Raw genomic sequence first — 144,179 nt, 5'->3', positions numbered from 1 at the left:
CTGATCACTGAGCTGATGGACTCACAGACAGGCTGGACCTAAAGATAGCGAGACAGGAGAGGTATGTGCATAATGTCCCCTCTGTTGCACCCTAAGCACATGCCTCTTCTGCTAAACCATAGTAACTTCCAGCCCTGGGACAGGCTGAACCTCCTGTATGACGTGCAAATTAGGGAGCAGGTGGTTGGAATGCCTCCCCCATCAGCCCCTCTTGGATCAAGCTCTGCCTGCATTAGGCGGACTTCATTCAAGGGGCCTGCAGGTCTCTGCACTCCCTTTGGCTACTTAGATAAAGCACTTTCTATTATTTACCAATATTTTGACCAGGTTTTTATATACATTTGTTCCATTATGAAATGAAAGGGGTGTTTCACCTTTAAACTAACTTAAAGCATGTTATAGAATGGCTGATTCTAATCAACTTTTCAATTGGTCTTCATTATTTATTTTCTATAGTTTTTCAATTATTTGCCTTCTTCTTCTGACTCTTTCCACCTTTCAAATGGCGGCACTGACCATATATGAAAAAATTGTGGGTCTGCTTTAGGGATGTAGCGAACCGCCGAGTATGTGTTCGCGAACGCCGTTCGCGAACACCGGCAAAAAATGCGAACAGTTCGCGAACAGTTCGCGAACTTCGAACATCCGAAAATCGTTCGATTCGAACGATCGAAGGATTTTTAATCGTTCGATCGAACGATTTTCGTTCGAATCGAACGAAAATCGTTCGATTTTAGCGATCGAATGGTCGAATGGTCGAACGATTTTGACGCGAACGCCTATTGGCGAACGTCGCGCGACGTTCGCGAACTTGCGGCGGACGCGAACAGCCGATGTTCGCGCGAACAAGTTCGCCGCAGAACAGTTCGCTACATCCCTAGTCTGCTTTATAGTAGTTTGTCATCCCCAGTAATTTCTAAATTTGCTGGCTGGACCACAAACTAGCAGGGGGGCCTGAAGGGGGAGGGGGGTTCGGCTTGAGATTGTGTGCCATGCTCCCTCTGAAGATTTTTTTGCTGGGGGGCCTGATCTGAACAAGGTACGCTACTATTCAGGGCCTCTGATATTCATATTCCAATCTGTAATTCAAATCAATACATGGTTGATAGGGTAATTTGGACCCTAGCAACCATATTGCTGAACTTGCAGACTGGAGACTTTTTTCCTGAATTGTCAGATTTTTTCTTGGGAAACCCTGAATTGTTCAGATTATCAAGATAAACCCAGTGCAAACCATAATATCTTCCAATTGGGATATTGAGATCTCCCATCAGTGTCGGACTGGGCCGGAGGGACACCGGGAAAAAACACGGTGGGCCTCTTCCCTCATGGCCGAGCCATGCTCCCCGATCAGGCACCTGGTTGAATTACCGTTCACGCAGGCGCACGCCACACCAGCATTCGTGCAGGCGCACCCGAACTGGCTTTCACTGATGCGCACAGAGAGAAGCCAGGAGGGGCCCCTGGTGACTACCTGGAGGGGCTTCATGTGGCAGTCTTGGTGGGCCTCCATTACTCCAGTCCACCCCTGTCTCCCATTAAATTATACATGACCTTGACAGGTCTGAGATTTCCAGATTCTGGCTTTTTGCAGCATCGGGGTATAATAAATCTCTAAAAATTCAAGGTTTTTTTTCCCCAAAAACTGACCAGATAAATTCATGGTTTAGTAAATAACCCCCTAAGAGTGAATTACTGCCCCAGGGGCATACACGCAAGAGCATTACGGTGCATAAAACCCTTAGTGCTTACATAGCACTTGTGCTATTCGCATTTTCTGTTCTCTGCACTTTGTACTGGATAAAAAAAATCTGACGCTTGGTGCAGAGAGTAGCTTTAGAAGCTGTCACTCCCTACCTTGTGCATGCAAATGATGTGTAAGTTAAGGACGGGCAGAGGGTGGGTGAATGGACATCTACATGCCTCCCCCCGCCCGCCTCACTTGGATCCTGTGCTGATTAATGCAGTCCCATAGCCATAGACCATGTGATTCATCAGACAGACTGGGCATGTGCAATGGCGCTTGGCACAAAATGATCAGCCATTGCTCTCTCACTGGGCTAAAGCTTGCATCTGTTACTGACACCAATTCCCTTAATTCAAAATGAGCTGAATTATATCTTCACTGTTTATATACTTTGACCAGTATTAAGAAACTAATGGACACATCATTTGAGTCAAAGCTCTTGCAGACTTTCACAAAAGGGCACGTTAGTATCCTCAAGGAGATGTTTGGGGACAGCTCGGATATTAAGTTTACCCACATTTTACATGATTTTTTGGTGGTCCCAGCTATATATAATACTGAATACATTTTCTTGATTTACACCATTTTTTTCCTGATCCCCTAAAAAATTTAATATGGGGGTTCTGCTGTATTAATATGTATTATTATATTCATTTTATATTTTGCTGTAGCAAGATGAACATTCTACATTTTATTCTTTCTTCCCATCAAACTAAGGCCTACTGGAAGGAAATACTGCACCTATGCTAAGGCAGAAATCAAAACCTAAATAACCACTATTGCCATTTTGCACCAATAACCAATAAAATATTTCCAGATTCCCCAAACAGTCGAAATGCAATTTACACAAAACCTTCACAGCAGCAACAGCGGCAGCACCATGGCAGCCAAAAAATCCAGTCCAAATCTGCACTGCAATCAAGATGTCACCTCCTGTTCTTCCACTAGGGGGAAATCTAAGTAAACGGATGACTGATGTTGCTGTTTATGTGAGCAAGAACACAGTTACATTCACAATTACAGTCATGACTTTATTAAAAATACTTATTTAAAACATTATTAAAGCTAGTATGGAATTCATAGTTTTGCAACAAACTGAAGTTGTCGAGGCCTCTCATTCATGACAAGCTAAATACTGTAATACTATAATTAAATGGGACATTAAAAAAAAAATGTTTTTTCCCTAATAAAAGAAGGTGCAACTTTCTAGTATGCAATAATTAGAAACGTTCATTGCTTTAAAGCTATTTGTAAATGTAATTTGCAGAAGTCAGCTCTCCTTCAACCAAGACTTCATTTCCCACAATGCTGTGCCTGCTTCTTCATAGGTCGGTTAGTCAGGTGGCTTCTGCTACATTGCTTTAATGGTCAGAACCAGCAGTACAGAGAATACCAAGTTACGGACAGTAACTGCTTCTAAAACCATTGAAAATGAAGGTATATTGGAATACCATAAAATTTGCAACGATGTCAGCGTACAAGCAGAAAGGGGTTAACGCTTAATTTCTTTGCATACCGAAGAAATCCACTTAACTATATTTTATTTGTGGCATCTTAACCAATATGCATCTCTCCAGGAATCAATGGCACTGCCTGAGAGCCATTATATTAAAGCAGTTGTTAATACCATGGGGACAGAAACTTAGTGTTAGTACCATTAACCTTAGTAAGGTTACATCTAGAAACTGGAACAGCAAAAGAATATAATTTATTTTGCATACGGGGTCATTTATGACTTCCTTGGCACCATTTGCACATTGGCTCCATGCCTTGCAGAATTGTGGCAGGTCTCTTTTGCATATTAGCATCCCCTCTCCTACCCCCTACACTCCAGTTTTAATTAGACCTCCCAGTTAGGAAGTGGCAGGAGACACAGGCTGCTATGAGGCCAGAGTTGGACCTGGCCAGCAGGATACTGGGGGAAAACACGGTGGTCCCAGCGTTCATAATCCCTGCCAACCCACATCTGGTCTCCTACCCAGACTGCTCCCTCTCCCCGGTCAAACCCATCACAGGGAAGAGGGAAGTATGCATTGCCATCACACAGTGGGTGGATGGGAGTGGTGCGTAGTTGGGCTCTAGGAGAAGGGCCCTTTAGTTTGCATGAAGAGCCCTGACAGTCAAACTCCCAGTAGTCCCCAGATGCACCAGTCTGACCCTGAATGGGGCCCTGTCCTTACTACCTTCCCTATGGATTTCTATCCAGTGAGAGGAGCAGAGTGCATCATTTCCAAGGGTGCACTTTCTAGCACTCGTGCAATAAGGAAAAGTAAATGGAGTCATTAGTGTTCATGCTCTGTGGAACTCCATTAATCATCACATGTATGTATAATAAAGAAATAGATACTGCCCACTATCCCTGATTAGACAATATCTATAGATGGCATATCCTTGACAATCTGAGACAAGCCTGTGGGTTGGCATCCTAAACTAAATCTCAGTAATTTAAAAGTTACATTTTCCCTTTAAGAACAGTTACAGTGTTTTATACATGGAGAACGGTATAAAGAGCAGTCCATACTTCATAGTAGCCAATTAAGTAATATATATTATAGACAGAGGTGTAACTTTAGTTGTAGAAATCCCCTCTCCCCGGCTGCTCTCCTGCCTAAAAGTGAACAGGCAGCACAAGCTGGAGAGGAGTGGGGGACGTGAGCGGGTGGGTAGCAGGGGGGTTGCTGTGCTCACAAGGCCCTTCCAAAAATGTTTTGACGGGGGGGGTGTTGGTGTGGGGTAGTTACGCTAGTGATTTTAGAAATTGTAGCAGGACAAGGCTAAGGCTTGGTTTTAAGAGACTTTTTTTTATCTATAATAATAATAATTATTATATGTATATACAAAACAATAAGGTTGTTTTCATAAATGTTATTTTGGAGACATTTATTAGTGAAATCGGTGTTGTGAAGGCTAGAAACAGCCCAAAATCCTGCCAAAAACATGCAGTATGTAACTGGGCTTCTAGATCTAAAAATAGAAGCTGTCAGTACAGAGCCTCAACCCTCCCAATTTGATTGAGACGTTTCCCATGGAATTGTATGATTCCAGTAGCTAGCAGATGTAAGGACCGATCATAATGTAATACCATTAGCTTGATTAGAATGCATTTAAAGAACAGCCCCATGCCTTTTATAATGCGGTACAACAATGTTAAAGGGCATGTAAAGGCAAAAAAATATACTTTAATTAAGAAACCTGACTGTATGCAGTGAAATTCTTCCTTCATTTACTGCTGTGGATAGGAATTGTCAGATGGTCCCTAACTGCTGAGCAGGGAAACAATCATACTTATGAACAGCAGGGGGAGCCCCCGCCTTACTTCCCAGCCATGCAGAACTCAAGCAGCTTTGTTTATGATGATCCCTAAGCAGCACAGACCACACTGAGTATGTGCACAGTCTTCATCTTGCAAAGATGTTTAACAAAGTTACAAGATGGTGACCCCCTGTAGCCAACTTTGAAAGCATAAATTATTTGTTTGATTATGCTTGTGGTGCATTAAAGAGGTTGTTCACCTTTGTAACAAAATGACAAATCTAACAGTTCACATGAATAGAACAAACTTTTCCATAGAAATAGTTAACAGAAAAAGTACAGTTCAAGAGATATTCACCCCAGAAGTGTCCCTGTACTAATCCTTCAGTTCCACACAGACCCTGTGCTGGGAGGGGGTCACTGACCCCCAAAAACACTACAGTGTTCACTTCCTCTTCCTTATATGACATCACACATTGTACTGGCAGCTAACTTAACTCCTATTGGCTATGTCTGCTATCAATCTGCCACTGCTTTCTGTGCTGGGGAATTTGAGCAGCATTCAGGTACTGAAGAGAAACTGTTACAAGTTTGTGAGAGGGAGGGGGAGTGTGGGCTTGTACTGCAGAGACTTCAACTGTGCAGATGGGGGGATCAAGGTGCTTGGGACCTGGAGTTTTACGGATAATGGATCTTTCCATAATTTGGATCTTCATACCTTAAGTGTACTAGAAAATCATGTAAACATTAAATAAACCCAATAGGCTGGTTTTGCTTCCAATAAGAATTATTTATATCTTAGTTGGGATCAAGTACAAGGTACAGGTATGGCATCTGTTATACAGAATGCTTGCGACCTGGGGTCTTTCGGATAGCATATCTTTCTGTAATTTGGATCTTAGTACTAGCAAATGGTGTAAACACTAAATAAAGCCAATAGGCTGGTTTTGCTTCCAATAAGGATTAATTATATCTTAGTTGAGATCAAGAACAATCGACTGTTTTATTATTACACAGGAAAAAGAAGTTTTTAAAAATTTTAATTTTTGGATTATAATGGCTACTATGGGAGATGACACTTGTACTTTCCAGAAATATATTATTATTTTTTGAGAGCACACAAAATGTTCAAAAAACGTACCTGCCCTCATCACTGCTCTGCCTGTCACTTAGGGCTGCCACCTCACCCTTTTAAAACCAAACACATATCAAATCCACAGCCTGCATGGCTAATTAGCAATTCATTTAGATGCATGATACATGGCTGCACAGAAATCAGTTCAGTCTGCAGCATCTAAATGAGTTGATAATTAGCCATGCAGCCTGTGGATTTCTTATGTGTTTGGTTTTAAAAGGGTGAGGTGGCAACCCTACTGTCCCTGCTAGATGTGTAAGTTACATACGTTTCTAAGCAAGTCACTGCTGGTTTTGTTGCAATTTTGTAAATAACTGACATTGTGCTTAACCTTTTAAATGCCACAGATCGTAGAATCTACGTTCTGTGGCAAAGGTACTTGAAATGCCACAGAACGTAGATTCTACGTTCTGCAGCATTTCCTGTTTCAGGAGCGGAGGAGCGGCTGTTAGAGCCGCTCGCTCCGTTCCTGCTCGATCCCCTGCCCCTAGGCAACGAGCAGAGCAGGGGATCGAGTGGCCCCTGGGGCGCGATCGCCCAGGGGCCCAAAAACAGCAGCAGGCACGTGTTACTTACGTGTCCTGCTGCTGCAGCCTGCACCGGATCGTCGATCTCCGCCCCCACAGCACACAGACAGGAACCACGAGGCAGATGTCTTCCAGGGGCTCTTCCTGATCGCCTGCAACAGTCTCCAGCGATTTTTTCAGGTTAGTGCAACAATTACACACACAAACACACCAACACACACTTATTACAGTAATACACACTTAGATTCACACTTACACACACTTACACATACATTTTTGGGGATTGGGGGGGTCACTTACACTCACTGCACTTACACACATGTGCACACGCACACACGCGCACATAACATGTAATTTACCATTTGTACACACGCACACGCACATACATGGCATTGTGGCCTTTTTTTTTTTTTCTTATCGCATCGTTTCTTTTTTTGGCTGAAAAAAATGTTTTATTGCCATTACGCATAGCGTATTCGCTAACCGTACTGTGCAATACCTTTTGTATGTTATTTCGGTGATTATATTGCAATTTTGGGTACTTTGGTGCATTTTTAGCCATTTTATTGAATTTTTAGCCATTTTATTGCATTTTCAGCTCTGCATATATTGTGTTCACTTTTTTCTAGCCGTATAACCTGTTTGGCCCATCTAAAATATTCAAACTGTGATTCTGACAGCTGATAACACTAGTCTGGAAAAAAAACATTGATTTTTGTGGTTTTATTGGATTTTTTTGCATTTCACCCTTTACTGCCTTATTTTGTTTTGCCTTGTAAATTTTATCTACTATATATCCATTTGGGGGTCTCTGTGCGCCTGGTTTTCTGGGGTCTTTGTACTGTTAGGGGGGTCTAATGTCGCATAATACACACACCAGGTGCTTATATTGCAGCAGCCAGCGCGTCAGCTGTGAAAATGTATATACACTATTGTCATTTGGGGGTCTCTGTGCGCCACATAGTTTGGTATATCTATGCATATTGGGCATCAAAGTGTTCAGTAGACCCCTGGCGTTCATATTTAGGATGTTTTATGCTGATAAGTTACGAAATGTGGGGCATATAATGGGGTAAAATTCAAGCTTTGTGACGATTTTCAGAAATTTGATAAAAACGGTTACGTTCAGCATTGATTTGCAGTCTGGCAGTTTGCAGTAGAAACACTTATTTACCCATATTGGATTCGTCAGAATGTGTACTTTCTGAAAATATATGGTTTTCTGGGGTCTCTGTAATTTTAGGGGGGTCTAATGTCGCATAATACACACACCAGGTGCTCATATTGCAGCAGCCAGCGCGTCAGCCGTGAAAATGTATATACACTATTGTCATTTGGTGGTCTCTGTGCGCCACATAGTTTGGTATATCTATGCATATTGGGCATCAAAGTGTTTAGTAGACCCCTGGCGTTCATATTTAGGATGTTTTATGCTGATAAGTTACGAAATGTGGGGCATATAATGGGGTAAAATTCAAGCTTTGTGACGATTTTCAGAAATTTGATAAAAACCGTTATGTTCAGCATTGCTTTTCAGTTTGGCAGTTTGCAGTAGAAACACTTATTTACCCATATTAGATTCGTCAGAATCTGTACTTTCTGAAAATATATGGTTTTCTGGGGTCTCTGTACTGTTAGGTGGTCTAATGTCGCATAATACACACACCGAGTGGTTATATTGCAGCAGCCAGCGCGTCAGCCGTGAAAATGTCTATACATATTGTCATTTGGGGGTCTCTGTGCGCCACATAGTTTGGTATATCTATGCATATTGGGCATCAAACTGTTTAGTAGACCCCTATGTTTATATTTAGGATGCTTTATGCTGGTAATGATACATGGACAATACGATGATGGAAAGTTGAAGCTTTGAGGCAATTTCCAGATATTTCACCAAAACCGCCAAATTTGGCAAAGCCTTGCGACTCAGTAGTTTGGAGCAGAAAGGCATGGGTACCCATTTTAGATTCCGTAGAATGTGTACTTTCCAAAAATATATGGGTTTGGGGGGTAAACATATATTTCTGTGTTTTTACCCCGCAAAAATGCAGTCAATGTGTTGATTTTTCATTAGCTGAAGTTACCCACGGGACTGTTTGTATGCGCTAACTTCATTTTGGGGCCTCTAAATGCCAGATACTTTGGTAAACTTATGAACAATGGCCACCAAAATGTTCAGAGGAACCCTGGCAATCATATTTAGGGTGCTTTTTCTTAGTACGTAATGACACATGGGTGATATGGTGCTGGGAAGTTGAAGCTTTGAGGCAATTTTCAGATATTTCACCAAAACCGGCAACTTTGGGAAAGCCTTGCGACTCGGTAGTTTGGAGCAATAAGGCATGGGTACCCATTTTAGATTCTGTAGAATGTGTACTTTCCAAAAATGTATGGGTTTGGGGGGTAAACATATATTTCTGTGTTTTTACCCCACAAAAATGCAGTCAATGTGTTGATCTTTCATTAGCTGAAGTTACCCACAGGACTATTTGTATGCGCTAACTTCATTTTGGGGCCTCTAAATGCCAGATACTTTGGTAAACCTATGAACAATGGCCACCAAACTGTTCGGAGGAACCCTGGCAATCATATTTAGGGTGCTTTTTCTTGGTGCATAACGATACATGGGTGATATGGTGCTGGGAAGTTGAAGCTTTGAGGCAATTTTCATATATTTCACCAAAACCGACAAATGTGGGAAAGCCTTGCGACTCAGTAGTTTGGAGCAGAAAGGCATGGGTACCCATTTTAGATTCTGTAGAATGTGTACTTTCCAAAAATGTATGGGTTTGGGGGGTAAACATATATTTCTGTGTTTTTACCCCACAAAAATGCAGTCAATGTGTTGATTTTTCATTAGCTGAAGTTACCCACGGACTGTTTGTATGCGCTAACTTCATTTTGGGGCCTCTAAATGCCAGATACTTTGGTAAACTTATGAACAATGGCCACCAAAATGTTCAGAGGAACCCTGGCAATCATATTTAGGGTGCTTTTTCTTAGTACGTAATGACACATGGGTGATATGGTGCTGGGAAGTTGAAGCTTTGAGGCAATTTTCAGATATTTCACCAAAACCGACAACTTTGGGAAAGCCTTGCGACTCAGTAGTTTGGAGCAGAAAGGCATGGGTACCCATTTTAGATTCAGTAGAATGTGTACTTTCCAAAAATATATGGGTTTGGGGGGTAAACATATATTTCTGTGTTTTTACCCCACAAAAATGCAGTCAATGTGTTGATTTTTCATTAGATGAAGTTACCCACGGGACTGTTTGTATGCGCTAACTTCATTTTGGGGCCTCTAAATGCCAGATACTTTGGTAAACTTATGAACAATGGCCATCAAAATGTTCAGAGGAACCCTGGCAATCATATTTAGGGTGCTTTTTCTTAGTACGTAATGACACATGGGTGATATGGTGCTGGGAAGTTGAAGCTTTGAGGCAATTTTCAGATATTTCACCAAAACCGACAACTTTGGGAAAGCCTTGCGACTCAGTAGTTTGGAGCAGAAAGGCATGGGTACCCATTTTAGATTCAGTAGAATGTGTACTTTCCAAAAATATATGGGTTTGGGGGGTAAACATATATTTCTGTGTTTTTACCCCACAAAATGCAGTCAATGTGTTGATTTTTCATTAGATGAAGTTACCCACAGGACTATTTGTATACGCTAACTTCATTTTGAGGCCTCTAAATGCCAGATACTTTGGTAAACCTATGAACAATGGCCACCAAATTGTTTGGAGGAACCCTGGCAATCATATTTAGGGTGCTTTTTCTTGGTGCGTAACGATACATGGGTGATATGGTGCTGGGAAGTTGAAGCTTTGAGGCAATTTTCAGATATTTCACCAAAACCGACAATTTTGGGAAAGCCTTGCGACTCAGTAGTTTGGAGCAGAAAGGCATGGGTACCCATTTTAGATTCGGTAGAATGTGTACTTTCCAAAAATATATGGGTTTTGGGGGGTAAACATATATTTCTGTGTTTTTACCCCACAAAAATGCAGTCAATGTGTTGATCTTTCATTAGCTGAAGTTACCCACGGGACTGTTTGTATGCGCTAACTTCATTTTGGGGCCTCTAAATGCCAGATACTTTGGTAAACTTATGAACAATGACCACCAAAATGTTCAGAGGAACCCTGGCAATCATATTTAGGGTGCTTTTTATTAGTACGTAATGATACATGGGCGATATGGTGCTGGGAAGTTGAAGGTTTGAGGCAATTTTCAGATATTTCACCAAAACCGACAATTTTGGGAAAGCCTTGCGACTCAGTAGTTTGGAGCAGAAAGGCATGGGTACCCATTTTAGATTCAGTAGAATGTGTACTTTCCAAAAATATATGGGTTTGGGGGGTAAACATATATTTCTGTGTTTTTACCCCACAAAAAATGCAGTCAATGTGTTGATTTCTCAGTAGCTGAAGTAAAGTCCTGATCAATTTGGATGTGCTAACTTCATATTGGTGTCTCTAAATGCCAGATACTTTGGTAAACCTATGCATAATGGGTATCAAACTGTTCAGTGGACCCCTGGCAATCATATTTCAGGTGCTTTTTCTTGGTACCTAATATAGTTTGGGATATGCGGAGCAGCAAAATAAAACCTTTGAAATGATTTTTCAGAATTTTGAATTTTTTTTTGAAAAACCGCTATTTTCAGACAAGCTTTTATGTTTGGTAGTTGGGAGTAGAGAGACATAGTTACCCATTTTGTAATCGGCAGAATGTGTACTTTTCAAAAATGTATGGTTTTCTGGGGTAAACCTACGGTTTCAGGATTTTTTGCCTTGGAATCTAAAGCATGCCGTTTTCTGCCTTAGTGCTTTCAAAATTCGGTAATATACTGCCGGGAGTTTTTGCTGTACAGAAATCCTAAATCTCCCTAAAACTATACATATCTGGTATTGGCACGTTCGAGAGACATAAGGCTTTCCAAATCAGTTGGATTTTCATCCCTAAAATGAAATATTTTTCTGGTATAAATTGATATACGATGAAAAATGGTAATTTTTCATTTTTTTTTGGTATTTAGCACTATAAATTTTTTTGCACAGGTGGAAATACATGAAAACTCCGGCAGATTTAGAAAGCTCAGTTTCTACCGAAAAAAACAATGTATAGTTTTCCTAGGTAAACTATAGGTTTCCCCTCAGAAAATGCCCCTAAAGTGAGAGAGCACAAAATGTTTCAAAAACGGCTGGCATTTCGCGTAACCAAAATGTGAAATTCTGCTGGCACTTAAAGGGTTAATGCCAAAGGTTTGCCAAACAATGTTGCTCCTTCCTTTTCTGCAGTATTTGTCTGCATGGCTGTGTGATTGTTTGTTGCAAGGCAGGTTTGTTTATATGCTGCGTCTGTTAACCTCTGCCATTACAATTGAGTAATCAACCAATGACCATTCAAATTATGTGACTGGTAACAGATCACAAGCACCCAATAAATTACTAGGAGGAGGGCAGTATCAACATCCAATAGGAAACAAGTAAGGGCAAAGCCTGGGCATGATGATGTCATCATATAGGAAGTTCTTGGTGTGTCAGGTTCAAAATAGGCCACTCCCATCACTTCAGAAAACTGGTCAGAGAGACAGGAGAAGGGCTGAGTTAATAGGTATAGAAATTAGCTTTTACAATGGCATTTTTACTTTTTGTTATGGAAAATGGTTTTTCTAACACATTGAGAGCATTGTTAGTGGTTTCATAAGATTTGTACATTGAAGGTGAACAACCCCTTTAAGTTCATGTTTATATTTAGTATACAAAATACAGCATTTTTAGCCTTATTCTATTTTAGACTTTACATGCCTTTTAAGGGCAATAAAAATCAATAAAATTTTGGCCTAGGGGCTCATTCACAAATCCAGTGCTGGCTGCACTGGTGGCTGTAGGGTTGGGTGTAGGCATTTTCCTCTAATTCCAGACACATCCCTATACTTCCCTCCTCATTTCTTGCCTAATAAAAGAAAACATAATTCTAACAACTTTCCATTATGAATTCATTACAAATTTCCAGTGTTTTTTAAAGTTATTTGTAAAAACAATTACTATAGAAAGCAGTATTTGCTTAACTCCCAGTTGTTACTTTTTAAACAATGTTGCAAAAGTCTTGGTTCCCCAACAAAGACAGGTCTGTTAATCAGCTGCCTTGTCTTACATTGAGCCATCAGGACATAGAATGGAAAGGGACAGACAAACACTGGCTTTCAATGGCAATACATATACAAATAACTTTTGTTAGAAAATGTGTAATGAATGTATACTGCAAAGTTACTGTGTCTATTGACGCAAATAGACGTAATTTTTTTGACGCATTTTTTTTAGCAGCTTTGCAAATTTTTCGGCAAAGCGAAATGGGATAGATTCGCTCATTACTAACTGCAGACTATAGCCTCTTATCTGATCTGGACTCTGATCTAGACCTTAGACTTTGATACCAAAAACCTAGCCCTGTGCATTTAACAGTGATCCATTCTCCCTTTAAAGGAACAGTAACACCAAAATATTAAAGTGGTTTAAAGTAATAAAAATATCGTACTGTTGCCCTGCACTGGCAATGCGTTTGCTTCAGAAACACTACTATAGTTCATATAAACAATCTGCTATGTAGCAATGGTGGAAATTGTAAAAAGGCTATATGGCACAGGTTAACTAATGGATAACAGATAACACCATTATGTTCTACAGAGCTTATCTGCTGTGTAACCTGAGCCTTTTATCATTTGAATGGCTGCCCCCATTGCTACACAGCAGCTTATTTATATAAACAATAGTAGTGTTTCTGAAGCAAATACAGCAGTTTTACCAGTGCAGGGCAACACTGCATTATATTGTTATTACTTTAAAACACTTATTTTTTTGATGTTACTGTTCCTTTAAGATGATCACCCAGTTGCCTTTTCTGTTTCACATTCCCCTCATCCCTTGTCTGCTCCTCTTCACATACCCCAGGTTTCCCAGCTCAGCAGTGGCATGGCCAGTCAGTATATGAAACATCATTGCTACTACATATGTTTCTTTGATTCCTCCTGGTTCTTTCTACACTCGAGCATGATATGGCAGTTACACCAAAGACATATGCCTGGCCTCCTGGAGACACCAACAGTAAGAAGGGTTGAACTGAAATGGAAAGGCTGCTTTTAAGAGCAGAAAAGCGCTGTATGTAGGAAGGTGCAATCCCAGTGGGGATAGTGCTACAGTAATGCATGACAGTACATGACATATCCATGACTTGTTTAGGGTCTAGAGAGACACCATCACAATGTAATCGAACAAATGTCACATCATATTCATGTCAAAGCTGAGTTTTTGAAAAGAAATCAGGTTTATTTTTGGTTCACACAGCAGTCCCTACACACATGCCAGTGTCAGAAAAAAATCACAGTCAGTTATGCAAGGATGACAACGCACAGATTTTTTCTAACAAGTAATACCAGGGTTGGGAAGGGGAATCCCAAGCAAAAACCTCAAGGAGTATTAAAGGTGGAAAAAAGAGAGAAAGATGGAAATAAAGAATTGTGTTAATTACCCCATTACCTGTGTCATTGCTACAAAGTGTGCAAAAAAAGTGTGTTTTTTAGGTATAAATTTATAAATGCTGTAGTTGGGTTTTTTGTGCCATTTTACCACAACCACATTCATTACCAACATTGTGTCGCCATTTTGCAGTCATTATTAAAGGGGTTGTTGACCTTTGAATTAACTTTTAGGGGCAGATTTATCAAGAATCGAATTTCAAAGATAAAAATACTTCGAAATTCAACCATCTAATTAAAATACTTCGAATATCGAATTCAAAGTTTTTTCAGCGAATTTGGGTATCCTGCGGTCGAAGTAAAATCGTTCGATTAAATCCTTGGAATCGAACGATTCGAAGGATTTCAGCAATCGATCGAACGATTTTTCTGCAACTTAAAAAAACTTAGAAAACTGCTCTAGAAGGTACTGGGACAGAATTTAAATAAGGGACATGATCCCCCAATGAGAAATATATGTCTTGATAAATTCTTTTGTGTATTAGTTCTTAACTGTTTGCATTTGTCTTTAGTTTATAGGGGTTAGTGTAGCTATGGTATGGTATGTACCAAGGTTAAGAATTCACCAGTGCCTTTTGATTAGGTCCTCAAAGTTAAGTTGACTTGTAATATATTAGAAAATGGCCAAGTCTAAGCAACTTTTTAATTGGTCTTCATTATTTATTTTCTATAGTTTTTCCATTATTTATTTTTCTGTAGTTTTTCTATAGTTTTTTAATGATTTGTCTTCTTCTTCTGACTCGTTCCATTGCCTTGTTCATGAAAATATGGATCTCTACCTAAAAACGTGTTATGCATAATGAAAGAGAACGTCATATTGAGCAACTTTACTATATTGTATAGTTATTTGTAAATATAATTGCAATTTAATACGGAATTTGCTTGTCCCTGTCATTTGGTTCTACCTCTTGAAACATTATAGCAGAAGTCCGTTCTCCTCCAGGTCTGCTGATCAGCTGCATGTACTACATATCAGCAGTGTGGAGAATATAAACAGCCAGACAGACACTGCTTTTAAATTACATTTAAAAATAGATTAAAACCATTGACTTTTTTAAAAAAATGTATATTTAAAGGAGAAGGAAAGGCTAAAATTAAGTAAGCTTTATCAGAAAGCTCTATATAAATGCACCAATAAACCCTCAAGGTAATGCTGCTCTGAGTTCTCTGTCAAAAGAAACACAGCATTTCTTTCCTTCTATTGTGTATACATGGGCTTCTGTATCAGACTTCCTGTTTTCAGCATAAACCTCCAGGGCTAGGGCTTGAGCATGCTCAGTTTGCTTCTCTCCCCCCCCCACTGTAATCTAGGAGTGTGCAGGGAGAGACAGACAGGAAGTGATGTCATGCCAAGCTAATATGGCAGCCACTATCCTAAACAAACAGAGAGAGCTTCTAGAGCTGTTTACAAAGATATGGTAAAGCATTCTGCAGAAGAAATATAGTTGTGTAGTTTGTACTATTGTGGCAAATCTATTGGCAATACATTGCTTTGGTAGCTTTCCTTCTCTTTTAATGAAAAGCTACTGCTGATTTCATTAGGCAACAGTTTTCAGGTGTAGATCCTCTTTAAATGGAATTAGGAAACATCACTTGATGAGGTTATAAAAAGGCTTGAGTACATGTAGGCAGATAAGAAAGGCAGAGAAGGTTTTTTTCTCTAGTCCTCCAAACCCAGAGGAGCCCCAATATCCTAAAAATGGTAAAGGTAAATGCAAAACATTAAAAACATTGTTTAAAAAAGGTAAGACTGTGATGTCCGGCTTACATGCCACTAGTTGTTACTGTAGTTACTCTGAGCATCCACATGTACTGGGTGTTGCAGTTCAACGACAGGGCTGCAGTTATATAACCTCTGGTTGATGTGATTAAGTCCGATTGCTAAAGGGAAGAGATGAGAGAGAGAAAAAAGACCCAATTAAAAAAATGGGAAGGCTTCTGTGACTGTGGAGCACATTGTCCCAAGATGATAGTGTCCACAGGGGAAAATGGGCCTTTTGAGCTGGCGTCTGAAACAATAGATGAATGCTTTGTATTAATACTGGTATTTCCTGCCCTCAGCCTTCGTAGCAAGAGCAGAGAATGGTCGGCAGAGCATTGTAGGGTTGCAGGAGCTGTCCAACCTTTGATCCCAGCTCCACATACCAGACTGAGCTATGTTGGGTTTAGGGATTAGCTGGGATGAGCAAATTATTATTCCTCCTGGAAACTGCACTGCCACTGACATTCCTGTGTGTCGGCAGCTAAATCCATCTTTTCAGAGTTAATACAACAAGAACACAAGTCTGGAATGGAATGAGACAGGGCAGAGGAACGTAACAAGCACAGGGCCAGACAGGCCAACTTCTGCCTTCAATTTCTCAATGTGCCTTTCTAAATAAGGAGACCATCCCAAGGTCACATGAAGAAACTGATTCCCCGTCTCCTCCTTTACATGAGTGGAACATGTGATATTATCATAACCTCTTGGTCCTTGGGTAGCTTATCCTCCCTCAGCCTCTTTTCTCTATATGAATGTCTGTTATTAATGAAGACTCTTGTTCTTGGGGCCAGAGATTAGTTTCACGGTATAAGCACAGATCCCTGGGAGATTTCTTAGGAGCATTTTATGATGATAGCGTCTATGTTTCAAATACAGGTGCATTTGCCTGTGTTTTTTTATAGCTCCTCTTTTATGAAATACGCCTAAAGCTAGGATTGCTAATTAGTCATCTACATACCTGGCCTTTATATAAACTGCGTTGCCTTTGTCTCCCATTTGCTTCCCCAGCATTTAGTTTACAGTTCACATGACACAGCCAAATTCAATTACTGTACTTCGTTTTCATGGTTCTTGGCCAGTTGCTTGACCTTTATGAAGTTATCATTCAGCAAAGGCATTTTTAGGGGGCCCCTGGGCCTTGCACTCATGTCAACCAATTAAATGTAGCATTTACCAGTCGCTTTTTTTAAATTGGGGGGGCCAATTCCAAAAAAACTTTTCTTCAACTGACTCATCCCGGCTTTCAGATGGGAATCACTGACCCTGGCAGCCAAAAAGCTACAACTTTGTTATTGTTACTTTTCATTACTCATGTTTTTATTCAGGCCCTCTCCTATTCATATACCAGAAACTCAGAATATCAGTCACTACATCATCCTAAAAGTTAACTCAATTGTGAACAACCCCTTTAAACGGAAATGTGGTTGTTATAGGTTACTAGATCGGTTACAGCTATTCCACTGCCATAACCCCCAACAGTTCACTGGGTGGGGAAAGATGATGGAAGCTGGAGGTTTGTGGGTAAGGCACCCCATTCCTTAACCCTTTTACCCTCCTTTCATTACTTGTGCTTGCTTTCCAAGATCCCTAGACTGATGTTACACAACTTTTTGTTGGGGGCGCTCTGACTGCATTTAATTGCCCGTGAAGTCATTAACTACAGACAAGTGACCTGGAACCCTTTCAATCAGAAAATAAATCCTGGCCTGGCAGTTTATAAATAAATGCTAATAACGATGGGTATATACATGTTCAGGGTTAGCAATCGGAAAGGCGTAGTCCCCATAGAATGCTTCCATGCTTGACTTGTTCTTATCATTTCCCTCATTTCAGGTTATGACTTGAGGTAGACTGTGTAAAAAAAGAACAACAGTGAAAAGTAAAGACTTTAGGTCCATTCAGACTTATTTTGTGAATAATGTTGTTTTGGAAAATGAAACATAAATATAAATAGACAAGAATAAACATTTCATAAGCGCATTTTTATAAGGCACCAGCACATTATAATGTCAAACTGCTCTTCTGAGCATTTTTGCAATTTAATTTTTTTCTTTACATTCATATAATATTATCAGTTTTCTGCTACTAATATCATGAATGCGTATCAGAAGCTACTTTTGATTACCCTTGATTTTCTGTCTGAATAGCAACCAGACACACACTGACAGAACTGTGGCCAATAGTGCCAAGAGACGCTTACTGCATCATTGTCCTAAGCTTTTGGAATTCTGAACAGATGCAAATGCTGTTTTAAATGCACACTCTGGAAGCTATGCTCTGAAAATACTTGACGCAACCTGCACTGACCACAGTTAAGTCTGTTTTGATGCACAATTGAGGCACAATTGCAATGAAGCAATGTGGAGCGAGCAATTTCACTCTAATTATGAGGAAAAAAGCAGCAGAATGGCTAAAAGACACATTGATTTGTGTCCAAAATTGCACTTTACACTTTTGTTAATGAGCTCTTAGATCCCTGTTATCCAAGTTTTGCCTGAAGTATGAAAATATCATTCTAAGAAACTTTCTGCTAAAAATGTATCAGAAATTAGTGTTTTTAAAGTTAAAGTTATATATATATATATATATATATATATATATATATATATATATATATATATACTGTATATATATATATATTGCTGAAAGTCAATTTTTTTCTGCCCCTTGCTAGTGTGTTCGCTACTGCATCCTACTATTGAAACAGTATAGCAGGAGCCAGCAGGAAGAAGCCTGAAAGACATTATGGGAATTTAAAGGGGTTGTTGACCTTTAAATTAACATTTAGTATGTTATAGAATGGCTAATCCTAAGCAATTTTTTAGTTGGCCTTTATTTTTTATTTTAGTTTTTAAATAATTTGCCTTCTTCTTCTGACTCTTTCCAGCTTTCAAATAAGAGTCGTTGACCCCATCTAAAAACACACAGCCTCTGTAAGTCTAGACATTTATTGTTATTGCTTGATTACTCATGTTTCTATTCAGGTCCTCTCCTACTCCTATTCCAGTCTCTTATTCAAATCATTGCATGGTTGCTATGGTCATTTGGACCCTAGCAACATGTGAACAACCCCCTAAAGAAGTTGGTATAACGTCTGCTAGATGATTTTAAGTCACGGCCAGCAGTGCTGAAAGGGACTGACATACGCTGCTTTCAATATCAATTATGCTTACAAATAACGTTGGAAGAGTGTAATGAATGGATATTGCAAAGTTGCTTTCATTATTCAAAATGGAATTTTTGAGTTTAAATCCCCTATAACCCGAGCTGGTTCCCACATAGCATATTTAAGAGAGTAGCGTACCTTTGATGTGTTTTACATAGCCCGTGGGATTTTTTGTAGACCAAGTTATGTAGACAGCAGTGATTTCCTCAAGCATGAATCCTGCTGGAACCTGGCGAGAAAATCAAATGCTCAGCGACTTATAACATAAATGTAAAAACAAAACCATGTTCTTTTCTGGCATGAAAATAAACTCTGTACTGTTTTTCAAAAAAAAATTTAATTCCATTTATGTGTACCTTCAGTTTAAGCTTGATGTTAATGTCTCAACACTGACATCTCCACCCACATTCCCATAACTCTTAATAGCTAAATTTATGGAATCAGTACTTATTTGCTCCTTTACTAGTTCCGTCCCCCTTGGAGCTCTGACCTTAAGTCAGTGTCCTCATTAGTTCCTAAGAAGAATCCACATATATTAAATTGTTTTGCATGGACTGGCCTGAAACCTACAGGACCTGTAGGTTTGGGCCAGTACAAGCTTTTCTTAGCACGAAGCTACTCAGCTACTCTCCTGCAACCTTGCACTAAAACATTTCTACCTTATGTTCTCTGTTGGATTTTCATTTATATGTTCCCCTCAGTTATGTAAATGATAACTGCTGGGTTAGATCGCATATGGGTTAGGTCTGGGTGGGTTAGGATCAGTACAGGTCAACTAACTGTCAACCCGTCCATTACTATTAGCAAAATATTTCTCCAGGGTTGGACTAAGCTGGTGGGGCACCAAGGGAAACCTGGTGGGCCCTAGCTTGAGTCGGCCAGGTGTTAGGATGGGGGAGAGGCGTTCACAATTGGGGGCCTTAAAGGACATGTGAAGCCTACATTTTCCTACCATGTATATAAGTTGAGCACATCTCCCCCACCCAAATGGCATTATTTGTACTGCATACATCCCCTCTGTTTGCCAGCGCCATTACATTTCCCTAAAACAAATAGTAGCTTTCAACCGGGGGCCATTTTCCCTCTGACACAGTGCTGTTTGCTTTTATATCTGCAAACAGCACATATACAATGTAAAGTTCATGCAATTGAAGAATGCAGCTAACACAGGCAGAATTTACTATGATGACAAGTCCTGCTTGGATTGAACACTGTAATGGTTACTCTGAGCTCAGGAGAGTGGTTAGGGGAAAAAATAGGAGCAGACAGCTAGAGCAGAGTTTCTATGGGAACCAGCAATGGCATCTCTTTATTGGCTGTTAGACTGGAGGGTGTGTTTATTAATCTGACTTGAGAAGAACTGAACATGCTCATGAGCCAAAAGCCAAAGGAAACTCCTGAGGGAGGGGGCAGAGTGGGTTAATGGAGCAGAAGGAATCCTAAGTGATTAACAGGATGCTGCAGCCTTACTATTAAACTTTGAACAACCAGAGTGGCAGGTATTTAGATATTTCAAAGAGTGTCTTCAGTGATTAAATTTGTGCGTGGGGGGTTTAATGTCCTTTAAAGGGATACTGTCATCGGAAAAAACATTTTTTTTCTAAATGAATCAGTTAATAGTGCTGCTCCAGCAGAATTCTGCATTGCAATCCATTTCTCAAAAGAGCAAACAGATTTTTTTATATTCAATTTTGAAATCTGACATGGGGCTAGACATATTGTCAATTTCCCAGCTGCCCCAAGTCATGTGACTTGTGCTCTTCAATCACTCTTTACTGTTGGAGTGATATCACCCCCTCCCTTTCCCCCCCCCAGCAGCCTAACAACAGAACAATGGGAAGGTAACCAGATAACAGCTCCCTAACACAAGATAAAAGCTGCCTGGTAGATCTAAGAACAACACTCAATAGTAAAAACCCATGTCCCAGGCAGGCACAAGTCACATGACCAGGGGCAGCTGGGAAATTGACAACATTTTCATTTCAAAATTGAATATAAAAAAATCTGTTTGCTCTTTTGAGAAATGGATTTCAGTGCAGAATTCTGCTGGAGTAGCACTATTAACTGATGCGTTTTGAAAAAAACATGTTTTCCGATGACAGGATCCCTTTAAGGTGGCTGCCCCTGGTGGACTTCAGATGCCTCAGTGCACCACTGTATCAATCCCTGAATGACGTTAAGCGTGCACTTGCAAGTGTTTGTAGGAGAGCAAATAGACAATTTTCCCTATATCTCACCCTAACTGGCCTTTTTTTCAGGGCCCCTCCCAGCTACTGCTCCAAGCCCCTACAGTTTAGGAACCACTGGTGTACAGTTTGTGAGTCATGAGCAGCAGTTAATGGCCTAAGAGTTCAGTTATGGAGGGTAATATGACAAAAAACTTCCCTGACTCCAAACCTAATATACACAAAACCTGCTCCGATACTGCTTCTAAACCAGCTTTTATTATACATTAGAGAATAAAGTTAGAAAAAAAACATGATTATTTGATGAAATAGTATATTGTAACTGGAGCTTATAGCTAAGATTTTCTAAATATATTTTTTGTGTTAAAGCCAATTTCTTAACAATCAAATGATTCATCGTTCCTTTGGAACTTTCAGATAAAAAGAGATGAAAAATACAATAATCTAAAACTATGGGGGCTTGTAACTCAATGGGTAATAAGTGTGTAAAGACACAAAAAACACAAAAAAAGATTGTACAAGTGAATTAGATGTGGTTGTATATTTAGAGAATTATTAACATTACCTTAACATCTTTTAATATATAATCTTGGACCCCAACAAGCCTCTACAGAGCATGTTGAGCAAAATGTTATAATTATTATTCTTTATATACATAGCAACAATATAAATGCTTTTCAGAGATTGATACTATTCACATCAGTCTCTGCCCCAGTGGGGCTTACAGTCTAACTCCCCACAGGCTCCACCCACTTTACAACCCCTGAATCACACCTTTGTGTGCCTTGGGGCCCCTTCTACTATGAGTCCCCTAACTGAAGTACACTCTGTACCCCTTGACGGTGGCCCTGGGTGACACCCATAGATTTAACACAATGGCAGGATTAGAATATCATGATCTGGTGCTACTGCCATTACTATTTGGTAAATATACAATTACTTGCTAAAGAAGTTAAAATACAATATGGTTAATACACTGCAAGGGGTTTGTCTGTGGCCCCTGTGTCTGCGTGGGATTCCGCTGGGTACTACCCTTTCCTCCCACACTCCAAAAACATACAGGCAGGTTAACTGGCTCCTGATAAAACTAACCCTAGTGATTGTGATAGGGTCCTTCGGGAGATTTAGGCACATTATGGGTGGGGTTTTGGCATAATGGAGTAAGGCCAAGGATGGATCAGGGGTGAGTAGTGTGACAGAAGGGTGACAGAAACCAATTACAGAAACCAGATAAACGGGCACGGACGGTGATGCAAGGGGAAGGTTTATGATGTCAGGAACTGCCATTGATGTTTAGGGCGGGACAATAACATTGGGATGAGATCATGGTGGGTACATTAAAGTCACTTCGTCCAGACAGCCAATGTTGACCTGGACAGCCCAAATCCTGGTAGTCCAGTTCAAAAGCAGGCAGGTGGGGAACCCTTGGTGTGACCATGCTTATGCAGGGCATTTTTTATTTAATTGTAGTAGTCCCATTCTACTTGTTGGCAGGACCCAGGTGACTGATGGGATAATAATTGGAACTTATTAGTACGGAGCCCATGATTATTGAAGGAGCCCCTGGTGCCACCTAACTGGTACTGAGCACAGGATCTAGGCTTGACTTCTATTACACAACCCTTCATTGTGTATTCTTCTAAATCTCATATATTCATGAAATACAGTTCTGGTGTATATGACATATCATTCTCCATGGAGCATCGTATTTGTCTTATGCAGCCTAAATAAACTGGCCCTCCACCTGCACTCCCTAAAGTGTGAAGCGTCCCCCTAAAATCTGCAACTCGTTCATAACTGTCAGATAAAAATAGTTCCATAAATTTAATTATAAAGCATGAGGGAATAGGTTTATTTTGCTTAAGTTAGCAGAATAGACAGTGATCTGGAATCTGAAGTCTCTAACTTACGAATTCCTTATTTTTGGGGGGCAGTTTTTTTTACAAGTATTATAAATTCTGAGTTGTCTACGTGCCCAGACAACTCGCCTTAGTACTTCCATTTTAAATCCTTCGAGGGTGCTGTATAATGTGAATAGTTGGGAACAGCAATTACTTTTGAACAGGCTACGAAACAGTAATTTGGTTGCTATGGGCAACTGCGCATTTAACACCTATGTTTGTAAATAAGCCTGAATGTGTATAAAATGAGGAGTTTCATTGTGGTTTTCCAGAAAAGAATGTGGCATGATCCAGAAAATGATTCTGGGTTAATTCTAGTTTAAGAAGTAAAAAAAAAGTCTCACGTAGAAAACAGGGGGGATTATTGTGCCAAAACAAGTAGTTGTTAAAAGCGTCAACCTTTATTTCTTAGCAAAGCACATACAGTCTTGGTGGGGTCGTTAGCAGTCAGTGAAACTGCATTGTATGAAATGGTGACAGACAAGAGACATGTTCTGTACCGCCAGGTTCTGTGAAAGGCGAAACCTTTATAGAACCTTTGTTATGGTCACAAACTGATTAAACAGGCATGTCCAGCAGCCATATTTGATTGTTTATTTTTCAACACCTGTTGTAGTGGTGTGACGTTCCTTTAATTTATTGTGTTATACCATTTGCTGTAGGGTTTATTGTTTGTTTTTTATTTTCCCATTTTTTCTGCACAGATGGCTAGAATGCACTATAACTTGCAGGGAAGGAAGGACATTTCTCCCACCTGCAGAAGAACAGTTCAATGGCAAATATCTGCTGTTCTGTAAAGCTGATGATTCTCTAATCTATCACCCAAGATCTTCGTGAGGTGTAAAAATAATCTGGATGTAGCCCCAGTGGCCCAGGAGTACAGAGGTATAGTGAGAGTGAGGATATTGAGAAAGGGTGTCCGAAGTGTTAAAGGAACAGTAACACCAAAAAAGGAAAGTGTTTTAAAGTAATGAAAATATAATGTACTGTTGCCCTGCACTGGTAAAACTGATGTGTTTGCTTCAGAAACACTACTATAGTTCATATAAACAAGCTGCTGTGGAGCAATGGCGGAAATTGAAAAACGGCTATATGGCACAGGTTAAATAATGCATAACAGATAACGCCATTAAGCTGGCCATAGATGCAAAGATCTCATCGTACGAATCAAGGATTCGTACGAATTTCGGAACGTGTGTGGAGAGTCCCGACATTTTTCGTCCGGCAGAGATCCGTCGTTTGGTCGATCGGACAGGTTAGAAAATTTCTGTCGGCTGCCGATAATATCTCTGCGTGTATTGCCGATCGTACGATTTTCAGTGGGAGACTGTCACTAGCTTTGTCGGACATAACTGATTGCTATCAGGGGCAGAACATCGGCTGATCTTTTCTTTAACTACTTTATTTGGTCGGAATGGTAAGACTTTGATCTGAATGGTTAGTGGCAGGTCGGGAGATGGGAAAGTCCGATCGTACATTGATTCGTACTATCGGATCTTTGCGTCTGTGGCCAGACAGAGCTTATTTGCTATCTGCTGTGTAACCTGAGCCTTTTCTCCTTTGAATGGCTGCCCCCATTGCTACACAGCAGCTTATTTATATAAACAATAGTAGTGTTTCTGAATAACATGGTGCAATATATAACATATGTTTTCATACTTAGATCTGCATGTTCTAAGCTACAATAAAGTATATAAGTGTCTGTTTATATTGCAAACAACTAGGGGCACATTTACTAAGGGTCGAATATCGAGGGTTAATTAACCCTCGATATTCGACCATCGAAGTAAAATCCTTCGACTTAGAATATCGAAGTCGAAAGATTTACCGCAAATACTTTTCAAAGGAAAAATCGTTTGATCGAACAATTAAATCCTTCAAATCGAATGATTTTCCTTCGATCAAAAAAAGCATAGAAAGCTTATGGGGAAGGTCCCCATAGGCTAACATTGATGCTCGGTAGGTTTAAAGTGCCGAAGTAGGTAGTCGAAGTTTTTTTTAAAGAGACAGTACTTCGACTATCGAATGTTCGAATAGTCAAACGATTTTTAGTTCGTATCGTTCGATTCGAAGTCAAAGGTCGAAGTAGCCTATTCGATAGTCGAAGTACCCCAAAAAAAAACTTCTTTACTTCGAATCCTTCACTCGAGCTTAGTAAATGTGCCCCCTAGTGTCAGTTTATAATCATCTTCATTGTGTTTGGTTGACTTCATGGCCTATTTATTTTTTATGGCCATTATCTGGCTGGCCTTTCCTTGTATATCCCCCTATTTCTATGTAGTAGCAGCTGTAGCTAAAGAAAGACACATCAATTCATTTACTCAAAAAATATCTAATTGGGTTACAGATGACCCAGAGGTGTCCCCCATTGATCCCATAAGCGAGGGGGCAAATCAAACTGATAATGATACATATGGGTCACAGGGTATAGCATTTGTAATGTTCCAAATAAGTGCTTGTTCCTCCATAGTAAAGACCACTTGCAGTTTGCCCAGCATATAGAGATAGAGGTTGGACAAACCAGAAGTAAAGACTAAAAATGTTAATCTTTACTTAGCAAGATTGTATGGACTTTGTAGTTTTCCTAAGGATGTTTCCTTTTTTAGGGGATCATTCTTATGGTGGCAGGCAGCCATGGCCAATATTTTATTTGCCCCCCCTGTCGTTTTAAAACTAGTAACAAACAGGCGTCTGATAATACATACAAAATCCAGTGCACACCCAGGGTTTCCACGTGCAACCGAAAGGCTGTAGAGCAGGGTTCTCCAGCCTTTTTCTCCCGTGAGTCATATTCAAATGTAAAAAGAGTTGGGGAGCCAAACAAGCATGAGAAAAGTCATTGGGGTGCCAAATAAGGGCTATGATTGGCTATTTGGTAGGCCCTATGTGGACTGCCAGCCTACAGGAGGCTTTGTTTGGCAGTACGCATGTTTTTTGTGAAACCAAAACTTGCTTCCAAGCCAGAAATTCAAAAAGCAGCACCTGCCTGGAGGCCACTAGGAGCAACATCCAAGGACTTGGTGAACTTGAATCCAGCGTCTCCAATTAGCAACATCTTGCTCATGAGCCACTGGTTGGGGATCACTGCTGGAAAGCATAGAAATTGTATTGTCACCACTAACAGCAGCTAGTATTCTTGGTATTCTTCCTTTATAGTGTTGAATAATTCAGTTCCACCTCTGTAACTTGTTGCTGTATCATGAGTAGTCTAAAGAGCAATGGCAAAGTTTCATTTAGAAGTTATCAAAAGGCTTGCAACTCATTGACTCATTGCAGATTCCTTCTTACCGAGTTTCTGCAAAGTCAGTGTGCCCATGCCCATTGCCTGAAAACAGGATAGCGCTTGGTTAAGGGAGATGGGTGTGGGTGCAGAGCAACTCATGGCGCGATCTAAAATGGGTAGAGACCCTCTATGCCTGGCAGCTGTTGCAAAATGGTTCATGTTACTAGCCCCAAAGGAAAAAGAGACTAATGCAGAGAGACAGAATTAAGTGTGATGTGATTTTAAAGTGTGTGGAGGGAGAAATTATATTATTATTATGTATGGCAGTATAATATATGGTACCAGTAAACGGTTAAAAAGCACATCCATCAGCTGATCAGTGAGAGTTATAATGCAGGATTTCCAATGCACAACAAGGATAGGGCTGATACTTTGAAATGCTTGGCTCACTATATGTACCTTACAGTGATTCTGCCCTGTTTTTTTAGGGGCTTTATTCACATTAAAGCCTTTTGTCTGACTGTAGTCCAACTAAAGGTTATAGATGCAAGTGTTTAGGCTAACATACAGTTCTGGCTCCTATTGACTTCTACTGAATGTGGAGTTGAGGTGCAACAGCCCATACTATGCCATCGCCATTAAGCTTTAGCCAAACTGTACTATTCTGTGCTACAGACATGATATTAAGGTACCCAAGATGATCTAAAAAAATTAGTATTAGAGTACAGACATTATCCAAAGACTATCAAGAATGATATCCCAAGAATCAAGAAACATGTTTCTGCTTGGATCCGACATCTCCAATTAGCTCATTTATTATCATAATCCAGTTCTGTCGTTATCCCTGTAATCTGCTCATTTATGACAATAATCTGCACTTTTCCTCTAAGTCCCATCATCATGGGGGAAACAGAAGGTGAGATAAACAAGAGCAAAGAGCATCAATTCAAAAAATTTTGTTGACTTTTAATGTTCATCATATTAACCTGAGGGAGGTCACAGCGATGAGACTGAAACATACACACATACACACACAAACACACAAACACAACATATATGGGTATGATTAAACTTCTGTATCTTATTTGGGGGCTAAAGAATTGGGGAATTATTGGCATACAATACAATAATCATTTGTATGACATTGTTTTACTTTTACAAATCACCATTAACATAATTCCAATAAGGATTAGCTAAATCATTTATATAGTTATATGAATTTTGGAATTTTTTTTTTCTAAATTTGAGTTTTTCTGGATAAGGGTTTTTAATTTGGATATCTTAAGTGTGCTAAAATTCATTTTAGCGTTAAATAAACCCAATAGAATTGTTTTGCCACCAATGTGGATTTATGCATCTTAGTTACCAGCAAGTACAAGCTACTGTTTTATTATTACAGAGAAAAGTTTAATCATTTTAAAAATGTTGAATTATTTTCTTATAAAGAAGTCTTTGGGAAATGGCCTTCCCGTAATGTGGAGCTTTCTGCATAATAGCAATTAATATAGGAGATCCCATAATTTAGATAATACTATTATACAAATTATTTTTAAGCACCCATGCATAAATGTTTATTTAACTATATAACTCTTTAGGTGTGCACCCTCTTGGACAGGTGTGGGATAATTATTCAGAAACCAGTTAGCCAGAAAGGTCCATGTTATCACAATAGCCTTCTTCCATATACTTCATTTTAATTAAATAATTCACATTTTTAAAAAATGATTTTCTTGACTTTTTATTTGTAATAATAAAACAGTACCTTGTACTTGATCTTTACTGAGATATATGTAATCGTTACGGAAGGCAAAACAACTCTGGTGACTTTATCTAATCTTTAAACGATTTTAGTAGACTTAAGATGCATAGATCCAAATTACAGAAAGATCCTTTACCCAGAAAACCCGAGGTCCGAGCATTCTGGATGACAGGTCCCATTTTATATATATATTATAAATTATAATTTACATTTAAAAATGCCTAACTTCTGGAAGAGTGAAAATACAGATTAGTGCAGGATCATTGTCAGATGAAGAGTTGAATAGTCAAAGTAAAAAGCAAACATAAAGGTACTGGCACATAGGGGAAATCTGCTGCCCACGCTTAAATCTGCAATTGGAAACTTTAAGTGACCGGTGATTTTTTTATTATTATTATTGCCAGTGGGAAATCATTGCTGGGAGATTGGTCAACCGTGGTAGCACAGGTTTCCCTGTGTGCAAGTACCCTAAATTTAAGTTTAAGAGCAATATTGAAGGGGAGAGAAGTTGATCAGAGTGTCATGGCTCCTGTGCAATCCTTGGGCACCTGCCCAAACAGTTTTTTTCCTCACCTCAAGGCAGAAACATCCAGAAGATTGTGCCAATCACACAGCCTTATCAGTTCTCCGTCCAACAGTTTGTCATGAAAAGCTGGGCTGGAAAAGTGATAAGGAAGTGATACTGGCATCTGATGAGGGATCTTCAGCTCCGCTCGAGTTCACATACTCCAAATCTCTCAAAACCCTGAAGAGAAGAATGAAAAGTTTCAGTCCATGCGTGGGATTCTTCAGAGGTTCCAGATGTGTTAAAATGTTCCCACCACCTTTTTATCATGCAATATGAGAGTCCCCTTTAAACCGTACACCTGTACATCTCCAGTTTTGATCTAAATGTGACTCCTAACTCAACTACCTTCCAATTCATACCTCCCTAATCTGCCTGTGCCCTCCCCCTGCCGTATGTCATTGGTCCCACTTAGTCTTCACTGCCCCAGGACTTCTGCCGAATCGTTGCATTCCATTTCTCTGACGCTCATTCCCTTCCCCAAAAGCAGGGTGGAGTGACAGTTAGTCATCGTGTTCTAGAGTCCAAAGGAACCGTCTGTCCTGCACATGAAAGACCTTATATATTTCAACTGCAAATGAAGCTTTTAGCTGGATATTTGGAACACATTTTCATACACTTGCCAATAAGACCTATAAAGGCTAGTAAAATAAGCACCTGGTCTCTAGAACAACACAATTCTCTTAACACCATTATCCTGCAACATTTAATTACCAATAACAAGCCTTCAGAGGAATACTTGCACACTTATAAGAGAAATGGCCCGATTAGAGGTCACACATATGATTTACACCTCCCATGTCAGAATCCATAAATCCTGATGGATTTTTTCATTCATTCCTAAGCACAATCATTCTACCTGACACTGTTTGTATGAACCAGAAACTCAATATGGGATGTTTTAGCTTCTTTTGCTTTTGCACTTTTCCATAGCACTAGAGGCTGCCTCGAAAGATCTGGTACTTTTACAGTTGACCTCCCATTACCCAGGTCCTCTATCAATACAGTGTTCAGGGTAGTTATCTTTACCTTGGCTCGTGTTGCTCTCTTAATGTTGTCTGTCATAACCTGGGTCACTTTATGTAGTAATTCTAAGTTTCCTGTTGTCTCTGCCCATTGCAAAGTGTATTTTTCTTTATTATTTCTTTATTCTACCTTCTGTCAGCATTTTAACTTTGTAATGATCACTGACTGCAATACTCACACAGGGAACACCCATTGTTGCCATCATTCCATGTCAGATTACACAGCGGCGAATGTAAGTGGGAACAGGTGGGGAACAAATCCTGTAATAAGTTGGGTGGTGGGAACTTGGAGCCCTCAAGTATTAGAGTTGTTTTAGGAGAAAGGAGTCAAAATAAACCCTATTTTGTGGTTGCACTTGATTTTACAAGGCTGCAATATGTCCCTTTCAAGCAGCAATTCAATTAGAACAGTCAAAAACCATAATATCCTATACATTATTATTATTATTATTATTAGTACTACAGTCAAAAAACATAATAGCCTATACATTATTAGTAGTAGTAGTAGTAGTAGTAGTAGTAGTAGTAGCAGCAAGAGTGAATGAGGTTCTGGACACTACGGGCCACATTTACTAAGATCGAGTAGGATTTGAAGTAAAAAAACCTCAAATTTCGACCATCGAATAGGCTACTACAACCTTCAACTACGACTACATACTTCGCCACTTTAAACCTACCAAGCTTCAATGTTAGCCTATGGGGACCTTCCCCATAAGGGTTTTTAAGATTTTTTTGATCGAAGGAAAATCCTTTGATCAATGGATTAAAATCCTTCGAATCGTTTTCTTCGATTGTTCGGTCGAAGTATTTGCAGTAAATCCTTCGATATTCGACCCTTAGTAAATGTGCCCCTACATATTTATAGGTTTGGTTCTGATGGAAAACATATTTTAACAGCCGCAACTACATTCAATTATTATGAAAATAATATAAAAAGTTTAATTTGTCCCATGCTGAGTGGCAGATTTATTATTTTGTGCTTTGTCTTAATTTCATAAAAAAAACCCACTTTTTTCAATCACACAATGATTTTTTTCCACGATGGAATTTGGCATTGTCTGCTAGGAATTTGTATGTTCTACCAGTGTATGGGTTTCCTTTGGATATTTTAGTTTACCCCACTCGTCAGTCATACAGGCAAGGTTAATATGACTTGATCCCACAGTGTGTTTCTATTAAAGTGGCAGTAATCTATTGTACATTTCACTGGTGATAGGACAGATGTAGGGGTACATTATCTTTTACAATACACAAAATACTTTGCCACAGTATATAAAATTAGTGGAGAAGGTTTTTCTTGTGGTATCACATGTAAACTTAGGTTGTGAAGTTCTGTTTGTTTACTTTCCTTTAATTGGCAAAAGTTGATTTAGATCTTTTGTTTCTTTCCCCCCTGGTTTAGGCAAATAATCTGGCTGCTTAATAATTGAAACTATATTTTAATGATTCAAATTTTTGGGCTGCGTTTACAATTTAATATTATCTATGCATACCTACCACCTGTCCCATTTTTCACTCAGCCCGCAGTCTCGGATTGTTACTGAAATGTCCTGAGTTTCTCTTTGATCTCCTGCACTGACCAGCCAGAAAAAGATACAACGTTTCTGAAATGTAATAAAATAAGAGGCTTTTTGGCAGAAAGCCCAGAATACTCAGTGCCTGCACTTAGATACATTTGTAACTATTTAAGATAAGCTAAGATACAATTAAGATAAGCAAGTCTTCTCGGAAAATTGTGACTTTCGGCTTAAAGGGCAATTCACCTTCATTAGTGTTAACACATAAAACCTGATCCTAAATCCCCCAGAAATGTGTTTCCATAACCTGCCTAATTTTGTAACATGGATGTGGTATTTAGGTTGTGTGGCCATAAAATGAGCATGGTCAAAAATGTTGCCACGCTATGATTGTCAATAATTTTTCAATTGTGAGAATTTAGCATGAATAAGTAAATTTGCATGTTTTGATGGGGTCTACTGACGTTATTTCCCTGCCCCCTAACAAAAAAAAACCCAACCTTGGATAAATCTGCCCTGCTTAGTTCAAGTGCCATACAATCTCCCAGCAAAGGGGTATCTTTACTTGGGCTAATTCTGGTTCCAAGCCTTGTTTCTCTTCCTGGTCTGAAACTATAGTGCTCATACTGAGAGTAACCGGCAGGCTGAAAGCACCTTTCCTAAATAAGATCCCCCAGATGTGAAGCATTGCCTGAGGGAAACCATGTGGACTGGATAAAGAAGGAATGCCGTGTGAGTCCCAAATCTTCTGGCTTGAATAATGCTTTAGTGGGCAGTGTAAGGATAAAAACAGTATTTATTATAGCACAGATATAGCAGAACAGATTTATGTGACATTTTTTAACCAAGTTTGAATGAAAAGTGTTTAGAGAAAATATTGGTGCAATGAGGCAAAAAAGTATTTTGGGCTGGTATTATTGTTTGAGTTGTTCATTACACTCAGTTCAACCTGAAACTAATAGTCAGTTAAATATGTTCTAGCTGCCCACCTCATGCTCTATGTGCCTCTTCCTCTATTAGGAAGACAATGGTCATCCAGAGGGTTAGAGGGTCATTTACTAAACTCTGATAGGGCTTTTTGGGGGCAAAACTCGATTTTGTTTTTTTATTTTTTAAAAACTTAAATATTTGAGATTTATTAAAACCCGATGCAGCAAAAAGCCCGAATTCCAAAATCCACCATCTCGGAAGATCTGCTGAGGTTGTGAATAAGTAAATGGCAGAGGTCCCTATCCTATTTTGACGTTTCTGTGGTGTGCGCTGGAATTAGCCCAAAAATCACAGCATTTCAGACTTTTTGGGCCATAATCCGAAAAATGTGGGCTTTTTTGGGAAAAAGCCCAAGGAAATCGTGCGATTCAAGGAAAAAATCGCATCATTTGAGTTTTCTCTTGATTTTTTGCATGTGTTTACCCAAACCTATTAAATCGAGCTTTTTAAATAATAAATAAGGTTAAATCAGCTATTGGAATTTGGTGTGTTTTTTTATTACTCATGTCTCACGGTTAGCTTTTGTCTTTTACCACAATGTTCAACATCAGAGGCTTTTTCTTTAAGGAGGATATGTCTGCTTTACTTTTGGCTGCTGCTATGGGGAAGCCAGTATGTTGAACATAAGATATCATATCAGGTACTGATATTTTTGGGTGGTAAACTTTTAGTGGCAGATTTATCATAGTGTGAGATTAGAGCTCACTTGTGATGGGTGAATTTATTCGCCAGGCGCGAATTCGCTGCGAATTTGCGCGATTCGCGCCAGCGAATAAATTCGCAAAACGCCCGTGAAAATTCGCGGCAAAAATTCGCCGGTGTCAAAATTTTTTTTTAGAAAAACGGACGCCGGCGTCAAAAACGAGACGCCGGCACCGTTTCGCAAATTTTTCGCCGTTTCGCGAATTTCACGTGAAATTCGTGAATTTTTCGGCGAAGCGAAACAATGCAAATTCGCCCATCACTAGAGCTCACCACAGAAAAACTCACACACTTTCTATTCATTCCTATTGGATTTTTAGAAGTGTATTTATCAAATAGAAAAGTCTAACGTTAACCCATTGATTAATACTCTTCTAAAAATCCCATATGATAGGAATCAATAGTAATATTGATTATAGCATATTTTGATAAATTGTAAAAAATCTGCCACTAAATGTGGCAATTTTCTCATGTGACAACCAAGATGACTAAATTAGTGACTGATGGTTGCACCTGAGCAACACTTGTCCATTTACAACTAACTGGATGATTTATCAAAAAGTGAGATGGCATTTATTTCTCAAAAAACAAAAACCTGCAATCTCGAATAGCTGAAATCTATTAAAGAAAAAAAATGTGAAAAGTCTCCAGAAAAAACTCGGCAAGTAAACGCTGGCAAGGTTGTCAATGGGAATATTCTCTAACAATTTTATTTATTTCTTTTCCCAGTTTATTAAAACATTAGAAATGTTCAGCCTCATTAAAAGCTGGCACTTTTTTTCCGTGAATAAATGTGCAAATGGGAAACTTTTTATTAGTTTTGTCTTAAATACGCTAGGAAAAACATTGCAAGATAACTTGAAAGAGTATTAGTGAAGTTTAGTGTCTTAAATTAAATAGGGAATAAGATTTTACTGCAGGTATAGGATCCATTATCCAGAAACCCGTTTTCCAGAAAGATCAGAATTAAGCGAAGGCCTACTTCCATAGACTCCTTTTTAATTAAATAATTCAAAATTTTTCAAACGTACATTATTTTTCTTTGTAACAACAAAATAGTACATTGTACTTGATCCTAACTAAGATATCATTAATCCTTAGTGGTGGGAAAACAATGCTATTGTTTTTATTTAATGTTCAAATGATTTTTAGCAGACTTAAAGGGGTTTCAAACAACTATTTGTTATCAGATAGATCACCAGAAATACTGACTTTTTCCAATTACTTTCTATTTTCTATGTGTCACCGTTTTTCTAATATTGAAGTGTAAAATGTATTTTTCACCTTCTAAAGCAGCTCTGGGAGGGGGGTCGCCGACCATGTAAACTGTTCTAAATTGATACATTTTGTTGATACATTTGTTATCTTTGTCCCTGCTGAGTAGAATCTCTGGGTTTCATTAAAGGCAGCTGTTAGAATTGATACAATAGTTGCCAATACTCCAGAGATGCTGCTGAGAAATGTATTCACTAATGTAGCAAATTGTAACAGTTTAGAGTCTGCACCTGAATTACTGAGCTGTCAGACTGAAACACCAGAGACACGAACATTCAACTTTAAACTTAGGTTTTGTAAAAACAGTAAAGAATAAATAATGAAAAGTAATTTAAAAAAGTATTTTTTTTCTGGGGAACAATCTGAAAACAACTGAACTGAAAAAAGTGTTTGGAAGGTGAACAACCCCTTTAAGGTATGACGTTCAAAATTGCAGAAAGACCCATTATCCAAGTCCCGAGCATTCTGCATAACAGATCCCACATCTATATTAGTTTTTAGCAAAAACTCGTGCTGGTGTTGGCATTAGAGAATTGTTTAGGGAATTGAACTAGTTCTGGGTAGTAAACTAAACCTTAATATCAACTTTGTACTAGAATGAGAATAATCAGGAAGTATTGGTGCTGGGGTTCATGGGAAGTTCTGTGGCTAAATAGCATATTAGTAATGGTTTTTGCACACATTGTTTCTACAGTAACTTCACATACCCCTGATCAGTCAGCTGGAAAATAGAATCAGACAGACAAGCTCTCTTACTCCCAGGCTCACCTGAGCTATCTTTTCACTACTGAGCCTTTCATTTCACGTTCTGTCTGCATTCTAGTCCCTCTTTCACTGCTTTGTGTGATTTTCACTTATCTATTTATGTATTATATATTATATATATCTATATGTATATTATATTTCTCAGTAGAGTTAGATAGATGTATACATGATAGATGATAGGTAGATGATCGATAGATGATAGATAGATAGATAGATGGCTTCAGTACCTACATTGCCCTATTCTCAGTTACCTCCTGCTCCTGCTAGAACTGCATCTTACAGGGGAATGTAATAAAAGTCGCAAAGAGCAAAATAATTCGCACCAATAAGACTAAAAATCCACAACTCGCAATGTAATATTGTTCCTTAAACTGTTATTGCATTCGAATTTTAATTGCGCACTCATAAGAAGTGCTTGAAGGTGTCGTAATCTTCTGGAGCAAACATAACGGGGGTCATTTATAAACTTCGCGCAGGGCAGATTGGTTCGCAAAGTGAATATATTTGCCCTGCGCATGGTTATATTTATAAAGCTGAATAAGAGGGTGCATACAGAATTGCGAATTTTTTATTCACAATGCGAATATCTAAAGGGGCTTTATAAATATGTCACAATTCGCAAATTGCGAATCTTTATGCGCACACTCTGCGACTCAATTACGCCACAACTTTGGTGGCGGATAAAATATTCGCAAAACAGTTTTGCAAACTGCGAATTTAACGCTATTTTCGCGCACAACAACCTCGCACATTGGGTGCGCTCGCGCAAACTACTGTCTCATTTGCGCGCCATTTGCGAAAATTTATTCACACTGCGAATTCGCAAAAACCGGAAAGACGGGCAGAGCAGTGCAATATATTAGCGCTCAGCAAAAAACATGCGCAATACAACCATTTGCGAAAAATATGCGCTGCGCGAACTTTATAAATGACCCCCAACGACTTTTTCAGTAGGAAGTTTTATTACATTGACTGCGCATTGGCGCAAACTATAAAATTCGCAAACGGTCTTTCACTGTCGGAAGTGGTCGCTAAACAGTTTCCGGGCTCGCAAAAGCTATATTAAATTCGCACAAAGCAAAATTTGTTCGCGCAAAGGCATAACTTTTCGCATTGCGAATAGTTTTTCCGTTAGCGATTTTTATTACATTCCCCCGAAAGTCTGGTGGCACATGTAAGTGTATCACTAAAATCATGACATCACGTGATCACAATGTAACATTTATTGCTATCTTCCATGTGATGCCTACAAACTGAGGTAACAGGGCATTCTAGATGCCTCCTAAGGTTTTACTTCTGGAATGCTGAGATTAGGTCTGAAGGTCGGTAGGTATTCAACAACTGAAAGAATACAGCCGCACAACAGTGAGTTAAATGTCTAGTGGCATGCCACCTGACTATACTCTACTATACCTGCTATCCCACAGTCATACTCCCTTCCCAGAGACTATTATAGCCACTGTTAATATAGGCACAATCTTTCCCTACTATACCTGTTATTCCACAGTCACAGTCCCTTCCCAGAGACTATTATCCCACTGCTACTATAGGTACATCTCTCCCTACTATACCTGTTATCCCACAGCCACAGTCCCTTTCCAGAAACTATTATCCCACTGCTACTATAGACACCATTTCTCCCTACTATACCTGCTATCCCACAGCCATAGTCCCTTCCCAGAGACTATTATACCACTGCTACTATAAGCACCATCTCTCCCTACTATACCTGCTATCCCACAGTCACAGTCCCTTCCCAGAGACTATTATCCCCACTGATACTATAGGCACCATCTCTCCCTACTATACCTGCTATCCCACAGTCACAGTCCCTTCCCAGAAACTATTATCCCACTGTTACTATAGGCACCATCTCTTCCTACTATACCTGCTATCCCACAGCCATAGTATTTTCCCAGAGACTATTATCCCCATTGCTAAAATAGGCACCATCTCTCCCTACTATACCTGCTATCCCACAGCCCACAGTCCCTTCCCAGAGACTATTATACCAATGTTACTATAGATGCCATCTCATGCTACTATACTTGTTATGCCAAAGCTGTTATCCCCATCGCTAATGTAAGTGTAGCTGCACTACCAACACAGTCACAGCATTATTACAGTTTCCCACAGTCTTTCTTACAACTGATGTTTTGCAGGGGCCCATTATGTGCGGAGCTCATGACAGTCTTCTGAGTTTGGACTCTTATAAAGACAGGTCGTGTTCAGTACCTAAGAGCTTAGAGTTAATTTACAATCATGAGGTACAGCACTAGCCTCTTAAGTTGGTATAGAATAGTACACATAACAATGCCATACACAATGTGCTCCTGCACATCTATAGTGGCACCATTGAATCTGTCAAATGAATAAAAAGAAGTTCCAGTGTTTGAGGTTATGGCTGAAGTGCACCCAACAGTAGTCTGCTTACACCTTGTTTTGTGCATGAGGGGCAAGAGGGCCTCTGTACTGAACATTTGCCTTGAGCAGGTGGTAGATATCGAGTCAGACTTTTCTGCCAGAGTACCAGAGGATATCCCAGTGTACCTGACTTTAATGAGCTCTAGCCCTAGCTCTTCTTTGGAACTATTAAAGGAGAAGGAAAGCTACCGAAGTTTATTGCCAATAGATTAGGCACAATAGTGCAAGCTATTACACTATATTTATTCTGCAGAATGCTTTACCATACCTGAGTAATCAGCTATAGAAGCTCTCTCTGTTTGTTTAGGATAGCAGCTGCCATATTATCTTGGCGTTACATCACTTCCTGCCTGAGTCTCTCCCTGCTCACTCATAGCTCTGGGCTCAGATTACAGCAGGGAGGAGAGAAGGAGGGGGAGAGAGGAGCAAACTGAGCATGCTCAAGCCCTAGCCCTGGAGGTTTAAGCTGAAAACAAGAAATCTGATACAGAAGCCCATGTATACACAATAGAAGGAAAGAAATGCAGTGTTTCTTTTGACAGAGGACTCAGAGCAACATTACTTTGAGGGTTTAATGGTGTATTTATATAGACCTTTCTGATAAAATGTATATCATTTTAGCCTTTCCTTCTCCTTTAAAGGCCTTAGTAATTCCTAAACATTTAGGAGGACATGGTTTTAGGTGGCTAAACAGAGAGTCCTGCTGACTGAGCCTAATGTCTCAGTCATCAGGAGCCCCAAAGCCAGGTATGTACTTTGTTAAATATCCAAATGACATATTAATGCATTGTGTCATCTGTCAACCAGTGACAGTTGGAGAATAGTTGCAGGTGAGCAAGTGACAGGTAGCATATCCTTACTTTCCACAAAGTAATTGACAATTTAAGTCCTAAGCCGCTGCCTTGATGTGGGGGGAAAGGGCTTGTCATAAGTCCTAGGAAACCCCTAAAACGTAATGCTGAGTCAGGATTAAAACCCCAGATCTCTAATATGTTGTGGATGTGTGTGTTTGTAGGACATTGCTTTACTAAACATTCCTCCTGAATTTTGGAGACAGCATTCGCTAAAGCTTCTCTCTATCCCTGCCCTATCAGTAAGCTGTTGGAACTCCTTGTAGAAACTCGTCAGCACATATTCCATGTCATGACATATTTGGGCGTTCTGCTGTGCGTAGTCAGTTGCTGGTTCGCTTGTTGCTATGGAGACTGGCTGTGTCACATCTTTCTATTTTTTCTCCTTGCAGTGTTTCCATGGCAACTTATATTGACTATTCTAGAATTCTATTTTCATAATTTCCTGGTTGTTAGCGCGAAATAATTAAATATATATATATATATATATATATATATATATATATATATATATATATATATAAAATTATGTGAGTGTTGATACTTATAATTGTTCTTCATGCTGCTGGTTTTCTGTATATGTTAGTGTATTTTAATATGTCTATCTCTGTGTTTATATAGAATTAATCTATGAGTATATATTTATTTATGTATAGAAATCTACAATTATTTACCCATATTTAGGCATACATGTATAAGGTGTAGAAAAGTAGAAAAGAAAAAAGTTCAAAACTGTCAATAAACTTTAGGATAGGTTTGTGATAGTTAGATAGATAGATAGATAGATAGATACAGGGACAGACAGATGGGCCAAGAAAGATGGATAAAGACAGATGGCTTCAGTACCTACCTTGCCCTATTCTCAGTTACCTCCTGCTCCTGCTAGAACTGCATCTTATTCTGGTGGCTAGGCAATGGCTTATAAAATATTTTACATCTTTGTAGCAAAGCAATCACATCATTAAAATGTGCCTCAAGCAAAGTACTCGAGCCTTAGTACTCTTGTTGGCAATCTAGTACAACCTACTATCGTTGTAGGAGATTAACAAATCTTTCAGTCCACCATGGTCATTAGAAATTGCTGAAAACCAGTGACTTGTGATTGATGAGGCTCTCCCTTTTTCTACCCAAATGAATTTGCAGAGGTCTTCTGATCCCTACATTATCCTTCTACATAATTGTTATAGGCAAAGCTAGTGGTGGGGTTAATCTGGAATGCTTTTAGGGTTGGGTAAAATAAACCCTTTCCCATACCACCTGGCTCTTCAGTGACTATAACAGTAATAATTCTTAATTCCTGTCTCCCAACGAAGGCTGTTGAGCTGTTATTTGTCTGGGGAAATACAAAAATTAAAGTGGATAAGGGAGATGAACCTCAGGCCCCTCATCCATAAGCTTTTGGATAATGGAAGTCAAATTGTTACTGGCTCACTCAAATTTTATTCCTGTTGGTGGGGTAGGGTCAGACTGGGCTGGTGGGACACTTGGTGGGCTCCGCCGACCCAGACCTGCTCCCTGCCCGGCTGCACCCTTACCTCCTCCCCAGCCCGATCGTAGCTGCAACAAGATAAAATAAGGTACACAAGTGGGAAGGGGGGGGGGGGTGGCTGGGGGGTTTGTGGGCCCAAGAGGCAGCAGCCCTGGTGGGCCCCAGACCCCTCAGTCCAACATAGTTGTGGGGGGGTTTCCAAAGGTTACCCTTACCTTGCACAGAAAAATCCCACATTCCGTTGCAGTCATTAGACCAAAAATAAGACTAGAGAGTCTTTGCAAGTGTGTAGTTTTATTATCGCACTACATGTTTCGGACCCATCTGGTCCTTCCTCTGGTGCATGTTATACATGTATAACATGCACCAGAGGAAGGACCAGATGGGCCTGAAACATGTAGTGCGATAATAAAACTACACACTTGCAAAGACTCTCCAGACTTTCTTGTTATTTCATGTTACTGAGGTGGAGATGGCTACTCCATTGGTCTGTGGAAGAGTCTGATTTACTAAAGCTACTGGTGGATCACTGAGGAATAAATTTCCAGTTTTCAAAAATAAGACTAGTGCACCAAAACAGCATAATCCAAGTACGTTTATACCCCTACCCCAACAGCATTGTACCCACAAACACACAATGTCAATAAACACTACTCACTGTATCATATTTAAAGCAGCAACCCAGACAGCGGTGCTGTAGGTTCAGCAGACATGATTTAAACCTGGCATGTTCTGCCTCACATTCATCTCTTTATCATCCTATAGATCTCCAGAATAGAAATGTTGCCAGGAAGCATGTATGAACGTATCACTATATGGTTTATTTCAGATGGGCTCCCCATAGACTTGCTGATAACATCTGACCTCTCTATCTCTGCTTTTTAGGACTTGAAGTAACTTGGTGGGGGGATGTAAATTAGTTTCTAGAGCAAAGTCACAGACGCTGATGTTACAGTCGTATTGAAAACAAGCTTGCTTTCTGAACCATGCACTCAGAACAATGTAAGCGGAAAATCTCCTCTCATGTCAGAGCCTGGCTGCCATATTGATGTGACATCTGCACCTGGATATGTGGAGCTTATTTTGTTCCTTATCTGTTACCATCGCCCAAACACACCTGTGTTACCTGCACTCACCCGGCTGGGTGGAGCAGGCAAATAGTCAGGCCATGAGGAACAGGAGTCCAGTAAAAACTTGTCAGTTTAATACGATAGCACCATTTCATTTGCCATGAGCAGAAACAAACAATAATGATGTGTTAGCTTGTCTTCCAATGAAAGAGGTGACCTACATACATAGTTGGCCGTTGGTATGCAAGACCTGTCTAAATAATCAGATTTCTCTATGTAAAGGGGATACTGACACAAAATTTCTCATATGTAGGATACATTATTCATTTTCAGTTTCTACAGTTTCACAGTGCCATGGTCAGATGAGAAACTAATGTGTGAAAGTATTTGTAAGTACCCTGCAGTTCGGGTTGAAGGGTAGTAGTCAGCCAATACACTCAATCCTCTGTAGGTGCATTGCAGGTCAACCAGCAGGTTAGTGTCAGAAGATAAGTATTGGTGATGTGTGGGTCGATAAAAATTAGACCCGCAGATGATCCAGAACTGCCTTTCCCCCCTCCATTAATAGACTCACACCAAACTGCCCCACCGATGACATCACAAAAGGGTGGAGCAGGCACAAGCCTATAAAACAAGAAGCCGGCAGTCTAAGGTCACGGGTTGGTAGAACAGGCAGAAGAGCTCAACCCGAACTGCCTGCGACTAACAAGATCCAAAAGCAATTCACGGAGCATCAGGAGGAGTGTTAAAATGTATAAACTTTAAAGGGATCCTGTCATCAGAAAACATTATTTTTTTAAAAAACACATCAGTTAATAGTGCTACTCCAGCAGAATTCTGCACTGAAATTCATTTCTCAAAAGAGCAGACAGATTTTTTTTTATATTCAATTTAGAAATCTGACATGGGGCTAGACATTTTGTCAATTTCCCAGCTGCCACCAGGTAGGACATTACTTCCTTGTTTTATGACAAAAAGTCATGCGATTTCTCTCCCCGTCCCTAATTTACGTATGCAAATTAGGATTCGGATTAGGTTCAGTCGGGCTGAAAAAGGCCGAATCCTTCCCGCATCCTGAACCAAATCCTGCCCGCATCCAGCACCGAATCCTGGATTTGGTGCATCCCTAATACTTGAGAACTCTTTCGTATTGGCAGGATTTGCATCCAATCCTTCTACAGCTATAGTTACCCCAGTACTTTAACCAGTTTTTAGTTACCAATGTATCACTGGAATCAAATACACTCTTTGATAATCTAGAGCCCAAATCCATTGCTTTTTTATAAACAAAAGATTGTTTCTTTCCCAAATATTGCATCAAAATGGGATCAAAAAGAGAACATCCGAACATTTCGTTCAAGAAAACGAGTACCTCTATTAATGTGTAGTACAGAAATGTAGTGTAGGGTAACTATTATCACACTTATTTCTTTTTGCCCTTTTGTTCAAAAGTAATTCAGATCTATTACTCATACTGTTCTATCATAGGCCCGCATATAACTAATAAGTACCCTGCAGTGCAACAATATGGCAAATAACAGACTATGTGCTATGTCTTAGCAAAACTGTACACATTCAAGGGCCAATCGGGTGCGCTGATTGATCTGATTGGGACAGACCAACTTGTAAGGGCAGAGTGCATACAAGGGGCGCATACACAATATGGTTATGCAGGGTCAGACTGGGCTGGTGGTAAACCAGGAAAAAACCCAGTGGGCCCCTCCAACCCAGACCTTTGCCCTGTTGGAAACTCTGTGGGCTCTGTTTGAAATCTCCCAATAACAAATAAAAATGTAGTTATAGAAGTATGCGCAGCAGGGCGGAGGGTGACAGTAGAGTTGCGGCAGTTAGGGCCCCTGAAGTGGCAGCCACAGTGGGCCCACACACCCCAGTCCGACCCTATAGCTGCCTTTCTATTCTTTCAATCATTTGGACAAACAGCTTTCTGATTCAGAATCATAGTATTGCCTAGTGGCCAGAATCCCTCTGCAGGTTGGTACACTATTGCTAAAGCTTGATGGGGTTGCTGGCAACGAATAAGTAAGTAGCAATCACTGGTCACTTACTGTATTTAAAAAAGCCAAGGTCTGGTTGCTATGGGTTACTAGACCTGACCCTGGACTTTTTGCAATGACAAACCAACTGAAACACAAAACTGCCTCCTGAGCCGCCCTTACATGCAGCCATGGTAACAGAGTTTGTCCTTGACTAGCAAAACTTTCCGACCTTATCATGCCACCTACTTTTAGCCGGATTTATTTTTAAAGGACAAATAACACCAATGTGACATACTTTTTAATTTGTTAACAGGGGTCTTTTCCAAATCTGAATACCGGTACTCTTGCCTTTGATGGGTGAAACATCTGAACATTTTCACCCATAAACACATTTTTCAGCTATATTAACACCGTTTTTGGAACTAATAGGACTGCGTGCATATTCTCAGGCAAGGGGGATGGTATGTTTGTTTAAGCACATTGCTACGTGACCATTAGGTCAGTGATGTGCATTCATCTGACATTGCTGGGCACTCATGCAAAATGCTATTCATCCGTCACCTTTCAGCTTAGAAAAATATAGACTCAGTTTAAAGTTCCCTTTTGGGTGGATGTTGTTATTGATATTGTGAACCAATCTATTTTTTTAATTATCTGCCTTTAAAATTTTGATATGCTATCTCTGTGCTGGGAAAGCAGTATTATTTATCATCATGCTTTTTTCAAACCACATGTAGGCTATTTTGCACAAAAATGATCTTTTGTGTGAGGGTTAAAATATGTCCATGCCACAATTATTTCTGTGCACTAATGTCATAACTTATGTGGATGGAAATGAGAGAGAGAAGATTCCTGTGCAGTTGCTAGAGCCAGTGGCACCCTAGCAACCAGAGAGCCATTCACATTCTAAATAGAAGGGCTGCAGGACAAAAGTTAATGCATTTAAAAGTGTGTTATATATAGGGATATTATGCACTCGTGTCTTACCATGACAGAAAAAGTGCAGAGCCTAGAATAATTATCTGTACAGGGTTGTTTTTTTTTCGCTTTCAGCATCTGGCAATGAAATGGTTACATTAGGATGGGTGGGATTGCTGCCTCTTACCATTATCATCTGATTGATGCAGCAGAAATTTGGAATAACACTAACCCCTCCCATATATGCCTGGAGCTAAAAGGCCTGTAATACATGCCAATAACAAATTGTACTGTACATGCAACCAATGCAGTCCCGGGAATACATAAGGTGATCTCCGCACCTGCATTTGTATACAAAGTAAACTCTAAATTGGTGAAAAACTGTGTCTGGGCTCGAAATAACCACATTTTGATTTAATCCTTCATTTGATAAGGCTGTGAAAGCTTATGCAGCAGAATGCCTGGATTCATTTATACGCTTGGTCGTTGAAGTGTACAATATAGTACAGCACTGTATCCTCCCTGGGAAATACATGGCTGGAACAACACAGCACACACCCCTGATGGGTCCGATTTATGGGTCATCTGCATCCAGAGATCCGACAGTATCTACATAGGCACTGCAGTGCTGTAACCAGAGAGACCAAGCTTGCTATACTGCCTCTACTGTACTAAATGTCCTGACCTCCCATGAGCTATTTGGCACAGTGCAGAATGAAGGAGGGGAGAGAAAAAGAGCAAGACATAACAGTATCTTAGACATTGACAATAGCAATATTTATCCGTATTAGCACGGTGTATTAGTGTGACTACAGTGGTCGTTTTCTCTTCTTTTAAGCATGTATTACCAAGCCCATAATAACACACTGAATGGAGACATGTGAATGTGTAAATGAATACATACTCCCAGGGACATTAATATACAGGTATATATTTGCAATGCATGGATACACATACATAAATGTGAATTTAAATATATACCCAGCTCCTGCATGCACACATTTAAATACACACTCCTGTATAACCGCAGACATATTTTCTTTGTGTCTCCAACAGCCTCTGTCCTCCTTCCTCCCACTTTCCCTCTCTCCTCTCTGTGCTGAGGATGCTGGGAGACATTTGCAAGAAGTGTGTGGGCAGCAAATCTCTATAAATAGTCCAGTCTCTCTCAGTCTGATTATTGCCAGCATGTCTTATACAGTACTCCTGTATTCAGAAGCATGGAATGTGCAGCATATCCAGTGCCCCCAAGCAACTACGTATAGCAGTACATTATTTAAGGCTAGAACAGAACCAGCTGCTGATCTCAGTCCCGGTTTGTGGCATTTCAAGCAAATCATCAAGTAGCACTATAATTATGTCATATCACTGATGTTTTATGCCTAAATGGATGACTCTTTTTCCACCCATAACTCCGAGCTCATTTTAGGCTCATTAGCTAATGCACAAGGCAGGGAAACATTGGAATGAGTGGATACATTTTAGCTTTCAGTGTGCATGCAAAGTGATAGTCCACTGAAAACCATTATAATGAATACAGACATAAGCAGGTGATTGCAATACAGGTATGGGATCCGTTATCCAGAAACGACTGTCTCCCATAGACTCCATTTTATCCAAATAATTCAGATTTTAAAAAAGTATTTCCTTTTCCTCTGTAATAATAAAACAGTACCAAACTAAAATATAAGTAATCCTTTTTGGAGGCAAAACCAGCTTATTGAGTTTAATTAATGAATAAATGATTTTCTAGCAGATTGATGGTATGAAGATCCAAATTACGGAAAGATCCATTATCCGGAAAACTCCAGGTCCTGAGCATTCTGGATAACAGGTCCCATATCTATATATGTTATAGGTAGTATCAAGTGGTGATAAGCAAAATGCAATTTTGCCTTATGAGACCAGTTCAACTGGAGGCCCGTAGCCTTGTTGCAGCCCTTCAAAGTATTTTTAGGGCCCCAGCTACCCATTGATTCAATATACTACTAAAGCACAGCCAAGTGATTACCCTCTAAGTTCTAAGGTATCTAATATTAAGCCCACTAATATTAACTTAAGGAAGGTGTACACATAAGAGCAGACTTTACAAGATGTGTACTACTGTCCCTACGCATGAGCAAGGCTTAAACGGGTGGTTCACCATTAAGTAACTTGGTGATAGAATGCCTAGTTCTAAGCAAGTTTTCAATTGTTTATTTTTAATAGTTTTTTTCTTCTGACTTTTTCCAGCTTTCAAATGGGGGTCACTGACCCCACTGAAAAGCAGGAAGTAGTGTTCTGGCTATTATGTTAGACATCCAGTCACTCCATTTATACATTACATTTTAGGCTAACTGACTATATTAGAAACATTTGTTTTTTTCACAGCCTCTATTTACCCAGTTTTTATCTTTTACTGTACAATTTCTTTAAGTACCAATCATGCATATTATGCGGTAAGTACAGTCAAAGTTCAGATGCTTGTTTTCAGTATTTTATCAGCCTATAAGACCAGTAAACACAGGTCAAGACAGACATTGCTACATTACTGCAGGACAATTTTTCCCACTCGTGTAAGAAACTATTACTGCCAATTGACAAACTTTCATTCTCATAAAGATGCATCTGTAAATGTATCCCCTAATTTACAAGAAAATTTTTAACAACTTTTTTGAAAAGCTGGGTGCTGCTGGGACAATGGCTCTGAGCATGGCAGTACTAATTTTTAGTACCTAAGCAGTGGCGTAACTACATATAAGCAGTGGGAGGGGCAGTAAGGACTTGCATAATGAGAGAACCATCTCTCTACGTCGGCACTGTGCCATCTGATCCAAGACGGCACAGGAGGAGAGTAGGTGTGCACAGAAACAGGCAGTTGCAGGGAGTCCTGTTTTTTTTTTTGTGGCATCATTTACCAAAAAAGTAAATGATGCCACTGACAAACTGAATCCAAACCCTTAATTAAGGTCACATGCAATGCAATGATTTTGTGTTTAAAGATAGAATGTTATGGTTTTGCTCTAATCTGAAAATGCCAATTAGGGTTCTGATATTGATTTAGTATTTGGCCAAATCTTTTGTGGTGGATTTGTTATTCTCTCAAATACAAAACGATGGTTTTGGTGCATTTTGCTCTCATTAAATGTTTAAGCATAGCCATATTCTTAAATGTATATCAGGGTCAGACTGGGCTGGCAGGATAATGGGAAAAAACCCCAGGGTGCCCTGTTGATCCAGACCTACTACAAGTCTGAGACCTACCTGCCTGCCTACTGACCTCCCCCAGGCCCCAACAGCAGCTGCAAGAAAAGAAGGTATGGGGGTTGCAGGTGATGGTGCCGGAGGGGGGTTGTGGCTGGGGCAGTTGTGGACCATGATGCAAAAATCCGGTGGGCTCCAGCCCCCCATTCCCACATGATGTATATTAAATAGAATGCAGCTAGGGAGTTCAAGCTATTCTTGCAAACCTTTTTTGTTATGGGTCTCTAGGGTGGTGTCAAATGAAAACTTATAGGATTGACTGTGTCTGGTCGGTTAAAAATAGAAGCAGGCAGCTCTTGTCTCTTGCTTCTAAAGCTTACAAGAAAGAACAAACAACTCTACCCTTGGTATTCATTTTTTTTCTTTTGCATTCTTAAGATATCTACACAAAGGATCTGTTAATACAGTCATTAAGGGACAACTGTCTGTCAAAGCCATCCTTTGCCGTAAGTGGGACTCGGTGTTAAAATAGGTTGCCACTAGCGATGGCCTTTAGGGAAGAAAGGCATCTGCAATGTCTTCCAAATTGCAAAGCTGTGACCTTTTCTTCATCAAGATCTGAAAGGGGGGGATCATAACCCAGGTGTACCCATAGCAACCAATCAGAATTTTGCTTTCATTAGTCTTAATTCAGCAGACTAATTGATTAGGGGTTGCTGTGGGTTTCTCCTCTAGAGGAAGAAACTTTACCAAGTGTTTTGTTTGGTTGGGGAATTGGATAGTAGAAAGGGTAACAGTCCCTCAGACATCTCATACCCTCACTCATCACCTATACAGACCAGCAGCCTCTGGTGTTTATTTACCTGAAATACACCTACTGCCCACACAATCAGGGGCATATTTATAAAGTTATGTCAAATATTTTGCAGCCGAAAATGTGATAGAATCAGTGTAAAATGAAGAGTATATTTATAAGTTTAGTTATTATATGTTGTACTTAAAGGAGGACTAAACTCTAATATGGCTAAAATGGCATATTATATATAATTAACTTATTGCACCAGCCTAAAGTTTCAGCTTGTCAATAGCAGCAATGATCCAGGACTTCAAACTTGTCACAGTGGGCCACCATCTTGGAAAGTGTCTGTAACACTCACATGCTCAGTGGGCTCTGAGTATCTGTTGAGAAGCTAAGCTTAGTGGTCGTCACAAATTATCAAGCAGAAAATGAGGTTTGTCTGTAATATAAGCTGATGCTACAGGGCTGATGATTAAATTCTGATGCCAATTACACTGGTTTCTGTGCTGCCATGTAGTAATGATCTGTATTAGCCTCATATTGTGACATTTCTATTCTATGTGTACTGTATATTGTCCCTAAGCTCAGTAAGTGGCAGCAGGACAGAGCATATGCAATGAATCAGCAGAAAAGAAGATGGGGAGCTACTGGGACATCTTTGGAGACACAGATCTTTACTGCTAAAGGGTTGTGGTTACCTTGAGCTGGTACAGAAGCTGGTATAACATTTCTAGCTACTTCTTTAGTTAAGCTTTAGTTCTCCTTTAACACCAGAAGTCGAGATCACAATTATAAGCCAATACAAAGAGCTTACTGACCTATCTATAAAGGTGGTGTAAGGTCCCTGCTGTGTCAGCGTTGCGCCCTGGTCGGTGTGGTCGCAGGTGCAGTAATCAGGCAACTGATGTGCGCCTGCGCGCCGCATCGAATGCGGGCGACGGACGCCGGCGCGGAGGCGCGGGCGACGGTCGCTGGCGCCGGGGCGTGCGCGACGCAACGGACGCGCGCGACGTAGCGGACGCGCGCGACGTAACGGACGCGCGCGACGGACGCACGTAACGGACGCGGTCTGATGACGTCAGTTGGCGCCAAACTAGCGCTATTTAAACCTGCTCCAGTCTCTGCTCTGTGCCTGGTTATTAGGTTTATAACTGAAACCCTAGCGTTGATACCTTCCTGTCGATATTGTGTTTGACCCCTGCCTGTTCCTGGACTCTGATTCTTGCTTGTTGCCTAGACCTTCTGCCTGTTTACCGTTGACGATTCTCGCTGCCTGCCTTGACCCGGATATCCTGACTACGCCTTGCCTGATCCTTCTGTACCTCGTTTAGTCTCACTGGCTACTCTCCACACCCCTGCTCCCCGTTTCCAACCTCGGGTGAGTTAGCGGGTGTGTGAGGCGCTTGTGGTTCATTGTCTTCTGTTCCTACTCCTTCTACGCCTGGATCATACTGGTAAGCCTGACACTATAACCAGGCCATGGATCCAGCTGAAGGGGCTTCACCGCTTACCGTACTCATCCAACAGATGTCGGAATTGACACAAGCAGTGAGGGAGCTTCAGAGCGGATATACCCAGATGCAATCCCAGCTGAGGGCCCAACCATCCACCGCAAGCCAATCCACTGTAGCTGCTACCACTTCTGTTGGTCCCACTGAGGTACAAGTTCTCACCTCCGAAATCTCGGAACCTAAAGTTGCTTTTCCCGAAAAATTCTCTGGGGATCGGAAAGCCTTCCGTAATTTCAGGAGCAGCTGCAAACTCCTTTTTTCTCTGAAACCTCACACATACCCCGATGAGAACACACGAGTAGGGGTTATTATTACTTTTCTGTCCGGAGAACCCCAGACCTGGGCCTTTCGTTTAATGGATCGACGGAGCCCTGTATTAGCTTCTGTGGACACTTTTTTTGATGCCATGGCGATTCTCTATGACGACCCTCATAGAGTCTCCACCGCTGAAGCCGCCCTTCATGCTCTCAAACAGGGAACTCGTCCTGCGGAGGACTATACGCTTGAGTTCCGGCAATGGTCCGAAGATACGGATTGGAATCCTGCGGCCCTTAAGCACCAATATCGTTTGGGTCTTTTCCCTGAACTGAAAAACGAGCTCGCTCGTACAGGAATTCCAGACACGCTGGAGGGTCTCATCACTCTTGCCATTCAGCTCGACCAGAGACTCAGAGAGCGCAGAGAAGAGGAGAAAGCCGAAAAGGCTGGCCTGATACCTCATACCTGGGTTGTACCTACCGCCCCTCCTCCAGTCCAAGTACCTTTTCCCTTGCCTTCCTCTGCTTCAGATTCGTCCTCGGAACCGATGCAAATTGGAGCCATCAGGTCTGCCCTCACTGCGGAAGAACGCCTTCGTCGCCGCAGATTAAACCTTTGCCTCTACTGTGGCCAGGCCGGTCACTTACTAAGGAGCTGCCCAACCCGTCCTACGGGTAAAGACTTTTTTAGTAAAGACTTAAAATGTTGTAACAAACCAGTACCTTTACTGACAGTCTCTCTCTTTCTGCAGTGGGGAAGTCAAACAGCAAAACTCCAAGCCATCCTTGATTCCGGAGCAAGTGGCTGTTTCATGGACAGTACGATCGTTTCCCAACTCCAGATTCCTCTCCAACCTAAGAAGAATCCCATTTCCCTTCGGGTGGCTGATGGTTCCTTAATTACTTCGGGCCCAGTGGTGCAAGAAACCATTCCTCTTTTTGTTTCCCTCAATAAAAAGCATTCGGAAATGATGAATTTAGATGTGGTCACGTCTCCTCTTTTTCCTGTCATTTTGGGGTTGCCATGGTTACAAAAACATAATCCATCCATCAATTGGGCCACAGGGGAAATAACCTTTCTTTCGCAATTTGTCAATCTAAATGTAGATTCGAAAGTTATCCTTCTTCTAGTCAAGTTTGTTCGTTATCCTCCTCATCCGAAGTTCTTCAAATTCTTCCTCAAAGCTATCGGGAGTTCGCAGATGTGTTCAACAAGAAAGGTGCCGATTCTCTACCCCCTCATCGCATCTATGATTGCCCAATTAATCTTTTGCCCGGTTCCCAAGTACCCTTTGGTCGTATTTACCCGTTGTCCGAACCAGAACTAGCTGAACTTCGCTCATATCTTGATGAAAATTTGGCCAAAGGTTTTATTCGTCAATCTTCTTCTCCAGCCGGGGCAGGGATATTCTTTGTCGAAAAGAAAGATCACTCATTAAGACCCTGTATTGATTATAGAGACTTGAACAAAATAACGATCAAAAACCGATATCCTCTTCCTTTAATTCCAGAGTTATTCCAACGCTTAACGGAGGCCAAGATTTTTTCTAAGTTGGATCTGAGGGGAGCATATAACCTGGTCAGGATACGTGAGGGAGACGAGTGGAAGACGGCGTTTCGTACTCGCTACGGCCACTTCGAATATCTGGTGATGCCGTTCGGCCTTTGCAACGCTCCCGCAACATTCCAGCATTTTGTCAATGACATTTTTCGGGACTTTCTTGACATTTTTGTTATAATTTATCTGGATGACATTTTAATTTTTTCTAGTTCCTTAGATGAACACAGGATCCATATGAGGAGGGTTCTTGCTCGCCTTCGCACTCACCAACTCTATGCCAAAATTGAAAAGTGCATTTTTGAGCAGTCCTCTGTTGAATTTCTAGGATTCTTTATTTCTCCTCTAGGCATCCAGATGGATTCAAAGAAGATCTCGGCAATCCTCGACTGGCCAGCTCCCACATCCAGGAAGGCAGTTCAACGCTTTATTGGTTTCGCAAACTTCTACAGGAAGTTTATTAGAGGTTTCTCTCAGACTATTCTACCAATAACAGAGCTGACTCGCATGAATAAGAAATTTTTTTGGTCCTCTCAAGCCCAAGTATCTTTCGAAAACTTAAAGAAACTTTTCACATCAGCTCCTATCCTTTGTCATCCTGATTTATCCTTACCATTTGTTCTGGAAGTCGATGCCTCTGAAGTTGCGGTGGGCGCTGTTTTGTCCCAAAGATCTGGGATCCAAGAGGAGCTCCATCCAGTAGCTTTTTTTTCCCGTAAAATGGCAAAATGTGAATGCAATTACGATGTGGCCGATCGGGAACTACTCGCTATTAAACTGGCACTGGAGGAGTGGCGGTATCTTCTGGAAGGTTCCAAGCACCCTATTCTTATCTTCACCGACCACAGAAACTTGGAGTACCTTCGTTCCGCCAAGAGACTGAGACCAAGACAAGCGAGGTGGGCTCTTTTCTTCATGAGGTTTAATTTCCACCTTACCTATCGGCCTGGATCTAAGAATACTAAAGCCGACGCCTTATCCCGTATGTTTACCCTCGATGACAAAATACCTTCTTCTCCTGAAACCATCCTGAAATCCAACAATTTCCTTTTACTACAGCCGACCCTTCTTAAACAGATCCAGAACGCTTCCAAGTCCATCATGGAACCAGCCCTCGTTCCTAAGGGAGGATTTCTTCTTCTAAAAGACAAGATTTTTGTTCCTGAGGAGATGCGGTTGGAGGTTCTTAAAAGTATACACGACTCCAAATTGGCCGGACATCCAGGGGTCAAGAAGACTATTATCGCAGCTAAAAGATCGTTCTCTTGGCCAGGATTAGCCAAAGATTGCTTCCAATTCGTTTCTTCATGTGAAATTTGTGCCAGATCTAAAGACTCTCATTCTAAACCCTTTGGCCTTCTTCAACCCCTTCCTGTCCCTTCCCGTCCCTGGAGCTCTGTTTCGTTGGACTTTATCTCGGAATTACCACAGTCTGATGGATGTTCTACCATAGTGGTATTTATTGACCGTTTGACCAAGATGGCTCATTTCAAGTCCTTGCCCAAGCTCCCTTCCGCTTCCGAAACTGCAGACGTTTTTATCAAGGAAGTTGTTAGGCTCCATGGTCTTCCGCAGGAGGTGATATCGGATCGAGGCCCACAATTCACATCTCAGTTCTGGAAAACCTTGTGTGGCGCCCTTCAAATTTCTGTTTCCCTTTCTTCAGCCTTTCATCCTCAATCCAACGGCCAGACGGAACGAACCAACCAGACTTTAGAACAATATCTGAGGTGCTACTCTTCTCATCTTCAAGACAACTGGGCAAACCTTCTACCTCTTGCTGAATTCGCTTACAATAATGCTCACCATTCATCCATTAACCAGTCTCCTTTCTTTGCTAATTATGGTCTCCACCCTTTAACCTTTCCTTCTTCTATAGTGGCTGATATTCTGGTTCCCGCAGTTCAAGACCGCCTCAACTTCCTAACAGACAATTTTCGGAAACTGCAAGAGAACATGTCCAAGGCCCAGAAGAATTTCAAGTTATACGCTGATCGGAGACGGAATAAAGACCCAGAGTTCAAGGTGGGTGATCGAGTCTGGTTGTCTACTATTAATCTTAAGTTATCTTCTCCCAGCAGGAAGCTCGGCCAACGTTTCCTGGGTCCTTTTTCTATTGTTCGTCAAATTAATCCTGTGGCCTTTCAGTTAAAGCTTCCTGCTTCTTGGCGTATTCATCCGGTGTTCCATTCGGCTCTCCTGAAATCTGCTTCCACCTTCCAGTTTCCAGGTCGTACGACTCCTCCTCCTCTCCCAGTTCTAGTGGATAATCAAGAGGAATTCGAGGTCGAAAAAATTCTGGACTCTCGTATTAGAGGCAGGCAAGTACAATACTTGGTGGGATGGAAGGGCTATGGCCCTGAAGAGAATTCCTGGGAGCCAGTCAAGAACATTCACGCTCCAGATCTGTTGAAAAAATTTCACGAAGAGCATCCTAACAAGACCGCTGGTTGTCGTGTCCTGAGGCCACTCCTTGATGGGGGGCAATGTAAGGTCCCTGCTGTGTCAGCGTTGCGCCCTGGTCGGTGTGGTCGCAGGTGCAGTAATCAGGCAACTGATGTGCGCCTGCGCGCCGCATCGAATGCGGGCGACGGACGCCGGCGCGGAGGCGCGGGCGACGGTCGCTGGCGCCGGGGCGTGCGCGACGCAACGGACGCGCGCGACGTAGCGGACGCGCGCGACGTAACGGACGCGCGCGACGGACGCACGTAACGGACGCGGTCTGATGACGTCAGTTGGCGCCAAACTAGCGCTATTTAAACCTGCTCCAGTCTCTGCTCTGTGCCTGGTTATTAGGTTTATAACTGAAACCCTAGCGTTGATACCTTCCTGTCGATATTGTGTTTGACCCCTGCCTGTTCCTGGACTCTGATTCTTGCTTGTTGCCTAGACCTTCTGCCTGTTTACCGTTGACGATTCTCGCTGCCTGCCTTGACCCGGATATCCTGACTACGCCTTGCCTGATCCTTCTGTACCTCGTTTAGTCTCACTGGCTACTCTCCACACCCCTGCTCCCCGTTTCCAACCTCGGGTGAGTTAGCGGGTGTGTGAGGCGCTTGTGGTTCATTGTCTTCTGTTCCTACTCCTTCTACGTCTGGATCATACTGGTAAGCCTGACAGGTGGGGTATTTTTTTACACTAGGCTAACTCTTAAAATTACAGGGGTTTATTATATGTCTAATTTATTATCACATACTGGGACTGCCTTCCAGTGCTATGAGTTGGCCGCTGTCCATGGTACTGAATCAAAGCAAAGACTTAGCAGTATCACATGATGCCCCAGAGTGTGGACCTACGGAATCGGTAGTTTTCAAACATTCTGGGTTTAGGTTTTCTGCTCAGTCTTTCAGACAGGACCCATGTTTTATCAGTCATGTTGGCAAGGGCAGTAAATGGGCAACCTTCACAAATCCTCACCCTGATGAGAGGATTGCCTTCAACCACTACTTTGAACCACAATGTTTTTGACTCTTTGCCGTAATTTCTTTGCTTTATCATTTTAAACAATTGCTTTTTGAAAGAAAAAATAAAGGGCTGTCACACACTTCTCCCTTCTGAAAGTTTTGGCTTCTCTGTTGATTAAAAAGTTTTCTTGAAGTCCAAAGCATATATCATATCTAATCCCCAGTGAGTGTATCACACTCCAACAGCATATCTAGCACATCAATACCTGATAACAATACAGATGATTCAGGGATCTGCAGGGCAGCCCAAAAGCTGAGTGTCCTAACCATGCACGGTGTGGGTAAAATTATTTGGGTCTCAAAAAAGTTTCTTCTTGGAAAATCTCTGGAGGTAGTGAGTCATGGAGCAAAATATCAGCTGTGTTCCCCCCAACCTTTATTTCCATAAAACTGCAATATCCAACAATCCCTGTTAACTAGTGATGGGCGAATTTGTCCCGTTTCGCTTCTCAGAAATAATTTCACGCGAAATTCACAAACTGCAAAAAAATTGTGAAACGCATTGAAGTCAATGGGCCTCAAAATTATTTTGACGCGCGTCAATTTCAATGTCCACGACAATTGTTATTCTGATGTGTTTTGAAAACACATCCCATGACAGCATCCTTTTAAAGGGGTGGTTCACTTTTACGGTGACTTTTATTATGTCATAGAACAGCCAATTCTAAGCAACTTTTCCATTGGTTTTCATTGTTTAGTTTTTTTTTATAGTTTTATAGTCATTTGTCTTTTTTCTTCTGATTCTTTGCAGCTTTCAAATGGGCATCGCTGTCCCCATCTAAATGCTCTATAAGGTTACAAATGTATTGTTCTTGTTACTTTTTATTACTGATCTTTCTATTCAGGCCTCTCCTATTCATATTCCGGTCTCTTATTCAAATCAATGCATGGTTGCTGGGGTAATTTGGGCCCTAGTTACCAGATTGCTGAGAAATGCAAATTGAAGAGCTGCTGAATAAAAAGCTAAATAACTCAAAAGCCTTCAATAATAAAAAATGAAAACAAATTGCAAATTCTCTCAGAATATCCCTCTGTACATCATACATAAAATTATAGCAAAGGTGAAGAAGCCGTTTAAGTTCTATCACAGTCCCCCAGACTTTCCTTAAGTGTCACTCATGAGACTGCCCCACACACTGCACATCAAACTCTGAGCCCCCGAGCTCTCTGCAGTTTCAGTGTATACAGAGCTCAGCAGCAGAAGAGCAGCTCTCACCTCTCTGCTATTTCCATCCTCGTCTCCTCACTCCCCCACCCTCTCTCCCCGCATCTCGGTGCTCTGACTCTGCTACTTCTCTGCGCCTTCTGTCGGGCGCTGTCCCTGGTGCTGATTTGGCGCAAACCCCCTAGGCTGCGTCACGTGACGTGTCCCGGAGTATCGGACTCCGTGAGAGGGGCTGGTGGGAGGAGCGACAGTACCTGGGATTGCGAGCACTGGGGGCCGTACCGGAGGGAGGAGCGGGATTATTCGCAAACTGGGCGGAGGGATACACTGCACCTAGGGGAGGAAAAAGCGGCACCGTGGGGGGGAGGAGCGGGTGTGAGAGGGGACAGAGCACCGTTTGAGGGGCTGGGGGGCGGGGCTCCCAGGCAACAAGATGCAGCGGCTCCGGTTGAATGAGGCTCACGCCGTGTACCTGGGGCAACTCGCCCGGAAAGACGGGACACGTAAGGGGATCCTGAGCAAGCGGAGCTCGGACAACAGCCGATGGCAGAGCCGGTGCTTCTCTCTCCTGTACAACCTCCTGTTCTGCTTCGAGAGCGAGTCGAGCGGGCGCCCGTGTGCGCTTTACCTGCTGGAGGGCTGCAGCTGCGAGCGGGGGGCCAAAGGGGGTCCGGACAGACAGGTACCTGCAGCCTGGGGGGAGGGGCGCTGAGGGGAATGGAAGTGACAGGTTATTCACTGACAGAGATGCACAACCAGTACAAGCGCTGATGCAGATGTTTCTGTGGGGGGGGTCCAAGTCATATTGTGCTGTAATACCAGGGCTGCAACTCTCTGCCAATGTGTCAGGGGCCCACACCTATGTATTCTACTGGCCCCACACCTATGTATTCTACTGGTCCCACACCTATGTATTCTACTGGCCCCACACCTATGTATTCTACTGGCCCCACACCTATATATTCTACTGGCCCCACACCTATGTATTCGACTGGCCCCACACCTATGTATTCTACTGGCCCCACACCTATGTATTCTACTGGCCCCACACGTATGTATTCTACTGGCCCCACACCTATATATTCTACTGGCCCCACACCTATGTATTCGACTGGCCCCACACCTATGTATTCTACTGGCCCCACACCTATGTATTCTACTGGCCCATACACACACATGTCATTATGGAGCGCTAAGTAGTGTAACTTCTCTGGGTCACTTGCACCCTGCACACACGACTTGCACATAGGAACCAGAGCTTGGCTGCTGCATCTGTCTCTCCATCTATCCCTCCATCTATCCCTCCACCTATCTCTCCTTCTATCCCTCCATCTATCGCTCAGTCTATCTCTTCATCTATCTCTCCATTTACCTCTCCTTCTATTCCTCCATCTATCTCTCAATCTATCTCTTCATCTATCTCTCCATTTATCTCTCCTCCTATCCCTCCATCTATCTCTCCATCTATCTCTCCATCTATCCCTCCATCTCTCTCCTTCTATCCCTCCATCTATCTCTCCATTTACCTCTCCTTCTATCTCTCCATCTATCTCTCAATCTTTCTCTTCATCTATCTCTTCATTTATCTCTCCATTTATCTCTCCATCTATCTCTCCTTCTATTCCTCCATCTATCTTTCCATCTATCCCTCCATCTCTCTCCATCTATCCCTCCATCTATCTATCCCTCCATCTATCTATCCCTCCATCTATCTCTCCATCTATCTCTCCATCTATCTCTCCATCTATCCCTCCATCTATCCCTCCATCTATCTCTCCATCTTTCCCTCAAATTATCCCTCCATCTATCTCTCCATCTATCCCTCTATCAATATCTCTGTCTATCCCTTCCCTCTATAACTCCATCTATCCCTCCATCTATCCCTCCATCTATCCCTCCATCTATCTCTCCATCTATTCCTCATCTATCCCTCCATCTATCCATCTAGCTAGGCAGTAGCCTACAAGTTACTCGCTTCTAAAGCACAATCTTATCAGGCCCCCATCTCCTCCAAAAGATGTTTTGCACACATACATATAAATCACACATCAGCTATGACTCCATGTGGTCCTCCTGCCCTTCTGGGCCCCACATGCAGCCATAGGATAGGATTGTGCTTCACTACATTCATACAAATGTAGCTGTTTACATGTGTATATATGTAAGATAGAACTGCAGCACATATAGCAGCATAAAAAGACAGCAAGGCCTATAGTGGCTTTAGGGATTATAGACTGGTAATTTACTGCAGTTGTGGGATAGCAACATTAACAATATATAGAAATGCTGCACAAGCTGCTGTAATGCAGATGCTGTTGGAGTACAACTCCCAGCAACAATTGAAGTGCTGGGAGTTGTGCTTAAAGAAAATCTGACAGTCCATAGGCTGATTATCCCTACTTGATCCTGGGGGATGGCAGGGTAGAGCTAGTTGTGGAACATAAATCAAGGAATGTGGTACATCAGGACTGTTAAACTGTAGGTCTGTAGGCTGGATATAGGCCCTCTAAGAATTTCTTATGGACCATAACTCGACCAAAAATTTCCTTAGACATCTTTGCATGACATCATCATTTTAAAATAATCCAGTTCTCAATCATGTAGCATGTCGGATAATTAGCCCATTACTGTGGAACATCATCATGGAGGGTCATCCTTGGCCACAGTGTCAAAGGAATAGTGTTAAGTTACAGATAAGCAGCTTGTGGTCCAATGAAAATGCTGTTGGAGGAAGAGGGAAAATGTAGTTACACAATAGCAGGAGTGCTTCTTTTTGCAGGCCCCCAAAATTACTAGATGATGAGTGTTTTAGTAAGGCAAGAGAGTTCACACTTATGATCTAATATAGTTAATTTGAGCCGGTTCATCTGACTTGTCAGATCCCATAAGCACCCCAGTATTTTTAATTGGGCATGATCACTTTGTCAGATCAGAATATAAATGTGGGTGTATTGGCAGCATTATGGAACATTTGTGAGATACATTCTAATTCCCTTCTACTGAATACCTTCGGATTTTGCATGCTCATGTGATTAAGGATGCACAAAAACCAACATTGTTGAATTCTGCCAAAAGCAATCTGACTTACATTTTGAAATTTGTAAGAGTAACAAAGTTACACTCTCCAGGCATTTTTAACTGTTAGCTCCAGGTCACAGTTCCCCTTGCCCCATGCATGTCACCTGCACCTGATCCCCCATAATGTCTCCCAAAGTGCACAGCTGTGCAGCACCGGCCATAATAATAATATGGTCAATGCACTTCCATTACCAAGTTCCATGGCACTGACCGCCAAGCAGGAGCATGCAACTGATTTCAACCCATGTTTCTGCCCACCGTTTCCTGCAGTTGCATTTGGGAACACCATGGAACCTGTGATGCTACCAAAGATGGAGACTGACTGTACCTGCTAAGTATCTTTCCACTTCATGAACTGGTATGGGGGAAATAGATAAGTTTGTGTGGATGATGCAGTTTGGGACAAAGACAATGGGAGGTATTATGCCCTGTAGCTAACTGTTGAATTGGATTTATTTCCCCCAATAACGAATACCCCCCCCAAAAAAATGTCATGTAAAAAAAAATTGTTAAGCTCACATGGCATGTTTTGGTTCAGGACTCTAATTTGGTTCTGGAAAAATGGAATCCTAATTCAATTGCCTCTAAATCATGAGAAATCATAAGACATGACTGTCCTGTTGAATCAGGTCTGATTTCTTCGGTGTCAACATCGCTTAGACACAGCGCGTGAAGGTCTGTCATAAAAAAATGCCTTAGAAAAGTTGTAGAAATGTTTTAGCAGACAGGGTCAAGGAAATGGCACTAAATATACGAGAGATGAATATCTTTAAAGAGTAAGGAGTATATACAACAATGATGAATGAAAATATATACATGTATATACTTACACATGCATACAAGGTTTACTATTGGCTGTCAGGGCGGCTTAGCCAGAAGAATTTCTATTGTAATATTTAGGCCTTATAGTGAGTTTTACAAGCATCGCGGATCCGAGGAGCTTCAGCAATAATCATACAATGCACATTAGTGTGGCAGCCCACTGACCCATGTACACCATGCAATCCAGCTGTGTTTGTCAGAAGAAGTTCAGTCTGATCTGATCAGTGGGAACAGCAATCACATCTCCACTGATTTTACAGCGGGATGTGATTCCCTTTATAAAGTCTCATTAAATGAAAACCACACGCGATGCAACTGTCATTTGTATTACAATCAAGTTGTATGTGAAGATCAGTTGGGCAGTGGTGTCAAAGGCAAACTCGAATAAGGTCTTTACATAACAAGGTTAAAGGGGTTGTTCACCATTGAATTAATGATGTTGATATTCTGACACAATTTGTAGTTGGTTTTCAGTTATTTGGATTTTTGTTCAGCAGCCTCCCAGCTTGAAATTTTCACAGCTATCTGGTTGCTAGGGTCTTGTTTACATTAGCAACCAGGCATTAGTTGAAATGAGAGGCAGAAATAGGCATAGGAAAGGGAATTAATAAAAAGATGATGATTTGAAAGCGATATAAAATAAGCAGTGAAGACCAATTGCAAAGTAGCTAGAAATATGAAATTCTAAAACATTTTAAAAGTTAACTGAAAGGTGAGCCACCCCTTTAAAATTCAAGATTGCTTTTGCAAAAAATTCTGTGAAAGAATGTGACTACGAATGTATGTGACTGATTATATAAGGTTTAAAGGGTCATGATTTAGTAAAGGAAAAATATAACATTTCAGATGAAAAAAAAAGTAAAAGCTGCCTAGTTTCTATAGAAGTAGCAAAAAGCTGCGAACTTTGTCCAAAAGTAAAGACCAAAAATAATTAAAAATTAAAATCATTTATTAGAACATGCAGGTGACCACCTAAAATGTTTCGTGCCTACACGGACACTTACTCATATGGGGTAAATTTATCAAAGAGTGAAGTTCCGCCACTAGAGTGAAATTCCGCAGCTCTCAATTCATTTCTATGGGATTTTGAAAGGCATATTTATCAATGGGCGAAAGTGAAATTTCACCCTTTGATAAATACGCCTTTAAAAACCCCATAGAAATGAATGGGAAGTGGCGGAATTTCACTCTAGTGGCGGAACTTCACTATTAACTTCACTCTTTGATAAATATAGGCTCTATGTCTATGTCATAGGCTCTATGTCTATGCCTATGAGTAAGTGCCCCAGTAGGCACGAAACGCGTTATGCGTTCAGCTGCATGTTCTAATAAATGATTTGAATTTTTAATTATCTTTACTTTTGGAGAAAGCTCGCAACTTTTTGCTACTTCAGATTTTTGCACCCGTGGACTGGGGTGAACTGTGAGTGTCTTTTGCCTTGGATACTTCTCTTTTGGTACAATTACTGGCATTGTTTGATACTAGTTTCTATAGAAGCCAATGGGATGTACATGTGAAGATTTCTAGTTACTTAGGGGATAGAAAAATATGATTTTCATCTGTGAGCAACTTTGTTTTGCCGTGACAAAAGGCAATCACAATTATTCTATTTGTGGTTTTTTTTAAAGATGCTGGCAACTGGGAATTAAAAGATGTGGTCGCTGAACAAATATCACACTAGAAAATTGATAGATCAGCCACTAAAAGGCTTTATAGCAAGGAACTAGGATTGGGCTGAAAAGTAACATTAAAGGGGTTGTTCACCTTTCAGTTAACTTTTAGTATCATGTAGACTGTGATATTCTAAGACAGTTTGCATTTGGTCTTCATTTTTTATTATTTGTGGTTTTTGCGTTATTTACCTTTTTTATTCAGCAGCTCTCCAGTTTGAAATTTCAGCCATCTGGTTGCTAGGGTCCAAATTACCCTAGAAATCATGCATTGATTTGTAGACCCGAATATGAATAGACAGGAACCTGAATAGAGAGACGAGTAATAAAAAGTAGCAATAACAATACATTTGTAGCTTCACAGAACTTTTCTTTTTTTAGTTGGGGTCAATGGCCCCCATTTGAAAGTTGGAAAGAGTCAGAAGGAAAAAAGACAAATAATTAAAAACTATAAAGAATAAATAATGAAGGCCAGTGGAAAAGTTGCTTAGAATTAGCCATTCTATAACATACTAAAAGTTAACCACCCTTTTAAATGGAGGTTTTGGAAAAGCAGACAAATAAATTTTTTGTGGAAGAGAAGGATAAAAATGACTGGGAACCAACAGTCTAGTGCTTAAAGGTCAATATCTATGATTTGGACTGAGTGATTGGTCGACAGCAATATATATATATACAGGTATGGGACCTGTTATCCAGAATGCTCGGGACCTGGGGTTTTCCGGATAACGGACCATTCTGTAATTTGGGTCTTCATGCCTTAAGTCTACTAGAAATTCATTTAAACATTAAATAAACCCAATAGGCTGGTTTTGCTTCCAATAAGGATTAATTATATCTTAGTTGTGATCAAGTACAAGCTACTGTTTTATTATTACAGGGAAAAAGGAAATCATTTTAAAAAATTTGGATTATTTTGATAAAATGGAGTCTATGGGAGACAGCCATTCCGTAATTCGGAGCTTTCTGGATATCGGGTTTCCGGATAAGGGATCCTATACCTGTATATATAATAATAACGGCATGTAAAAAAGTAGAATACAACACACATCTGCACTTTCACACATCAGTATATTGTAAAAAATCACACATAGATATAAAGTAATAGAATATGAATTTTGGCATATGTGTAGTAATATAAAATTCTGAAAAAAAGCTGAGCACCACCTATCCTTGCTTTTTACACCACTTTTCATGTTTGAATTTCTTTGACATCTGAATTCGACTGAGTCCAGGGATGATACAGTAATGGAGGAATTTTCTGTAGAAGTCCAACATAAAAAAATCCAGCTGTATAAATAGGGCAGTCAGCTCTTTGTGTGGATTATTTACACAATCATGGTACATGGCATTAATTCACACTTAAAGACAATTGAGCTCTGTAAACATGCCATTTATTTGACACTGCTTTTTACACCTTTTGTGGGTGTTAATTATTTTACAACCCTTTATAAATATGCACAATAGACAGTGTGTTTGGTGATAGAGGCCTGCTATATGTTGAAAGAATTCTAGATCTGTACTATACAGAACAATCCTATAAATAGGGTGATAGCTCCATGTTGGTGAATGAAAAGGCCCTATAAAGAGCCGATTGGAGAAAAGTTGCAAATAAGCATATGATGTGCAGGGCAGCAAGGAAGGGAGAGAGTGATTGCTGTGAAAGCAAGAAAAGCACTATACATCTTGACATATCCATAGACTTTATTTTAATCAAGTAATTCAGATTTTTAGAAATGATTTCCTTTTTGTCTGTAATAATAAAACAGCACCTTGAACTTAGTCCCAACTAAGATATCATTTATGCAATCAGAGAGTGCAACTATATGAAGATTCCACGTCTCCCCTCAAGTTATTAATCAGGACTTTTGTCTCCTCTTTCAGGAGGGCACATTATTATAAATTACAATTTCATAGAAAGAGGTCTTATGGGCATGTTGGGGAGCCATAAAAATCTCTTGGAGGGCCACATCTGGCCTGCATTTCTCTAGCTGGACAGCCCTGTTTTTGATTTTGAAAGACTGCTCTGTGCAGTATTGGCATTACTTGTGTGTATTAAGTATTGATGTGTATTGAACAGAACTGTTGCCACAAATTAGCTTTGTCTGGGGCCTGGGGAAACTTAGAGGTACAGGAGGTCCAATGTTTGGTATCTTTGCTCTGTGCTTATCAGCTCCCTGTTGTACTGTAAGAAACAAATTGGTATTTGGTTTATACCACACTGGCCTGTGGGCTGTTAACCTCACAAAATGGGCAATGGTCTAATATCCTTTTCTGAGTGATACACAATCTAGGAGATTTGTATGGGGACACCTGTATGACTCCCCCCAGCCCTCATCAATACAGCACTGATGAATGCAGGTGTCTGTGTCAGAGTGTAGAGACCTGCAGCAATGTGGCAAAGCAGGAACGCAACGTCCAAAATGAATAAAAATAGCCAATTACACCCATTCTTTTCACACTGCAAAGAGCCCTATAATAATAATATAATAAGTCTACTAAGCCAATATTACATAACAATTGCTTTGCCACCATTATTTTGGACCAAATACAAGGTCCTGTCTTCTGTGAACATGTCAGCCCAATGTAATATTTCTGCATAATCCTGAATACAGTTTCAGGCTTTTAGTATGATATAAATAGTGACATAAATTTTAAATTGCTATTTTTGTTTTGGACTCACACAAAGGGAAAGGTGAAAAGGAACATCTTGTGATGCTGCTCTGCTTAGAAAATGAAGTTAGCAGAGAAGAGTCATGTGATGTTACTCTAGACAGGTCTAAGTAACATCACAAGTGTCACGTATGTTACCCCAAAACCCAGAACAGACGCCAAGGTTTTGGTCATGGCTAAGCTTCTGCCTATAACAGCTGAATTTTGCTTCGGGAGGAGCCCTCCACTACTCAGATGCACCAGGTCTTACAGTGAGAGAACCAAGGTGATATTTCTAGGCAGACAAGGGAACTGAAACATGTGACAGGAGGAATGGGGTTAGAGAAAAGTATAGTCGAGGACACAGGCCGGGGTCAATAACCTGTCTGTCAGTTTATAAGAGCAGTACAGAATCAGGATCCGGGAAAATAATCAGAAAACAGGCAATGATCAGGTCAGGCAGCGAATCAGCAGAGGTCAGGGACAGGTAAGGGTCAAGAACAGGAAAAGAAGTCACACCCAGGAACTATCTGACAATAGACCTACGTTGGACAGTGAACAAATAGATGAGGCGTTTTTAAATATTTGAATTTGCATCAACTGTTATGATGTCAGAAGAGGGGCACCAAACAAAATGCACAAAAAACCAACAGGACGTGTTCACCAAATCCCAGGGAAGCAGCTGCAGGCGTCCCAGTGAGGAGAGGGGAGGTCATCTCTGCTGCCCCACTAGAACACCAGGTACCGTTACATTATCCCCCTTCAAGAGGGAACCACTGGACCCCTAGGCTTATCAGGGAATTTAGTATGAAACTGATTTAAGATGGTCAGCATGGACATCAAAGGCAGGAACCCAAGATCTCTCCTTTGGACCATAACCTTTCCAGTGTAATAGATATTGTAATTTACCTCTGAAAAGGCGAGAATACACTATCCTCTGTACCAAATATTCAGGCTGACCTTCCACTGTAACTGGAGGAAGAAGAGAGTTCTGATGAACAGCTCTGGCAGGCTTTAACAAAGAAACACGACAAGTTTGAGAAATTTTAAATTCAAGACGACGTTCGAACCGGACAGTACTGGGAAAAATTATTTCTGATACAGTAAAAGGACCAACAAAGAGTTGACAGCAGGAACATCTGAGGAATGACCAGAAAATGAAAAGGCTTTAGGATGATAGCCAAAAACAGTAAAGAATGGATGCTATCCAGTGGATGAATGAATAGCATTATTGAATGCAAACTCAGCCCAAGGAAGAAAATCCCCAGTGTTCTCCATTGTGATTGATTACTGAAGAAACGTAACACCTGAGGTATTGCTCTAATGATTGATTTGTCCTTTCCTTCAGGCCGTTAGTTTGTTTACAAAGTAAAATGACAAATCAGTGCCCGTATGTGAACAAAAGGCCCACCAAAAACTTGAAACAAATTGAGTCACCTATCAGAAACAATGTTCTGAGGAGCCCAATCCAGCTTAAGTATGTTGGATAGGAAGAGTTCAGCACTATACTTAGCAGAAGGGAGGGTGGGAAGGCGAATAATTGAGACATTTTACTAAATCAGTGCACTACCACTCAAATAACAGTATTCCCTTTAGAGGGCGGTAATTCCCAATTAAATACATGGAATTAAGTGTCCATGGCCTTTTGGGAATAGGAAGTGATTGTAGTAGCCCCTGAGGTAAGGACCTGGAAGGTTTCAAACACTGACAAACTGAACAGAAATCAATATAATTACCAGCATCCTGTCTAAGTGGGTTATTTACTAAAATCCTAATTTATCTCATGGTTAAAATAAAAAAAAAAAAGCTTTACCAATCTTCCATGCCCAATTTTGTCTTATTAAATATATTTAATATATTTATATATAGTTGAAAACTTCCTGCCTGATTTTCATTATTTGGAAATTGAAATGGGCTCCTCATGGTTAACACGGCGATTGGCCGTGTCATAGCCCCGCCCCTTGGTGTCACGGCCCGCCCCTCCACATCACGGCCACACCCCTATATGTCACGTCCCCGCCACATCACGGCCGCCCCCCTTCCCTGTCTTTATGGGGCGAAAATGTGGCAACCCTATAGCCATGGCCTTGAAGAAGGCATCAAGAGAGAGACGGGCTGGGTCAGAAGGGGATAGGCTAAATGCCCACAGTTATGGGTCCACCTGAAATAAAGTGATGACAAAGTTTACTCTGAACTAATCAGTGGGGAAGGATCTGGGTAGGAACCCAAAATGTAATTTATAGGCCTCCTGAAGGCGAATAACTAGCTACGATCCTCACTGAACTTTTTAGGGAACAGATCCAAGTGGTCAGACTGGTGGGAAACCAGCAGGTGGCCCTGTTGGAACACAATTCATTCATATTAACAGTACATGTATCCTTTAATATCTTGGAATGAAAGAAGAATAAATAATGAATATACATTGCAAAAGTGCTGAGAATAGCACCCTCATCAATTTTACACTGATTTATTTTAATGGTTTACTTATCCTTTAAGTTAAAGGTATACCACCCCTTTAATGCATTAACAAAGTATAACTAAATAGTTTGTAGTCAGTATTTTAAAACCACTTAATTGAATAGTTGGTTCAAGGTAATGTTCAAAATTTGCCCAGTGCCCCCATTAGGTCACACCAATGACATATATAAGCCATTCAACTCTAATGCTAGGGTTGCCACCTTTTTGTTTTAGCCCATTGCAAAGGTTTTCAACCGTTTTGGGTTCAGCCTTTTTTTCCAGATATTTCATAATAAGATCATGAAAACGAAAGATTAGCTATATTTGTTGTGCGATAGTTCTAGGAGTGTTTAAGTATCACATAAGTATGTACCCCAGATGACCGCAGAGTGGCCTTTAGGTTTGGCCCCTTCAGCAGCTGCTTGGAGGGTATAGGCCCACAGTTTAGAAATCTATACCCCAAAGACATGTTCACATCTGTGGCCTTTTATTAAAATACACCTGTGATTTAATTGCTTCTATTGGCCATTAACCAAATAATAATAAGACATTTGCAGTCTCTACAATTTATAGATGTTTAACATTTTTTGAATAATTGTTGTTCACATTTGCATTAACTTTTAGTATGATATAGAGAGTGATATTCTGAGACAATTTGCAATTGGTTTTCATTTTTTATTTGTGGTTTTTGAGGTATTCGGCTTTTTATTCAGCAGCTCTCCGGTTTGAAAGTCCGCCTATCTTGTAGCTAGGGTCCAAATTACCCTAGCAACCATGCATTGATTTAAATAATAGATTGAAATATGAATAGGAGAGGGCCTGAATAGAAAGCTGAGTAATAAAAAGTAGCAATAACTATAAATCTGCAGCCTTACAGAGCATTTGTTTTTTTAGATGGGGGTCAATGACCCCCGTTTGAAAGCTGGAAAGAGTCTGAAGAAGAAGGCAAATAATTCAAAAACTATACAAAATAAATCATGAAGACAAATGGAAAAGTTGTTTAAAATTGGCCAATACAACATACTAAAACTTAATTTAAAGGGATTCTGTCATAATTTGTATGATGTATTTTTTATTTAGAAATTACACTGTTTACACTGCAAATAATTCACTCTACAATATAAAATTGAATTTCTGAACCAGCAAGTGTATTTTTTTTAGTTGTGTAGGTGCATCTCAGGTCATTTTGCCTGGTCATGTGCTTTCAGAAAGAGCCAGCACTTTAGGATGGAACTGCTTTCTGGCAGGCTGCTATCTGGTTACTTCCCCATAGTTCTGTTGTTTGGCTGCTGGGGGGGGAGGGGGTGATATCACTCCAACTTGTCACATGACTGGGGCAGCTGGGAAACTGACAATATGTCTAGCCCCATGTCAGATTTCAAAATTAAATATAAAAAAATCTGTTTGCTCTTTTGAGAAATAGATTTCAGTGCAGAATTCTGTTGGAGCAGCACTATTAACTGAAAAATATTTTTTCCCATGACAATATCCCTTTAAAGGCAAACCGCCCCTTTAACCTTCAGGGCGATTCCCAACATTTTACTGCCTGGATGATTTCCATCCCATGAGTGCACCTCCAGGTGGTTATAGTTCAAGGCAAAGGGGAGGCATTTTATTAACAAAAAAAGGAAGTAAATTTAAATAATAAAGAAGTCTTCTTGGTCATCACCAAACCATATAAACACTGATATTGAATTATTTGATGTTTTGCATTGCATTTGTTTTTGTCCCTTTGGTTACCATTATCACCGCAAACTGGTGGCTCATTTTTCTTGGTATCAAAGAAACTACGATTGTGTTTTAGCAAATTTCTTCAGAAAAGCATTGGCTAATATTAAGGGCAAGATTTGCCAGTATATTAACCTCCACTGCTTATTAAGCCAGCATTATCCGGAGACTGCTGGAAATAAGTTTAGGCATCTTTTAGGCCCATTTATCAACATTCTCCTTTTAGCGGTTTTAGAGTTTTTTGGGTTTTTTTTAAACAATGATTGAACTCTATTTCACAAATGCCTGAAAACCTGTAAAACTCATCAATGGCTTAAAAAAGGTCCAATAGGATAAGTGCAGCTCCCATGAACTTCTATAGGACCTTGACTATTTTTACTTGGCAAAGTTTTATAATCAAGTTTTTTTCATGGAGCTCAAATTTTTGGCGTTTTAGAGAAATAAAGAGAGAGTTTTAGAGAAATAAAAAAAAATAACTTTTATTAAAAATAAATAGAAATTCAAATGTTAGTAAATAGGTCCCCAAGTGTTGCAAGTGTCGCAAGGTGGAAAGTGGAAAATGGAGACATGAGAACCGAGAAAACAAAGAAGCAAAGGGGAGAGACTATTGTGCTTTCTATAATCATATTTTATTATAATTTACAGCATTAACTAGGCAGTTTGGTTACTACACAACGACAGTTTCTAAAAAGAAGATAAATACATGAAAAGGATGAGCATTATATACGTTACAAATTGTAGTGTAGAGCGCACAGTGCAAGAAAATGAATAGAATAGCACACTGCTTGAATGGTATTGAGACCCATTTATTCAGTTACTCAATGGCAGGAGGTGTCCTTGGCAGTCTCTCAGATGTATTCATGCATTCATTTTGCTCTGAGTGTTCCCATGGCATGTTGATCTACTAAGCAAATCGTTTTTTTTTACCTTTCTTTTACATGTGGGTTATGCAAAGGTTATGCTAGCCTTTATGTTTTGTCAAAAGTATGCAATGAGCTACAGTTACAGGAAAAAATATCAGAAAAGAAGATAACTACATTTTGGCATCAGTATCACACTGACCAAGCTCAATGAAATGAAGCAGGTTTGCACAAATCAGTTGGGGGGTGCCAAAAGTTATTCACCCCAAGTGATCGCATTTACTTACCTGACACCCTGGTGCTCCTATCAGTAGAAAACTGCACCAGCTTGGGGTTCTTCCAGCGAGCACCACGGGTCGATCCTCTTCTGGTTTCTTCTTGCGGCTTTGCATGCACAGTAGAGCGAAAAGCCGAACTTTAACGAAGAAGTTGGCTGTTTCGTTCTACTGCGCATATGTCTGCCCTGGGAAATTTGAAGAAAAAAGAAGCAAGAAGACGATCGATCCGTGGTGCTCGCTGGAATAATACCGGGCCAGTGTAGTTTTCTACTGATAGGAGCACCGGCCCAGGGTGTCAAGTAAGTAAATGCGATCAGTTGTGGGTGCCTAATGTTTGGCACCCCGAGTAATAATGACTTTTCTTCTCCTCCTGTCACCCAAAATAAATATTCCAAATCCTATTTTATCAAGTTAGTCAAGCAAAATAAACTTTAATTACACTGTATAAATTATTTGAATCTTGTTTCCTTCAGTCTGGGAATTCATAATTATAGCAAGCAGGCAGGAGCCATTTTGTGGACACTGTTATTAAGGCAAACCTTGTATCATCGCAAAATCTTCTCTGTGCACCAGAATGGCCCCCTGCCTGCCTGAGGGTTTAGTTAATTGCTATTGTGGGACATCTTTATATTTCAATAAGATTCGGGATGCTGACACTAAGAACCAGTGGGTGAATTGCCCTCTACATGGAAAAAGTTGGACAGCATTGGCAATACAGCAGGTAGATCCATGTGTCCTGATGACTGGCCAATCAGGTGAGGGAATACCAGAAATCAGTGTTATGCTGGCCATAGACATGCAGATTTTCTTCTCTTCTACGACAAACGATCTTTAGTTGTAATCTAATGATCTACAACTAATCATTCAGTTTAATTAATGTATAAAAAGCACAAATTAGAGGATGCTCAGGCCATTAACTGGCAGACAGCAATCGTACTAAAGTTATGTCCGACAAATAGTCACCCACTGATATTGTCAGATAGGCAATACATGAAGAGATATATCCGTGTACGAATCTTCATTTTGTGCGATTTTATCTTTGCGTCTATGCCCCGCTTAAGAGAGGCCTTATTCTACCCTATGTGTTTGGCAGTTTCTTCTGGGTGATAGAATCCCTTGGATCATTTTACATTAAATCTGATGTTTTGAGCAGTATTTACACATTCCCTTAGTTATTTTTGGCACCAGGATTAAAGGGGTGAGTCACCTTTTTATAGCATGACCAATAGTGATAGGAGAATAAATTCACTAGGAATGGATAATCGCCAAATTTCCGAAAAAATCATGTTTGCGAAAAATCTGTCATGTCAAAAAAAAAAAATTGGCACACGTCAAAGTTGTCGCTCGCATAAAAATTGACGCTTGTTTCAAAATTGTTGCGCATCAAAATTATTTTGACGCCCAATGCGTTTTGACCATCACTAATGAACAATTCTAAGTGATCTTCATTATTATTTTTTTGATTATTTATCACCGACCCCATCTAAAAAAACAAATGCTCTATAAAGCTACAGATTTATTGTTATTGCTACATTTTTTTTACTGATCTTTGTATTCAGTCCATCTCCTATTGCAGTCTTTTGTTCAAATCAGTGCATAGTTGTTAGTACAATTTAGACTCTAGCAGCCAGACTGCTGAAAAAAATTCAAACTGGAGAGCTGCTGAATAAAAACCTAAATAATTTAAAAGCCACAAATAAAAATTGAAACCCAATTGCAGCTTGTCTCAGAATATCACTCTCCACGTCATACTAAAAGTCAACTCAAAGGTGAACAACCCTTTTAATTCCCTATACAGGATGCTTTTCTCATATGGAGCTGGCCTACTTACACTGTTGCCGGTGTCTGCTGACGTGTTTGCTGTATGTGGGTCTCAGAGGAGCAGCTTTTTTATCCTAGAACATACCTGTATGGTTTCCAGCAGCCCCTTATAATGCAAAATTGGGTCAAACCAATGATCCAACATGAGGACAAGTGTGTCCAGTGCACCAAAATGAACGCAATTGAGGTAGCACTTTAACATGAATCAGCCAAAATTGCACTGACATTTTTAAAGTCCAAAAAGCATCACTTCTGGCACTCTGTGGCAAAATAACACCTACAACAACCCCCAGGATCCCCCGGTTCTTATTGGCACACTCTCATGATTCATGAAAAAATACATGGAGCCAAAACAAGCAAGTGCAAGGAGTGTTTTTGGATGCAATCACCTTTAATGGCTTCAGTTCTCACAATAACTGCGACAATTTTAGCATGAACAAACTGCAGTTGCCCTTAGTCGATAAGCCTGTATTGTAATGCTGGGCTGTCTTGGTGTAATATGCACTAGGTTTTTTTTCATGGTTTGGGTTCTGCATGCACAAAATGACCGGTGGTGAAGCTCTGCAGGAAACCTTAGAAAACCCTGATGTACACCACTGAGTAATGGGAGGCCAGGCAGTTTTGCAGAAGGTACTAGGAGAATGTTTTCAACAGCAGGGAACACTAAAAACATTTGATGTATAACAGAGGGTAATGTGACGCTTTAATATTTTGCCCCGGACCCCCAGGATATACCAAAGTCTGTTCTTTCTGTAGTAACATACCTAGTATTTAAATAAATTGGTGATTTATTGTTCTACTTTCTCAGTATTATTTTATCATCAACTTCAACCACGAGAACCAGAAGCCTCTGGAGCTGCGGACAGAAGATGCCAAGGACTGTGAAGAATGGGTGACCGCAATCTCGAGAGCCAGGTACAATGCATGTTTAAGTTAAGGCTACATCTCAGCCCACCCTTTACTTTTCCAAATGCCTGCACATAGTAACATAGTAAGTTAACATAGTAAGTTAGGTTGAAAAAAGACACACGCCCATCAAGTTCAACCTTTTTACTTTTTTTAACCTGCCTATCTGCCAGTTGATCCAGAGGAAGGCAAAAAAAAGGCAAAATAAACCCCAATGTTTGTTCTACTAATGAATTGTGGGCAGTGGCACCTAAATGAAGATTTGTCAAACGTAGAGATTTCTTTCTGTAGCTGGTGTATTATTCTGAAAAATTGGAGGAATTGCTGTCTGAACTATTAACAGAAATCCATTTTTTTTTTTTGGAAATTTGGATTTTAATTCACATTTTCAAATTTTGATCAATATGCTCCAATAGGGTATAATTTTTGATCCACACCTCCTGACTCAGAACAGAGGTGCAGCAAAGTTGTAATAAATATTATAATATAAGCATTAATTTAACAACCTCAGGCCGGGATTTGTGGAAAGGCCACCTAGGCCTGGGCCTAGGGCGGCAGGATTTTAGGGGGGCAGCATGCTTTGCAAACACAGCAAAATACAATTAAGCCAGCACTCACCAGGAACTCCAATCTCCCATTTAGTAATCAGGTGCACGTCATTCGGTGTCCACTCCAACCGACTTTAAATATCACACACGTTGTAGCAGACAGCACCAACAGGAATATTTGTTTAAAAACCCTTTATTATGCTTTTCTTAGGCTTTGTGATCAGGACAGTTACAACGTTTCTAGCCAAACAATGGCCCTTTATCGAGCTTCCCAAACACACCCACATTGGTTCAAAAACACTGGTGATGTGCTGGAGATACAATCAATTTTTAAATTTCCCATGTGCCAATCCCCATTGCTCCGGTCCAGGTGATAAAAATTTGCAAGAATAAAGGGGAGGGGATAGGGGCGACGAACAGCAGTGGGCCTAGGAGCGTCCACTATGTAAATCCAGCCCTGGAAACCTCTCATTCAGATGAGAATGAGGTTTGCAGGGCGTTTCTTACATTCCTAAAATATTTAAAACATGTCATGTTGATTGGATTCTGGCCTAATATGACAGCTTCAGGCACACACATTCCATGCAATTTTGCGTAAAAATGTCTGCTAAATGCATTCATTTCATTCCTAAAGGCTGCACCCAAAATACCCATGGAGATGCCCTATCTCTAGGGAGCCTATACAGAGAGCTGCATAAAATGGTTTCCACTGGAAAAAATGGGGGGAAAGTGGTGTAAAATATAAATAAATAAGTGTATGTATAATGTGTATAATGTTTGGAATTTATCCTTTTTAGTGATTTTACACCAAGGACAGGTACAGGTCACTTTATTTATAAATGTGGTTTTTCTTTTTATGCTTCCCATATTCAGTAATAATTGCCATTATTTTACACCACCTTAGAGCTGGTATAACCAGGGGCGTAACTACAGAGGAAGCAGACCCTGCGGCTGCTGCGGGGCCCAGGAGATATAGGGGACCCAATTGGTAAAACAGGACAACCTCTGGATATGTTGGTGGCCCTAAAATGAATCTTCTGTGGGGCCCAGTAACATCTAGTTACGCCACTGGGTATAACCCAGTGAAAGGGAAAACCTCAGGCACCTTAGTCTCAGTTCTTGTTTAGACATAACAATTCCATGTGAATTCTTACCATATAAGACAAAATAATACTTTACTGTACTGCTGCTCAAAAACTCTGGGATTTGTCATTGACATAATGGTAATGGTTGATGACCCATGTGATCACATTACCCTGAGTAACTTTGTGATGTGGTTTAATGCTAGTGTCTCATATTAAGTACAGGAATGGGATCTGTTATCCGGAAAATAATTATCCAGAAAGCTTTGAATCATGGAAAGGCTTTCTCCCATAGACTCATTTTATCCAAATAATCCACACTTTTAAAATTGATTTATTTTTTCTCTGTAATAATAAAACAGTAACTTGTACTTGATCCCAACTAAGATATAATTAATCCATATTGAAGGCAAAACCTTAGTGTATATGTTTAATTTAATGTTTAATTGATTTTCTAGTATCCTTAAGGTATGAAGATCCAAAGTCCAGAGCATTCTGGATAACACAATACCTGTACCTGTATTATGGTTGTGTTACTTCTTCCCCATATTCAATATTCTGTTTTTTGTACTTGCTTTCCCGGTGTTTCACTAGGGAAGTACAGTACTTTTACAGCTATGTAAAAGTACAGTAAGGGTGTTATTTATCCGAATTTATCTTAATTTATCTCAATATTTTCTAAAAAAAAACTCTGACTAAATAAATTTGCACAGGTTTTTTTTTGCCTTATTTATTAATACACTTTTCTGAAAATTTTGTTTGCGGGAAAAAACCCGAAAAAAACGTGAAAAAAATGAATCATACTAATTCTTCCAATTTTCAGCCCGATTTTTTTTCCCCCGAAAACGCCACATTTTCGGATTATTGCACAAAACCCAGTGAAGATCAATATATCTTCGGGACTTCTCCCATTGACTTATATGCAAACTTGGCAGGTCTGAGATACCGGATTTTCAGATCCTGACATTTTCTATCCTTGTGGTATAATAAACCCCAAAAAAATTGTGTTTTTCAAACAAATTTTTTGGATTTTTGGCATTTGGAGTTTAGTAAATAACCCCCTAAGAGTATGGGACCTATTACCCAGAAACCCCTTATGCGGAATGCTCCAAAATGTGCAGATTGAATTGGAGTTTTCAATGTTCAATGTCAATGTTCTAATTGGAAAAAACTCTGAAATCATCTTAGTTATAAAAGAATTTGAAAAGCAAAAACCAATTTAAAAAAACAACCCAAAAAAACGGTAAAATAACAGTCTACCCTTTATTTTTGATGAGCCTGCCAAGTTTCAAATTCATCCATAATGATAAATAGGTTGCATTTCGAAAATACAATTCCCATTGTCTTCTACATTAATTCTAGTTTTTTGGAAATTTGGATTTTAATTCAGAATTTAGAATGTTGATCAATGTGCTCCAATAGGGTATAATTTATGCAACAATTCTTTATTTTTTACTTTATTTTTTTTTTTTTATTCCATTTATTTGGTGAGATTATATGTATGGCCATCTTAAGACAGAAATTGGTATTTGAGGTAAAGGAACCGTAACACCAAAAAAAAACAAGTGTTTAAAGTAATGCACTGTTACTCTGCACTGGTAAAATTGGTGTGTTTGGAAAACTTTGGGGCAGATTTACTTGCTAACACAAGTGCCACTTCGCTAGTGAACCAGACCGTCGCTAGCGCAGTTTCGGACCCTATCGGCAGGTGTGTTTTCATCCGGCGAACTGACGCATCTCCGCAAATTCACTAAAGTGCATATTTTATTGAACGTTACCTCTTTCGCCAGAGTTGACTTCGCCACCTCAGACCAGGCGAAGTGCAAAAAAGCAGCTGGATCTTCCTCAATCTTCTGTCACTTACATCATATCCTGTGTGCAGAAAATGCATTAAAGTTCCAAAAACGCTGGAGACTTTTCCTTTACTGAAGCGGGATTGTCTGCAAAAGTTCTGACTTAAACTTTTTTTGGGGAACCGGTTTTCTCCAGACATTTCACAACATATGGAACATTTATTTTACAGTGGGCTCATGTGTAGGGCATTATATGTTACATAGCTGAAGTTACATAGCAGATAATGTATAAGCACTGTAGAATAAAATGCTGTTTTGCAGAGCTTATCTGTTATGCACTATTTAACCTGGGCCATTTAGCCCTGTTTCAATGACCTCCATTGCTACACAGCAGCTTGTTTATATAAACTATAGTTGTGTTTCTGAATCAAACTCCACCAGTTTTACCAGTGCAGGGCAATACTATCCTATTGGAATGATTATATAGTGAATAAAGTACCCCCTCTTGTAAACTATAAGGATATTATATGTTACCGAGGAGTTTCATGACCCTTCGGCCTCGTGTTTTTATACAGGTCATGGAACTCTGAGGTAACTTCTAATATCCTAATATTTTGCAACTGGGGGTACTTTATTTATTATAATACACAAGTTTCAGTGAGTCATGTGACAGAAATGACATCAGAACTCACCGTTTATAACTGATACATCAGACCTCACCGTTTATAAGGATATCATTTACAAGATATTTATGGCTTTTGTGTATTATATTTTTATAATCATTTTTTGTGCCTTTCCGATATTGTGGTTCGCTTTACAGAAAGACTCTCTTATTAAAGAACAGCAGGTCCCAAACATGTTGAATAATAGATCCCATAACTGTCCCGGGACAGGAATCATTGACACATCAAGGGATCCTGTATGAATCTGTGTAAAGTTTCTGTGACTTCTCTTCCACTGTAACATCCCAGTACCACAGTCTTACCAAGTCTTCTTCTGTTTCAGCTACAAGACATTAGTGACTGAACATGAAGCTTTGATGCAGAAGTATTTGCATTTACTGCAGATTGTTGAGACTGAGAAGAAGGTGGCAAAACAGCTGCGGCAACAGATAGAAGATGGGGAGGTAGAGGTGGAGCGTCTTAAATCTGAGGTGAGATCTCATAGAAGTTGTTGAATCCATTCATCCGGAAGCACTGAAAGGAGCTGGGCAGCACACAGTTATTTTTCCCCCCACAATGCCGTGCAGTTATCCCCATACTGTGAGGTGGTGGTGCACCTGATTCACTTGTGTCTTTTGCACCCAGTTCTTTCGTGTAAGTTTTCAGCATCAATTTATGCAAGTCGCTGTGGGTTCCTGTGTGTCACTGTGTACTGTAAGTACTGAAGTGCAAGAGGCGCTTTAGATGCACATACCTTTAATAATTGGGATTTTGTTGCTCAATGACCGTGCCTACAACTGCAGATCATAAATTACCCCTTAAATATTTTATCTGGGTAAAAACAAAAATAAAAATAAACATACAAGGTATAGCCCTTTCTAAAATAATAATAATGTTAGAAGTTAAAGGGGTAGTTCATATTTAAGTTAACTTTTAGTATGCTATAGAATGGCTAATTCTAAGCATTTTTTTTATTTTCAATTGCCCTTATATTTTTGAATTATTTGCCTTTTTCTTCTGACTCTTTCCAGCTTTCAAATGGGGGGTCACCGACCCCATCTAAAAAACGAATTGCTACTTTTTATTCCTCAGCTTTCTATTCAGGCCTCTCTTCTATTCATATTGCAGTCTCATTCAAATCAGTGCATGGTTGCAAGTATAATTTGGACCCTAGCAACCAGATTGCAGAAACTGCAAACTGGAGAGCTGCTGAATAAAAAGCTAAATAACTCAACTAAATAACTCAACTAAAACACAAATAATAAACAATGAAAACCAATTGCAAATTATCTTAGAATATCACTCTCTACACCATACTAAAATTTAATAAAAAGGTGAACAACCCCTTTAATGCAGTATATAAGTAAATGTTTTTTATGTTTTCCATGAATGCTCTTTTTAGCTGGTATCATATTTGTGTAAGAAAATGTGCAAACTGCTAGGGGGTTATTTATCAAAATCCAAATTTATCTCATTATTTTCATATATATACTCCGACCAAATCCGTATGGGTTATTTCCCACTATTTATCAGTACATTTTCCTGAAAAATTCCAGTGTGGGAAAAAATAGAAAAACTAGAAAAGAAAAAAAGAAGAAAACATGAAAGTTTTTTGCCCGAAAACCACAAAATCTTCGGATTTTTGTATGAAACACATCGCAGATCAGGATATCTTCGGGACTTCTCCCATTGACTTATATACAACCTAGGCAGGTCTGAGATGCCGGTTTTTAGGATTCAGACTTTTTCCATCCTCGAGGTAGAATTAATCACAAAAAATTCTATTTTTTTTTTTTAAATTTGGATTTTATAGTCAAATGTTTAGAGTTTTTGGCATTTGGACTTTAATAAATAACCCCCTTAGTGTGTGTTTGGTATATACATGCAATGGACATCATGTCTAGTATGGGCCGTGTGCTAGCAATTTGTATGATAATGTAATTGTGATGAAAATGTAATAGTATTGTATAATGTATGCAGTAGGTGCTTTGTGTGTGTTCGTTCTGTGCAGTGGGTGAAGAGGACCTAATGTCATGGTGATGTTGTGTCTGTGTTACAGCCGCTGACACTTTGATGTGTTAATGACAATTATTGGAGATAAAAGGATGGAAATCTGAATATTTATGAGCAGTACAACTGCTGCTAATAAATTGTTTCTTATCAGCAGAAAATTAACCTCTGTCCTTAGGTAGTTATTTCAAAACATTCCCTCCAGCCTCAATCGCATCAAACATCACATATTCAAAAAACGGAAAAATATGAAAATTGTCCAGGCAGTGCCACAAAAAATCTGGACCAATAAATGATCGGTTAACAGAAATAATCAGCCAATGCTTTAAGCCCCCAGTATTTTACCTCTTTGAGATAAATATCGTGGTAATGATCACTAGAAAATGATTTGCCATTGTTAGTTAACCTCTTTACTACATGGTCTATGGCAAGACTCTTAGGGGCACATTTACTTAGGGTCGAATATCGAGGGTTAATTAACTCTCGATATTCGACCGTCGAAGTAAAATCCTTCGACTTCGAATATCGAAGTCGAAGGATTTACCGCAAATAGTTCAATCAAAAGGGAATCGAAGGGAAAATCGTTCGATCGAACGATTAAATCCTTTGAATCGAACGATTCGAATGATTTTAATCCATCGATTGAACGATTTTCCTTCGATCCCAAATTGGCTAGAAAGCCTATGGGGACCTTCCCCATAGGCAGCAAGAATTCACCGGCACACAGGTAATGCAAGCAGGTTATACCTTGCTAAATGTTTATTGCAGCATGCAACGTTTCGGGGTTACTCCCTTTATCAAGCAAAAAAGCTAAAAAACTTAGGAAAGCCTATGGGGACCTTCCCCATAGGCTAACATTGATGCTCAGTAGGTTTTAGGTGGCGAAGTAGGTGGTCGGAGTTTTTTTTAAAGAGACAGTACTTTGACTATCGAATGGTTGAATAGTCGAACGATTTTTAGTTTGAATCGTTCGATTCGAAGTTAAAGTTGTAGTCCAAGGTCGAAGTAGCCAATTCGATGGTCGAAGTAGCCAAAAAAATACTTCGAAATTCAAAGTATTTTTTATTCTAATCCTTCACTCGAGCTAAGTAAATGTGCCCTCTAGTAATGGAGATGGGTAGAAACAGCTATTTTCCCATTAGCAATAGAAAGTGCATCTTGTCCCCACAGTGGAGCATTGTTCAGGCAACAATTGCAGACCAAGAGCTACTTGTAGTGCTCTCCATTTCAATGTGAACTTCAGTAGCTCTTAGTATAGTCCTGGAGGCCTATTTATCAAAGGTCGAATTTTAGTGGTTTTTTGAGGTTTATGAAACCACGACTAAACTCACAAGCTCTAAAACTACATTTACATTTATTAAAAGATCCAAATTGAAAAAGTACGAACGGAAAATAATGTGCTAAAAATGACAAATCCCACTAAATGCTCTAAAAATTTTGTTGTTTTTTTTTGGACAATTCTAAAAGATCCACCGCTGGCCATATTATAAACAGATGGTTGCTACTCTATACTGATATTTTTGAAAAGTAATCATACTTTGAGGTGGCTATACATGGGCAGATTTTGTGTGTTGACTTGGCTACTCTTAAACAAGTTAACGTGGGCTAAAATGGTACCTTCCCAGTCTGGGGTTTGTTCAGATCAATCAGTCAAGGATTGCATAGGGTCATGGATGTGATTCTGTGGCTGGCCGGTCTTCATATTCCCCCATGTGACATGATCATTAGTCAAACAGATTAACAATCACCTCACCCTGATTTGGCCCACCACTTGGGTGACAACATTGGTCAAATATGCATTCCTTGGACTTCTTGTGCGTGCCCAACTTTATTTAGAAACAAATTCATGCAAAACATTTCATTGTTTAAAAAGTCACCTGTGCTCATTAAAATGTTCCTTTAATAATATTCCACCTCTTCCTTTTAGATTGCATCATTATTGAAAGACAATGAACGCATCCAGACAACACAAACTGCAGCCCCAAATGATGATGTTGATGTTGATGTTGACATCAATAAGATTAAAAAGGTGAAGAAGCTTTAGCCTTTTAACCTAAATTTATTGCCATCTGACCTAGAGAATACCCTTCAAATGTTATAATGTGTAATTACTCATAAAGGATTGAATACACCTAAACTTCTGCTAATGTTTACTCCTGGGCTTGTAGGTGCAGAGCTTCCTGCGTGGCTGGCTGTGCCGTAGGAAGTGGAAGTGCATTATCCAAGATTACTCAAGATCTCCGCATGCAGACAGCATGCGGAAGAGAAATCAAGTTGTGTTCAGCATGCTGGAAGCAGAGGCAGAGTATGTGCAACAGTTACACATACTGGTCAATAATTTCCTGCGACCACTTCGTATGGCTGCCAGCTCCAAAAAGCCACCAATTACACATGACGACGTCAGCAGCATTTTTCTCAACAGGTAACTATGAAAGTGTAGACAGGAATTTCAACGATGAACTCTAATCTCAAAAATTTTATTTGCTAGAAATACTATGGTTTAATGATATCTCTGTTACACCCCACCCCCCCCGGGTAGCCTCTTGTAAAGGGATTGGGGGTGCCCTCTCTTTAGTGGGGCCTGCAATACTTATTTTTCCCACAATACCCATCCCACCTGGACACTAAACACACCTTAAAAACCATCCTATTGTAAGTTGATTTATGGGAAGGCCATAAAGGCCCAGGCCTGTGCAGGATTTTATGGGCGGCATACAACCCAACTGCATCCACATTGGTTCTGAAGCACTGGGGAATGCAGGATATTTGATCACGTGTCAAGGGGAGGGTGGTTTGAGGTGGGTTGAAAAAAGTTATCATGTGACTACCAGTGGTTTTCCTCTAGTTGACATGCCCTATAGAAAGAGAGAGACCCTTGAAAGATTAAAAAGGAATAGAAATGCCCTGTTGGAAATTTAAGACACTGGCCTTTGCAGTCACAGACACTCTGTTTTGTGGTCTTTTACAGTGAAACCATCATGTTTTTGCACCAGATATTTTACCAAGGTCTGAAGGCTAGAATATCCAGCTGGCCCACACTGGTGCTGGGTGAGAATATGTTGCCTATTTCTTCTTCACCAATCCCTTTGTGTGAATATCACAATGTCCATGTCTGTGAGACTGTCACCGGGTACCATGTGTAACCTGGTCGTACTTGTCACTCTTTCCCATGTCTTCCAGTTCTCAGCTTCTTTCTCTCCACAGCTGACCTGTTTGACATCCTTCTGCCAATGCTGAACATTTATCAGGAATTTGTGCGGAACCATCAGTACAGTCTGCAGATTCTGGCTCACTGCAAACAGAACCGGGATTTTGACAAACTGTTGAAACAATATGAAGCCAAACCAGACTGTGAGGAGCGCACACTGGAAACCTTCCTCACTTATCCCATGTTTCAGGTCTGTATTATACAGGGAACCAACTAACAAAGCAGGCATATATCAAATCATATATCATCACTTAAGCAACAGATAGTTCATATCATATTAAGTGGCATATTAAAGAATCTCACCAAACTGGTATATATATTTAAGTAAATATTGCCCTTTTACATCTCTTGCCTTGAGCCACCATTTCGTAATGTTCTCTGTGCTGTCTCAGAGATCACCTGACCAGAAATACTTTACTCTAACTGTAACAGGAAGAAGTGTGGGAGCAAAAGACACAACTCTGTCTGTTAATTGGCTCATGTGACCTAACATGTATGGTTTGTTGGTATGTTTGTGTGTACAGTGAATCGTACGATCCCAGGGGCGGCCCTTATTTTTTAAAATGGGAATTTTCTATATATGATTACCCAATGGCACATACTACTAGAAAAGTATATTATTATGAAAATGGTTTATTTACAAGAAGCAGGATTTTACACATGAGCTGTTTTATGCAATATCTTTTTATAGAGACCTACATTGTTTGGGGGGTATAGTTTTCCTTTAAGGAACAAAGGAATTCTCAGGGATAGGGTCAGATAAATAACTGTATGTACTTGGTATCTAGATTCCTCGATACATCCTCACTCTACATGAACTGCTGGCTCATACACCTCATGAACATGTGGAGCGAAATAGTCTGGAATATGCTAAATCCAAATTGGAGGAGCTCTCACGGTAAGAATTAATGCAGACACCATATGAAATCTGTGGCAAGAGGAGGCCCCAATTCCCAGACCAAGGTGGAAAGTACTATAAATAAACCAAGCATCTGGCAGTTTGTACTGATCATGTGGTAGGACAGGTGCGATAAGTTGAGATATGGATGGACAGCACAGTTAATGAGCGGAGGGAGTATTAGCTAGTTATGATGTGGGGTGGAAGGCAGCTTTCATGTTGTTTTTAAATAGTATTAATACATTCTTTAAAAATGTCAAAGGAAAGGCAGCTCAGTATGTTAAAGTTCATACATACATATAAATAGATAGCTAGATGGATGGAAGGATAGATGTGGTGTTCTTAGATTCTTTAGAAAACTATTTACACTCATCAATTAGTATGATCAAGGCCCCTTGATTTGGGAAGAAGACAGTTGTAGGACAATAAAAATAAGAACCCTGTCACCTAAGTAACTGACCTAGCACATCTTCGTTTTACCTTTCTGTTATCCTGTTTCTTTTTATCAGTATGGGCAACAATTATATTGCAAATTGGCAATATAATTGCACAGTTTGTATACAAAACTAAGATAGCTCAGCATAGTTATGATTGTGCTGCATACTGTTCTAAAGTCAAAATTCTACATTTAAAAAAGAAAAGAAAATACCTATCCCCCCCACACCTCAAAATAATTTATCTCTACATTGTAGTATTTTATCGTTTGTAAGTTTTTAAAAATAAATTTACATTATTTTAATGTTCCCCCTAGAATTATGCACGATGAAGTCAGCGAAACCGAGAATATCCGCAAGAATCTGGCCATTGAGAGGATGATAGTTGAGGGCTGTGAAGTTTTACTGGACACCAGTCAGACATTTGTGCGGCAAGGTAGGAGGAGTATCTCTTAATGAATATTTCTCAGAACATGGGTGGATTATGGATATGCACCTACATATATTATGCCTGGGTGCAGAATCATCGAATAACCTCCGAAATAAACTCAGAAAGATCCGCACTCACAGGGCTTAAAATTGAAAAAAAAATGGAAAAAAAATATTTTATCGCAGAACTAAAGACTTAAGTCTTTAGTTCTGCGATAAAATATTTTTTTTAAATTTTAAGCCCTGTGAGTGCAGATCTTCTTTAGTTCTGCAATAAAATATTTTTTTCAATTCTGAGCCCTGTGAATGCGGATATTTCAGAGCGAATATATATATTTATCCATTATTGCACAAAAAGTAGGCAGGAAGTAGAAGAGCATTATCCAAGATTAATCAAGACAGACAGCATGCGGAAGAGAAATCAAGTTGTGTTCAGCATGCTGGAAGCACAGGCAGAGTATGTGCAACAGTTACACATACTGGTCAATAATTTCTCGCCACCACTTCGTATGGCTGCCAGCTTCAAAAATGTACAAATTAAAATGTAAATTAAATACATAAAAAAGCCCTATTTCTGTTTGCACAAGACCTGTTGAGTGCTGTACTTCATAGGACTATTACATTATTTGTTACCAGCACCCAGGCAGACAATATATTTTTGTGTGAGTACTCTTTTAAAATAAAATTATTATTTCATACAGAAATTATTGGAGGACACATCAAGGCTACAACCAACAGATTATTGGTTGTGTGCTTGGTTGAATCTTGTTTTGCCTGCTTACTTTATTCTGCACATGTGTTTTGGATTGCCGGATACCAAATAACATTTTCAGGGCACATATACAGGTTATTACTCTATTCTGACTAAGTGGAACTGAGAGCTTTAACTAAATTTATGACGTTTTTTTTGGAAAACTATGATGACAGTGATGTACTTATGTATTGTTGCTGCATTTTGGAAGAAATTCAGCAGGTCTTTTTAGGTTGTTATTTAACAATGCATAACAGTTGGAATTAGTTTAGGGTTTGAGTGGTTGTTGGCCAAAGTCTTAACAGACTCTGAGTGTGGCTAACATTAGGTTATCATTAATAGAATGTTAAGTTGCTGTTTTTGTGTATGGAAATTAAATGTTTATAGTCAGGGATGCTAGGGCTCAAATTAAAATGTTTATGTTCAGGGGTGCTAGGGATGGTTGGATGTGACAACTGTGTTTGTTCTGTCCCCAGGCTGTCTCATCCAGGTCCCTATGTCAGAGAAGAGCAGGATAACAAGAGGACGCCTTGGCTCTCTTTCTCTGAAAAAGGAAGGAGAGCGTCAGTGCTTTTTATTCTCCAAACACCTTTTGATCTGCACACGGAGCTCAGGTGGCAAGTTACATCTAACCAAGGTATTAACCATATCTACAATAGGGGGCATGTAGGGGAAGCATTACTTTACCATGCTAGACTATAATCAGCAGTCTCTGATAATATTATACAAAAAGCAGACCAAAGAACAGAGAAATCTGTATATTATTGCTAATGGTGTTGGTGCATTTCCTTTGTAGAATGGAGTGATATCATTGATGGACTGCACTTTACTAGAAGATCAAGATGACGATGACAGTCAGTATCACCACACACCAAACCAGCTCTCTAACACTTGCTAATATTTTTACATATAATTGGTTGTCCTCCATATTTACCTAAAAAGGAGAAACCTTATTTGATAATGAATGAAGTGCCATTTTATGGGTAATTCTCTGTTTAGTAGCTAGACTCCTCTGAATGTTGTAGAAATTGTTTTTTTGTAGAGTAAAAATGTTATCACAACTGTGTTTATTTCATTATTATTCAGCTGCTTGATTGAATTCCTTCACTTCAACCCCTGATTTGCATATCAGCACTTAGGTTTAAAAAATTGGGATAGGCAATATTTATAAACATAGCTGTTTAGAAAAAAACTCCAATTATTAAAAAAGAAATCTATTAAAATCGTCAGACTTCATGTCTGTCTCTCTACATGCAGAATTTGTGCAGTTATTTTGTTAGATTTTGTTTGTACTGGAATCAGTTATTTGAGTGAGCTCTGATACATCTGCTAGGAAAGGAAGCCCCCCCCTATAAGATATATTGGATATAACTGTCAATGAATATCTGAGACCCAACTGCTGCATGAAGAGAGAATGAAGAGAAACAGATGCAGAGAGAGGGATAGTGAAGTTAAACTTGATTATTTCAGAAACAATGCAGAATTTTTAATTGATTGTATTAAGAAAGTTTCTTACTTCAGTATGAGGAAGCTTATATTAAATTTTAAGTTTTAATGCAATAGTTCCCCTTGAAGCTGTATTTCTTGCTAATTAATCTATTCTGTGATTGTGCAAGAGACCTAATTTACTGTTACCTTTTACATTTACAGTACCTATCGTCATCTCTTATTCCTTTCTCTGCCAGTTTAAGCTTTTCTTTTCTGACTTGTGTCATTTCTTTCTCTCCAGACAGACAAGATGGGGATCACTTAGACTTTAAAATCTCTGTGGAACCCAAAGACTCTGCACCATTTGTTGTCATTCTGCTTCCTTCCTCCAGACAGGAGAAAGGAGCCTGGACAAGTGACATAAGCCAGGTCACAAAAGTGGCATCACTCTGTCACCTTCCAGTCACCATTACAAACCATTAGACCATTGTATTTCCATGGTACCTCTTTCATATTACATGTTGTATTCATGCTGTAATCTTTCTTTCAGGTGGTTGCATACATTGACATTCATGCTGGTGGGCCATTGTGAACTGGATACCAACTTCCTCCTTGTCATGACTGTACAACTCATACTCTCTTCATAATTTACACTGCATTCTGTGACCAGCACTTTGTATTCTACAGTGAACACTGCATTCCATGTGTAGCATTCTCTTTACACTGCGCTGTGTGCCAGCTCTTTATATTCGGCACCATACATTGAAGAGTGCCTGGCACCTTACTTTCTGCACTAAACACTGCACTTAATACCCAGCACTTTGTGTTCTACACTGTAGATTGCATTATATGCCTAGCATGTTGTGCCCTATGCACACGCACTATTCTGCACTATACACATTCCAGATACTTTATTCTGTACTGCAAATTGAAATTCCATTCCCAGCACTATATAATAAAAGACACAAAGTTTGCCCAGGTGCAGTAACCTATAGCGACCAAATGAGATGTTTTCTTTTAAATATGTGACAGTAAATGCTACCTGCTGGTTGGTTGCTCTAGGTCAGTGATCCCCAACCACTAGCTTGTGAGCAACATGTTGCTCTCCAAACCCTTGGATGTTGCTTTCAGTGTCCTCAAAGCAGGTGCTTATTTTTGCATTCCAGGCTTGGAAGCAAGTTTTAATTGCATAAAACTATGTAGTGACAAGTAGAACCTCCTGTAGGCTGCCAATCCACATAGGGGCTACCAAATAGCCAATCACAGACCTAATTTGGCACACTAAGGGACTTTTTCATGATTGTGTTGCTCCCCAACTCTTTCTACATTTGAATGTGGCTCACGGGTAAAAAAGGTTGGGGACCCCTGCTCTAGGTTATAAGAACTGTAGCAAACTTTACACCTTATATTACCCTCATTGGGTCACACGCGCTATTTAAATATGGCATCTTTACGAATGCTTAGCACTACTTGCAGTCTAAAATCAGTCACTGGCAAATATGTCATTGCACATTAGCGCTAAGCTAAGGTTTAACACCTGCTCTGGAGTTTTGTTAAATATTTTGCCGCTAAAAAGACTGACGCTCTGAGTGTTTACAAAAGCCATTTGTTTGCAAACTTTGCAATGAAGTCGTTGGGGTCTTGGTTGGGGTCAAACATGGACGCTAAAGTTCGCAAGGGTTTTTGCTCATATTTTTTGTTCTAGTGAAGCATATTACATTCTTCCATTTGAGTCCTACAATGTACACTAGCATTTTTTCTCATCTTCCAAGGAAGCCCCCCTAAAAGATATATTGGATTTAACTGGCAGCAGTGAAAAATAGTAACATTAGTAAAAAAAAAAAAAGTGAATGAATCTGCTTTTTGCCTGACAGGGTTAGAGAAAAGCAGACATAAAGGAGGAGCTTATTGTACTCCCTCTATCCCTGCACTCTTTTGTGCTATTACAGTGGCATAAAGATTCACTTAACTCCTAGTAAATTTCATGACCTGGCTGCTGTGTTTAAAACTGTCCGATACCTGTCATCCTAAAGCATGCAACATTACACACAGCATTTTGTGACTTGCTTTTGAATTCTATGTTATCAGTGTCATGCAGTGAGTGCATTGTCTTCCTCTCTTACCTGCTATCACATCACATTATATTTGTGTGCCTTGCTTTGTTATACCACCCCATATCACCTAGCTCTAGCTGTCACTTTTTTTGTCAATCTCCGTGTTGACACTCTTTCTATTTGCTCCTTAGTGTGTGGACAACATTCGCTGCAATGGCCTTATGATGAATGCATTTGAGGAGAACTCCAAGGTTACTGTTCCTCAGATGATCAAGTGAGTAAAGTGCCACACCAGTGGGTTACCAGCTTGCATTGTACTGTTTATGTGTGCTTTTGTGTCTGCATTTGTAAAATAAAATGAAAATAAAATACAATTCTAAGTCACAAAGAGTTTCTTGAGCTTGTAAAAGTGCTTTTATACTGGTCATAGAACTCCTGTGCAAATTCTAATATTGTCAAAGGTATTTTACAACAGTGGTTATTTTATTTATCATTTATATGCATCATTTATAATGATACAATTGGCACAATATTTATGGCGTATTTTAAAGCGATAGATTGCAATATATGATTTGAAGTGATGTGCTGCACTGAAAATGCGGTTAGCTCTCTAACCCCACCTGCACCTTGGCAAATTTAGGGGGTTATTTACTAAAACTAATTTTATTCACACATTTTACCAGAAACAAACTAGACCTAAATCCCATCAATGAATTTGGCTAATTTACTTATAATTAAATTCGAAAGAATCGGATAAAAAAAAACTAAAATTCAGCATGTGTTTCTCTTCATTCTGTCTTCTTGCAGCAGTTGGGTGTCAGTTCGATCCAATATAACCTTTAAGGGGGACTCCCTTTCCTAGCAGATGTATTAGAGCTCACTCAAATACCTGATTCCAGTACAAACAAAATCTAACAAAATAACTGCCTTTTGCACAAATCCTGCATGTAGACATGGGGGCAAATTCACTAACCTCTGAAAATTTGCCAGCGACGGCTTTGTTCTCATCGCAACACTTCGCCAGGCGTAGATTTGCCAGGACAATGATAATTCACTGAAATCCAAAATTGCGTCCAGGGCGCTGAACGCTGGCGAAGTAGTGCTAGTGTTACTGCGGCAAGTTGCACTAGCGTTGGCTAATTGCATAAGGTGGGAAGTTAAATTTCAATGGACGTATATGTTGCAGCCAATACATTACATTATACAAGCCCAGGGAAACCTTAATAAAATAAAATAAAGTTGTTATAATGCCCTACACATGAGCCCAGTGTATAGTTTATGTCCCATTAGTTAGGAAATGTAGGGGGGAAGCCGGGGACCCCAGAAAAAATTTACGATCTTTTGAAGCCTATCACCATGAAAAATGAAAAGTCGCCAGTGTTTTTTGAGACTTAGAAAAATTTTCAACTATTTTTTGAGGAAGTCCTACCTACTCTATTGCACTTCGCATGGTCTGAGGTGGCAAAGGCAAGTCTGGCTAAAATCGACAACTTAGTGAATTTGCGTAGTTACGTCCCTTCGCCAGAGCACAACTTCGCCAGACGTAAGGGAGAGAATTACCGCTAGAGTCTATCTCCTTCACTAGCAAAGTTACACCTGCGCCCGTTAGTAGGTCGGCGAAGTAACTAAATGACGTCACGCTGGCGAATTTTCGATAACATTAGTCACTTCGCCCTTAAGTAAATCTGCCCCACGATGTCTGGTGATTTTAATAGAGTGAGCTCTAATATATCTTCTAGGCCCCTATAAGGTATATTGGATGTAACTGTCAATGAATATCTGACACCCAACTGCTGCATGAAGAGAGAATGAAGAGAAACAGATGCTGAGAGAGGGATAGTGAAGATAAACGTGATTATTTCAAAAACGGTCCAGAATTTTTAATTGATTATATTTAGAAAGCTTCTTATTTCAGTATTTTGAAGCTTTTATTACATTTTAATTTTCACGAAAGTTCTCCTTTAAGTATAAAAAAAATCTGATTGCTTACAATGTATGTTATGTTTGTATGAATTTATTATTCAATTGTAGTTAGTGGTCATCACTAGAGTAACTATAGAAGAAGCAGAGGTCTGTTTCCTTTAGTGTTCAAATCCCCTTCCCCGCCGATTTCGCTTTCTTTAAATTGACACGATCACGCCTGAGCGAGCACGTAGCGGTTTTGTGCGCAGGAGCTCCTGTGTGTGCCAGGCCCTCTGACAATTTTTCTGGTGGGGGGGCCAGGTGTGCTTTTGTTATGCCCCTACTGGGCATTGAATAGTAAATAGCAAAATGTATGTGGACGGCCCATCTAATTGTTAGAAATAACAATTTAAGCCAACACTGGTGCCACTACATCATACAGTGACATTCTTCACATTTCTAAGCTTTATACTTGCTGAAAACAGTTTGTGGAAGGCCTTTTCCTGTTTCAGAAGTATAATGTCCCTGTGCACAATATAACATCTATAGAGAATTGGTTTGCAGAGGCGGTAGTAGAAGAACATGACTGACCTCCACCCAACCAAAATACCTGAGGTATGAACCGGAAAGGCCTAAATGCCAACATCATTGCTCAACCCTACTACATAGCAAACCCTACAAACAATGTTTCAAAATTTAGCGGAAAGCCTTACCAGAAGGCTGTTATAGCAGCAAAGAGAGGATGAAATTCATAATAATTTGGGTTTTGTAATGAAATGCTGGGCAGGCAGGCGTCTACATTCTTTTGACCATTTTATGTGTTTGTAATTAATTAATAAAGTGCTATAATGGTACACTTGACAAACCTCATTAGCTTCAGACATGCCACAGGAATATTTTATAATTAAAATGCCAACAGTACTTATCATCACTGTGGATAACATCCTTGTACGTAAATCTTTTGTTATTTAGATGGACCCTTTCATCAGCAATGTTGTTTGTATCAGAAACCAGTGGGTAATGTTCAGTGAAGTAGAATAGTTTTGCCAAAACAAAAATGATTTGCTTACATTCCACAGGTCCGACAGCAGTTTGTACTGTGATGATGTGGACATACGCTTTAGCAAGACAATGAATTCATGCAAGGTTCTCCAGATTCGCTATGCAAGTGTCGAACGCTTACTGGAACGTCTCACAGACTTGCGCTTCCTGAGCATCGATTTCCTCAACACATTCTTGCACTCATACCGGGTTTTTACCACTGCCGACATTGTACTAGAAAAGCTTATTGCTATTTACAGGAAACCAGTCAGTGCTATCCCAGCTAGGTATGTAGAACTGAATGGCTGTCGTTTATTTATTTCATAACACACCCTTGTAAGAATGGCTGCATGTTAGGGCAGAACTACACGGCCGAGTCCGCAAAATCGCAGGCGTCAGGTCAGATGCGACGGAAATAAGGTAAGTAGTGCCATTGTCGGATCGTGTCGCATTGTTGATGCGATGCGACACGACTGTTGGATGCAGATGCAGAGTGCAGTGTCTGAATCCGACAGTCGTGTTGCATGAATGCTGCGACACAATCCGACAATTAAATTACTTACCTTATTTCCGTCGCATCTGACGTGGCGGAATCGCCCGTGTAGTCCTGCCCTAAAGGTCACAATATGGTTTGTATAGTAAACAAAGCAATTGATCATAAATGTTTCAGAGATAGGGTTCTAGTTGTAACCATTGCTGTAACTTCACTTAGGGGCTCGGGTTATTTGTGCCTACATTTCATGGCACCGGTAGTATTGCAATACCAAGTATAATGCAACTGCAATTTGGAGTCCATGAGCATTGGGGGCCTGGTGCATGCCTAAATTGATCATTAATATGTGTAACTGATCATTTCCCCGAAGGTTTATGGTATGAGACAACCTAAAAAGATTTTGCTGTGGTTTCCTTGGTTAAGATTTTGTCATATTAAAGGAGAACTAAACCCTAAAAGTGAATATGGCTCGAAATGGCATTCTTTCTATACAGAACTTGTTGAACCAGCCTAAAGGTTCAGTATCTCTACAGCAGTAATGATCCAGGCCTTCAAAGTTGTCAAAGGAGTTTCTCATCTTGGGTTTTGTAAAGGCTGTCCTGCAATATGCACATGCTCAGTGAGCTTGGAGCAGCTGTTGAGTTGCTAAACTCACAAATTATTAGGGAGAAAAAGAGGTATGCCTGTCAAATAAACTGGTGCTACAGGGCTGATTATTACATTATGATGCTAATTGTGCTGGTTTCTTAGCTGCCATGTAACAATAATCTGATTTATTTACTAATCAGCGATACATTGTGACATTTATATTGTATGTATATATATATATATATATATATATATATATATATATATATTCAGTATCTTTCCTGCTAAAGGGCTGTGATTGACTTGGGCTGGCACAGAAGCCCAATAATGTACAACATTTCTGCCCTGCTTCTTTAGCTAAGCTTTAATTCTCTTTAAAGGGTCACTATACTTCCGATTTGTGCTGTACAGAGGAAAGGCAATCATATGGTATCAATACTGGAAAAGACAAAAATTAGGTTGTCCCTTCGGTGTAGAGTTCCATTAGGCAGGCCACACTCACCCAGTGGCCTCAGATCAGCTCCCCATCGCACGGTGCTTGGCTATTCTTGTTAAGGCATCATAATACAGTCAGAGGTCGGTCAAAGGTGATAAGAAGACGTTAGTATAAGCAAATCTAAAAATGTCAGTAATATGACAGTTTCCCTTAGGGAATGTCAAGCCAAAAAACATGATTGCCTTATAAAAGAACTCTAAGCAACTTTGCAATATACTGTACATTCATTACAAAATTTCTATGGTGTTTAAGTTATTTGTATATGCATTGCTATTGAAAGCAGCATTTGTCCCTTTCCATTCCCTGTCCTGCTGGCTCAGCCTGTTGATACAATATAAGATAAGGCAGCTGATTAACAGACCTGTTTTTGCTGGGGAACTAAGACTTTTGCAACATTGTTTAAAAAGTAACAACAATAGCAATTGTTTTTACAAATAACTTTAAAAGCCCTGAGAAATTTTTAATAAAGGTATATTGGAAAGTTGCTTATATAGATATGGGACCTGTTATCCAGAATGCTCGGGACCTGGGGTTTTCTGGATAACGGATCTTTCCATAATTTGGATCATCATACCTTAAGTCTACTAGAAAAGCATGTAAACATTAAATGCATCCAATAGGCTGATTTTACTTCCAATAAGGATTAATTATATCTTAGTTTGTATCTTATACAAGGTACTGTTTTATTATTACAGAGAAAAAGCAAATCATTTTTTAAAAATTGGATTATTTGGATAAAATGTAGTCTATGGAGATGGCCTTTCCATAATTCTGAGCTTTCTGGATAACGGGCTTCCAGATAACGGAGCCTGTACCTGCAGTGCCAGAACTAGGGGTAGGCAGAAGAGGCACGTGCCTAGTTTGCAGCGGTGGTGGGGTGCTGGCATGTGCCTGGCTACCCTGTGGTCCAGCCCTTCTACAACTCCTCACCAGTACAGGACTTATTCCTTTGCCCTGCTTGTTCCCCAACCTGCTTCTCCCATGATGCGCTCATCACCACTATCACCCGCACACCACAGTGCTGGTAGCAGCGCAGCGGGGAAATTTATTGCAGAGGGGGAGGAGCAGGAGGGAGGGTGGTTAGCGGTGCATCCTATCTTGGGCACAGTAAGTACTTGTACCTGTAATTATCTTTTCTTTTATTAGGCAATTTTTTATTTTGGGTTGACTTGCCCTTTAAGCAGGCAACATATGTAAAAATCTACTTTTTTGGGAGGAGACTGTAGTTTTGGTGTAGGGTGGCCAAGCTAGGAGGCAGTGTCAACATAGTGTGCATAGGCCAGTTTTAGTTGTATAGAAATTACATAAACTCTGGGATGTCACTCTTATGAAAATTACCCATTCTTGAGCTTTTTTAGAATGAACATAATTCCACTTTTTATGCATATATTGTATAAAAATATGCCTTTCAATAAATATGGTATGTAAGTATATAAGTGTCTTTTTAGGTCAGAATCTTGGTCTTTAGATTTTCTGCCATAGTTTTATTCATAAACTTCCCGTTTTATATATTCTACTTTTTTATTTATAGTAGTGTTGTTGTTGTTTTTTTCTTTTGGTTCAATAACTGTGGATCTGGCCCCCAAGGGCTGGGTTATTATAAGTGGATAGCAGGCCCAGGAGAAAGGCAAATTTCGAGTAAAATGAATGGACAAATGCAGTTTTGGATATTACCAGATACATAAAGAGTTGACTTACTTTTAAAACCATACATTCATACAATATAAATGAATGGCCCGTCCAACTGCTGGACCACAAAACAGAGCCTGAAATGAAAACAAAAATCAAAAAAAAAATTGGTTAATTTATGGAGAATAATGAACTTGATATTTTAAAACTGCCTTAATGTTGTTTCCTTAATAAGTCCCTTTAAAGGATTTGTTCAGGGTAAAAATAAAAACTGGGTAAATAGTATGTTGTATGTGCAAAATAGAAATTGTTCTTATATAGTCAGTTAGCCACAAATGTAATGTATAAATGCTGGAGTGACTGGATGTGTAACATAATAGCCAGAACACTACTTCCTGCTTTGCAGCTCTCTTGGTTTCCACTGATTTGTTACCAGGCAGTAACCAAACCAATCAGTGACTTGAGGGGGGGGGACAAATGGGTCAGAACAGTTTCTTTTGAATCTGAGCTGAATGCTGAGGATCAATTGCAAAGAACAGATATGTACCATGTGCCTCCCCATTCAAGTCGCTGACTAACTCAAAGTTAGAGAGCTGAAAAGCAGGAAGTTGGATTCTGGCTGTTATGTTCGACATCCAGTCACTCCAGCCTTTATCCATTACATTTATAGCTAACTTACTAAACTCAAAATATTTTTTATTTTGCACATACAACCTATTTACCCAGTTTTTATTTGTACACTGAACTGTTCCTTTAATGGCTCAAAATCAGATGTAAACAAGAGACAAGATCTCAAACTATAATGTTATTTGTGGTGTTTATGATATCCAATACTAGCTGTAGGTGGCTTCTCATTGACATCAATATTTATGTTTTGGTGTCCATTCCATTACGGCACTCTAATTGTATGCCTATTATTATAACCATTTTACAGTAGAACATTGGCATACATTGGTATACATGCTGTCCATTGTTATGTTCATTACACAGTAGTTGTATCTTAGTAAATAAAAGTCTGTGGGGCTCTTTTCATTACCCCAAGCAGAGGATGAAAAATGATGGTGCTAGCCTATCATGGTCCTGTGTGACTGAGCCTGCACCCACACTGTTTTATTTTCATTTACTTAGGTCCCTGGAGCTCCTGTTTGCTAGTAATCAGAATAACAAACTTCTATATGGGGAGCCTCCAAAATCTCCCAGAGCCACTCGCAAGTTTTCATCTCCACCACCCTTATCCATTACAAAGTCTTCATCGCCAAGCCGCCGACGCAAACTCTCCCTAAACATTCCTATAATCACTGGAGGAAAAGCTCTAGATCTGGCTGCTCTTGGTTGTTCCACCAATGGATACCCAAGTACATGTCCTGCCCCTCCGCCATACAGCAAGACTACTTTAGACATCAACAAACTTTATGTGTCTGGAAGTTTTCCCAGCAAGGTGGGGGAGGGAGAAGAACCGCCTGCAGAGAGGGATGAAGAACCAGGAACCCAGAGGCAGAGTGAGTATATTAAGGAGATATTATGGGTATTGTGAACTTTTATGCAATTATATTGTCTATTTTGGATATGCAATATTATTATGAGCGGTCAAGCCTACTGAAGCAACCGGAGACACCAGGGTTCATATTCTGCCATTTCTGTTTTGCAGACTCTGACGTTTCTACCCGTGGCGATTCAGACAATGAGCAGACCGATGGTGATGAGGCTGAAACTGATACTTCCCCTACACGTTCTCCCACCACCCCTGTATCTCAGCGTGGCCGTAACTCTGCAGGTACTTTTACACTGTATCCAAACTGCTTAAGAGGACAATGTATGATGCTCCAAATACATGTCTTTAGAGTGGCTTATATTTTCCACAATGCAGAAATTGGAATCATGTCACAAAATTAAAATACTTTGTGGGGCTATTTCTGTTTCATTTTATTAAAGAAAATCTAGAATCCCCAGAGATTTGTGCTTTATCTTGCCTGCTGGAAGCCTTCTGACACTGATAGTCAATTAGCTTGATCAATACAGAGGGGCAGATTTACTAAATGGCCATCCACTCCAATCAGCAGGGACATCGCCATTTGACTAACAGGCGCTAGACAATTTGCTAGTGAAAGAGACTGTCACTATTGTTCGTTTGCACTCCAGGCAACTTTTCGCTCAGCCGAATGGTCGTTGCTCCGCGAATTCACTAAAGTTACCTCTTTCGTCAGAGTTGACTTTGCCAGCTCAGACCACGCAAACTGCTAAAATGAAGCTAGTCCTGACTTAAACTTTTTTGGGTTAACAATTACCATTTTTCCCCAGACATTTAAGGGGCATGGAACATTAATTTTACAGTGGGCTCATGTCTAGGGCATTATATGATCTCTTTTGTCTTTATTAAGGTTCCCTGGACATGTGTAATATAAACCTGTAACTTAAACCATTTGCAGCAACATTTATAATAAAGATGTCCATACAACTTTACCCTATTCAAATTGGCCTAAGTGTAAGATCACTAGCGACTTTTCGATAGGCATAAATGAACGCTAGCAAACCTTTGCTATGAAATCCTTGCACTGAAGAAGTATTGCTAGCGAAAAGTCGTCAGCATTCAGCGCCCACGGTGCAACTCTGCATTTTAGTGAATTAGCGCCTGGTGAAGTGTGCAAAACGGTCGCTGGCGACAATTCGCCCTTTAGTAAATATCCCAGAGAGTCTACTGTTGGAATTTTCTCCCCAAAATGAAATGGTTTTGTTCTTAGGTTTGGAAGTGATTAAAGATGAAGAGCTTCAAAGTAAAAAATGGGTGCAAACCAGTTCTCAAACTTTTCAATTCCAATTTAACATCAAATCATTGATCATCCCAGGTTAACTTCACTTGTGCTGTATAATAGGCCCTTTTATATAAATCCTGAGTGGATCTCTACTGAAAATAAACCCAAAGCCTTTGCAATTTTCAAACAAAAATATGGGCCATAACTACAAAAAAATAGTCATTACGTTAATTGTTATATGTAAATTTCTACTGGTTGGTGCTTATTACATTATTGTTACACTTCAGATTTCACACTTTTCTCATATAATAATGGCATTGTGATGACTGCCTGTCGGGAACATGATAACAGCCGAAGCAACCTATCAGCAGCTTCTGCCTTTGCCATAGCAACAGCCGGAGCCAATGAGGGAACACCAACGAAAGAGACATACAGGCGAATGTCTTTAGCTACTGCAGGTGAGGTACTTGGGAAAAATGGGTGTTTAGAGTGATGTTAAATGGCAAGAAAAAAAATAGCTTTGTACATTTATATCCTTGGCATTTACTGGCTGCTAGAAAGTAGGGTGTCCGCTAAGACTTGCTCGCTCTGCTGCCACCCAAGTGCTGCCAAAATAAACTAACTTGTGGCATGAGATCCGTTATCAGTAAACCTGTTATCCAGAAAGCTCCAAATTATAGAAAGGATATCTCCCATAGACTCCATTTTAATCAAATAATCCAATTTTTAAAAATGATTTCCTTTTTCTCTGTAATAATAAAACAGTAGCTTGTACTTGATCCTAACTAGGATATAATTAATCCTTATTGGAGGCAAAACAATCCTATAAGGGTTATTTCATGTTTAAATGATTTTTAGTACACTTAGGGGCACATTTACTAATGGTCGAATATCGAGGGTTAATTAACCCTCGGTATTCGACCCTCGAAGTTGAATCCTTCGACTTCGGATATCGAAGTCGAAGGATTTAGCGCTATTCGACGGATTGACGGAATAATCATTCGATGGAACGATTAAATCCTTAGAATCGAACGATTCGAAGGATTTTAATCCATCGATTGAACAATTTTCCTTTGATCAAAAAAAGCTAGGAAAGCCTATGGGGACCTTCCCCATAGGCTAACATTGATGCTTGGTAGGTATTAGGTGGCGAAGTAGGTGGTCAAAGTTTTTTTTTAAAGAGACAGTATTTCGACTATCGAATGGTTGAATATTCAAACGATTTTTAGTTCAAATCATTCGATTCGAAGTCGTAGTCAAAGGTCGAAGTAGCCAAAAAAAAACTATTTTTTATTCTAATCCTTCAATCGAACTTAGTAAATGTGCCCCTTAGGGGCAGATTTATTAAGATTCAAATAATAATTAGAATTCAAATTTCTGAGTTGGATTTTTGGTCAAAACTCACAAATTTGAGTTGGGAATAATCCAAACTCGAATTCAAAATTTATCATACCTCTACCCTGGGAACAACTCATATTCGATAGTATGCCACCTAAAACCTGCCGAGTTCATGTAGAAGTCAGTGGCAGACGTCCAGTGACCCATTCGATAATGTTTATAGCCTTCCTGACATTCAAGTTTTTTTCGGAGAAAAAACTCGATTCAAGTTCTGTCGAATTTGATTCAAATTTGGTTGGTAATATTCATTCGAGATTTAGGCGTTCAAGCTTTTTCTTAAATAAGATACTATTCTCGTTTCGAGGTCATTCAAGTTAATTCGAGGTAAGAAAAACTCTTATCACTCCACCTTTGATAAATATGCCCCTTAAGATATGGTGATAAAAATATCCGGAAATCCTCTAGTCTCGAGCAATGTGGATATTAATGACACACTCAGGGCAAAGTGGCCCATTTCAAACAACAGATTATATGTGTAAAAGAAAATGGTATAATACTGTATATGCAATGAGTAGACTATGCAGGAAGAAGTGTTGAAGTGGTATACATGGAAGTGTATGACAAAGGAAACAGCAGATATTGCCCAGCTGTTGATGGTTTATTGCATATTTTCAACAGGGTTCCCCTCAGATCAGAGGAACGGAGACAAAGAATTTGTGATCAGGAGAGCCGCAACAAACCGTGTGCTTAATGTACTGAGACACTGGGTGTCCAAACATGCACAGGTACCATCAAATCATCCCTGTCTTTATTATTAGACATGGAACTTCAGATCCCTTCTCTTTCCCTGTCATTACCCACCAAGCCATTTCCTAACAGCCCTCCTAGGCCAGCATTCACTTCATGGAAAGAATTTGCCTATGGCTTCAAACAACCCTCATATGGAAACCAAACACCTGCCATATCACCTTTGCAAAATGGAAAACGCCCCACCTGCTCCTCACCTACAAAGCAAGAAACCCAACATCTCATTATTTTTAATACATTAGGCCTTTATAACTGGTCAACAGCTCTGTTTGCACACATGATATTAGTAGAAAATGAGCTTTCATTAAATGTAATGTGCAACAACAATGGGGTATATTTATCAAAGTGAAGTTAAAGATGTCCACAGTCTGCTAGAGTGAAATTCCCCCACTCTTAATTCATTTCTATGGGATTTTGAAAGGTGTATCTATCAAAGGGTGAACTTTCACTTTCACCCATTGATAAATACTCTTTTAAAAATCCCATAGAAATGAATCTCTAACTTCACTCTTTGATAAATATGCCTCATAGAGAGAGACCAGAGAGTACACCATTTTGTAGAGATATCAAACATAAATGTAAGGGTAGGGTCACACCTGGGGATTCAGGGAGATTTAGTTGCCCGGCGACTAATCGCCTCTTGTTTGGGGCGACTAATCTCCCCAAACGGCTTCCCCCTGTCTTCCACCTGCTTTAATGAGAAATCACCTGCGGCATGGAACTCCATGGAACTCGTAGCGCTTCCTTTTCCGAAGTTGCCTCACAAGGTACGTTCGGGCGACTTCGGAAAACGAAGCGCCGCGAGTGCCATGCCGCAGGCGATTTCTCATTCTAGCAGGCGGAAGACAGTGGGAAGTCGTTCGGGAAGATTAGTCGCCCCAAACAAGAGGTGATTAGTCACTGGGTGACTAAATCTCCCTGAATCTCCAGGTGTGACCTTACCCTAAGACATTAGCTCAGACTGTGACATTAAGTGGAGGGTTTATCAATGCTCGAAGTCGAATTGTTGCCACGATTCAAGTTTTTTTTTTTGTTTTTTTAGACAAATTCGAATTTGAGTTTATAAAAACTCTGATTTTAGAGATTTATTATGTACAAAAAACTCAATGTTAGAATTTGGCATCTAAAAGCTACATAGTTCATGTAGCAATCATTGGGAGTACTTTTTTGAGTTTTCGAATGTTTTTTTTCACTTGTAAACTCACTAATCTGAGTTTGTTTCTTCAATTTTATTCAATCAAGTTATTCAATCAAAATCAAATTACAGTGTTTTCAAAATGTGAGTTCATTCAAGCTAGGGCCATGGGTTCAATTCCACTGTTGCCTCTTGGGACCTTGAATATTACATATAAGGTCTTTGATACCTGGATCCCTGTGCAGTATTGTTGCAACACAGAGATGCACACAGCACCCTATTCATTTCCATGGGAAAATGGTGTGGTATGCAACACATATGGCCACACAATTCATTTCCATTAGACAAATTGGTAGCAGTGTATGCCTGTATGGTTTGATCTATATATAACACATTGCTTTTTTTAACAATGCTCTTACTTTCCAAATAATTCTAAAAATCCATACTGTCCCTGCACATATGATTGTTTGTCTTTATGGGTTTCAGCATCACCACAAGACCCCTTATAATTGGTGCATAAGTCTCAGCAGATAATAATCCCGTCTGTGTACATCTGTGAATATAATTAATTGATCACTAATCTAGGCATATATATTTAGTCAATGTTAATTGGTTAAATCTGTGCACATAATTATGCAATCCATATGAAATGTATAAACCTATTACCTATCAAATATCAGCCCATATGAATTGCTTAAATCTATGCAAATAATTAGGCAGTCTACATAGATCAGTTGCAAAGGAGATGGCTGTTATTTACACTTTAGTGTTTGCTAAACATGCCGATTTGTTATTATGTATTTTTAAAGGATTTTGAGACAAACCTGCAGCTAAAGACTAAAGCAATTTGTTTCCTGGAGGAGGTTATACATAACCCTGAGTTGCTGGCTCAGGAGCGGAAGGCAGCAGCCAATATCATTCGGTGAGACAGCCATGTGCACATAAACAGGCTTTTTACAGATATACAAACATGAGGTGTCTGCCCAGAGAGGAGAGGAGGTTGTTGTTAGAATGTAGCTACACTAATACACAACCACAGCTGGTCAGTGGGAAGGGGGAGGAGAAAGAATATGGTATTTCATTGTAAACACAGAATTTCTAGATAATATCATATAGAAGGGCCACAACATTTACACATGTAAAAACACGTGGTACACATGTGGTATTATTAGAGAAACACATTCATGCTTGCAAAGAGACTAGCAAACACTGATACAGGTATGGGATCAGTTATCCGGAAACCCGTTATCCAGAATGCTCCGAATTACAGAAAGGCTGTCTCCCATAGACTCCATTTTTAAAAAATAATACAAATTAAAAAAAATAAAACAGTACCTTGTACAGGATCCAAACTAATATATAATTAATCCTATTTGGAAGCAGAACCAGTCTATTTGGGTTTATTTAATGTTTACATGATGTTCTAGTAGACTTAAGGTATGAAGATCCAAATTATGATAAGATCCCTTATCCGGAAAGCCCCAGGTCCCGATCATTCTGGACAACAGGTCCCATACCTGTACTAACACAATGGTACACAATGAACTGAACATTACTGAGTGTCTGTTACCCTGTGTGTCTATAGCACATTGACCCAGGAGGATCCCGGGGACAGTCAAGTTACCCTGGAAGAAATTGAGAATATGGTGAGTACTGTCCAAATAATACATTTGAGAAAAAAGAGGATGTGAGCAGTTATGGGTGAATTTGTCCTGTTTCATTTTGGCAAAAATTTTGCGCGAAACAGGCGAAAAATTTGCAAAACACAGATTTTGACACACATTAAAGTCAATGGGCGTCTGTTTAATTCTCAGAGTCAAAACTTTCATGAATTCGCAATTGTATTCGCCAAAAAAAAAAAGCAGAAATTCGCAGTAAATTTGCGCCTGGCGAATAAATTCGCCCATCACTAGATGTGGGGACAAGGGAATAGGAAAGTAGTGGAAGATAGGATAGAAGTAATGAAATGTAGTGAGAAATAAAGACCAAAGTCATACAATGCATAAAATCTATATTATTTATTGGAAGGGAAAAGGTACAGAAAAGCAGTTGCAGACAAGATAATGCATCGGGGAATTCTGGCTGCGAAAGAGCAGAAATCATATGCAAAATATCAATAAACACTTATGAAGGCATAGTTTGTTTTTGTTCAGAAATGTCTAGGCATGCTTCAACATGTTTGTCTGTAATGCACAGGTATTGGATGGTCCGGTGGAACTGTTTGAATCTCTGTCTGCATTAGAGATTGCAGAGCAACTCACTTTACTGGATCACCTCATCTTCAAAAACATCCCTTATGAGTGAGTCACATCCCACCAACACTGCCCCATTCTGACTGTCAATGTATTATCTGCTGTGTCTGTGCAACAGCCTGACCCACATAAATAACTCTCCAGCCTCTACAAATGTCCTTGTGGACAGTGCATATAATCCCCTACCCTCCTAGACAGACGAAAACTCAATACTAAACATTTTCATTTTTCAAAGAAATTAAAAATACAGGATTAAAAAAAATTGTTCTATATTGTAATTGTTTTAAACATAATAAATGTATAGTCCACTTATCAGCACTCACCGCAAGAACTACCTTTGTTTTTAATCTTTGATTTAATGTACATGTCCTTCAGAAAGCACCCATGGAAGCTGATTCATCACTTCATACCCTTACACATCACAATGTAAGAAAAAGAGAATGAAGAGGTGAATCCGCTTCCTTGAGTGTATATTGTACATAAATCTGCTTACAAATAGTTTCCATAGATTCCCCATGATTGACACGGTGATCAGCCAATCGCCGATCGCTGCGGTATAGCATTGCCTCAAATGTCATGGCCCCGCCCCCTGCCTGGTTTCCACCGGTTGGAAAGGTGGCAACCCTACCCAACATAGTACTCCCACTATCCAACTCCCGCTATATACAGTATCTGTCCCCAGCACAAAACTCAGCCTTATTCTGACTACACTTGTAACAGTTCTAATTGTATGGCACCAACATATTCACTTAATACTGTGCTCTTCTATTCATTTAAATATTGCACTTTGACACTTTGGGGCAGATTTATTAGTCGAATAGTAAATAGTAAATTTGAATTTTCAAATTTTTTTGTGGTGTCAAAATTCACATGTTTGAATTTTAATCCCCCAATTCAAATGTAATTTGAATATGAGATTTATCACATCTCGGCCATGGAAAGAGTTGTAATTTAAATATTCGCCACCTAAAACCTGCCAAATTCATTAACAAGTCAATGGCAGAGGTCCGTTGATCCATTTGAAGATGTTAATAGTCTTCCTGACATTCAAGTTTTTTCAGAGGAAAATTCTATTCGATTTCGTTCGTAATCGACTTTGAATCAAATTTTCGGGTGGTTCCCATTCGATCGCATTTTAGACAATCACATATTTTCCTAAATATCCTCCCAGTCGAATTGTGAGTACATCCGAATTGATTAGAGTAAAAAAAATTCACATATATTCGAAATTTGACCTTTGATAAATTTGCCCATTTATGTACATTGTGGTGTTTTTATGGGCCATCATGCCTTTTTTTCTTACTTGTGGGTTTCCCTCTCGCTTAACCATGCCCTACAGGGAATTTTTTGGTCAAGGATGGATGAAAAATGAAAAGAATGAACGGACACCTTACATAATGAACACTAGCAAACACTTCAACCGTGTAAGTGATTTTACTTTGCAATTCTATTGTAAGATAAATGCAGGCAGGATTTTTTTTGGCACTATATTAACTTTATATTCCCATGCATATGATGAGGACATTTTGCTTCTTGTCTTAGATGAGTAATCTGATTGCCACTGAGATTCTGGGAGGGGAAGAGCCAGCACAACGTGGATGTACTATAGAAAAGTGGATTGCCGTAGCCGATATTTGTCGCTGTCTCCACAATTACAATGCTGTTTTGGAGATCACATCATCCCTAAACCGCAGCGCAATTTACCGTCTTAAGAGGACTTGGATCAAGGTTTCCAAGCAGGTGCTTGCTAGTCACAACTTTTTATCTTGATTAAACAGTATACAGGTATGGGGTTTGCCGGGAATAAGGGATATTTCTGTCATTTGGATCTCCTTACCTTAAAGGGATACTGGCATGGGATAACATGTTTTTTTTGTTTTTTTTAAAAAACACATCAGTTAATAGTGCTGCTGCAGCAGGATTCTGCATTGAAATTCATTTTTCAAAAGAGCAAACTGATTTTTTAATATTTAAATCTGACATGGGGCTAGACATTTGCCAAGTTTCCCAGGTGCCCCAGTCATGCGACTTGTGCTCTGATAAACTTCAGTCACTCTTTATTGCTGTACTGCAAGTTGGAGGGATATTACCCCCTCCCTTCCCCCCAGCAGAACAATGGGAAGGTAACCAGATAGCTCCCTGGTAGATATAAAAACATCACTTAATAGTAAAAATCCAGGACCTGCTCTTACTCCTTTAGTTACATTGAGTAGGAGAAACAACAGCTTGTCAGGAATCAGTTCCATAGAGCAGCACTGGCTCTTTCTGAATCACATGACCAGGCAAAATGACCTGAGATGGCCTACACACCAATATTACAACTAAAAAATACACTTGTTGGGTCAGGAATTACATTTTACATGGTAGAGTGAATTATTTGCAGTTAGAAATAAAAACTACACCATAAAAATCGTGACAGAATCCCTTTAAGTAAAAAAATAATTTCAACATTAAACCCAATAAGCTGGTTTTGCCACCAATAAGTATTAATTATATCTGAGTTGGGAGCAAGTACAAGGTGCTGTGTTATTGTAACAGAGAAAAAGGAAATCATTTTTAACATTTTGAATTGTTTGATTAAAATAGTCTATGGGAGATGGCCTTCCCGTAATTAATTTTCTGGATAATGGGTTTCCAGATAACGGATCCCATGTCTGTATATGGCATCTGACTGTATCAGATGCGAGTGAAAATTAGTTTAATGACCCAAGATGTGGTTTAGTTTAAATCTTTTATGTCCTTTTAATGAAAATACATTCTATTATCAGAGAAGGAATTGATTGCACTAAATTAAATCACAGTTTGCTTTTGTGCCTCTTCTACAATATCTTTCTAGCCATCAATATTTTGCCTTATATTTTCTTTCAGACAAAGACATTAATTGACCGGTTACAAAAGCTGGTGTCTTCAGAAGGAAGATTCAAGAATCTTAGGGAGGCTTTAAAAAAGTGAGTATTTATAATGTGCTCTGATACTCATAATTTACCCTCTGAAGATCAGTATATTCAATAACCATCTGCTGTCAGTGTAGCATCTGTAACCTGTGGCTCTGCAGCTCAGACATAGACCAAGTGGTTAGACGGTGGCTGCACTTGCAGCTCAGTAGTAAATCTCAAACAGGCACTGATGGTAATAAAAAAAAAGGTAAATGTTATGTAGTTGTGACAATTTATGATTAACTTTTCATATGAGTTGCAAATAGTTATTAATTACAAATATTGCTGTTAAAAAGGCAAAATAGTTTCAATTGATATAGGGTATTTCCAGCTGTTTTAGCACTATAACTCTTAGGCTTGGCCCCCAATTGGTGTAATTTCCATCCAAGTGCTTATTGAGACTATGCTTCCATCTACAACAGTCTGTGTGTGTCCGTGTATGTCCTACTACTACTATATTATCTTGGCACGATTGATGCTCAAGTCTATTTCGTTTTTGCACCTTTAGTATGCCTAGTGTGACCCCTACAAGCACCATACTTCCTGCCTATCTTAAAGCAAAAGTAATACAAAAGAATTAAAGTGTTTTAAAGTAATTAACATATATTATACTGTTAGCATGCACTTGTATAGGCTGCGTGTTTGTTTCAGAAAGACTCCTATAGTTTATATAAACAAGCTGCTGTGTAGCCATGTGGGCTGCCATTCAAGCTGGAAAAAAAGGAGAAACAGCACAGGTTACATAACACATAACAGATAAGCCCTATCCAATACAATGGTGTTGTATCTGTTATCTGCTATGTAGCTTGTGCCTTTTCTCCTTTTTTCCAGCTTGAGTGGTTGTCCCCATGGCTACACAGCAGCTTGTTTTATATAAACTATAGTAGTCTATACATGCCAGTTTTACCAGTGCAGAGCAACACTACATTATGTTTTAATTACTTTGATACACTTTTTGTTTTTGATGTTACCGTTCTTTCAGTCTGCCTGAATGGATGCCTTTCAAGTATAGGCACTACTTTTGTGCACTTCTTTTATAGAACACAAGTAAGGCTGTGCATCTGGATGACAGGAGCTGCCCACATGAATGCCCCATATTTATATAATGGATAAAAGTTAAGCCTGCCAGTGTGCCATTTGAGGTGCAAAGAGCTGTGCCTTACTGTGCTCAAAAAGTGGCTGGGGGGGGAAGACTATTGTACAAAATGTAGGGCAGGATGCCAACTTGTTTTTTTTTAACTTTGCAAATTGCAACCTGCCCTGCCTTTGCAGATTAAGTAAAATTTTATTCCACATTCACCCTGCATGCCTTTAGTAAATGAGCCTTTTCATTGTCAGACTGTTCATGCCTTATCAAGTTTATTTCTGTACTGCTATTAATGTGATTGGCTTCTTTCTCCAGCTGTGACCCACCATGTGTCCCTTACCTGGGAATGTACCTGACAGATCTGGCTTTTATAGAGGAAGGAACCCCAAATTACACAGAGGATGGACTGGTCAACTTCTCTAAGATGAGGATGGTGAGCAAAATACATTTATTTGTACAAACATGTTATATACAGTTTGTAAACATTATTACAGCAGCAGTGTTCATACAATTCAAGTTAACCAACTGCAGGAAAAAGACTATGGGGCACATTTACTAAGCTCGAGTAAAGGATTCGAATGAAAAAAACTTCGAATTTCAAAGGTTTTTTTTGGCTAGTTTGACTATCGAATTGGCTACTTCGACCTTCGACTACGAATTTGAATCGAATGATTCAAACTAAAAATCGTTCGACTATTCGATAGTCGAAGTACTGTCTCTTAAAAAACTTTGACTACCTACTTCGCCAACTAAAACCTACCGAGCATCAATGTTAGCCTAGGGGGACCTTCCCCATAAGCTTTCTAAGCATTTTTTTGATCGAAGGAAAATAGTTTGATTGATGGATTAAAATCATTCGAAGGATTTAATCTTCGATCAAATGATTTTTCCTTCGATCGTTCGATCGAACTAAATTCGGTAAAGTCGAAGTCGAAGGATTTTATTTCGATGGTCGAATATCGAGGCCCTCGATATTGGACCAATAGTAAATGTGCCCCTATGTATAGGCAATTTACTCAACTTGTGCCCTAAATTAGGAAGCAAGGAGTTGTCAAGAATGTCATTGCTTTAACATTTGCATTATTCCCCGTCCATCAAATTTTTAAGGGGTTGTTCATCTTTAAAGTAACTTTTACTATTATGATATTCTGAGACAATTTGCAATTGGTTTACATTTTATATTATTTTTTAGTTTTGAGTTATTTAGCTTTTTATTTAGCAGCTCTCCAGTTTGCAATTTCAGCAATCTGGTTGCTAGGGTCCAAATTACCCAACATGCACTGATTTGAATAAGAGACTAGAATATAAAAAGGAGAGGGCCTGAATAACTGACCCCCCCCCCTCCATTTGAAAGTTGGAAAGTGTCAGAAGAAGAAGGAAAATAATTCAAAAACTATAAAAATAAAAATTGAAGGTCAATTCAAAACTTGCTTAGAATTAGTGTAAACACTCTGCTTAGCTTACCCTCTGCCTAGCTTACCTTAGCTGGACAGACATTTTCTTCAATAGTCACTTCAAATTAATAACTTGGGAATGGATAAATATTCCAAACTTCAGCTTTAAGTTTTAAATATACCATTTATTCAATTAATTAATTGATGTGAAATATTGTAAGAAGATAAACCAGTCAACAAAAATGTTAAAGAATGTGTATGCGTGTGTGTAAATGCTCGCCTTATGCATGTTTCAGATTTCACACATTATTCGGGAGATACGGCAGTTTCAGCAGACTTCATACAAGATTGAACATCAGCCTAAGGTACTACTGTGAGCTCTATCGCTCTACCCACTGTACATCCACATTGCTTCTTATATGATATACATTGTATGGAAGCCATGGGAAGTAACCAATCATTGGTTTGTGCAATAAATCCATTACTAGGCTTTGTATAGCTGTTAGGTAGATTATGGTTACTAGAAATACATTTGGTCTAGAGCAGTCATAGAGAAAACAATATCATTGAGTAACAGAACAAGCAGAAACAACTGGGACCTATATACATGCCTTATTACTTGTTTCTTAATACAACTTACTCTTATCTATAAAACTAAGAGGTATAAGCTGTAAAATGCTTTGTAATTTCTGAATAAAATTGTCTTCACTGCAGGTGACACAATATCTCCTGGATACTTCAACAGTGCTAGATGAAGAGGGTCTTTATGAAGCTTCTCTCCGACTGGAGCCCAAACTCCCCACCTGAAGTTTTCTGTAGAACCCCTGCCTGTATCATATTGTACAGAACCCCCCAAGCCTTTCGCCAGACCCCACTGTGCAGGGGTCACCAAGCAGGGGCAGAGATGTCTGTGTCTCCATCCATCCCAAAAACCCAATGTCTCCTCTGAGACACCCCACACTGCCCCACCCTAGGTTTGCCCCAAAGAGACCCCGCTGAGAAAGTGAGTAGGGTGGAGACTGAGATGCCTTTTCCCAGAAGCCCTGTCTTACAGTCTCACAAACTATGCAGTAGGAAGGCTTGGACTGCTAAAGCCTCCTCCTGACTTTTAGTGAATGGAGTAATAATGGGAGCAACACATCAACCAAACAGTGGCCGCCCTGCACTTGCATCCTCCATCATCAGCCATGCTAGAATGGAGGAGGGATGGAGCAATGATCTGCAGTCTTTCACATCTTAATTGTGAGCTGAATTTGGTGAATCTAGAAGACTTTTGTGCAAAGAGTACATGAAATGATGATGTCCCTAAAAAAATGAAGATGGGAATTTTGCTTTGTTGTACAACAGAGAATTATCATGTCCTATTGCACCAGAAAAAGCAAATTAGGTTTGGCATCTACCTAAGCCTGCTTTTTATTTTTTTCCATATCAAGAGCTGACCAATCTGGAACCATAGATTTGGGACTCTGCTCATGATTTGTGGAATGGGAATCTGAGCAGCACATGACAACTTTGTTGTGATCATTGTATAAAGGCCTCACAGCTTGTTGTGATATAAGGGGCTGCTTGTGGTGTTTACTTTCAGCAATCTGAGCAGAGGATAGCCCATGAATGGATTTAGTGGACAGTTGGCTTACAGAGCGTATAGAGAAGCTGGTGTAGAGAAGGCAACTGTTTCCTATGAAATTAAGCAACAAGTAAAGCTCCTTGTTTACTGTCATGAGATCTTTCCAATCTTTTAGCAGAAATTAATATAATCAACTGAATACATAGATTAAGCACAAGGCTTAGATTGAAGGCCCGTCCAGCAGCTGGTCTAGAGGACAAGGACTGATGGTTTAAAGAAGAATTTGCAACTACATTTCTGGTTTCTTTATTTTTTTGTACAATTCAGTATTTCCTGATTACCTCTCGCTAATAAATCTTTTATCTCAGGGTTACCACCAACTAAGTGTGATTACTGATATATTATTTCATGCTGAACCAATTGGCATCATCTTCCTATGCCTCTTCATCTTTTCCTTTTCAAACTATAATATGTACTGTTTATACAGGTAAGTTTTACTTTACTTTGATAATAAGGAGATCCTTGTTTATTTTCTAAAATATTTGAAGGTAGAGGGTAAGAAGGAAGCCAGCAGCTGCTTTGCACAAAACAGCAGATAATTCATATGTAAAATATTAAACAATGTAAATTCTCTTTAAGGTGATGTTCAATTTATTGGGGTTTTAAAACACATTGTTTACCTTTTAACTTTCCCAAACCCACCTCCTTGCAAACAGGATTTCACACCATCACCATTGATGTGATGTTTCCCAAAAGGCAGGGTCAGACTGGCCCACAGGGAAACTGGGAATCATTCCAGTGGACCCCAGCATAGATTGGCACAGGAGGATCTTTTTTTTTTTCTTATAAAAGGTTGGAAGGTGGACAATTTAAATTTTGCTGGTGTGTACCATGTTTTTCTAGAACATTTAGTAAAATAGGCCTGCCTAAAATGAAATGTGAGGGTTCATAAATCTAAAGAGAAAAGGGGGCATGTACTAATATGAAAATCAGAGTTATGGGGTAAAATAATATCAAGAAAATGGGAGAAGATGAAGGGGCAGAAGAAATGTAGACTGAAGATATGGATATAGGCATACGAGGCAGGTGACAACCCTAGTAGTGAGTTGCAGAGAAGTGAAGGGCTTTAAAAGAAAATGACACTTTTTAATCTTCAGGTTTGATTCCTCCTAAAGTCAGTACTTCCCCTTTAAAGAATATCCCCTTTAATACACTGGTCACTTGATTCCAGAGAGTTGTAGTCCTTGGTTAAAGGATTTAGTCACAGCAATTCCACTATTACAGTATCAGTTTGCTATAGTATTGTGAGATACAGAGACTCTGTTACAAATGAGGACGTCTTGCTATTGCAGCACCATTCACACCGAATACAGCATTTCTCTTTCATCTGCTATGATCAAGCTTATCCCCATGCATTGGCTTCACAATTAGGTGGTGGGGAATGTGGGGAGTGCCGCGACATCAAGGAAGTGCAGAATTGAAAATTAATGTAATTGCATGCCCCACCTCTATGCCTAAGGAATAGAGGAGGGGCAAGCAACATGTGATTGATAGTTGAGATTTTTAAATGAGTTTATAACGGGTATGGCTGTTTTAATGAAAAAAAGGATTTGTGTTTCATGTTCAATTTGAAAAGGACTTTTATCATACAGATTTTTATGTCTGGGACACAGGTCCCCTTTAACCAGTGCCAGGGGAAAGTGTGGTCTAAGGACCACTTTCACTGTTGTTACAATAACTAAGTCTAGTCTAAGGAACACTCTCGCTGTTGTTACAATAACTAATAAGTCTAGTCTAAGGACCACTCTCACTGTTGTTACAATAACTAAGTCTAGTCTAAGGACCACTCTCACTGTTGTTACAATAACTAATAAGTCTAGTCTAAGGACCACTCTCACCGTTGTTACAATAACTAAGTCTAGTCTAAGGACCACTCTCACTGTTGTTACAATAACTAATAAGTCTAGTCTAAGGACCACTCTCACTGTTGTTACAATAACTAATAAGTCTAGTCTAAGGACCACTCTCACTGTTGTTACAATAACTAATAAGTCTAGTCTAAGGACCACTCTCACTGTTGTTACAATAACTAATAAGTCCAGTCTAAGGACCACTCTCACTGTTGTTACAATAACTAATAAGTCTAGTCTAAGGACCATTCTCACTGTTGTTACAATAACTAATAAGTCTAGTCTAAGGACCACTCTCGCTGTTGTTACAATAACTAATAAGTCTAGTCTAAGGACCACTCTCACTGTTGTTACAATAACTAATAAGTCTAGTCTAAGGACCACTCTCGCTGTTGTTACAATAACTACTAAGTCTAGTCTAAGGACCACTCTCACTGTTGTTACAATAACTAATAAGTCTAGTCTAAGGACCACTCTCACCGTTGTTACAATAACTAAGTCTAGTCTAAGGACCACTCTCACTGTTGTTACAATAACTAATAAGTCTAGTCTAAGGACCACTCTCACTGTTGTTACAATAACTAAGTCTAGTCTAAGGACCACTCTCGCTGTTGTTACAATAACTAAGTCTAGTCTAAGGACCACTCTCACTGTTGTTACAATAACTAATAAGTCTAGTCTAAGGACCACTCTCGCTGTTGTTACAATAACTAATAAGTCTAGTCTAAGGACCACTCTCACTGTTGTTACCATTACTAAGTCTAGTCTAAGGACCACTCTCACTGTTGTTACAATAACTAAGTCTAGTCTAAGGACCACTCTCACTGTTGTTACAATAACTAATAAGTCTAGTCTAAGGACCACTCTCACTGTTGTTACAATAACTAATAAGTCTAGTCTAAAGACCACTCTCGCTGTTGTTACAATAACTAATAATTCTAGTCTAAGGACCACTCTCACTGTTGTTACAATAACTAAGTCTAGTCTAAGGACCACTCTCGCTGTTGTTACAATAACTACTAAGTCTAGTCTAAGGACCACTCTCACTGTTGTTACAATAACTAATAAGTCTAGTCTATGGACCACTCTCACTGTTGTTACAATAACTAAGTCTAGTCTAAGGACCACTCTCACTGTTGTGACAATAACTACTAAGTCTAGTCTAAGGACCACTCTCACTGTTGTGACAATAACTACTAAGTCTAGTCTAAGGACCACTCTCACTGTTGTTACAATAACTAATATGTCTAGTCTAAGGACCACTCTCACTGTTGTGACAATAACTACTAAGTCTAGTCTAAGAGCCACTCTCACTGTTGTGACAATAACTAATAAGTCTAGTCTAAGGACCACTCTCACTGTTGTTACAATAACTAATATGTCTAGTCTAAGGACTACTCTCACTGTTGTGACAATAACTACTAAGTCTAGTCTAAGGGCCACTCTCACTGTTGTGACAATAACTAATAAGTCTAGTCTAAGGACCACTCTCACTGTTGTTACAATAACTAATAAGTCTAGTCTAAGGACCACTCTCACTGTTGTTACAATAACTAATAAGTCTAGTCTAAGGACCACTCTCACTGTTGTTACAATAACTAATAAGTCTAGTCTAAGGACCACTCTCACTGTTGTTACAATAACTAAGTCTAGTCTAAGGACCACTCTCACTGTTGTTACAATAACTAATAAGTCTAGTCTAAGGACCACTCTCACTTTTGTGATAATAACTACTAAGTCTAGTCTAAGGGCCACTCTCACTGTTGTGACAATGGCTATGTCTGGCCTAAGAGCCATCATGCTAGGTCACTTTAACATACCTGTTAACAATCCTAATGCCCCTGCTGTCCTTTAGCTTTTCTCTGTGCTCAGAGCTCCCCTCTCACTCCAATGGTAACACTCTGTATCTTATATTTACCAGATTCTGTTCAATTTCCAACTTTACTAATTCCCCTTTCCATAGCTTAAAGGGGAAGGAAACCTAGTCGGTGCAAACCCCCCTCCCTCCTCCCCCCTTGCCTACCCGTCCCGCTGGGCAAATGCCCCCAAATTGTTACTTACCCTTCTGCGCAGGTCCAGTCCAGGGAGTTCACCAACGTCATCTTCTTCTACGCGGTCTTCTTCCTGCTGTGAACGGCGTTTTGGCGCATGCGCAGTAGGAGCATTTCGCCCGTACGGATCTACTGCGCATGCGCCAAAAGTCACACTAATGCGCAGTAGATCGTACCGGCGAACTAATCCTACTGCGCATGCGTCGTTCACAGCAGGAAGAAGATCACGTGGAAGAAGATGTCGTCGGTGAACTCCCTGGACTGGACCTGCGCAGAAGGGTAAGTAACAAGTTAGGGGCATTTGCCCAGCGGGACGGGTAATATGGTTTCAATATCACCTTTATGCTAACGATACTCAGATCTATCTCTCCTATCCAGAGGGCACATTTATTTACAAGCAAAATTAGCACCACTGAATCCAATTGCTGCGGGCCAGTGGATATCGGGCCGCATTTAGCCCGCAAGCCGTAATTTGGACACCCTTGAACTAGTCTACCAATTTGTGAAACATGACAGCTCAACGCGCAATCCCAGATTGTTACTGAAATGTCCTGACTTTCTCTTTGATCTCCTGCACTGAACAACCAGAAAAAGATACAAAGTTTTTAACTTAATTGCCGAGAGCCCAGAATATGTGGCAGGTGCATTTAGATAAATTTGTAACAATTTAAAATAAGCAAAGAGAAAATGGTAACAATTTAATATAAGCAGGTCTTTTGGGGAAACTGCGACTTGCATCTTAAAGGGCAATCAATGCACCCGCTTCATTAGCAAAACTGTAATAACATAAAAACCACAGAAATGTAATCAAACTTTCATAACCTGCCAAATTTTGAAAAAGCAACATTGTAATTAGGGGGTGTGGCCACAAAAACGGGAGTGGTCAAAACATGTGTCATTATTTCCAAAATGTTGGGGGTATGCAATATGTATAGTTCCACACGTCACTAATGTTTATATTGTAAGGCTCTGTGCGTGTATTTTCCAGGACTGTAGTCATGTTTTAGAGCACTATAATCACTACAAAACCCCTGCATTAACAGCTTTGCGCCTCTTCAGTCCAGCAAGCGGTACAGGAATTTACGTCACCACCCGATACTTCAGTATACAGTGTGACGTTCAATAATCTCGCCGTTTCCACGGCGCGTTACTAAGGTAAAGGAGTCGCGCTTTGTTGTCGTGTTCCCTAAACGAACCAATCCCTGCAGCCTTCATTCGGCGCGAATAGAGGAAGTTCTGAGAGAATGGTGCGGAGAGTGTGACAGGCAGCAAGAACTCAGGTAAGGGATGATATAACGCAGAGCCTGAAGGAGGAGGAGACGTGGAGGAACTTTTCTAGTGTTTTTTTGCACCTGTAGTGACCCCTGTGGTTCAGGCAGACGTCCATGGCATTTGAAAACCTGTGGGAAATAAATGTGTTTGGGCTGCCCTTGGTACCAAATCTGGGCAGTGGTTTAAAGGCTCTATTATCAACAATAAAAATATTGCAATATAAAGGCTCTATTGTGTTCGCTCCTCTCACATGTACATTGTTATAGAAGTCATGCTGCTTCTCTGCTTTCATTATTATCCGAATACATTTCCCCGTTTATTTCAGCATGGCTGCTCTGCCGCAAAATAATCTCCAGAAGCAACTGGAACTCTTCTCTGCAAAGGGGACTGCCAACAAGCTTTCTCTTCAGAAACCTAAATCCAGGTGAGTACCAAGTACCAACACACACTGCATTGCTCCCCAGGACCGGATTTGTGGAAAGGCTACCAAGGCCCGGGCCTAGGGCGGCATGCTGCCCAACAACACCCACATTGGCTCAGAAACACTGGGGATGCCCAGGCAAAACAATTGTTTTTTATAATATTTCCCGTGCGCCAATCCCCATTGTTTCTGTCTAAAATGCAAATTTGAGCAAATAAAAGGGAGGGGACGGGGGGCCACGAATGACAATGGCCTATGGGCATCCGCTATGTAAATCCGGCCCTGTTGCTCCCTCACTTTTATGTGTACATTGTTTGCATAGTAACGCAATAGGTAAACAAAGTAATCTGTGTTGATTGGGGCACACAGATTAGAGTACCAAAGATCAGCAACTGTGGTGGGAAGGAGCAATGGCCGATAGTCAGTCATTGTTTGCCGTAAGAAAGGTCTTCACACCAAGCAGCCTTTTTTAAAGGTTTTTGTTTTGCATTTTTCATAACAAACAACAACCAGAAAGACAGTCATGGTACCATAATCCGTTACAGTGATATCCGTACGACATATATACACTTTGAGTTTCTGTACACTAGCCATTGCCTAGGTATCCCCATTTTCCTACTTAGTCCACCCCTGATAATGAAGTGTGGGTCTGTACTTATTGAACTTGGGCCATTGGGGGGGTTAGGGGTTGCCTACCACTCCGCTATCCTGGCATCCCTGAGAGGACTATTATGTAGCCTCTAGCCAGTCTCTCCATACCAGGTCGTATTTCACCGAGCAGCCTTTTAGTGAAAGAGAGATGAAGGATATAGAGCTTTAGCCAGTAAGCTATGTTGGGAGTGGCTTAGGACTGGGACATAAAGCTTGCAAATAAAATTAACTTGTTATGAAGGGCAAAGGGGAATTTCACAGGTTTGCAGAGTGTAAAGGGGTGAAAACACTAAATGCAGTTCTTAAGTAAAAAGGGCAAAATGTATGTAAGACAAATATTCTGATTTAAACTACAGTTGCAGCACAATATGTTTCCTGCAAACATGAGCCACTTGCATGGATGCTGTTCCTCAGATTTTAATTTTGCTTAATTTAGTTAGCATTCATACCATCTTGATATTTTACTTTTCCGTAGTTGATGTTTCTTTTCTTTTTTCCCTCCTCCCTGCAGTGTTTTTACCTTTAAAAAGAAGTGGTCTCCAAACAGCTCAGTGTCGACTGGTATTGTTCCAGTTCAGCAACATGTTGTTTTAAAGGACAATAATGTAAATGTCAAACACGGTGACAACCAAACAAACCTCACCGCATTGCCTAAAGCTACAGAACGCAATAAAATAAATGGGTTTTTCACTCCGGTCTACACAAAGTCTGCACAGTTTTCACAGGCAGTGGCAATCAAGGACCATGCACATAGTAATGATTCTGCAAACATGCACCCAAGAGCAGAGGAGGCTGCTTCCAAGAAAATAGGGATTGATACTTCTTTCGATTCTGTTACCAGCTTGGAGAAATGGAATGATCTTGATGATTTTGACACATCTGTGTCTCCTCCCAAGAGCCATGCTGCAAAAACTGGAAAAACACCTAAAAAATGCAAGAACACATCTCCTGTTACTTTTTCTAAAATTCAAAGTATAAGCCCTAAAGGGCCAACCACTGAAAAGCAGGACTGTGCCAAGAAACCATATGAGAATAATGAGGTGGCTTCTGAGCCACAAAAAAACTTGCACGCTCAAACAACAGAATCGGCGGACCAATCATTATTATGTCTTGCATCTATGGAACCTACAAGTTTAGGTGATATATGAATTGCCATGTTTCATTTTCTGTCTGGTCTTTGAAAGGGGTGTAACCTTTAATAAAAAAGGTTCATATACATTTTAATATAAAATAATAATAGTAACTTGCATTCCTATCTAATGCTAATGCGTTTTTTAAATTTGCACATAGATCCACGAACACCACACAATTGGTATTTGAGTTGTGGATGGATTTGTAGTATTGCACAATTTTAGCTGGCATATGGCCTGTTGAAATAATGCTGCCAGTAAATAGAATAGGTCTAATGCTCTATGTATATTTTCAATGGGGCATCAGGCTGTTAAAATTACACCATTCTAAAAAAAAACATTGTTGCAGCAAATAATTGAATTTGCTGATTATTTTTTTACTGCTTGAGAAAGAGAGGGTATGCCAGTCCAAAGTCTGTGGAAACCAAATCAAAGAAAGCACTCTATGATATATTGCCTCAGAATGTACATTGATGATAAACTTGTCACTTTTTTGTTCTGGACAACTTTGCAGAGAGACATATTTTTCAGGGATTCCATTTTGTTGCCAACCTGTCATACTGCAAACCACTTGGGCGTCAAAATGCCTTGCTTTGTTCTGTCTATTAAATGTATATATTTACATTTCTGAGCATGACACATGACATTATTTTTCAGGTAGTGTAGAGAGAGACATGTGTAGGAACACTGATTATATAGGAACTGATGACCTAGAACACAATCAAGAGACACTTTCACAGGCACTTATTGAAGAAGAAGACTTTGATCCTGATTTTATTCCCCCATCCCCATCAGATGAAAGTCTGTCTTCTCCTCCAGTTTTAAGAGTTATCAGGTAAGTAGTCCACTTACTGTGGTGAATATTATTCTGTACTGTCCTGCCAATGATTTTGTAGCAAAATGCACTATTCGGTTACAGTCAAAACCTCAATATAAACATGATTATTTCATATGTTGTTGCTGGTGGCTGTGCTTAAATTTACATTGTATGTTCCTGCATATTAGTAATAAGTTGTAGAATCCAAGGCATTCATGTGTGTTACACTGCCACAAGGATAGTTATAACAATCGAACAACCCTGTGTGTAAAATGTTAGAGTACATATGTTGGTTATGCTATGTGAATCTTTTATGTTTCCTATGAGGATTTCATTGTACTCTAGTATTTCTTCTCTTTATTTTTTACCAGTGCACAAAGAAAACACAAAGTCTCCTCTGTGACAGATGTAAATGACTGTGAGAATACAACTGATCACCTGCAGGACCATGGTGTCTCATCTTCACTTGGTAAGAAAGTTTTTTTTCTGCAATGCATGGAAAGTTTTAGAGGGATAAGTGTGTCAGCCCTTTGGAAATTTTGTTTGTTGGTTTTCCCAAACCTTAATTTTTTTTATTTGCTAGACTCCAAAGTGCCTTCTCAACTTTTGAGTGTGATGCTTGAAATATGTGACTTGGTTGACAAGATTCCAATATCAGAGCTACATGTGCTGTCTTGTGGGATGGACCTTAAGAAGAAAAGAGACATGCGGTATGTACTATATAATATATACAGACCTGGCAATGCTTCACATTGTACACTATATTTTTGGCATGTACATATTGGTTGTTTTCCACTTTATTTCTTTAAACAGAACTCAACCCTAGACAATTTTTACCCCAATAGATCCCCAAAGCAAATAAAACATATTTATACTAATATAATTATTTTCTGTCATTTTACAAGCTTTTTTTGTTTTAAAAGAAAAAAAAAAGAAATTGCGTTTACTACATGTTGCCGCTTTGGCGGTTCTTGACCCCTGTAGTCAAAATAAAAGTATTTGGGCTGCAAGGTTACCCCTCCCTCATTGCAATGCTTACTGATGTTTCCCTCAATGTAGTGGTTAGCATACTTCTCTCAGCTAAGTCTCCAGACTATTTGATTTTAACAAACTCTACAGTTCTGAAATGCACCTCAATTGGGTTTAGATCAAGTGACTGAGTTGGCCATTCAAGAATATTCCACTTCTTTGCTTTAATAAACTCTTGGGTTGCTTTTGCTGTATGTTTTGGATCATTGTCCATCTGTATTATCAAACGCCTCCCAATCAATTTGGGCAGACCGTGTCTCTGAACACCCCAGAATTCATTCGGCTGCTTCTGTCCTGTGTCACATGATGGATAAACACTAGTGTCCCAGTGCCACTGGCAGCCATGCATGCCCAAGCCATCACACTGCCTCCGCCATGTTTTATAGAGATGTGGTATGCTTTCATGAGCTGGTCCACACCTACTCCATACCTTCTCTTGCCATCATTCTGGTAGAGGTTTTTCCAGAACTGTGCTGGCTTTTATAGATGTTTTTTTTAGCAAAGTTCAATCTAGCCTTTCTGTTCTTGATGCTTATGAGTGGTTTGCCTCTGTATTTACTTTCATGCAGTCTTCTCTTTATGGTAGACTTGAATATTGATACGCCTACCTCCTGGACAGTGTTGTTCACTTGTTTGGCTGTTGTGAAGGGGTTTCTCTTCACCATGGAAACGATTCTGCGATTATCCACCACTGTTGTCTACTGTGGATGTCCAGGTCTTTTTGCGTTGCTGATTTCACCAGTGCTTTCTTTCTCCGGATCTACCAAACTGTAGATTTTGCCACTTCTAATATTGTAGCAATTTCTCGGATGGGTTTTTTCTGTTTTTGCAACTTAAAGGGGAAGTAAAGTCTAAAATAGAATAAGGCTATAAATGCTGTATTTTGTATACTAAACATAAATATAAACTTACTGCACAGCAACATCTTTGCAAGACCCAGACAGTGCACATGCTTCAATAGCATTTTTCTCCAACTCTGCAGAACCATTGGCTGCAGCAAAATAATCCTCCAAATAGAATCCCAGTTTCTGTTTAAATCTGGCTCCATGATCTTTGTCACTGCAGCTGGAGTTGGAAACAGTATGTAAAGGCAAAAATAAAATCCAATATAAATCTCTACACAGTCGCTGACTACTCTACAGGGAAATCTTATTTTTTTGCCTTTACATGCCCTTTAAGGATGGCTTGTTTAACCTGCATGGAGAGCCCCTTTGACTGCATGTTGTCAACATCTTCCACATACAAGCACCCCCCTCAAATGAACTCCAGGGCTTTTATCTGCTTCATTGATGATGACATAACAAAGGAATTGCCCACATCTGCCCATGAAATAGCCTTTGAGTCAATTGTCCAATTACTTTTGAGCCCCTGAAATGACGTGATTGTGTTAAAAAAAGGCTTTAGTTCCTCACATTTTTATGCAATCTTTCAAACTGAATTAAAGCTGCAGTTCAACTGCATATGAGTTGTTTCATTTAAAATTCATTGAGGTAATGTACAGAACCAAAACTAGAAAAACTTTGTATATCCTTACATATTGCAGAATAATTGTGCTTCGTACAGGGTACAGGGGGAAAATCTTTGCTGAAATAATTTTTCTGTTTGTACCGACAATGCTTGAACCTCGAGTGCTACATCCTGTGTGTTCATTTAAACCCCCATTCAGATGTGTGTGTCTCATTCTGTATTTGTCACAAGGGAAGGGCAATGGTAAATTGAAAGAAAGTTTATGGCCAGCCTGCCTGAAAGACTGGACACTTAAAGGGGTTGTTCACTTTCCAAGCACTTTTTTCAGTTCAGTTGTTTTCAGATTGTTTCCCAGAAATAAAGACTTTTTTCAATTACTTTCCATTATTTATTTTTTACTGTTTTTCCAAAATCTAAGTTTAAAGTTTAATGTTCTTGTCTCTGGTGTTTCAGTCTGGCAGCTCAGTAATTCAGGTGCAGACTCTATAAACTGTTACAATTTTGCTATATTAGTTGATACATTTCTCAGCAGCATCTCTGGAGTATTAGTAACTATTGTATTAATTCTAACAGCTGCCTGTAATGAAACCCAGAGATTCTGCTCAGCAGGGACAAAGATAAGAAATGTATCGACTAAATGTATAAATTTTGAACAGTTAACAGAGCTGCTTTAGAAGGTGAAAATGACACTTTACACCTCAATATTAGAAAAACAGTGACACATAGAAAATAATTGGAAAAAGTTATTTCTGGTGAACTATCTGAAACCAACCAGTTGTTTGAAGGTGAACAAAACCTTTAAAGAAGGCTAAAACTACAATCTAAGGCACCTGCATAGAAACTAGATGTAGAAAAAAACAAAAAAAAAATGATATCAAGTCTTGATAGAAACTTAAAATTTTTGTTTTCTTGCAGGAAGCACCTCTTGTCAAATGACTCTGTGTTTATATCATCTCCTGCTGACAGCTCAACAGTATCTTTGACTTCCTGTCAATCATTATCCCAGAATAGGGAATTTAATTTTGGTGCCTCCAAGGGTGCAGAGAATCTCTCAGGATCTTCTTTAAACAAAGTCTTTAAATTTAATAAATTGGCTGCAGACAAGTTTAGCGCAAAGGGAAGTGATACTACCGCTAATCCTGCCCAGAATTTCAAGGAGAAGATGGAGAACAAAACCTCCTTATCTTTTCAGGCAGGAGGAGATTCAGTGATGGAAAACTCCTTCAATTTCCAGAGCAATATTCTCAGCCAATTTAATACTCCGCAAAATGAGAAACCTGTTTCATCTAGCACCTGCGCCAGACCCGTTTGTCAGCCCATGGATGACATGGATAACCCTGATCTTGACTTTGATATTGATAATTTTGATATTGAGGACTTTGATGATGTTCATTGCTTGGATAGCCCTGCAGCAACTTCAGTTCCCAGCAGTCATGCTCCACAGTATCCAACAATACGGGAGACACAGCTAGACTCCAGAAACAAAGAGCACTGTAAAAACACTGGTGATAATGCATCAAATCCATCTGGGTTGTCAGGTCAGTTGCTCAATATCTAACCTGTAAAAAGATTTTTCCTCTGTATTTATAAACATGCACTTTAGTTAGGGCTGCACATTTATAAATTTGGGAGGAACTGATGCTTGTTGTCTGTATTACTTGAAATAATGGGTGCTGGGTCTAATCCATTTTAAACTCTCATATTATTAGTCTTGCTCAGTGCTTTACTTATTCCCTGGCAGACTTTTCTATACAACTGAACCTTACAGCTGGAAGACTTGAAAATCACAGGTTCATCTGCAGATATCAGTTAAATGTCAGTGTTACAGAAGCTTGAGGCTTTTATTTCTTCTGCAGACTCTCTACTGAAGCCACAGATGGAGAACCCAGCCCATGAACGATTCAGAAGCTTTAACTTTCCTTTCTCCAAGGAAATGATGAAGATTTTCCACAAGAAATTTGGTTTGCATCGGTTCAGGAACAACCAGCTAGAAGCCATCAATGCATCCTTGTGTGGGGAAGACTCCTTCATTCTTATGCCAACAGGCAAGTATTCAGTGGGTTTTGTGTGTTACACTAGTCAAAGACTAATTGCCTAATTATTGGGGTTTTGCAATATACACTTTTAATGATTAGTGTTTGGCTTAACAGAAATCTTACAATATACACACATCTCTATAACAAGGATGCCAAGGTTTTAGCATTGCACTGAAGAGAGTATTGTATTGCCATGAACAACACCAGTTTCCCACTCTTCAGAGGTACTCTGAAGAGTGATCTAATGGAGCTATATGTGGATAATAAATGTCTGCTGTCATCAGCTCACGATCTGGTAAATCATGGTATACGTTTCAGACACCTGTGCTATTAAAAAATCTACGTATAGTAATTTATTTAAAATAAGCAGCTGGTACAGAGAGGCAGTTTAGAGTTATGGAATATACCTTTTGACAAAAGTCCGTCACACTTCTCTTTTAAAAGAAACACAAAGTGCATATGAAATATTTAAAGAGGATGAATCCCTATTCATAAATGGTTCTTTTTTTTTTTTTTTTTGTATAAAGAGACAACTTCCCATTATACATACATTTAAGAATTTCTATGGATTTAAAGTTACTTTTTAATGTAGTTGCAACAGAAACTAATATTTTTGTTTATCCTTTTGTGTTCTCTGGTTCTAAAACTTGAAGCAATGCATTGTTTGAGGAGTCGGCATCAGTAGTGCAGGGCCTAACAACAGACATACTGCTTTTAATAGTAATTGCATATGCAAATAACTGTAAAACCATAAAATAGTTTTAATGGATGTATAATGAAAGGTTGCTTAGAATTTAATGGGTTGAAGCTGTCCTCTGTGGCTGTTTCTATATAATACATTCATTTCTGTGCTGTCCTGGTTAGAGTTGCCCAAACCCGCAGTGTTTGGGCTGGCAAGAATTTTTTCTTTTGTGGGCACACCCACAACCCTCCCCACCCAAAACACCAGCTGTATGTATTTTCCAACCACCTACTTTTACTTGTATACCTTTCAGACTGTAAGCTCTTTTGTGCAGGGTTTTTATTTGCCTGTTGTATCATTTATTGGTTGCTCTGTGTGTAAATCTATATGTTCAATCTATACACCAATTTATTGAACAGCGCTGCTGAAATATTTTGGTGCTTTAAAAAATACATGTAGTATGTGTAATAATAATACTTGCACCTGCCCCACCCATTCCATATTTGAGATGGGCCAGTTGGGCTCAGGTATATAAATGAAGAGGGCTTGCCAGTATTGTTGGATCCTGGTTTAAAGAGGCGAGGTTAAGGTTGAGCTTGTATCGACTTTTACTCAACCCATATATCACTTTTCCTGATGTATTTTTATACATTGGTTTTTATGTCCATCAGGCTACCATTTCAAAAAGTGCTCATAAGAGTACTCTGAGCAATGTAACACTGTTATATGTAGGGTGTATGTCTCCATTAAAAAGAGAACATAGCATTATGAAAGACAGGAAAGGGTTCTGAGAATGCAAATTTGCATATTTAAAGAGAAGTAACAACAGCTATGTTGCTCCCTTTGTCTAAGGCCCTAGCAGATGGGCCATTGTGTTACCTGAGCTGAATCTCCTCCAGCACGGGTGACATAAATTTAAATTTCCAGTAGGAAAACATACATCCCATATGCATCATGTAGTAGCCCAAAGTTGTCTCTCAAGGCAACCTCAGGCTATTAAGTGATGCATATGTTTTTCCACCAGTACTCCTAGCCCATAGGAAGGGAGCTTTGTATGCTTTGTCTCACAGGCGACAAAACATCCCATCTAACATTACTCTAGACAACCAAGGTACTGCACAGTGTATTGATTACTTTTTGAGATTTTGTTCTATATCTCCAAACTTGTCCTGAGGCAAAATTACAGTAGAGGTATCCTCTACACAAGACTATGGGGTACTATTTTCTGTGAATGAATCTTAATGAAACAATTCCACTATCACCCCCTCTCCCCAGGCCCGGTGCCTTGGGGTTATCCTAGATTCTGCCCTGTCATTCACTCCTCATATCCAGCCACTTATTAAATCATGTCACTTCCACCTAAGGAACATATCCAAAATACGATCATTTATCACCCAAGATGCTGCCAAAATTCTTATTCACTCTCTCGTCTAGACTACTATAACTCTCTCTTAATTGGCCTTCCCCTCCAGAGACTGTCACCTCTCCAGTCCATAATGAACACTGCTGCCAGGCTCATACACCTCAGAAACTGCTCCTCCTCTGCCTCGCCATTCTGTCAGTCCCTGCACTGGCTTCCGTTACCTTTCAGAATCAAATTCAAATTAATGACCCTGACATTCAAAGCACTTCATAACTTTGCCCCACCCTACATTGCTGAACTCATCTCTATATACTCACCCAACCGCTTACTATACTCCTCTACTGACCTGCTACTCAACTCTTCTCTCATTACCTCCTCACATGCTCGCATTCAAGACTTTGCAAGGGCTGCACCCCTCCTCTGGAACTCTCTCCCACAGTCTGTCCAACTTTCTCCCAACCTTTCTGCTTTCAAGAAATCCCTTAAAACACACTTCTTTCCAGAAGCCTACCCTCACTCTGCTTGACTACCAAACGCAACACCACATACAGTACCACATTTCTCACCCACTTAATTGGATCTTGCCCACTCCCACACCTTGTGTATTACTCCCTTCCCTTTAGAGTGTTTGCCTATGCATAGGGCCTTCCTCACCTTTTGTACTGGTGTTGATTGTATGTATGTAACTCCATATGTACATAATGTATATAGTTCATGTGATTTAGTTGTATAATCACATTTACTTTACAGTGCTATGCAATATGTTGGCGCTATATAAATACATGTTAATAATAATAATACAATTTAGAGTGGTGTTATTTATCTCATTGCTTATGCTTCAAGGTGGTGGAAAAAGTCTGTGCTACCAACTCCCAGGCTGTGTATCCCCAGGAGTTACAATTGTCATCTCTCCTCTCCGGTCTCTGATTGTAGACCAGGTTCAAAAGCTCACCTCTTTGGATGTAAGTTACCTTATATTTATAAAATAACAATTCTCTTTCAACAGACTAGGGTAAAATAAGGTGTTGATGCCAATCATCTTACATTTTTGTCTTCTCTTCCATAAGTAAATTTGTCAAAGTTTATTTAGGCCCATGGTACAGTAGCAGTGCTAAGTATTTTGCCTAAAACTGCAATTAATGGTGGTCACTCTCTTTATAAAAATTTAGCAAAGGGTGCAAGGCTCTTACCCAAATAGAGCCAAAAAATACTCCAAGCTACAAGTTACTCTGCACACCACATCATTAGTACAGACACTTAAAGGATGCAAATAAATGTTTTAATAAAGCAAATAATTACAACAATGTAATTAGAACATATAATTTAGTAAATACCAAACACAGTGTCCAAAAAAAACAACTCTGGCTTGTAAAGCTGGCCATAGATGCAAAGATCCGATCGTACGAATCATCGTACGATTGGACTTTCCCATCTCCCGACCCGCCACTAACCATTCAGATCAAAGTCTTACCAGTCAGATTAGTTAAAGAACAGATCAGCAATGTTCTGCCCCTGACAGCAATCGTACGATATCTATGTCCAACCAAAGCTGGTGACAGTCTCCCACTGAAAATCGTACGATCGGCAATACACGCAGAGATATTATCGGCAGCCGACAGAAATTTTCCAACCTGTCCGATCGACCAAACGACCGATCTCCGCCGGACGAAAAATGTCGGGACTCTCCACACACGTTCCGAAAATCGTACGAATCCTCGATTCGTACGATCAGATCTTTGCGTCTATGGCCAGCTTTAGGCAGACAAGTTGGAGTGTGGGAGAATACCCTAACGTTTTGAACACCAAGTCCTTTGTCAAAGGGGAATCCCCTTTGTAGTGCAAGAACACCTAGTTGACTCATATTTTTGCTGCACAAATTATATAATAATTCAAGTTTTCGAGGTGATTTTTTTTATTTATTTTTTTGGGGGTATAGCTTAAATCTGAAAATACACCATCTAAAACCTGTTGAGGTCATGTAGAAGTCATGCCAGCGGTCCCTTGAACTCTTTGAATATGTTTTAAGCTTCATGATGATCACGTTTTATTCTGAGGTTTCATAATTCGAGCAATTTGTTTTTTTTTTTTCCATTCAAGTTTTTTCTCAAATCAGAAACTATTCGAGTTGTGAGTTCATTCGACGTTTTGAAAAGCTGACATAACTTGAAAACTCAACCTTTAATAAATAACCCCCTAAGTGTCTGTACTAATGATGTGGTGTGCAGAGTAACTTTTGTAGCTCTGAGCCTTTTGCGTGCCAGCTTTTTTATACTAAAAAAAAAACAGTTACCAATTTCTCCCTCTGAGATGAAGCCCAAGTGATTTGTATGATTTTCAGTAATTCTTGCCTGAAATGTGCACAAGAGAATTAATGTCAGTTTAACACACTTTCCATAGGCAACATTTGGAGGTCACTGGAGGCAATTTCTTATGTTACACCCAAAATCACCATGTAGCTATTGTTTATCAGCAGCACTGTTGGAAAGATTACATTTCCATTTTCTGACAGAATTTAGAATATTCGAAAATATTTGCTGTCCTTGATAGTGGCATAAATATCACAACAGTGTTTGTATTGATCAGTATGGGATTATTTTACAAACTGGCCCTTAACTTTATCCCCATCTTATAAAGTTAAATATCTTTTGTCGTAAATATACTTGTGCATATTAATATTTTAATTTTGTGGCCAGGCTGCTTGTTGGCAAAATCCTCTCAATCTCCACAGAAGTAATGTTCACTGTAACACAGTGAGGGTCATTTATCAACAGCCAATGGAAACCAATCTGATTGCTGCATTCATTGTTGTAATTGCAGCTGGCTTTAACAAGCTAATCACTGATTGGTTGCTATAGCTAACTGCCCATGGTCAAATTTGCCTAGTGTTGATAAATGAGCCCCAGTATTTATGTATGTATGTATCTTTGTGTTTCTCTACAGATTCCAGCTACATATCTCACTGGAGATAAGACAGATGCTGAAGCTGCTAGTATTTATTTGCAACTCTCTAAGAAAGATCCCATTATAAAACTTCTCTATGTCACTCCAGAAAAGGTGTGTATTTTCACAACCCAGGCAAAAAAACGTAGGACCCTATGTTCAGCAACTGGTGCTGTTTTGTCGTCCCATTCAGGCAAGCTGTGTTTTTTTTCTTTCCTGAATGTAACATTTTTCCGAGAATGTATGGTGTTTTGACTCAATCCCCTGGGAAATGTAAAACTAGGGTTCTAATGTCATTTGTGATAAACCTAGTGGTTTGATTCCTATTTTTTCTACACATTGGTTGCAACCTGATGACGTTCGGGTTTTTTTTTTTTTATTTTTTTTTTTTTGGAACAGTAACACCATGTTTTAAAGTAATGAAAATATCATGTAGTGTTGCTCTGCATCTGTTTGCTTCAGAAACACTACTATAGTTCATATAAACAAGCTGCTGTGTAGCAATGGCGGAAATTGAAAAAAGGCTATATGGCACAGGTTAAATAGTGGATAATGGATAACATTATGTTCTACAGAGCTTATCTGATGTGTAACCTGCACCTTTAATTGCCATTTACTCTGTAGTTAAAGTCCATTTGACAGTACTCTTCCTTTTACCCTGTTGGAGATTATAGGGATCATTTACTTAAACCCAAGCAGAAGGGCAAGTGGTAAGTACATGGTCCCATTGGGGCCTGTGTCTAAATGCAGCACAAGTCAGGCAGGGCAGGGCTTGGAAGTGAGAAGGGTTAAACCTACGTGTCTTCCCCTGTTCTTTTTAATACATTGGTTCCCGAATACGGGCAGCAATGTATCAATCAGGGGTAAGGTCTTTCTGCTCTGTTATGGAGTGCAGAGAACTGTGGCAACTCTTCTATGCACAGGGCAGGATGGAAAGTACAAAAAATATGGTGTATTTTATCTGTCTGCACATAATAAACGAACCATTGTTTGCAGCGGTTGTATCACTTTTGACAAATTATAGTGATTCCTGCATTTATTTTTGGATAGTCTACACCAGTTTTTTTGGTACCCCCAATTAGAGGGGTAGTTCATCTTTAAAGGAGAAGGAAAGGTTAAAACTAAGTAAGCCTTATCAGAAAGGTCCATCTAAATATACCAGTAAACCACCAAAGTGGTGCTGCTCTGAGTCCCCTGTCAAAAGAAACACAGCATTTCTTTCCTTCTATTGTGTACTCATGGGCTTCTGTATCAGACTTCCTGCCTTCAGCTTAAACCTCATTGCCCTGGGCAAGAGCATGCTCAGTTTGCTCCTCTTCCCCCACCCCCTCCCTTCTCTACTGTAATCTGAGCCCAGAGCAGGGAGAGACTCAGGCAGCAAGTGATGTCACAGCATGTTAATACTGCAGCTCCTATTCTAAACAAACAGAGAGCTTCTAGAGCTTTTTACTCAGGTATGGTAAAACATTCTACAGAATAAATATAGCATTCTAGCTTGCACTATTGCAGCTAATCTATTGGCAATAAAATGCCTCCGTAGCTTTCCTTCTCCTTTAAGTGTACATTTGCTCCTAGCAAGCCAAAAAGCTGTTGCTCTGTGAGGCTGTAATTTTATTTTTATTGTTACTTCTCTATTTTAAATCCCAAAGTGGAGAGCTGTTGAAGAAAAAGCTAAATAAAAGAACATATATAAAGAATAAAAACATAAAATAAAGAACAGTTGCAAATTTTGTCAGAGTCACAGTTTTCAATTAGCCTAAAAGTTAATGGAAAGGTCAATTACCCCTTTAAATTACAGCAATGAAAATTGTTCCTGGGTTTCTTAGATAACTGGACAAATGCATGCTTCAAAAGAGGCTCCACATATAAATGCACCTATGAGAACTGTTGCATTGTGCTGACAGAGGTTTCTATTTTCTTTTCGCTTTTAAAAACGCTTGAAACAAAAAGACTGCATCATTGTATTACAACATTTATTTACGTGGGGCTGCAAATATCTGTAATAACTAGGTGTGGTGGAGAAGGCTGCATTTAAACACCTGTTTTGCAGTCTTGAAATTCATGTTTTGAACTGTTATACATATCTTCCTGCACAATTAACTGCATATTGAGTTACTAATGAAGTCATAAATCTAGCAGTGTGCAACTGAATGCTGTTTTGTTATGAATAGGTTTATGATTTGCTATTATCTCTGAAGGCAGTATTTTTATTGAATCAAATTTTTTTCCTGATCTATAGGTCTGTGCAAGTACCAGGCTAATATCCACCATGGAAAATCTATATGAGCGTCAGTTACTGGCTCGATTTGTCATTGATGAGGCTCACTGTGTCAGTCAGGTATGTTCTTGTGTCTCCTGTTTTTTAAATTTTGCTGCATGGATGCTCTTTTGTGTATTATGTTGCACTGTAATCTGTTTCAGTGGGGCCATGATTTCCGGCCAGACTACAAGCGCCTAAATATGCTGCGCCAGAAGTTCCAGTCTGTACCTATGATGGCTCTCACAGCAACTGCAAACCCCCGTGTACAGAAGGACATTCTTAATCAACTAAAGATGACCAAACCTCAAATGTAAGTTTGCCCTGCAAAATGATATGCGGTCTGTATCACACACTCCACTTATTACAGAGAGTTCTCAACTATCTTTTCTTTTAGATTTACAATGAGCTTTAACCGAGACAACCTAAAATATGAAGTCCTTCCAAAAAGACCCAAGAGGGTAGCATTGGACTGCGTTGAGTGGATCAAGAAATATCATCCAAGTAAGTACTAAGTTTGGAGACTCGGAATTCAACTGGGGGGTTATTTATAAAAAAAAAAAAAAAAAAATCGAATATCTAAAACTCGTACGAATTTTCTTTTTGATCTCAAAAACTCAAATCCTATTCGATTAAATTTAGGAAGGCTACTAACATGTCCAAATTGTTTCCTGGACATCTCCTATTGACTTATACATGAACTCGGCAGGTTTTAGGTGGCAAATAGTCTAATTCGAGTTCTTGAAGGGCCAGAGTATGAGAAATCTCGAAATTCTAATTAAAACTCGAATCAAGTTTAGATTATCCACAATTCGAATTTAAGAGTTTTGACCAAAAAAAAAAAATATTGAAAATTCTAATTTTTAATTCGACCCTTAATAAATCTGCCCTGTAATGTATGTTATTTATAAATTGTGTTAAGCTATAATGCGGATTTAGGGAAATCTGAAATACTGGTTTATAGTTCTGTTATTCGATAGATAATTCCGGAATCATTTATTGTCTGTCTCGGCATGAGTGTGATACAGTGGCAGATACTCTGCAGAAGGAGGGCCTCGCTGCTCTTGCATATCATGCAGGACTTGCTGACTCCAACAGAGATTATGTACAGCAGAAGTGGATAAACCAAGATGGTTGCCAGGTATTGTACTGACTATAGACTGAAATATGGTGACATTCTTGATCTGTCTGCATAAAAGAGGGGGTGGGTTATTTTTGTTTTCTATTTTAGTATATCAAAATATTTTAGACCTATTCCTTCCATTTTTGGTACAGGTATTGGACCTGTTATCCAGAATGCTCGGGACCTGGGGTTTTCTGGATAATGGATCTTTCCGTAATTGGGTCTTCATGCCTTAAGGCTGCTAGAAATTCATTTAAACATTAAATAAACCCAATAGGTTGGTTTTGCTTCCAATAAGGATTAATTATATCTAAGTTGGGATCAAGTACAAGGTACTGTTTTATTATTACAGAGAAAAAGGAAATCATTTTTAAAAATTTGGATTATTTGGATAAAATGGAGTCTATGTGAGACAGCCATTCCGTAATGGGATCCTATACCTGTACTTGAATTATTTTGTATTACATGTCATTACATTGTCTGTAACATAGAGTTTGTGATTTCCCAAAATACTCATGTAAACTTTTATACTTTTCCATCTTCATTAAACAAAATACTCCAGCAATGATTTCATCACAGACCTGCAAAATTCTTCATTCCGGCTACAATATATAGTAGTCCTAAAGGCTCATGTATGATACCTGAGCACTAAAATACAATTTAAACACCAAAAGGTACACACAAAGTTCTTGCTCTCATCTGCACTAGCAGCAGAAGTATGAGCATTGATTCGGAGATAAGTACAGAGCTCCCTTAGTATGCTGCACCTCTAGGTGATCTTCTTGAAATTGCACATTGTTATGTAAATGTCCACCCACATGCTGCTCCTTTACTTTCTTGTTTGTGTCAATCAACATTTTGCATTTGATTGTTACATTACAATGTAGGGAAGAAATGCTGCATTGTGGGCATAAAAATGCTAATTGCGCAGATTGTTGTGTTTTTTAATAAACACAATCCATCATCTCAACTTTTAAGCATATGTATTTTCTGTGTTTTGCTGCCACCTGCCTTCCTTTTGGTCAGTAGCTTTGTTGTCTAGCTTCTTATCATTAATCTGGTACAAATGGAATATTGGATCCTGCTGGCTTACAGCTTAAAGGAGAATTCAACCTGTAGTTTAAAAAACTGTTCAGGACCGGAAATTCACTCCAACTGCAACATGCGCCGAAACTTCAGAAAAAGACTGAAGAAAGAAGATGGCTGCTGTGATGGGTTAGAGTAAAAAAATTAGGGGCATTTGCCCGTGGGGCAGGTAGGCTGGGGGGGGAGGAGGTAGGGGGGGCTACCCAGGGTAGGGGGGAGGGTTTTTTTTATGACAGGTTTAATTCTCCTTTAAATGCATACTGTCATGGGAAAAAAGGTTTTTTTTTCAAAACGCATCTGTTAATAGTGCTGCTCCAGCAGAATTCTGCACTGAAATCCATTTCTCAAAAGGGCAAACAGATTTTATTTATATTTAATTTTGAAATCTGACATGGGGCTAGACATATTGTCAGTTTCTCAGCTGTCCCCAGTCATGTGACTTGTGCTCTGATAAACTTCAGTCACTCTTTACTGCTGTACTGCAAATTGGAGTGATATCACCTCCTCCCCCTCCCAGTAGCCGAACAACAGAACAATGGGAAGGTAACCAGATAGCAGATCCCTAACACAAGATAACAACTGCCTGGTAGATTACTAAGAACATCACTCAGTAGTAAAATCCAGGTCCCACTGCAAAACATTCAGTAACATTGAGTAGGAGAAACCACAGCCTGCCACAAAGCCGTTCCATCCTAAAGTGCTGGCTCTTTCTGAAAGCACATGACCAGGCAAAATGACCAGAGATGGCTGCCTACACACCAATATTACAACTAAAAAAATACACTTGCTGGTTCAGGAATGACATTTTATGTTGTAGAGCAAATTATTTGCAGTGTAAACAGTGTAATTTAGAAATAAAAACTACATCATGAAAATCATGACAGAATCCCTTTAAAGTTTTAAGTGAATAATGCAAGCTGCTGGCTGTTTAAACTGTATATTTACATAAAGCTTTGTACATTTTGAGGCTTGCCTCATCCTATTAAGTTGGCAGCTGTGAAGATACCAGAATGTTCTTACCAGTGGAAAATATTCACAGCACAAGCTCAGGTCAGCAGAGATATTTTATTTGTTCATAGTTTCAGGCATGGTGTCTGCTGAGCTGTGAAATAAATATTCTAACATGGGCATCGTACTTTCAATGAGGGGCAAGTTTTATATATATTTAACTGCCCAAACCAGAGTACAATTAAGGATTATTATTTTGACAATGTTCTTACCAACCGACTTTTGATGAAGGACTCCAATAGGTGCCAGCAACTCTTTCATGCACATTTATTTATACTTTATTTTGTCATTACAGGTATGGGACTCTTTATCTGAAAACCTGTTATCCAGAAAGCTCCGAATTATGGAAAGGCCATCTCCCATAGACATTTTATCAAAATAATCAAAAAAAATTTAAAATGATTTCCTTTTTCTCTGTCGTCATTAGGGGGACACAGGGAACGATGGGGTTAAGCTCCATCCTCCAGGAGGCAGGACACTTGAAGTAATTAAGGGGTGTGCCAGTTTAGGCTTAAACCCACACACTGTATACTGACTTCAGTTTTTCAAGTGTCCTGCTACCGGGAGAATGGACAACTACCTCTTAGAGAAATCTACGGTCAGGTAATAAGCTGACACCAGGGGTGAAACCAAAAGCAGGACTACCTATCTTTTATGTGGTTAGCCCCCTACGAGCCCAATTCCACCGGGGTCAAATTCTGGCTTGGCAGCTATAATGACCACCCAGACGCTCCAAAACGAATGACCAGAACCACCCTCCATGGAAAAGCAACAGAACACACAACAAGCCATCGGCTGACAAGCCCACGTCCGCATGACGGGGCACTTCCTCTGGAATCGTTAGATCGGATCAAGGGGAAAATACTATGATTCCGGGAGGAATGGATCCGTCAATCTTCAGATGCCTGGGTCAAAGAGATAGTGTCGGAGGGTTACCATCTTGATCTAGCCACAAATCCACCGAGGAGATTTATCATGTCCAGGGTGCCCTCCAATCCCACAAAAGAAAAAGCCTTCTTAGAGTGCATAGAAAAGATGGAGCAATCTGGAGTGATCACACCAATGCCACGGCCGGAGAGATTCTCCGGTTTTTACTCAAACCTCTTTACAGTCCCAAAGAAGGATTGCACCGTCAGACCAGTACTCGACCTCAAACGAATGAACAAATACTTTCGACCAGTGTGCTTCAAGATGGAGACACTGCGGTCTGTGATATGCCGCATAGAACAAAGCCAGCTAATGATGTCCCTGGACATCAAGGACACTTATCTCCACATGCCAATATGGCCCCCTCACCATCACTACCTCCACTTTGCTTTCGTGAACAGGCATTACAAGTTTGTAGCTCTACCCTTCGACCTATCATCAGCCTCCAGGAAATTTACCAAGCTAATGGCAGTAACGTTGGCCACTCTGAGATTACAAGGAATTTCTGTGACACCCTATCTGGACGACCTACTCCTGAAAGCTGGATCACAAGAGAAGGCCAAGGAGGATCTCCACAAAGCAATTTTACTCCTCCAGAACTTTGGCTGGACCATCAACTGGTCGAAATCCAACCTGATTCTGAACCATCAGAAAACATTCCTGGGTCTGGAATTCAATTCCCTAACAGAGTCTGTTAAGCTGGCCATAGATGTTGAGATTTTTAAAAGGTCAGATCCTGATCGTGAGACCACGATCTTCTCAGAACAATCGTACAATCGTATGAATTTACCATCAACTAAAAAGACAAATTTGCCAGGAAAACAAAGGGGAGCTGCCTGCTTGGCCCTGCAAACATAGATAGATTGCACTGGGACCCACAAAGATTTTTTGATCTGGCCGATCAATTTCCCGACAGATGTCGGCCAAAAAATCGTAAGATGTACGATCGTTCAAATCCCACTAACCGCACGATAATTTCGAAGGATTGGTCGGGCTTCCTTAAAATCGGTCGTTAGGCAAGAAGAATCTTCGCGTCTATGGGGAGCTTAAGTCTACCCTGGGACAAGCAGACCAGAATAAAGTACAGCCACTACTATCCAGTCAGATGACAACGGTCCACAGGGCAATGCAAGTGCTGGGAACAATGGTATCGGCCATCAAAGCAGTCCCATTTGCACAAATCCATCTTCGTCCCCTTCAGACCAGTATCCTTTCCACCTGGAAAGGGGGCTCGTTGATGCAACCGCTCCATTTGACACCAGCAACGAGAGAGGCTCTCCAGTGGTGGCTGGTCCCGAATGAACTTAGCACTCGGACAGTCCTGGGCGACACCAGAATGGAAGGTGATTGCCACTGATGCCAGTCTTCAGGGCTGGGGAGCAACATGGGAGAACCATTCTGCACAGGGTCGTTGGTCTCCAGTGGAGTCCAGACTACCTATCAACATTCTAGAACTAAGAGCAGTCAAGTTAGCACACAGCCAATTGAGTCACTTACTTCAGCAACAGTCAGTACGCATCCAAAGCGACAACGTCACCACAGTGGCCTATATCAACAGACAGGGAGGAACTCGGAGTCAAAGAGCGCTGGCAGAAGCCAAAGAGATCTTACATTGGGCAGAACACAACTCTGTGAAGCTGTCAACCATTCACATTCCGGGTGGGATCAATACAAAGGCTGAAACCACCTCGACCCAGGGGAGTGGGAACTTCACCCAGAGGCGTGGGATCTTCACCCAGAGGCGTTCGATCAACTCATATCAAACTGGGGAAGGCCAAGCATAGACCTCATGGCGTTTATAATAAATCTCAAAGTTCCAACATTCTTTGCATGCTACAGAGACCCCTTAGCAGTGGGGGTAGATGCCATGACTCAGCGCTGGCAGTTCAAACTGGCATGTCTTCCCTCCACTTCCAATGCTGCCACGTGTGCTCCAAAAGATCAAACAGTCCAGAATCACAGTGATAGTAGTAGCTCCCTTCTGGCCGAGGAGAACTTGGTTCTCCGACCTTCAGGAGATGTCAGTGGCACGGCCAGTCCGGCTGGAATGCAGATCAGACCTTCTACAGCAAGGACCAATTATTCATCACAGCCCGGGTCTGTTCACTTTGACGGGATGGCTGTTGAAGCATCCATCTGGCGGTATCAAGGATTAACAGGAGAAGTTATTTCCATAATGCTCAAAGCTCGAAAACCATCATCATCCAAGTCTTATTATAGAGTTTGGCACTCTTACTTCAAGCGTTCACCGATTCAGGATTTCCATTCATAGAACTCAACATTCCACGAATCCTTTCATTCCTCCAACGAGGCCTACAATTAGGCCTTAAACTCAGTTCTCTAAAAGTTCAAATATCTGCTCTTTCTATTCTATTTCAAAGTCGGTTGGCAAATGAAGAGACAATACGCGCCTTTCTTCAGGGGGTGGCTCACATAGCCCCTCCATACCGACCTCCCACGGCCGGTTGGGATCTCAATATAGTGCTGGAAGCCTTACTCAATCCTCCTTTCGAACCATGGGTTCAATTTCAGACACATGGATGACCTGGAAAGTAGTCTTTTTGATGGCAATATCTTCTACCAGAAGAGTATCTGAGCTCAGCGCTCTGTCTTGTGAGTCTCCATACCTAAATTTTCACAGAGACAAGGCTGTACTGCGCACAGTGCCGAATTTTCTACCAAAGGTCGTCTCAGAATTCCATGTGAATCAGGAGATCATAGTTCCTTTCCTGTGCCCGGAGCCTAAGAACGGCAAAGAACGCCGTCTCCACAGCCTAGATGTAGTCAGAGCGCTACGATGGTACATAGAATGTTCTAAAGTGTTCAGAACTTCACAGTCCTTGTTTGTCATTCCTTCTGGACCTCGAAGAGGCCAACCCGCGTCAAAGACTTCCATTGCTCGCTGGATTAGAGAGACAATCAAGCAAGCTTATACTGCAAAGGGAAGAGCACCACCTGAAGGGATCCAGGCACATTCCACGAAAGCGGTGGGAGCCTCCTGGGCATGGTGTAACTCTGCCTCTTTGGAGCAGATCTGCAAGGCGGCTACCTGGTCGTCTGTTCATACCTTTACCAAATTTGACAAGGTCGACACCGAGGCCTCTTTCGGATGAAAGGTGTTGCAATCAGTAATAAAATAAATAAGCAGCACCTGTCCTAGCTCGCACCCACCCTGCTGTTTGGGACTGCTTTGGTAAGTCCCCATCGTTCCCTGTGTCCCCCTAAAGACGACAGAGAAAACAGGATTTTTGTACTCACCGTTAAATCTGTTTCTCTGTAGTCGAAAGGGGGACACAGGGCTTCCCGCCCAGTGACGAGCTACAGACCGCTTTTGGTCTTCTGAATAAGTTCCTTGGTTTACAGTTCTGCCTGTTGTAAGTTATATAGTTTCTGTTAGCGGCTTTGGAACAAACTGAAGTCAGTATACAGTGTGTGGGGTTGGGTGAAGCCTAACCTGGCACACCCCTTAATTACTTCAAATGTCCTGCCTCCTGGACAACCCCTGGACATTTGTCCTGCTTAACACCATCGTTCCCTGTGTCCCCCTTTTGACTACAGAGAAACAGATTTAACGGTGAGTACAAAAATCCTGTTTTCTCTGTAATAATAAAACAGAACCTTGTACTTGATCTAAACTAAGAAATAATTAATCCTCACTGGAAGCAATATGTTTAATGTTTACACAATCTTGTAGTAGACGTAAGGTATGAAGATCCAAATTACGGAAAGATCCGTTATCCAGAAACCCCCAGGTCCCTAGCATTCTGGATAACCGTTCCCATACCTGTACTTGTTATTAAGGCTTGGCTTCTGCTGGCAGCTCATTGAAGTTTGTAACAACGTTTGCTTTCTATTCCAATGTCACATTAATGAAAAATGTTTTTGGTGCAGGTAATCTGTGCTACCATTGCCTTTGGAATGGGAATAGATAAGCCAGATGTGAGGTATGTCATTCATGCTACTCTGCCAAAGTCTGTGGAGGGATATTACCAGGAGTCGGGTAGAGCTGGCCGAGATGGTGAGACCTCGCACTGCCTCCTATTCTACAGCTACAATGATGTAACAAGAATCCGTAGGCTTATACAAAGTGAGTAGTCACTCTGAGGTCTGAAATGGCGGTTACGTTTAGAACCGCCATTTATTCTGATAATGTTTCTTTATCTTAAAGAGGGTTGTTCCCTGTAAGCTAACTTTTAGTGTGTTATAAAATGGTGAATTGTAAGCGACTTTTCAATTGGTCTTCATTATTTATTTCTTATAGTTTTTTTAAATGATTTGCCTTTTTCTTCTGATGCTTTCAAATGGGGGTCACTGATTCCATCTAAAAAACAAATGCTCTATAAGGGTACACATTTATTGTTATTGCTACTTTTTATTACTTATCTTTCTTTTCAGGCCTCTCCTATTCATATCCCAGTGTTTCAATCAGACAAATGCCCCTAAATTACCCTAGCAACCAGATTGCAGAAATTGCAAACTGGAGAGCCGCTGAATAAAAAGCTAAATAACCCAAAAACCACAAATGATAAAAAATGAAAACCAATTGCAAATTGTCTCAGAATATCACTCTTTACATCATACTTACAGTTAACTCAAATGTGATGAACCCCTTTAATGGCTTGTGTAAAACTATAATTCTCTTATACTGCTTGAATTATTCAAATCAGTTGCCTGCTACCCAGCAGTTGTGCTTGTTGAAGATTAATTTTGGGTCTCTCTTTTTTTTTCAGTGGAGAAAGATGGAAACATGCATACGAAACAGACCCATTTTAACAACCTATACAGTATGGTCCACTACTGTGAAAATGTGGTGGAATGTCGCAGGATGCAGCTTCTGGCTTATTTTGGTGAAAATAACTTCAATCCAAACTTCTGCAAAGAGCACACACGAGTTGCTTGTGATAACTGCCTTGGGAAGAAGGTGAGTTGTTTTTTTTTTTTTTTTTGTTTTTTTTTCCCTCAGGTTTATTCTAGTGAGAAAGTCTGGTCTTTTTAAATGTTTGCATTAACCCTTTAAACACTAGGGCTCTTTAGTCTCGCTGCATTAAAGGTCCTTGACAGTATGCATTTTCAATATAAGCGCAACAAGAAGGTCTTGTGTTAAAAAGAAGTTTTGATAGGATTCAATTTGTATAATTTTCAATGTAACATAGTAAGTTAGGTTGAAAAAAGACACGCGTCCATCAAGTTCAACCTTTTAACTTTTTTTAATCTGCCTAGCTGCCAGTTGATCCAGAGGAAGGCAAAAAACCCCATCTGAAACCTCTCCAATTTGCCTCAGAGGGGGAAAAAATTCCTTCCTGAATGTGATGACTATGTAGAGACTAGTGGTGTGCGGGTCAACACCTGAATAAACTATTTGGGCCACGGGCAGGTTCGGGCCAATCGCTTCCCGCTGCTCTTGCTGGCCTGTGACCTAAATATGCTCCACTTTCGCATAAAGCAGCATCTATTTATAAACGCGTGCTGCAGCCTCCGTGGCTTTAGAGTCGGGGCACGGATATATAAGGACGAAGGCAGGTCAGGTGCAGGTTGAAAATTTAACGACCCACACATCACTAGTAGAGACGTTGTATAGAACATAGGTAAATGCTTTCTGTTGAAAGAGATACTGTTATTGTTGTCATTTTATTTAGACAAATGTTACTTTGTTTCAGCACTGATATAATGCATTTCCAGCTAGTAAAAGTATCGTGTTGCTGCTTTTCAAAAAAAAAAAGCTTCATTTAAGAAATCAGCCTGGCCTTGGAACCACCATACAGCATACAAGCAGACAAGATAGCAATGTCAAAGGGTGGAATAGAAAACTCTGATTTTCTATGCACAAGCCCAATTAACACTGAAGTAATCTAAACAGTTTTGCAGTTTTGTGGGGTGTTTTTTTAAATCCTTTTCTGTGTCTCTGCAAACTTAATGCCACCTGGGTAACAAACCGTATCTTCTGTTTAAGACTTCAATTCCTACAACTTTGTACCGAACCAAAGCATATGCAAATTAGGGAAACAAAGGGTTAAAAAAAACTGTTAACTTCCTTGTTTAATGAAAAATCATGTAATTTTTCGGAGTCAGTTCAGCGAGGCACTTGAATTCAACCAAATCCGAAGCATTCTAAAAAAAGGCCAAATCTCGAACCGAATCCTGGATGCGGTGCATCCCTAGTCTTAAAGGGGTTGTTCACTTTAGTTTCATGTAGAGAGTGATAGATATTCTGAGACCATTGCAACCGGTTTTCATTTCTTGTTATGTAAGGTTTTTGAGTTATTTAGCTTTTTATTCAGCTGCTCTTCAAGTTGCATTTAAGCAATTCAGTAGCTATGGTCCCAATTACCCTAGCAACCATGCAGTAATTTGAATAAGAGACTGGAATATAAATAGGAGACACCTGAATAGAAAGATGAGTGATAAAAAGTAGCAATAACAATACATTTGTAGCCTTACAGAGCATTCGCTTTTTAGAAGGGGTCGGTGACCCCCATTTGAAAGCTGCAAAGAGTCAGAAGGAAAAGGCAAATAACTATAAAACTATAAAATAAAAAATAATGAAAACCAATTAAAAAGTTGCTTAGAATTGGTCATTGTATAACAAACTAAAAGTTACCTTAAAGTTCTCTGGAGCTGCAAAACAAAAATATTCAACATTTCATCAGTGTGGATTGATGCTGAGTTAGATCACAAGGCAATTGCAAAATAGCTGAAGAGCAAGTGAAATGAGAATGAATAATTATTAAACTATACACTGTTTGATATTAGACCCTATACCTTTAGTATATTAGACTAAAATCATTCAAATATTAACTGCTCAGAGAGCACCTCCATATCAAGGCAGGAAAACAAGACAATGTTTTTTGCTTTGCTGTTAAAGAAATAAGAGACTATTTAAAGAATGACATTTTTCTTAAATATTATATTGAATAATTATATTAAATATTATGTAGGCACTAAAAATGAGACATTGTCACTAGAACAGTATATGTGACACACATGGAATATTGCTGGTTTTAAAATTTTCACTTCTTTTCAGTTTCTGCTAGGGATGCACTGAATGTGAATTTTTCAGCAGGATTTGGCCGAACCCTTGTGTCTGGCCAAACCGAATCCTAATTTGCATATGTAAATTAGGGGTGGGGAGGGAAATCCCATGACTTTTCATCACAAAACTTGGAAGTGAAAAAAATGTTCACACTTTTTCCTTTCCCGCCCCAAATTTGCATATGCATATTGCGTATTCGCCCGAATCCCAAATAGTGGATTCTGTGCATCCCTTGTTTCTGCATAGTATTTCAGGTGATTTTTTTAAGTTAATTTTACAAATAATTGGCTGTACAAATACTGTAAAACATTTTGCCGTTTCTGATAAGGACTACAAATCCAGAGATGCGACGGATGATGTGAGAAACATTGTGAGATTTGTGCAAGATAATTGCTCCTCAGTATCGGGGCGTGGAAGGGGAAGAAGCAACAACAGTCGATTGACCCTTAACATGATGGTAGAAATATTCCTAGGTAAGTACCACACTTCAAAATGAAACTGAACACAAGTGCTGGTAAACTCTGTTAATGTTGTTACAGTACAATTAAAACAGTTGTTGTACAGTATGTGTGGTCTTATATTATTTTTTGTATGTCAATGGAATATATAGTGGTTCAGTCACATGCTGAGTAATGATAAATATAGCCATCAAATACCAGTAGTAGATTCCTGTGACATCAATGTTTGTATCACAATATTTATGTAGGACCATAATCTAAAAACTGTATTCCTTGTATGGAACCACAAACAGAACAGTATTTAAAGGAGAACTAAATCCTAAAAATGAATATTGCTAAAAATGTCATATTTTATAAAATGACCTTATTGCACCAGTCTAAAGTTTCAGCTTTTCAATAGCAGCAATGATCCAGGACTTCAAACTTGTCACAGGGGGTCACCATCTTGGAAAGTGTCTGTGACATTCACATGCTCCGTAGGCTCTGAGCAGCTGTTGAGAAGCTAAGCTTAGGGGTCGTCACTAATTATCCAGTAGAAAATGAAGTTTGTCTGTAATATAAGCTGATGCTACAAGGCTGATTATTATATTATTATTACTAATCAGCCTTATAATGTGATATTTCTATTCTATATGTACTGTATATTGTGAGTGGGTCCCTAAGCTCAGTAAGTGACAGCAGCACAGAGCATGTGCAGTGAATCGGCAGAAAATAAGATGGGGAGCTACTGGGGCATCTTTGGAGACACAGATCTTTACTAGTAAAGGGCTGTGGTTGCCTTGGGCTGGTACAGAAGCCCAAAACATAATGTACAACATTTCTAGCCTACTCCTTTAATTAAGCTTTAGTTCTCCTTATAGCAACAAATATTTGTATAAACACAAAGAAGTAATGGTTATTTATTCCTTTCATTGCACCAGGCACTAAGTCTGCAAAAGTCCAGGATGGGTTATTTGGGAAAGGAGCTGCTTATACACGACACAATGCAGAACGTCTCTTTCGGAAGTTAGTCCTGGACAGGATAATAGATGAAGAGCTTTACATTACTGCCAATGAACAGGCTGTGGCGTACGTAAAAATGGGAGAGCGGGCACAAGCTGTGCTAAATGGATTCTTAAAGGTGTGTCTCCAGTATACAGACCAGTAAACAATATTCATGTGTACAAAGCTGGGAGAAGGTTGGATTCCTAGTGGTTTGCAGGTGTGCATAGTTATATATGTCCTGGCTCACTGAATTAAGATCATATTTTTTTTGTTTAAATAACAGGTTGAGTTCCAAGACACAGATAATGCCAGCAGCCTCAGAAAACAAAAGGCATCAGTTGTTACCAACACTTCCCGAAGGGAAGAAATGGTCACAAAGTGCCAAGCAGAGCTCTCAGAACTCTGCAAACGATTGGGCAAAGTATTTGGCGTTCATTACTTCAATATCTTCAACACTGCCACAATACGGAGAATTGCAGGTGAGAGGTTGTTCCACCACAGTGGGTAATGTATATGGTAATGGCAAATTCATTAAAATCCCATCATAATAGTATTGTTTGGTGTTTGTAATCTGTTTGTCTCAGGTTTAGATAAGAAGAGTGAATGTCTGTTAATGTCAACATGGAAAGACTTTACAGTCTAATATTCCTGTGTTACAGAGTCACTATCTGCTGAGCCTGATGTTTTACTTCAGATTGATGGCGTTACAGAGGATAAGTTGGAGAAATATGGTGCAGAACTAATCGAAGTTTTACAGAAATATTCTGAATGGACTCTTCCAGGTATAACACACACCTTCACTTGTGTGCCATATATTTATTAGAATAAAACTGTAAAAACTGGCCATTTCATATCTTTTTATATGCACTTAAAGGAGAAGGAAAGTTACCGAGGCAGTTTATTGCCAATAGATTAACCACAATAGTGCAAGCTAGAATGCTATATTTATTCTGTAGAATGCTATACCATACCGGAGTAAAAAGCTCTAGAAGCTCTCTCTGTTAGTTTAGAAGACCAGCTGTCATGTTGGCTTGGTGTGCCATCACTTCCTGTCTGAATCTTGCATAGCTCTAGGCTCAGATTACAGCAGGGAGGGAGGGGAGAGGGAGAGAGGAGCAAACTGAGCATGCCCAAGCCCTGGAGGTTTAAGCTGAAAACAGGAAGTCTGATACAGAAGCCCATGTGTGCACAATATAAGGAAAGAAACAAAGTGTTTAATTTGATAGAGGACTCAGAGCAGCATTACTTTGAGGGTGTATTTATATAGACCTTTCTGATAAAGCTTACTTAATTTAAACATTTCCTTCTCCTTTAACGCTTGTCTATGCTTGTAAGCACAGAATGCCAGTGAGAAGCAGGCTTTCATGCTATTTTTTTTATCCTTCCAGTGGAAGAGGTTTGCCAAAAATCAGCTGGGCCTGCTAATTTCTCTGCAAAGAAATATAATACCGATGATGATAATGAGAGTTGCGAAACATCCTCTTACTTCAACTCCAACAGCAATAAAGGTACAAAACGGAAGAATGCCCCATCCTTTAGGAAGTCCAAAAAACGAAAGACTGGAGGAGATGGTCCGCAGTCCCGTTCCAAGAAGTAAGTTCCGACATGCTAGGTGGCATTATCTGTTGTGTCACGTTAATGTTTGAAGGGAGAGTGATTGTGGGTCTAGTTCATATCAAACCAAGTCATGGCAGGTTTTATAATTCCTGGTCTTCAAATAGTCATTTGAATGATTTTTTTTTTTTCGCCCTGTGCATTTAAATGCTTCATCTCACACAGTATGAGTTAGTAATTGTGTAATCTGTCTGTTCATGAGACATTAATATGCTATTAAACAAGGGCCGCATATCCTTGTAGTGCTTTATAATCACAGGGAAATATACATACATACAATTTGTACACAATACACAGAAAGAAAGAAATAGTGTGGTACATTGGAAATTTGATTGTTGGTCACAAATAAACCCAAAGCATCACCAAAGTGTCCTGTAGAAGCAAATATGTTTATTCCATTGATCCAAAATAACTACTTAGCAATTTACGACTGACAAATTAAATGGGTGTTAAGCTCTTTGTGGTTTAACATTACAACCATAACTGGAATATAATTTGTGGTTAATAAGATTGTGGTCTAAGTATAATCTGTTTTGTTTTTTTTTTCTAGTGGGAATAGTTCATACGCTAGAAATAATTATTCTGCCAAAACATCTAGTAGCAACATCGGTGGTTCAAGGACAGGAGCTGACAAAAGACCTGGGTTTATGGCACCACCAATGCCTCAGACCAACAGACACTTCCTTAAACCATCCTACTCTCTGTTTTGACCCTCCATGTTATCTTGGACTGACAAAACTATCTGTATATTATGTATAATATAGAAGTATATATATTTGTTGGATTTCTGTTTTTTAATCGGAAGAATTTATAGTTATAAATAAATAAGCAGTAACTTGTTTAAGAAACCATCATCTTTGCCTGTGTCTTGTTTCACAGTCTACCCTGTATTCTGTTTAGGATACAAGAAAATAAGACGTGGTGTACTCCCTTTTACCTCCTGCTCTCTATTTACTCTACATGCCTCCAGCGTTGGGCATTAAGCCCATAGGATTATTATTATTATTATTAACATGTATTTATATAGCGCCAACATATTGCGTAGTACTGTAAAGTAAATGTGATTATACAACTAAATCACACGAATTACATATATAGAATATATGGAGTAACAAACATCACAATCAATACAGGTACAAAAAGGTGAGGAAGGCCCTATGCATAGGCATACAGTCTAAAGGGAAGGGAGTCATACACAAGGTGTGGGAGT

At 39.7% G+C, this 144,179-nt stretch overlaps 2 protein-coding genes across 2 annotated transcripts; both read left to right on the top strand.

Moving 5' to 3' along the window:
* Positions 1-56,098: 56,098 nt before the first annotated feature.
* LOC108711521 (ras-specific guanine nucleotide-releasing factor 1) lies at positions 56,099-109,093 on the top strand. Its single transcript, XM_018253367.2, has 27 exons — positions 56,099-56,410; positions 71,904-72,010; positions 76,430-76,577; positions 80,024-80,125; positions 80,265-80,518; positions 81,065-81,144; positions 81,301-81,494; positions 82,093-82,202; positions 82,954-83,072; positions 84,293-84,453; positions 84,613-84,670; positions 85,546-85,673; positions 87,490-87,572; positions 90,280-90,528; positions 94,576-94,946; positions 95,096-95,221; positions 96,485-96,655; positions 98,214-98,320; positions 100,287-100,399; positions 101,063-101,123; positions 101,674-101,777; positions 103,069-103,153; positions 103,272-103,469; positions 104,598-104,677; positions 106,068-106,185; positions 107,443-107,511; positions 107,861-109,093. Exons 1-27 carry the CDS (start codon positions 56,162-56,164, stop codon positions 107,951-107,953), a joined length of 3,738 nt encoding a protein of 1,245 aa, XP_018108856.1. The 5' UTR covers positions 56,099-56,161; the 3' UTR covers positions 107,954-109,093.
* Positions 109,094-113,752: 4,659 nt separating this feature from the next.
* Positions 113,753-143,810, top strand: blm.L (Bloom syndrome RecQ like helicase L homeolog). The gene is made up of 22 exons (XM_018253363.2): positions 113,753-113,954; positions 114,272-114,370; positions 115,530-116,155; positions 116,806-116,983; positions 117,337-117,434; positions 117,549-117,675; positions 120,377-120,999; positions 121,318-121,506; positions 124,386-124,504; positions 126,483-126,596; positions 128,722-128,820; positions 128,904-129,052; positions 129,137-129,243; positions 129,720-129,880; positions 136,775-136,970; positions 137,614-137,804; positions 140,242-140,386; positions 141,292-141,491; positions 141,639-141,834; positions 142,015-142,137; positions 142,744-142,948; positions 143,520-143,810. Exons 2-22 carry the CDS (start codon positions 114,273-114,275, stop codon positions 143,677-143,679), a joined length of 4,104 nt encoding a protein of 1,367 aa, XP_018108852.1. The 5' UTR covers positions 113,753-113,954; position 114,272; the 3' UTR covers positions 143,680-143,810.
* Positions 143,811-144,179: the final 369 nt, after the last annotated feature.

This window comes from Xenopus laevis, chromosome 3L (genome assembly GCF_017654675.1).
Source record: "Xenopus laevis strain J_2021 chromosome 3L, Xenopus_laevis_v10.1, whole genome shotgun sequence".
NCBI classification, from domain to species: domain Eukaryota; kingdom Metazoa; phylum Chordata; class Amphibia; order Anura; family Pipidae; genus Xenopus; species Xenopus laevis.
Note: the sequence above shows the minus strand (reverse complement) of the source record. Positions and strands in the feature narration are given on the sequence as shown.

What these genes read in the sequence shown, in the direction of transcription:
- LOC108711521 (XM_018253367.2), top strand. Translation starts at nt 56,162, where the DNA reads ATGCAGCGGCTCCGGTTGAATGAGGCTCACGCCGTGTACCTGGGGCAA. An exon ending in ACATCAATAAGATTAAAAAG is followed by an intron (nt 80,126 to 80,264) that starts GTGAAGAAGCTT and finishes CTGGGCTTGTAG; the next exon opens with GTGCAGAGCTTCCTGCGTGG. An exon ending in CTGGCCCACACTGGTGCTGG is followed by an intron (nt 81,145 to 81,300) that starts GTGAGAATATGT and finishes TTCTCTCCACAG; the next exon opens with CTGACCTGTTTGACATCCTT.
- blm.L (XM_018253363.2), top strand. Translation starts at nt 114,273, where the DNA reads ATGGCTGCTCTGCCGCAAAATAATCTCCAGAAGCAACTGGAACTCTTC. An exon ending in GATCAAGAAATATCATCCAA is followed by an intron (nt 129,244 to 129,719) that starts GTAAGTACTAAG and finishes GTTATTCGATAG; the next exon opens with ATAATTCCGGAATCATTTAT. An exon ending in ATAACTGCCTTGGGAAGAAG is followed by an intron (nt 137,805 to 140,241) that starts GTGAGTTGTTTT and finishes GTTTCTGATAAG; the next exon opens with GACTACAAATCCAGAGATGC.